This window comes from Bubalus bubalis, chromosome X (assembly GCF_019923935.1).
Source record: "Bubalus bubalis isolate 160015118507 breed Murrah chromosome X, NDDB_SH_1, whole genome shotgun sequence".
In the NCBI taxonomy this organism is placed as follows: domain Eukaryota; kingdom Metazoa; phylum Chordata; class Mammalia; order Artiodactyla; family Bovidae; genus Bubalus; species Bubalus bubalis.
Window position 1 is genome coordinate 36,406,387 of NC_059181.1, and position 144,179 is coordinate 36,550,565.

The following is a 144,179-nucleotide window of genomic DNA, read 5'->3' on the forward strand; positions in this document are numbered from 1 at the left end:
ACCAGTTTTGGCAGCCCTGGTGGGAAAGGTGGATCTTGCATTTGCCTGGGTCGGGGGCGGGAGGACCCTCTCTGGAGGGAATGCTAAACGGGTATACATGAGTGAGACAGGAGGCTCTGGGTTCACACACTCCTGTGACAACAGGGCAGGCTGGGCTGGGGGCCCTGCCCTTGAGTTTCTGAAGCCCCAGGGCTCTTGCTGCCTGGAGTGTGGGCTGTGATTATTCAGGCACACAGTCTTCCTTCCCAGGCCCGGGGTGTCCAGAAGACCAGCTGTAAAATGCCAATGGGGAAGGGTGAGGGGGCCCGGCTGGGGAGCTTATGCTCCACAGAGAATTGTCCGGAAGCTGTGCAGCGTGGCTTTTCCAAGCAGGTAGATGTCCTCGTCTGTGCCGAGGTTGAGGTGCTTCACCATGTTCTTCTCAAAGAGGAGTGGGTGGTAGGTGCCCATTGTGCAGGCACTGTCGAAATACCTCTGATAGTAGTTGCATATGTCAGTCTTGCGCTTGGATGGGAGGAACTCATAAATATCCACCTGGTCACACAGTGACATCATAATGACAATGCCGAGCATCCCAGAGGATGGGGGGTTTAGCTGGATCTGCTCTAAGGAGATTTCTTGAATGATGTCCCACAGCTCCCAAGGCATCTGGGGCTTGAGGATGTAAAAGGGCTGATCAGGATGCAGCTTACGATAGCTCTTGAAGTTATTGAAGAAACTGTAGTCTGGATTCCTGTACCACTTTGGGATATCTAAATGGTAAACAGATGGGTCCCACACAATTAGGATTCCTTCATTGTACAAACTGTCTTTCAGGAAGCCCGCTTCTGTGGTGACCAACTGAGAGTTTACCAGACGAATGGTGGTTTTCGTGCCCACGTCTTGTTGGAATTTGACTGTGGGTGCCCCATTAAACCTCTGGACTGCATCATGATCATCTCTTTCTCAACCTAGCCGGGAGGACTTCAGAGATCCTGCTGGAGAGACAATAGCACACCTGCCCCACGGCCTTGGTCCTAATGTCCTCCTGAGGCAGGTAACCCTCCCAATCAGAGGAGTTGAAGGGAAAATCTGTGGTCTCTATCATTGAAATGTTCACGTGGTTCCAGAGGTAGCAAAGCAGGGCCTCTGCACTGTACTCAACCCCGGACCCTGGCCCCTTGTACATCACTTTGTACTTGTTCATGTTCAGATAATTCTTATGGATAGTTTGCAGCCTGGGGATAAGGTTTTTGGAGGAGCAAGGTGACTCAGTTATACTGAATTATTTTCCATTGTAGTTTGTTACAAAGTATTGGATATAGTTCTCGGTGCTATACAATAGGTTCTTGTTGTTTATCTATTTTATATTTAGTAGTGTGTATCTAATAATCTCAAATTCCCAATTTATTGCTCATTCCCCTTTCTCTGTTGGTTAAGTTTGCTTTCTATGTTTGTTGAGTCTGTTTCTGTTTTGTATATAAGTTCATCTTATCAATTTTTGTTTCCAAATATAAATGATATCATATGATATTTGTCTTTATCTGTTTGACTGCACTAGGTATGACAATATCTAGGTCCACCCATGTTGCTGCAAATGGCATTATTTCGTTCTTTTTAATAGCTGAGTAATATTCCACTGTGTATATTAATATGTACCATATCTTGTTTATCCATTCCTCTGTTGATGGACATTTAAGTTGATTCCATGTCTTGGCTATTGTAAATATTATTGCTATGAACATTAGGTTGCATATATCCTTTTTTTAAACATTTAAAATTTATTTTTTAATTGAAGTATAATTGCTTTACAATGTTATATTAGTTTCTGCTGTACAGCAATGTGAATCAGCTACATGTATACATATATCCGCTTCTTCTTGAGCCTCCCTCCCACCCTTTCCCTATCCCACCCCTCTAGGTCATCACAGAGCACCAAGCTGAGCTCCCTGTGCTGTACAGCAGCTTCCCCCTAGCTCTTTTTACACATGGTAGTGTGTATATGTCAGTGCTACTCTCTCGATTCTTCCCACCCTCTCCTTCCCCCACTGGGTCCACAAGTTCATTCTCTACATCTGAGTCTCTATTCTTGCCCTGCACATTCTTTGGATGTATGCCCAGAAGTGGGATTGCTGGATCATATGGTAGCTCTAGTTTTAGTTAACTTTAAGGAACCTCCATACTGTTCTCCATTGTGGCTGCACCAATTGACGTTGCCACCAACAATGTAGGAGGGTTCCCTTTTCTCCACACCCTCTCAACATTTATTATTTGTAGACATTTTGATGATGGCCATTCTGACCAGTGTGATGTGGTATGTAAATATGTTTCTACACACAAATATTGAAGTATCTGAAAGAGAAAAAAATTCCATTTATAATTGCATCCAAAAGAATATGAAATACCAAGTAATCAATTTAATTAAGGAGGTAAAAGATTTAAACAATTTAAACTCTAAGACATTAATGAAAGAAATTAAAGGAGGTATGGATAAGTGCAAACATATTTCACTTTGGGTTTTGGATTTGGAACTGTCTTTACATTCAGTATTGATCTCTTGAAGATTATTTTAGTCTTAATCAGTCTTGATTCTCTGAATGTAGGTTATTTTACCTACATGAGACCCTCATTTTCCATCTCTTACCCAAAGATACTTTGGGGGATTTTATAAAGCCTCTTAAAGAGTTTGATAGACTATCTTTCTTTGTTCTTCTCTACCTCTGTCAGTCTAGTAAGGAAGATTCCTGTCAAAATGAAAAAGGTGATTTTGCCTTGACTTATTTTGTAATTCATAGTGGTTGTTGGTGAGTACTGTTCCATGTATAAATTCTCCTTAAAGGCCATTTCAGGGATTACTGTATCTTAAGAAATGATTGCCCTTCCTCCCTTTTTTGCAGAAAAGCATGACACATAGAAAATTGCATGGCAGGGGCATCAAGTAGTAAAGATATGGGAACACTGATACAGTTGTATGCCTTTAAAGTGAAATTGGATCATAGTAGAGTGGAAAGAATGCCAAATTTGTAGTCAGAAGCTCCTATGTTTGAAGCTTGGTGCTTGGCAAGAGAGAATGAGGGCATCAGTGTTCAACCTGCAATGCCCTTGTAAGAATTAGAAGACATGCATGTATGGGTTTCCACAGGATTTGGCATTTAATAAGTACTCAGCTCTTTTATTATTAAATGGTTGGGAAAGTGGAGTGAAAGGGTGAAGGAGAAACACCTAGATTAAAAGAGCATGAGTAACACTTAGATATTTATTAAACAAGATGTACAAACAATGATGATATCTGAAACAATAGTAATTTTGAACACCAGTTGGACATATGGTGACATAAGCTTATTTTAGGTTTGGAAATAGTGTCATAACTGTTGATTTTTAAAGTTTCTTTTAGAGATGCAAACTCAAGAATACACAGATTAGAGGGCAGGTTAATGGGGTATATATGGGGCAGGATTGTCCATGAAGTGGAGGTTTTTAGGACTGTAGGGTATGGATCTCTGTCACTGTATGTGTTTGTGTAAAAAAACCAAAATTTTTGTTATACACAGTTACATGGTTCTCAAAAAAGGAGATGGGAAAAAGACAGTTATAGGTCATAGCTTAAGACATTAAGCTACCCCAGAATTCAGAATCATAGATAAGAGCACGGGGAATTTGAAGAGTGGCACAAACACATGTAAGTTTGTTAAGGAGAAGCAGTAGATTCCAAAGAACGGCCTTATTTGTGCCACAAATGTTCCTGGAGCTAGGCTCGTAAACACACAGTAATCATGAATGTCACACCAGTTAATAATGTAGTTGTTTAATGTCAAAATCACAGGTCTCTTTCTGAATTCTGACTCTTCATTAACTCCTTCAGATCTTTGTCTCAGTTCATCTCCATAATCAGCTCAGGGTTTGTTTATGGCTTTTCTTGATGTTGAGTATTGACTATATTTCTCCTTGTTTTTGAACAACCTCTGCTTCATTAAGTGCTTTATTTATGCTTCTGGAATATGTTTACCAATATGAAATTGCTCTTTTCCCCCTCAGGACATGCACAATGAAGAATATAAACCTTTTGCCTAACTTTTGTTATTTTATCTTAGTCATGTGTACTTTAATTTTCTGCAGAATAAAAATTCATTAAAATGATATAATGACGTTTATACAGTATGACAGAATTGACCAGAAACGCAGTTGAGATCATTATTTTACTTACAGAAAGTCTCAGTTGTCAAACTATCAAATAGATGATAACATAATTGATCATAATTGCTTATTAACATGAAAGCATCAGCTGGCAAGATGGCACCTTGATTCAGAATCATTTTAATGACTGAATCAGAGCACTGTATGTTTCAAATTTGAGGAATTAGCTGCTACTGAGGCTGAAAAAGAAATGTACCTGCTGTTGAAGGATATAGCTTTTTAAAATAGTTTTATTTATTTGTATATATTTAGCTGTGCTAGGTCTTCATTGCTGGGCAGGCTTTCTCTAGCTGTGATGAGAGAGGGCCACTCTCTAGTTGTGTTGTACAGGCTTCTCATTGTGGTGGCTTCTCTTGTTGTGGAGCACAGGCTCTAGGGTGTGCAGGCTTGAAGAGTTGTGGCACGTGGGCTCAGTAGTTGCAGCTCCTGGGCTCTAGAGCCCAGGCTTAATAGTTGTGGCACATGGGCTTAGTTGCTCCGTGGCATGTGGGATCTTCCCAGATCAGGGATCAAACCCATGTCTCCTTCATTGCCAGGCAGATTCTTTACCACTGAGCCACCAGGGAAACCCTGAAGGATATAGCTTTTATATATGACATACGTCAGAAATAAGAGAGGGAGATAGTTGAAACAAATATATTCATTTTACTAGATAACTCTTCTTCCACACATTGATGTTTACAGAGCATTGCACCTGTGGCCCAGTTTTGTCTCCACAAAATAATACTGAGTATGATTCTTATTTTATGTTGAGACACTGTTTCTCAAGGAATTCAACTGAAATGACTTACCCTAAGTCATTTGCCTGATGAGTACTGAAGTTCTGACTCAAGGCTCATCTCTGAATTGAGTGTTTTTTCCCCTTGTTCCTCCACTGGCACCCACAGATAAGAAGTTTTTCCAAAGTTATATTATTCTAAAAATGAATGCATTAAATTCACTTGTATTGTGAAACCTCAATCATAACTTCATAGTTATCCTTGGAAAGGATGACCAATTTTCTGCCATTACAAATTAGTAGAGGTGTACAACCAACTCACAGCTCTATTGGCGATTTCAGTGGAAAGTCTCCCAAATTACACTTTATGACCATTTTGAAACCAGTGTAAGGAAGGTTGAGTTAGGCTTTATGTCAAAGAATTTTACCTTATCAGGTGGAGACTCCATTGCTTTCACCCGCATCAGGAAACCATAGCTATTCTTGAGACTGTTTCTGGTTGTCAGCTGTCCAGATGTTTTTTCTATAGCCACTTTTGTTGCAACTTTTCATAGATAATTCTCATAGTTTCTTATCAGTTTGCATGAAAGCCTTTGTTTCATTATTTCCTAGTTGAACCATTAATACGAAATTAGTTTCACACATGATTATAGTCACTATTTTGATGGTTTGATTCCCGAGCTGCTCACAAAATATTCTACTGTATATTTTAAGGATTTGAGATTCCTTATACATGTTCATTATATTTATTTCAGTAACTTTATCTTTCTCAGAGGAGGAAACATTAATTTCCCTGACAGTGTGTATCAAGCTATTAAATATTTATGATGGTGACTATATCTTCATGGGAGTGAGAGAGTGTATTGAGGGGGTGATGGTTTGGAAGCAGAAATACTACCTTAAGGCCCAGATGACACAGGCCCCTTCCTAGCCTCTGACCAGGCTCCCGGTGGGACCACTAGCAATCCACTTCCAGCCCCTACTCTGGGTACTCATGTCTCAGAATTCCCTTCTCTAATGTCCCTCAGTCCCCTTCCAGGGCTGTGTGGGTTTCTTGGGCCCATTATACTGAGTGCAGACCTGCCTAATTTGTGTACAGTCCTGGGCCCAAGGGGTAACCAAGTGGTAGATATCAGTAGTGAGGTGTGAATGAGGTTTTAACCTGTGTTTGGTGGTGTCCACATGAATGCACAGTCCCTCTCAGGGTGGGAAGATGCAGAGCAGGCAGAAGTGAAGGAGAAAGGACCTCTCTAGCCCAGTGATAGACTTTGTCTGTGCGGCTACCTTCTAACCTATAAGTCCACAGTCTGAGAGTTCAGAACCAGAACCCACTCTTCTAGGTGAGCAAGGTATCTTGTCAAGCTAGGAGCACAGAACACTTTTACTTACCCTTTTCTGCATGTTATTTTTGACTTGTGAACACACAGATATATGATGCGTGAGCCTCTATTTGTTCTCTTGTCACAAGCCCCACAAATGCTACAGGTGGCCTGAGCCAGGGTTGCATTATCAGATAGGGAGTTTGCATCTACTTTGCTAGCATACACCAGCAACATCAAATGTAATAGCCTAATGTCAGCAGAGAATGCCGTGCTGACCATCAGAGCCTTGATTATTTCTCCTGAAATTGAAATAGCTTTCCAGATTTCCTCTGGTAGATACCCTAAGAGTACCACACTGTGAAGTCCCTGTGCAAAGTCACTAACTAAATATTCAGACTCTCCTAAAGTACTCCTGACGTGACAGTTCAGGGCAGTTCCATCTAAAAATTATTTGTCCATTCAATACACATCTATCAGTCATCTACTGTGTAAATGGAAGGCATTTTGAAAGAATATGTTAGGGGTGTAAAAGATGAATTATGCTCAGTTCTCATTTTCTGGTCTAATAATGAAGATCTCATAATCTTTTAATAACTGTAAGATAGGTCAATAAGTAGTATATTCATGACAGATAGAGTCATGATTCTTTGTGAGTTTCTATGTAGGCAGTTGTGCATTTCATGCACTGCTTAAATTATACCATCTGCGTTTGAATCTCCGAAGCTTGCTGCCTCCGCCTCCTTCTGCTTACCTCATTCTTTTTTCTAGCTAAATCCTAGTTAGTTTTTGAATGTCAGCTCAGATTACAGCCTCTGCAAGGTGCATTTCCCAACACTGTTCTCCCTTGCCTGGGGTAGGTGCATTATCCCTTGAGTTCCCAGAGTACCTCACTTCACTGGATTCTAAGTTTGCACATCTGTCTGTCCCCGAGAATTGGGCTCCTTTAGGGTACAATGGCGGAGAAGGCAATGGCACCCCACTCCAGTACTCTTGCATGGAAAATCGCATGGATGGAGGAGCCTGGTGGGCTGCAGTCCATGGGGTCGCAAAGAGTCAGACACGACTAAGCAACTTCACTTTCACTTTTCACTTTCATGCATTGGAGAAGGAAATGGCAACCCACTCCAGTGTTCTTGCCTGGAGAATCCCAGGGATGGGGGAGCCTGGTGGGCTGCCGTCTATGGGGTCGCACAGAGTCGGACACCATTGAAGCGACTTAGCAGCAGCAGAAGCAGCAGGGTACAATGGCATCTTCCACATCTGTAAGTCCTCTACTCCACACAATGTCTAGGACGTGCTGGGAATGCTCTAATGGCCTGCTGAATGGCTGAGGATCACAGGAGTATAATAACTATGTTGTAGAATACTAAGGCAGAATGTAAAGAGGAAGAAAAGGGGGGTAACTGATTGAAGTAAATGAAATATCATGAGCAAAGCACAGGTGGGACACTGATATAGGGGAAAAAAGCAAAGAGTGTAGCTGAGCTCTGTTGTGGGTTTTCTGGAACAAAGATTTAGGAACTCATGCAGAATAAGAAGGCTTTTGAATATTAGACTAAGGTGTCTTCATCTTTCTTGTTAAAAATATAGTTCCAGTGAGCATTTTTAACCAGTAGAGTTTTGTGAATGGAGGTCTACTTTAAGAATTAACATTATGGTTTGCGAAGATGCCTAGGAGGAGAAACAGGGAGCTGCAGATGAACTAAGAAACTCTTCATTTACCAGCCATTTCTGGATAGTTTATTAGTTCACAGTCCCTGTCCTGGGATCTGGAGACACTGAGGCACATAAGTCTTTAAAGTCCCACAGTCTGACATGGGAGACTGACCTTTAAAGAAGGAGGAATGATCCTGGAAGATATTTTAGAGCTTCTATGAAGGGACCTTTCTATATACCCAGAGGAGCATAAGGAGTCATAGTTGGCTATGGTTGGAGACTGCTTTTGCCTGGAGGGAAGAATTATTGACTACTCATATCAGAATGCAAAAGAAGGGGTTTTTTTTTATTGTAGTATAGTTGCTTTACACTGTTGTGTTAGTTTCTGCCATACAATAACTCAAATCAGCAGAACGAGATAAATAAATAAATATATATATATATATATATATGTATGTATGTATGTATCTCCTCCCTCTTCAGTCTCCCTCCCACCCCATCCCCCCAGGAGGGGTTGTTTAAGAGGAAATATAATGGTTTAATCATTTTGAGCCTATTGCTTTTGGGGGATTACAAGCAGACATAACAACACAAGTACCGAACAAATTGTGCCTCATGAATCTCCCAACTTAATTTCTGCAACTACCCCCACTATGCAGCATAAGGAATCACTAATGTTATACTGGAAGGAAGGCAGCCTCTTCTGTATTGTGTTGCACAGAGTATAAGATAGTGGGGCACAGAGTATAAGATAGTGAAAAAGAGACAATGTAACTGTTGAGAAGATAATGTGAAAAGCTAAGGCTTAGACATACAGGAGCAGAAACCAATTTAGACCACACATTGATAAATATCCAGGAAACTGCTGAGCATGAAACAACTTTGGGTTGAGGTAGTCCTCTCTACAAACCCATACACCTTGCTGTGATGTATTTCTGGAAAGCTATTGTAACAAGGGCTGTTATGTTTCCTTAAAAATAACAACTTTCCACTCCTGATGAGTATACTTTCAGTTGGAGGAAAAATTTTCGAATAGGAAAGCAGTAGGGCAGGAGTCCTTTACTTTTAGGGTAGAAAGGACTTTTTTGTCACATCTTTCTATTCACAAAGGCCAATATCAGCAGAATCATTAAACTTCTATTCACAAAGGCCAGTATCAGCAGAATCATTAAACTCTTGGTGCTTCTAGTCCTGGCCCCTATTCCCAGCTGCAAACAAGTCTGCCAATCACTGTCACTTTCGTCAGAAAATTTTGTGCCATGAATGCCTGGAATGAGTTGGGTGATGAGGTTCTCATAGACTGTTGAGAATCTGTTGGAGAAATGACCCTATGGGGGTCATCACAGAGACTTGCAGTCTGTCTATATCCAAGGCAGTGACCTTGGGAGGGAAGATCAGAATCTTTACATGTCCTATTAAAGATGGGCCAAATGAATGTGTGTGATAATTACACCTATTATACTTTAAGACAGGGAAACAAATAAGCAACAAACCAGGAAGGAACCAACTCAAGAAATCTATGGCCCCAATTAGACTTCCAATACAGCCTGCCTTATCTTGAACACTAGTTTCATTAATACATCTTTTGTACCTGGAAAGTGACTGAATTAGGTCACACTAGATTGTGCTCCCGTAGAAGGCCGTGGCAACCCACTCCAGTACTGTGGAAAATCCCATGGATGGAGGAGCTTGGTAGGCTGCAGTCCATGGGGTTGCACAGAGTTGGACACAACTGAAGCGACTTAGCAGCAGCAGATTGTGCTCCAGGAATAAAACAATCTCAAAATCTCAGTGCCTTAAAACAAAAATAGTTTGTATTGTGGGTTCTGCTGAGGAACAATAGATGCTCCAATCTGGAATTAAAAAAAAAAAAATAGAGGCTGGTTTTTAGGAAGAATTTGGCATAAAGGAGATTATCACAGGGCTGGACTTGAGCATATGGGCTTGGAAGAGGGGAGGGATTTCTCCATGCGCACCCCAGAGCCTCCCTGTTCCTTTCATGGACTCCACTTCCTCAGTGCTTGTGATCTGAAGGTTAAGATCTGAGGGCGGGGCCTCAGTGATTCCTGATATCACTGCATTCTGCTGTATTTCTCTATGAAATTTTCTTTTTCTACTAAAGGTTTTGATTACAGCAGGACCTATGCCATTAAATAGAGATGAATTTATATTAGTTAAGTAGCATTGAAAATTAAAATTTCAGTGGTTCGCTACGAGGCCAAGTGTAAATAGTACTTTAAGTATGTGTTTAGGCACCTTGATCCAGTTTTATAAATTTTCTAACTCTATTAAATTTTAGAAAAGACTTAATTCCTTTGCCCATAAGATGGTTTAGAAAACATGATAAACTTTTAAATAATAAATGTGTGGCATTTAAAATAACATCTGATATATTATAAGCTTAAAGGAGGAGGGGGAATCGAGTTAGCTAAGTGATTATCAACAGCCATCTCCAAGCCAAGGAGAGAGGCCTCAGAAGAAACCAAACCTGCTGACGCCTGGATCCTGGACTTCTAGCCTCCAGAATGATGAGAAAACACGTTTCTGTTGTTTAACCACCCATAGTCCCAGATCCCACAGTTGCATGAGTGAGTGCTAACAGCCCAGGCCCCCACTGCTTGTGGACCCTGATCTGGTCCTGACTCCTTCACTGGCCTATACTGCCACACGCGCCTACTGGTAGCCACTGCACAGCACTGACCTCAGCTCCCATGGCTTGCCTCGCCTACTGTGTGCTCCTCTTCTGCTAGGCCCTGCGGCCACACGAGTGCATGCTGACAGCCAAGGCCCCACAGATGCTCATGGACTCAGATCTGGCCATGACATACGTCACTGGCCTGCAAAGCCACCTGTGCTTGAGAGTAGAGCTTCCACATTCTCACCAGTACAACAGCAACAAAATGGTATTTTGTAAGGAGAAGGATGCACTAACCTTATTACAGTGACCATTTTGCAATATACACCTGTATATTATCACATTGTACGCCTTAACCTTACACAATGTTATATGTTAATTATATCAGTAAAGCTTGAAAAAAAAAATTCAGTGAACCACTAACCTAGCCAGAGCTCCTCATATTTAGTGTACAGACAAGATAGCCTTGGGAATCTTTTAGAAACGGAGATATGTTGATTCTGATTTGGCAAGCCTGAAGTGAGGTCTAAGACCGCTGATCCTCAGGCCACGGTGGGCATAGCAGGGCCCCAGCCAGCCTCCCTGTCTCAGGGATTGGAGCAGAATTGTGAACTCTCTGAACTGGAAAATTGAAAACAGAACAACAGCCAGAGTGCAATCACTCATCCCTGTGCTGTTCAGGCAAGGAGATGAGGAAAAAGAACTTGGGTTAAGTGCTGGGCAGAATATGAGCTCTGGTTAAATTGAAAAGTGATAATGGAGAAGGGACAGGAAGATTTCTAAGGAGCCTGACTGGAGATGTGAGGCACAGTAGACACGAGAGAAGAATGGGTCAGAAGAACAAATGAGAAGAATGGGAGGAAGAAAAAAGACCAGACCAGTATAAGCATGCTTTTCTGGTCTGTATTTCACTGGCTGAACACACCGCCAAAGTCCAGCTTTTTTGTGCTCCTAAGCAATGTGAAGTCCTCAAAAATTTTTCTTATAAAAAGAATTTGAGGATGTAAAAGATAGTCTGATAATTGGGAAAACATGGATCCAGTCTCAGCACAACATGCCAATTCTTTTCTGCTTGTGTTTACACTCCCTGTTGCTATGTCACATTGGTAAGTTTTCTTTTGGAGAGTATTCAAACTGATAGTAAAAGTATTATATACACTGGAAAAAATAGAACTATAAAAAATTCCAGCCTACACAGAAATATATTTAATATTTCCATTAATATATTTAATGGATTTTGGTTTACTGGAGCTAGAATAATTTCCAATGTTTTCTTTTTCAAAGGCTGCTTACCACTTGTTCTGTTTGTTTAGTTAATACAGATATTTTGGCACAAGTGTGAGGATTGGTCATTTTAACTATATTCTTAAAGCAAACCTGAAGCACTCATGAGCAGAAGTTTCTACTGCCGGGCTTTGTTCTGGAGAGACTTGGGTCCCATCCCTGGATTGGAAAGATCCCCTGGAGGAGGGCATGGCAAACCACCACAGTATTCTCTCCTGGAGAATTCCATGGACAGAAGAGCCTGGCGGGCTATGGTCCATAGGGTCGCAAAGACTTGAACATGACTGAAACGACTTAGCACAGGACAACTGAATTAAAGAAAAAAGAATACTTTTATTCTCATCTTTAAAAATATTTTACAGTGGTTCTGTTTATAAAAGACTGCAGGTTATTTCAGAGTTCACTTAAGCATTTTGAAAGCTGAGAAATGAATTTGACTTCAAGCAACATACTTGATTGTGTTAGCATATTGGTCATGAGGACCCCTTCCTGGGTCCTAACCCAGCAGAGACTCTCTGCCTTACCAGGGAACGTTCTATTTCCTTTGGGTTTGTGCATCCAAAAACAAAACAGAAACTGAAGCTGAGATGGATGTAGTACAAGGTTTGTTCAATGGCTAAAGAATGGAGAAGCTCACACTTAGTTCACAAATCAACTTCTTTCCTAATAGTGGAAGAAGCTTGATTTTTAAGGCATAAGAATAATAAGGGGGGAGGGGCATATGCATTAATTTTCTGGGAAAAGGTGGGGGTCTTTTCCTGGAAATGGCATGCCGCCCTTTCTCTGTCCTTATTTGGTCTGCAACTTCTGATCATGGCCACTAGTGGAAGTGTCATTCAGCATGCTAATGTGGTGGTATTAGCATATAGTGAAACTCAAGGTTTGCTGGAGGTTGTCACTATCTTGTTTTCAGCTGGTTTCCTCTGATTTCTTGTTTTCTGTCTCTCTTGGCTTCCTTCATTTGTGTCCAACCCTGTGACCTAAAGGCATAGGTTAGTTCATTTTGCAGGGATGGACTGGACAATGTCGGAGCAAAATTGTGGCTGCAGACCTGGTGTCAATTGCTATAAAATGAAAAGCTGTACAAAAATTCAAACCCCAACTATTAATACCATTTACTGGGTAAATCTATGTCCTGCTTTACTTTTAACAATAATTTTCCCAGTTCAGTTCAGTTGCTCAGTCGTGTCTGACTCTTTGTGACCCCATGAATCACAGCACACCAGGCCTCCCTGTCCATCACCAACTCCCGGAGTTCACTTAGACTCCATGTGTAGATGTATGATTTTGGTTTTGTACAGGAAATGAGTGGGTAGAGATAGGTGGGAGCCAAGGAACACAGAGAATATGCTTATTATTCATTATGGTTCAGTGGAGAAAATTCCTAAAGGAATTGGTATGTAACCAGAACAATGAACAACAATTCTTTGTTGTGAGGGTCCAATCATGCATGAGACCTCATGTTCTTGAGACTTTACTGTGAAACACAAAATGGAATTTCAACATCAAAGGAGATCACCACTTAGCAGAAATTTGTATTATGGAACATGTTTATTAGAAGTACCTTACTAAATTTTATTAATGAATATATAGCTTAGTTATTTAAGCAGCCATTGCTTTCCTTTTTATTGTAACTATGTAAACTCTTAGCTATACCAGAGAAACAGTTTGGTTTTTTTTTAATAGCTTTATTCAGGTACAATCGATACACAAAAAACTGCATATATTTAATGCATATACTTAGATGAGGGTAGACATATGCAAACATCCCTGGTAATACCATAATCTAGGTGGTAGACATATTCAGTACTTCCAAGATTTTCTTATGTTCCTTGTTTTTTTGTGTGTAAGAACACTTGATATGCAATCTACTCTTAAACTTTGAAATGTACAATATCTTGTTGTTAACTGTAGGTGCTATGTTGTACAGCAGGTTCCTAGAACTTATTCATTTTGTATAACAGAACTTTACGCCATTTAATAACAACTCACTCCCCCCCCCACCTCCTGTCCTTTGGAAACCACTATTGTATTCGCTGTTTATATGAGATTGACTGTTTTATATACCTCATGGAAGTTGAATCATGCAGTAATTTTTTGCTGTGACTGGCTTACTTACTTAGCATAATGTCCTCTAAGTTCATCCATCTTGTCACATGTCACAGATTTTCCTTCTTTTTTATAGGTGAATGATATTCCATTCTGTGAACATACCAAATTCTCCTTATCCACTCATTGATCCATCAATAGACACTTAGGTTTCTTCCATTCTTGGCTATTGTGAATAGGGCTGCAATGAAAATGGTAGTCTCAGTATATCTTCAAGGTCCTAATTTCAATTAATTTGGATATATATCAAGAAGTGGATTATTAGACCATACGTTAATTCTGTTTTTAATTTTTTGGGGAATATCCTTACTATTTCTGCTGCTGTACTATTTTATATTCCTACTAACATGGTAAATAATAAGCAGGGTGACAATATACAGCCTTGACGTACTCCTTTTCCTATTTGGAACCAGTCTGTTGTTCCATGTCCAGTTCTTAACTGTTGCTTCCTGATGTGCATATAGGTTTCTCAAGAGGCAGGTCAGGTGGTCTGGTATTCCCATCTCTTGAAGAATTTTCCACAGTTTATTGTGATCCACACAGTCAAAGGCTTTGGCATAGTCAATAAAGGAGAAATAGATGTTTTCCTGGAACTCTCTTGCTTTTTGATGATCCAGCGGATGTTGGTCATTTGATCTCTGGATCCTCTGCCTTTTCTAAAACCAGCTTGAACATCTGGAAATTCAGGGTTCACATATTGCTGAAGCCCGGCTTGGAGAATTTTGAGCATTACTTTACTAGCATGTAAGATGAGTGCAATTGTGCGGTAGTTTGAGCATTCTTTGGCATTGCCTTTCTTGGGGATTGGAATGCAAACTGACCTTTTCCAGTCCTGTGGCCACTGCTGAGTTTTCCACATTTGCTGGCATATTGAGTGCAGCACTTTCACAGCATCATCTTTTAGGATTTGAAATAGCTCAACTGGAATTCCATCACCTCTACTAGCTTTGTTCGTAGTGATGCTTTCTAAGGCCCACTTGACTTCACATTCCAGGATGTCTGGCTCTAGGTGAGTGATCATACCATCATAATTATCTTGGTTGTAAAGATCTTTTTTGTACAGTTCTTCTGTGTATTCTTGCCACCTCTTCTTAATATCTTCTGCTTCTGTTAGGTCCATACAATTTCTGTCCTTTATCGAGCCCATCTTTGCATGAAATGTTCCCTTGGTATCTCTAATTTTCTTGAAGAGATCTCTAGTCCTTCCCATTCTGTTGTTTTCCTCTATTTCTTTGCATTGATCACTGAGAAAGGCTTAGAAACACTGGGCTGGAAGAAGCACAAGCTGGAATCAAGATTGCCGGGAGAAATATGAATAACCTCAGATATGCAGATGACACCACCGTTTATGGCAGAAAGTGAAGAGGAACTAAAAAGCCTCTTGATGAAAGTGAAAGAGGAGAGTGAAAAAGTTGGCTTAAAGCTCAACATTCAGAAAACGAAAATCATGGCATCTGGTCCCATCACTTCATGGGAAATAGATGGGGAAACATGGAAACAGTGTCAGACTTTATTTTGGGGGGCTGCAAAATCACTGCAGATGGTGGCTGCACCATGAAATTAAAAGACGCTTACTCCTGGAAGAAAAGTTATGACCAACCTAGATAGCATATTGAAAAGCAGAGACATTACTTTGCCAACAAAGGTCCATCTAGTCAAGGCTATGGTTTTTGCAGTGGTCATGTATGGATGTGAGAGTTGGACTGTGAAGAAAGCTGAATGCCAAAGAATTGATGCTTTTGAACTGTGGTGTTGAAGACTCTTGAGAGTCCCTTGGACTGCAAGGAAATCCAACCAGTCCGTTCTAAAGGAGATAAGCCCTGGGTGTTCTTTGGAAGGAATGATGCTAAAGCTGAAACTCCAGTACTTTGGCCACCTCATGTGAAGAGTTGACTCATTGGAAAAGACTCTGATGCTGGGTGGGATTGGGGGCAGTAGGAAAAGGGGATGACAGAGGCTGAGATGGTTGGATGGCATCACCGACTCTATGGACGTGAGTTTGAGTCAATTCCGGGAGATGGTGATGGACAGGGAGGCCTGGAGTGCTGCGATTCACAGGGTCGCAGAGAGTCGGACACGACTGAGTGAGTGAACTGAACTGAACGTGGTAAAACGCTTCCAGTTTCTCTACAACGTTGCCAATACTTAGTATCTTTTTAAAAGTACAGTCATCCTAAAAGGTGTTATGTGACATCTCATTGTGGTTTTGATTTACATTTGCCTGATAATTAGTGATGTTGAGCATGTATTCATGTTGAGTTATTTGTTTTAAAATGGCTAGCTTGAGTTATGTGAATTCCCATTGAGATTATTTCGAATTAGCCCTTGGAGGCTAATAAAAAAAATATTGGATTAGCTTTTGCATGGAATAATAAGGCTTGGCCTTAGATATTGATCTTTAGAAAGATAGTACCACTGTGAGACATTGTGAAAGCAAAAAGTCATTAGGATTTAAAGATCTCATCTGGAAGCAATAGAATTTCATACTATAGTGACTTAGAAGTCAAAGTATTAATAATTATACCAGAAAATAGTGAAATTCCAGTGAAGAACTTAAGTTGCTTTTCTGTTATTATTTTGGGACTTACAGCATTATATTGGCCTGCAGCCAGGGTAATTCTTGGAGTGTCTGAGACAAAAGAGTGTCAATTATACTTTGATAATTTTTGGTAAACTTTTTGATTTAAAAAATCTATAACATAGCATGCTGCTGTTGCTGCTAAGTCACTTCAGTCATGTCCGACTCTGTGCGACCCCACAGACGGCAGCCCACCAGGCTCCCCCATCCCTGGGATTCTCCAGGCAAGAACACTGGAGTGGGTTGCCATTTCCTTCTCCAATGCATGCAAGTGAAAAGTGAAAGTGAAGTCACTCAGCCGTGTCCGACTCTTCACCACCCCATGGACTGCAGCCTACTAGGCTGCTCCATCCATGGGACTTATTAATTCCCAACAGTAAAAACACAGGTGTTCTATTTCTCTCTGTAATTTTCTGATTTTTTTTTTCATTTTTCGAAAGAAAATAAATGAAGGAAAGGAAAGTAAATGAGTCTGTTAAGAAACTAGAGCACAAGGAAGAATAAGTTAGCTCGTTTCAAGTTAGGGGAATGATGAGACTATATGTCTATAAGGGGAAATTGCTACAGAGTGTGCATTAATTCTGGCTGCCATAACAAAATACCCCAAACTAGGTGGCTTCAACAGCCAAAATTTATTTTCTCAAGTTTTAGAGGTTGGAAGTTCAAGATCAGTGTACCATAATGGCTGGGTTCTGGTGAGATCTCTCTTTCTTGTTTGCAGACACCTGCCTTGTCACTGTATCTTAGATGATGGAGAGCAAACTATCTGGTTTCTCCTTTCCCTCTTATAAGGACACAAATCCCATCAGATTAGGGCCTTACCTTTATGACTTTATTTTAATTTTAATTACTTCCACAAAAGGCCCTATCTCAAAATAGTCATATTGGAGGTTTGGCTTCAAGAGAAGAATTTTGGCGGGACAAAAATTTTCAGTATATAACAAGTATACGAAAATAAAAGAAGAAAAAGAAGATAGTGGACAGAGATTAAATCACTGTTTAAACAGTGTTGCATGAGCACTTAGATGGCATAGAATTAGAAGCTCCAGTAGATCTGACAGGAATGTGGGAATTCTTCTTTTATAGAGAAGAAGAAGAACTAAAATACACAGAGACACTTACAGGCAATGAGGAAGGGAGGTAATTAGAGAGAGGGTTTTCTAATTACATGGTCTTATTCTTTCAACTAGTTTGTAAATATATTCATTTATCAAGAGTAAAAGACGCTGTGATTAAATTATACCCCAAGGAGTGCATGAAGAGTTTGAAATGGCTTCTATGGTCATTATAATAGAAATTCAACAAGAAGTGTTTTTTAATTGTCAGGGAGCATTGAAGGAGTACTTGGGGTTAGAAAACATTAATTTGTAGTGAATTGTCAAAGCAAATGATCATAATTTTCTTCAGATCAATTCTTGACAGCAAAACTGTGGTAATTGGCAAGGCCAACTAGTGGTTTAGAGCATAAATGTTTCATCGTGTGAAACAAAATAAGAGCCCTGAGAGATGATAGTTTGTATTAATAGTTGATCTAGTTATTTCTACCTAAACCATGGTGTTCTTCTGTTGAAGATGAAATCACAGAGTATCATCATCAGATGAGGATTTCCCATGACCATGACTGAATAGAACAAGAACAAACCCACTCTGTAATCATACAGTCATACAACACAAGTAACCAAATATCTCCCTCTTTCAGCTAATATCTGTAATTGCTGCTTCTTTCCCAATGATGACTTTTGCCCCACTCCTTTCCTCCTACCACCTAGACACATCGTAATTACCATGACCGAAGATCTGAAAGAGTCAGACACAATTGAGCGATTGACACACATACAATCCTCAAGTTACTCCTGCTTTCTGACAACATGGACTCCAGAACAGACATATACTTTCTTGGAGCCTTCCTAAAATCAGTTAGCATGAACCCAAATCCTCGAATAATCCCCCAACTCCTTATCGGAATGCCCCACTCTTCGCCATGATTTAGCTTCCCTTGTTGCAACAGTAAACTTAATTTCATTGACAGTAAGGTCCCTGGTGGTCTTTCTCTGGAGGGTGTCGATGTAGGGCATAAAATGTGGCCTTTGTCTTTAACACAGCTACTCATGGGGTCCAAGCTAGGAAGGCATAGGTGAGACTAGAGTGGAGCTGATGGACTGATGGATGTGGTACCCAGAGACAGAGTACTCACATCAATGGTGGAGGATTGGTTTAGTGTGTGAGAGACTGGACAGGAAACAAAAGCGGGGACAGACTTCACACTGATGAAGACGACCTGTACGGAACACTTGTATTTACATCCCCAAGCACAGCTTCTTTTTTTTTTTTTTAATTTTATTTTCTTTTTAAACTTTACATAATTGTATTAGTTTTGCCAAATATCAAAATGAATCCGCCACAGGTATACATGTGTTCCCCATCCTGAAACCTCCTCCCTCCTCTCTCCTCCCTCCCCATTCCATCCCTCTGGGTCGTCCCAGTGCACCAGCCCCAAGCATCACAGCTTCTTATACTCAGTAGCCTGTACTCTGATTGAAAACTAGTTTTTATTTTAAAAGTGGAGCTTAGAGCTCCTTCTCTTCTTCTGTCTCAAGATGAGTAGATATTTGCACATCAACTCAGATTCACAAAGTATGTCAGAAGCACAAGGAGCCTATAATATTCTCTCTCTTTCTTACTGACTTGGTAGGGAGGCAAATAGGAACTCTTTCCATAGATGGAAACCCACTCTTGTGGCAGAGTAAATTAGCACACAATAAAATGTGAATATTTATTTTGTCATTCAAAGACCCCCTTCCCCACCAGCTTCTAAATGGAGAAAAAATATCACTACATATGCAATTGGGTATAAACTTTGTATGATTCAAAAATGTTGAGAATCATTCAGAACTGTAGGTGATCGGAGTTTGAAGAAAATATTTAATCTTTCAGAGAGCCTTCCCTTCCCCTTGCTTCCGTCTCTAAGGTGGTGTTAGGGTAGATGGACCGAAGTGTTTCAAGGATCTCCCAGTCTTGAGAAAGAGCCAAGGATCTCAGATACAATGCCCTCTCTTTCTGTCGTCTCTGGGACAAGGTTCCTTGTAAACATGAGTGTGGAAAACCTTGCTAACTATGTGGCTGAAACTTCTGATTGGTTCAGTTAATGATCTGGTCTCTTTTAACTTGGTCAGAATAATCAAAGATCAGCTTGGTTTCCATCAGAGGCAAGTTACTGATTGTAACTCATCTCCTGTCATACCTGCTAGCTTCAGAGACCCCCCCGACCCAACCCTTATCAAGCCAGAGTTCTGTGCCATATGGGAGTAAGGGTTGGCTTATCAAAGGAAAATTTCAGGTGCCTTTGTAAGGCCGAGTTCTTAAGAGTTTTGTTCAAGGTTGTTGGGAAAGGGGTGGCCCAAGAACTGACCTCTTCCTACATCTCTCAGTGCAGAATAAAAGAAATAGCCTCCTTCTCAGCCATTAATGTTATTCTTGTTTGTCAAAAGTATCTCCTTCTTGGCAGGGGAACCCTTCTATAACATTGGTGGGAATGCAAATTTGTGCAGCCTCTATGGAAAATACTATGCTGTTCAGTTCCTAGGTCATGTCTGACTCTGTGACACCATGGACTGCAGCATGCCAGGTCCCCTGTCCTTCACCATTTCCCAGAGTTTGCTCAAGTTCATGTCCATTGAGTCCATGATGCCATCCAACCATCTCATCCTTTGTCACCCCCTTCTCTTCCTGTCTTCCATCTTTCCCAGCATCAGAGTCTTTTCCAGTGAGTCAACTCTTTATGTGAGGCCAAAGTACTGGAGCTTCAGCATCAGTCCTTCCAGTGAATATCCAGGGTTGATTTCCTTTTGGATGAACTGGTTTCATCTGCTTGCTGTCCAAAGGACTCTCAGTCTTTTTGGTTCAATTCTCACATCCATACATGACTACTGGAAAATCCATAGCTTTGACTATATGGACCTTTGTAGGTAAAGTCATGTCTCTGGTTTTTAATATGCTGTCAACATTTTCAAAGCTTTTCTTCCAAGGAGCAAGTGTCTTTTAATTTTCTGGCTGCAGTCACCATATGCAGTGATTAGGGGCCCAAGAAAATAAAATCTGTCACTGTTTCTACTTTTTCCCCCATCTATTTGCCATGAAGTAATGGGATCAGATGCCATGATCTTAGTTTTTTTTGAATGTTGAGTTTTAAGCCAGATTTTTCACTCTCCTCTTTCACCCTCATCAAGAGGCTCTTTGCTTCCTACCATTAGAGTGGTATCATCCGCGTATCTGAAGTTGTTGATATTTCTACCAGAAGTCCTGAATCCCCATTTGTGTATCATCCAGCCGAGCATTTTGCATGATGTACTCTGCACGTGAAGTGAAGTGAAAGTCGCTCAGTCGTGTCCAACCCTTTGCGACCCCATGGTCTATACAGTCCATGGAATTCTCCAGACCAGAATACTGGAATGGGTAGCCTTCCCTTCTCCAGGGGAATCTTCCCAACTCAGGGATCAAACCCAGGTCTCCCGCATTGCAGGTGGATTCTTTACCAGCTGAGCCACAAGAGAAGCACACTCTGCATAGAAGTTAAGTAAGCATGGTGGCAATATACAGTCTTAACGTACTCTTTTCCCAGTTTTGAACCAGTCCATTGTTCCATGTCTGGTTCTAACTGTTGCTTCTTGTCCTGCATACAGATTTCTCAGGAGGCAGGTAAGGTGGTCTGGTATTCCCATTTCGTTAAGAATTTTCCATGGTTTGAAATGATTCACACAGTTAAAGGCTTTTGTGTAGTCAGTGAAGCAGAAGTAGATTTTTTTTTTTAATTCTCTTACTTTTTCTATGATCCAACAGATATTGGCAGTTTGATCTCTGGTTCCTATGCCTTTTCTAAATCCAACTTGTACATCTGGAAGTTCTTGGTTTCCATACTGTTGAAGTCTAGCTTGAAGGGTTTTGAGCATTTCCTTGCTACCATGTTAAATGAGCACAAAATCACTGCAGATGGTGACTGCAGCCATGAAATTAAAAGACGCTTACTCCTTGGAAGGAAAGTTATGACCAACCTAGACAGCATATTGAAAAGCAGAGACATTACTTTGTCAACAAAGATCTGTCTAGTCAAGGCTATGGTTTTTCCAGTGGTCATGTATGGATGTGACAGTTGGATTATAAGGAAAGCTGGGCTCATGGGGTTGCAGAGTCAGACACGACTGAGTGACTGAACTGAACTGAACTGATATAGTAGTTTGAACATTCTTCAGAAAATAGTATAGAGATTCCTTCAGTTCAGTTCAGTTCAGTCACTCAGTCGTGTCCGACTCTTTGAGACCCCATGAATTGCAGCACACCAGGCCTCCCTGTCCATCACCAACTCCTGCAGTTCACTCAGACTCATGTCCATCGAGTCAGTGATGCCATCCAGCCATCTCATCCTCTGTCATCCCCTTCTCCTCCTGCCCCCAATCCCTCCCAGCATCAGAGTCTTTTCCAATGAGTCAACACTTCGCATCAGGTGGCCAAAGTATTGGAGTTTCAGCTTCAACATCAGTCCTACCAAAGAACACCCAGGACTGATCTCCTTTAGGATGGACTGGTTGGATCTCCTTGCAGTCCAAGGGACTCTCAAGAGTCTTCTCCAACACCACAGTTCAAAAGCATCAATTCTTCAGCACTCAGCTTTCTTCACAGTCCAACTCTCACATCCATACATGACCACTGGAAAAACCATAGCCTTGGCTAGACGGACCTTAGTTGGCAAAGTAATGTCTCTGCTTTTGCATATGCTATCTAGGTTGGTCATAACTTTCCTTCCAAGGAGTAAGCGTCTTTTAATTTCATGGCTGCAGTCACCATCTGCAGTGATTTTGCTGCTGCTGCTGCTGCTAAGTCGCTTCAGTCGTGTCCAACTCTGTGCGACCCCATAGATGGCAGCCCACCAGGCTCCCCCGTCCCTGGGATTTCCAGGCAAGAACACTGGAGTGGGTTGCCATTTCCTTCTCCAATGCATGAAAGTGAAAAGTGGAAGTGAAGTTGCGCATTCGTGTACGACTCTTCGTGACCCCATGGACTGCAGCCTACCAGGCTCCTCCATCCATGGGATTTTCCAAGCAAGAGTACTGGAGTGGGATGCCATTGCCTTTTCTGGCAGTGATTTTGGAGCCCCCCAAAATAAAGTCTGACACTGTTTCCACTGTTTCCCCATCTATTTCCCATGAAGTGATGGGACCAGATGCCATGATCTTCGTTTTTTAATGTTGAGTTTTAAGCCAACTTTTTCACTCTCCTCTTTAACCTTCATCAAGAGGCTTTTTAGTTCCTCTTCACTTTCTGCCATGAGGGTAGTGTCATCTGCATATCTGAGGTTATTGATATTTCTCCCGGCAATCTTGATTCCAGCTTGTGCTTCTTCCAGTCCAGCGTTTCTCATGATGTACTCTGTATATAAGTTAAATAAGCAGGGTGACAATATACAGCCTTGACGTACTCCTTTTCCTATTTGAAAACAGTCTGTTGTTCCATGTTCAGTTCTAACTGTTGCTTCCTGACATGCATATAGGTTTCTCAAGAGGCAGGTCAGGTGCTCTGGTATTCTCACTCTTGAAGAATTTTCCACAGTTTATTGTGATCCACACAGTCAAAGGCTTTGGCATAGTCAATAAAGCAGAAATAGATGTTTTCCTGGAACTCTCTTGCTTTTTTTGGTGATCCAGCAGATGTTGGCAATTTGATCTCTGGTTCCTCTGCCTTTTCTAAACCCAGCTTGAACATCTGGAAGTTCACGGTTCACGTATTGCTGAAGCCTGGCTTGGAGAATTTTGAGCATTATTTTACTAGCATGTGAGATGAGTGCAATTGTGTGGTAGTTTGGGCATTCTTTGGCATTGCCTTTCTTTGGGATTGGAATGCAAACTGACCTTTTCCAGTCCTGTGGCCACAGCTGAGTTTTCCAAATTTGCTGGCATATTGAGTGCAGCACTTTCACAGCATCATCTTTTAGGATTTGAAATAGCTCAACTAAAAATAGAGTTACAATATGAATTAGCAGTCCTGGACATATATCCAGAAAATATGAAGACTCTAATTTGAAAAGATATATTCACCCCAGTGTTCATAGCAGCACTCTTCACAACAGCCAAGGCATAGAAGCAACTTGAATGCCCATCAACAGATGAATGGATTAAAAAGATATGGTATATATGTGTCTCTGTGTATATAGGTGCTTCCCAAGTGGCACAGTGGTAAAGAATCCACCTGCCAATGCACAGGATGTTCAGGAGACATGGGTTCAATCCCTGGCTTGGGAAGATCCTCTGGAGAAGGAAATGGGAACCAACTTCAGTATTCTTACCTGGAAAATTCCATGGACAGAGGAATCTGGTTTGGGCTTAAGTCCATGAGGTCACAAAGGGTTGGGCACAGATGAATGAATGAGCATTCACAATGGAATACTACTCAGCCATAAAAAGAATGAAATATCACTGTTTGTGAGAACTTGGATGGACCTAGAGATTATCATTATAAGTGATGTAAGCCAGATAAAGACAAATATAATATCATATCACTTATATGTAGAATCATAATAAATAATACAAATCAATTTATTTACGAAACAGAAACAGTCTCACAGACAGAAAACAAATTTATGGTTGCCAAAGGGGAACGAGAATGCTAGGGGAAATTAAGAGAATGGGAATAACATATACACACTGCTATGTATAAAATAAACAGCAAAGACCTATGTATAGCACAGAGAACTATCAGTGTCTTGTAGTAGCATATAATGGAAAAGAATCTGAAGCTCTACACTTGAAACTAACATAATATTGTAAATCAACTATAGTTAAATTTTTTAAAAAGTACCTCCTTTCCATAATTTGCAGTCCAAAGCTGGGAAATTTGTAACTGCTTCCTTCTTTTCCTCTTTTTCTTTTCCTACTCTTTCTATCATTTCTTAGCCAGAGCAGGGCAGCATTTCCCTAAACTTTGCCTGTGCTCTGGTTTCCTTGGACTATTGAGAAGTAAGCTTAAGGACCTAAAGTAGGAAAAGGAGTAACTATAAATTGACTTTGTACGGCTGATGCTTCATAGCCTATAATTTGGAGAATACTCCAAGATAATAGCAGCCTTGTAAGGCTGCCACCTAGTGTCATAATCCAATTTAGAAAATGAATGAATATTACCAACTTCTTTCGTAACCAGTTGCATTCACCTCTCAGATATATAGATCCTGGGAAGTACTGAGTTAATCATAGTTTACAGAGGAAGCCATAAAAAGACTAGCTTGTTAATTCAGGGAAAAGTGATTGATAAAGAAATAGTGATAATGGTATCAATTTGTGATAGCAAAACACAACCAGTAAGAATACTTTGGTTTCTGACATGGTGCGCTGTATTATGTTCTATTGGAACTGAGTGTTTGGGCTGAAGGTGGGGGTCTTCTGATTGTTTTCATTGCTAGAAGAACATTTTGGGACTTTCCTGGCAGTCCAGTGGTTAAGACTCCCCACCTCGAATGCAGGGGATGTGGGTTAGATCCGTGGTCAGGAAACTAAGATCCCATAAGCCATGCAGTCAAAAAAAAAAAAGAACATTTAACTGTTAACTTTGAGCTAGAAAGCAGTGTACAATGGCTTTGCATTCCTGGAGACTTAATTTATCTTTTATAGTCAAAGAACAAAACAAATGGTGATAACATATGTTTTATATGTATATTTTTGGATTTATTCAAATTCCTGGTCTGTGGTCATGCTATTGAATAATTCTATTTTCACAATCAGCAATCTGATTCATTTGCTCTATAATTCTTTGTTGTAACTATTCTAGAACTATGAGGGACATACCAGGTATAAGATGTGAACATTTCCCTAATCAGAGCAGAGAAATGAAAATTTTAATAAGCCTACTTAAAATACTCTAGGGTCCTTAATAAAAATTCTAACATAACACAAAGTATACTGTTAAACATATTTACATACTAAATATTCCCTGATGTTGTGCAAGTATTACCAGAAACTGGTTTACATTCCATATTATTAAAATCTCATTTTTCCCACTTCATAAATTATTTCAAATGCAATTTTCACCAACAAATGACTATAAAGCACTAGTATTTTTTTGAAATTTATTTCAAAGTTTAACACAGTGGGAAGTTTTTCTTCTGTTCATAATTATAAATAGCTGTGCTAGGCAAATGAATTCAAATTTTGTTTCATATTGAATGCATTAATGTCTCCAGTTTTATTGTGATATAATTGACAAATAAAGTTGTATATATTAAAGATACACAACCTGATATTTTGATGTGCATATCTAGTGAAATAACCACTGCGGTCAACCTAATTGTCATATTGATTACCTCACATAGTTCCCATTTTCTTTGTGGTAAGAACAGTGAAGATCTAACCATTTAGAAAATTTCACATAGTCAGTAGACAGTGAAAGTGAAGCCACTCAGTTGTGTCCGACTCTTTGCGTCCCCATGGACTGTAGCCTACCAGGCTCCTCTGTCCATGGGATTTTCCAGCAAGAGTACTGGAGTGGGCTGCCATTTCCTTCTCCAGGGGATCTTCCCAAACCAGTATTGAACCCAGGTCTCCCGCATTGTAGACAGACACTTTACCATTTGAGCCACCACATAGTCAATACCATATTGTTAATTTTAGTCACATTGCTATAAATTAAATTATTTAATTAAATTTATAAATTTAATAATAAATAAATTTATATATTTATAAATAAATTTAATTGAATTTATAAATTATTTAATTAAATCTATAAATTAAATTATAGATTCATAACTTGAGCATCTTACATGACTGAAAATTTGTACCTTCTGACCATTACCTCTCCATTTCACCCTTTCTCCAGCCTCTGTCATCCACCATTTTATTCTGTTTCTATGAGTTTGACTATTTTTTTTTAATTTTATTTTATTTTTAATCTTTAAAATATTGTATTAGTTTTGCCAAATATCGAAATGAATCTGCCACAGGTATACCTGTGTTCCTCATCCTGAACCCTCCTCCCTCCTCCCTCCCCATACCATCCCTCTGGGTCGTCCCAGTGCACCAGCCCCAAGCATCCAGTATCATGCATCGAACCTGGACTGGCGACTCGTTTCATACATGATATTATACATGTTTCAATGCCATTCTCCCAAATCTCCCCACCCTCTCCCTCTCCCACAGAGTCCATAAGACTGATCTATACTTCAGTGTCTGTTTTGCTGTCTCGTACACAGGGTTATTGTTACCATCTTTCTAAATTCCATATATATGCGTTAGTATACTGTATTGGTGTATTTCTTTCTGGCTTACTTCACTCTGTATAATAGGCTCCAGTTTCATCCACCTCATTAGAACTGATTCAAATGTATTCTTTTTAATGGCTGAGTAATACCATTGTGTATATGTACCACAGCTTCCTTATCCATTCATCTGCTGGTGGACATCTAGGTTGCTTCCATGTCCTGGCTATTATAAACAGTGCTGTGATGAACATTGGGGTACACGTGTCTCTTTCCCTTCTGGTTTCCTCAGTGTGTATGCCCAGCAGTGGGATTGCTGGATCATAAGGCAGTTCTCTTTCCAGTTTTTAAGGAATCTCCACACTGTTCTCCATAGTGGCTGTACTAGTTTGCATTCCCACCAACAGTGTAAGAGGGTTCCCTTTTCTCCACACCCTCTCCAGCATTTATTACTTGTAGACTTTTGGATCGCAGCCATTCTAACTGGTGTGAAATGGTACCTCATAGTGGTTTTGATTTGCATTTCTCTGATAATGAGTGATGTTGAGCATCCTTTCATGTGTTTGTTAGCCATCTGTATGTCTTCTTGGGAGAAATGTCTATTTAGTTCTTTGGCCCATTTTTTGATTGGGTCATTTATTTTTCTGGAGTTGAGCTGTAGGAGTTGCTTGTATATTCTCGAGATTAGTTGTTTGTCAGTTGCTTCATTTGCTATTATCTTCTCCCATTCTGAAGGCTGTCTTTTCACCTTGCTAATAGTTTCCTTTGATGTGCAGAAGCTTTTAAGGTTAATTAGGTCCCATTTGTTTATTTTTGCTTTTATTTCCAATATTCTGGGAGGTGGGTCATAGAGGATCCTGCTGTGATGTATGTCGGAGAGTGTTTTGCCTATGTTCTCCTCTAGGAGTTTTATAGTTTCTGGTCTTACGTTGAGATCTTTAATCCATTCTAGCAATCAGAATCCAACAACACATTAAAAAGATCATACACCATGACTATTTTTATTTTACATATAAATGAGATCATGCAGTTATGTGTCTTTCTCTGTCTGGTTTATTAAACTTAGTAAAATGTCCTCTAGATTCATTTAGATTTCATTTAGGTTTCTTCTGTATCTTGGTGTTGTGAATAGAGCTACAGTGACCACTGGGCTGCTGATATCTCTTTGATATACTGATTTCATTTCCTTTAAATATATACCCAGATGTGGGATTGCTGGATTAGAGGGAAGTTTTTTCTTTAATTTTTTGAGGATCCTCCATAGTATGTTTTATAATGATTGGAACCAAGTTCATTACCACCAACTGTGCAAAAGGGTTCCTTCCCTTTTCTCTACATCCTGACCAACACTTAACCTTTTGTCTTTTCAATAATCATCATTCTAATAGGTGTGAGGTGATAGCTCATTGTGGTTTTGATTTGCCTTTCCCTGATTTTCCTGGGGTTATTTACTTATTTATTGTTATTGAGTTGTTTGAGTTACTCTTATATTTTGGTTCTTAACCTTTTATCCGATATATTATCTACTAATATTTTCTCCTGTTTTGGAAGTTACTGTTTTACTCGATTGTTTCCTTGGTTATGCGGAGGCTTTTTAGTTTGGTGCAATTTGACTTGTTTATTTTGTGTGTGTGTTGCCTGTGCTTTGGTGTCATGTCCAAAAAATCATTGCCTATTCCAGTCAATGTCAAGAAGCTTTTTCCCTAAGTTTTCTTCTAGTAGTATTATGGTTTCAGGCCTTATGTTTAATTAATTCTTTAATGTATTTTAAATAGATGTTTGCATATGATATATGTTAAGAGTCTACCTGCATTCTTCTGTATGTGACTATCTAGTTTTCCCAACACAATTTGTTGAAGAGACTATCCTTCCCCATTTTGTGTTCATAGCACCCTTGTCAAAGGTCAGTTGACCATAGATGCATGGATTTATTTCTGGACTTTTTATTATCTATTGATCCATGTGTCTGTCTTGTTGTTAGTACCGTATAGCTTTGTAAAGTATTTTGAACTCAGTGAGTGTGATGTCTACAGCTTTGTTCTTCTTACTCAAGACTGTTTCGGCTCTTTGTCATCTCTTGTGATTCAATATGAATTTTAGAATTGTCTTCTGTTAAGAATTCCACTGGGATTTTAATAGATTGTGTTGAATCTTAGATAACTTAAGGTAGTACAGATATTTAAAAATAAATTCTAAAGTCTTTGAACATGAGATGTCTTCCCACTTATCTGTGTTTTTAATTTTCTTTATTAGTGTTGACTAAAGCAAATTAAATCCCACAAAGCCAAATGAATCAGGTAGGCTGTTAACCTGATTTAAAATGTGTAGTTTACTGGTTAAAAAACACTCTTGTTTCAAATAACACATTAAATTAGGTTAACAAATAGGATAATCACCTGGTATTATATTCTTCATTACTTCTCTAACTGTAGAAATATTTAGGGTCTTACATTTACTAATGACAAATTTGTATTATTGAAAGTTTTCAAAGTTTTGGGACTTCCCTGCTGGTCCAGTGGCTAAGATTCTGCAGTCAATGCAGGGGGCCCAGGTTCGATCCCTAGGAACTAGGAACTAGATCCAACATGTTGTAAGTAAGACCTGGCACAGCCAAATTAAAAAAAAAAAAAAGTTTTCAAGGTTTCAAATTTCAAAGAGCAAAGAGTACTGTTCCAGACAGCAACTTCTTGGAAGCCTGGTCATAAAGGAACAGTAGTTAGAAAGGTAACTCTGTTGACTCTCCTGTGGTCTCTCATGACTATAGGCACTCAAACCTTTGATTCTTGGAACCATGCTATGAATACATTGACCTTTTCTTCAACCAGACAGATTGACAATTAGATCAAATTTAAAATCAACTTAGTTCACTTAGTATAGCCTTGGTCTTCTATGAGTCTTCTTGTCTTTAGGCGTCAGTTGAGAGTAGCACCTCATTGACTAAAAGCAATAGAATAATGGACAAACTTCCAGAAATTTGCATTTATTCTGGAAACCAACTTATCCAGAGTCTTTTAGCCCTACCAAAGCCCTGCCATTAGCAGCACAGAGTGAAAGCTCTTACTAATCCAGGCATAGCCTATTGTCCCCTGAAGCACAAGAAAGTCAAGATAGAACTCAGCAGTGTTGTCTTAGGGTGAAGCACAATGACAGCAGATAGAAAGCTGTAGGTCATTATGCTGTGTGCTGTGTGGCGATGTAGTTAGGAAGGACATAGGCTCTGAAGAAGCATGCCAGAAGCCTAGTAAGAAATGGAGGAACCTTAAGCAAGAGAAAGGTAGTCATCTCAAACTTGTACACAAGTTTCAGTATCTTAGAGGCAAGATGAGTTTCTGGTTTCAAAACATACTGAAAAGTATTTGACACTCTTCCCACCAAGAGTTGAAGTCTCATTTCCCACCTCATGCCCTTTTGAATGTGGACTAGCCTTAGTTAATAGTGTCTAATAAAGAGAATCCAGCTGTAGTGATGGTGTATAACTTCTGAGGCTAGTTTAGAAAAGACAATATGGCTTCTGGCTGGCTCTGTTAGGACACTTGCCTGTGGAGTAAAGCTGATATGGTGCATGGAAGCCCGATCCACATAGAGAGGCCTGGTGTAGGTATTTCTGTTGATAGTTCCTGCTGAGGTCCCAACCAACATCATCCACCAGACATGTGAGTAAGAAAGGCTCTGAGGTGGTTCCAGCTCCAGCCATTGTTGGAGTGCAACATCATGAAAGACTCCAAGTGAAATCCAACAAGCTGAGCTCAGTCCACACCTAACACTGTAAAGATACAAAAACTAAAAAGTGTTCTCATTTTATGCTACTCAGTACAGATCAGATTATTAATCAGTAAGATTATATATATATATATTTTTTCTTGTTTAGATTCTTTTCTGTTACAGGGTATTACACAATACTAAGTATAATTCCCTGTGCTATGCAGTAGGTCTTTGTTGGTTATCTCCTGCATATAAAGTAGTGTGTATATTTCAGTCCCAAACTCCTAATTTATCCCTCCCCTCACTGCCTTTCTCCTTTGGTAATTATAAGTCTGTTTTCAATGTGAAACCATTTCTATTTTGTAAATAAATTCATTTATTTCATTTTTTAGATTCCACATATAAGTGATATCATATATTTCTCTTTGTTTGACTTCACTTAGTATAATCTCTAGGTCTATCCATGTTGCTGCAAATGGAATTATTTCATTCTTTTTTGTGGCTAAGTAATATCCCATTGGGTATATATACCACATTTTCTTTATCTGTTCATCTGTTGATGGAATCTTTGGTTGCTTCCACATCTTGGTTTTTGTAAATAGTGCTTCTGTGAACATTGGGGTATATGTATCTTTTCAAATTAGTTTTCTCCAGAGATATGTCCTTGAGTGGGATTGCAGGATGATGCAGTAGCTCTATTTTTAGTTTCTTAAGGAACATCCATACTGTTCTCCATAGTGGCTGCGCCAATTTACATCCCCACAATGTAGAAGGGTTCCCTTTACTTTGCACCCTCTCCAGCATTCATTTGTAGACTTTTTGATGTTGGTCATTCTGATCTGTGTGAGGATACCTCATTGTAGTTTGGATTTGTATTTCTCTAATAATTAGTGATGTTGGACATCTTTTCATGTGCCTGTTAGCCATTTGTATGTCTTTTTTGAAGAAATGTCTATTTAGACCTGCTATTTTTTTTTTATTGCATTGTTCTTTGTTTTGTGTTTTTAATATTGAGCTGTATGAACTCTTTGTGTATTTTGGAGATTAATCCCTTGTTGGCTGCATCATTTGCAAATATTTTCTCCCACTTTGAGGGTTGTCTTCTTTTGTTTATAGTTTCCTTTGCTGTGCAAAAGCTTTTAAGTTTAATTAGGTACCATTTGTTTATTTTTGTTTTGAGTTCTGTTACTCGAGGAGACAGATTCAAAAAAAATATTGCTGCAACTTACATCAAAGAGCATTTACCTATGCTTTCCTCTAAGAGTTTTATCGTATCCAGTCTCACATTTAGGTCTTTAATACATCTTGAGTTTATTTTTGTATATGGCGTTAGAGTGTTCTAATTTCATTCTTTCATATGTACCTGTCCAATTTTCCCAGCACAACTTGTGGAAGACTATCTTTTCTCCATTGTATATTCTTGCCTCCTTTGCAGTAGTTTTAATTGACCATAAGTCAGTTCAGTTCAGTAGTTCAGTCATGTACGACTCTTTGTGACCCCATGGACTTCAGCGTGCCAGGCTTCCCTATTCATCACTAACTCCCGGAGCTTACCCTGGTCCAACTTTCACATGCATACGTGACTACTGGAAAAACCATAGCTTTGACTACCCAGACCTTTGTTAGCAAAGTAATGTCTCTGCTTTTTAATGTGCTGTCTAGGTTGGTCATAGCTTTTCTTCCAAGGAGCAAGTGTGTTTTAATTTCATGGCTGCAGTCACCATCTGCAGTGATTTTGGAGCCCAAGAAAATAAATTCTGTCACTGTTCCCATTGTTTCCCCATCTATTTGCCATGAAGTGATGGGACCAGATGCCATGATCTTAGTTTTCTGAATGTTGAGTTTTAAGCCAACTTTTTCACTCTCCTCTTTCACTTTCATTTAGAGGCTCTTGACTATAAGTGCCTGCATTTATTTCTGGGCTTTCTATCCTGTTTCATTGATCTGTACATCTATTTTTATACCACTACCATTCTAAACGTTTTTCTGTCTGTTTATGTAGGAAATTTACAACTTTCCAGCAGATAACCTGAAATACAGATTTTGCTTAAGAGTATGTGAGAAAATATTTGAATTGCATCAGGAAGATTTTAAGTACTTCTGCTAATTTTTAACATTTTATTTTTTCTCTTCCATGTTTTTCCCATAGGAAAAGTCAGGGAGAAAGGCTCTCCATGGTGGAAAGTATGATGTTGTTGCCATATCTTGAACAATAGAAGTTATTTCAAATCTAGAAAAATGTCTGAAACTTGAATGGTGGGGATAGAGTTGGGGAGGTTCATGCAAAAAAAAAGATGATAAAGGGTGTCTTAAGCTAAGGCTCCTCTATCATTTTGCTCATATTAAAGATAAGATGTAAGTAGCCAGGTTTTTCTGACGAAATCCCCTACATTATTGCTATTGGATATGCTTTCGAAGTAGATGGAATTCATGAGGTGAATTATCACTGCAAATCCTGAATTCTACACCCTTGTCTCTGTCTCAATTCTGCACAGAATCCAGCCTACTAAAAACTTTGGCTTGCCAGAAATAAAATATTACAAAGAAGGAAACTATGTTGCTTAAGTGAACTATGTAATAAGCACTAACAGCTCTGCCACAAATATGACAATTAGAACACTCTGCATTTTGAGTAATCACATCCATTTCAAGAGGAAACATGAGCAAGGCTCTTCATTGATGAGCCAAACCCATTTCCTGAGGGGCATATCTATTGACTAATTTTAGGATTTCAAAATAAAACCAAGTTGGAGTCTTTTTATTTTGTGCAAGCGGAAAGTGAACAGAGGAGGGAAATAGGAATAAATGGAAGTTACTGAAGGACTGGTGGCTGTGGTGGGGCCACTTTGTGCTGGGCATTTGATATTTCCAAGAGATCCATCATGTTGCAGTGGCGTCTCACGTCTGCTCGCTTCCTCACACCTCTGTGTTCACGTGAGGTGATGCCATAGTCTGGCAAGACCACATCTCTCCTCCACTCACTGCTGTTTATTCTGGCTCTTTAGAAATATGTCCTTGTTGCTGCGGTGATCTCAAGATGAGTCAGGAATGTTGATTTTTCAGTGTGTGTTCTTCCAAACCAGCCGTTTCTTTGGCAGTCTAATTCAGTGAAGGCAGTAAGAACGAGTCATGTTATCCAAACAGAGAGAAATAAAACCACAGCTAGGCCTTATGTTGGCAGCAGGCGTCTCATGGCGAGCTTTCCTGTACAGTCTGGCCGACTGTTCCCTCAATTGCTTAAGGTGAGAAACTCGTCACCAGATATCACTGCACGTAGGATGAGAGGAGTTCCTGACCCAGGGCTCCTCAGAGATGCGTCTCGGCATGGCCCTAGAAGGCTCCTTCCCTGGACTTCACCTCGCTCAGAGCTGGACTTGGTGACACGTCCACCTTTATCCTCCTCCCCAAGGAAATAGCGTCCTTCTCCCACCTCGCCTAAGACTCTGGAAACACAGGTGCGTGGGGTGTTGATCGGCTCCCACCGGCCACACACTCAGGCAGCGTGTTAGCATGTAGACAGGCTGCTGTTCTGAAAACAGATCAGTATTAGAACATCGCGGCCCTGACTGAGGAGCTGAGCTTGACAAGAGCAGCGGAAAGTGAGGGAAAATCTGGGAGTGGGCAGGACAGAGAGAAGGGCCATCCCGTCTCGCTAGGGCGACAGGCCCACTCATGGGACTGCTACTTTCTATTTCCGTAATGTCACCACCCTCACTGTGGCATATCTTGCTCTACAGCTTGTGCTCCTGTTCAAAATGTGTGATTCTTGTGGTCTTCTCAAGCAAGAGAACATGTTTGTCATTTAGTCGGGCTCACATGACTCATAAGATGTTTGATGGAAGGGAAAAAATACCATGATTTTACCACTGTCACTTTACTCTGTGCAGCTGTCTCACCACATTTCATTCGTTTGATTAAAATAAATATTTGGGCAAAGACAGTTGTGTGTGCCTCTCTCAAAATAATAGTGTTTTGTTGTTGTTACAAAATCATTGCCTGTGAAAGTCTTTGCCACAGAGTTGTGGATTTGGGGGCTGAGAAGAAGACAGGGGTTTCCACAGAAGTAGAGCCCACAGGCCAGTTCAAACTGTCTCCACTTATCCGCAGAGCTTCTGAACTCCAAACCAGGCCTACAGCCCGGTTTATGCCCCAGGGCCCATAATGAGAAGGCCGACTTGGAACTTCTTTCTGATTCATTTACACTTGATGGAAAGAGCCCACGCAGCCTATGTTGCTGTTGCTGCTACTGCTGCTAAGTCGCTTCAGTCGTGTCCGACTCTGCGCAACCCCACAGACGGCAGCCCATCAGGCTCCCCCGTCCCTGGGATTCTCCAGGCAAGAACACTGGAGTGGGTTGCCATTTCCTTCTCCAATGCATGCAAGTGAAAAGTGAAAGTGAAGTCGCTCAGTCGTGTCCGACTCTTAGCGACCCCATGGACTGCAGCCCACCAGCCTCCTCCATCCATGGGATTTTCCAGGCAAGAGTACTGGAGTGGGGTGCCATTGCCTTCTCCGCAGCCTATGTTACCTGACATTTATTATGCCCTCTCTGGCCTCCCCACCCTGCAGCCCTCCCATCAAGGGGCAAGACAGCTGCACCCCAGCTGCCCTGTACCTCCTACTCACAGTGGGTGCCAGTCACTTAGGCACAGCCCAGACTCCCCAGGCTCTCTGAACTCTCCAAACTGTAACAGCCTTCACTTACTCGACTCTCTCTCCTGCAGCCCCACATCTTTTACTCATTGCTATTTGTCTCTCCTTTTTTTTTTTTTTTTTTTTTTCCATTTTAAACTGTTTCTCAGTTCCAGGCTTTGAACTTTTAGAAACACATCCATATACATTGACCCCTCTAATCATCACATTGTACTCCTTAAGCTGAAGTTTTATAAAGGCTGACAATAACTAGAAATTCTCTAGTGCCAGAAATACCATGAGATGAAAAAAAAAAAAAAAAACCCGGCTTGAAATTGGACACAACCAAATTTAGATGTATTAACCACTTTGTCCATATAAATACAAAAATAGCAAGAAGCACCTGTTAAGCACTGTTTATGGGCTAAGAACCGTGCCAGGTAGAGTGGTGGATCCATCAGTTTTGTGGCATGAAGCAAATACCACACTCGGAAAGGGGTGATTGAGGTTGAGTGAAAGGCAGAGTTAAGGGAAACTGATAGGGTTTTCTGAAGGATCCCAGTGCTAGCACCATGGATCAGAAATAGCAGCTAGGTGTGAAGGGACGTGGGGAGTCAGCCACTGGAACCCCAAGAGAACTGATAGGTGCAAGTGAGAGTCACCCAGTGGAAACTGAAGTCCTTGGGAAAGAAAGCAGCCAGTACAAAATTCTGGCCCGAGAGACAGGAGTGTGAAAGGATGTGTATCCTGGTCTCCTGTTGCTGTCTTCCTTTTCCTAAACCCAACCAGAAGGAGAGCTCAAAGGGACCCAGCTGATAATAATCTGTTGACTTGAGGGTAGCCTCCCAGAGCACAGACATGATGGTATGGATAATAAGTGGTGTTCTAAATGAACTTGCCATCTCCATACCTGTTGGGAAAGTTTAATGCTGATGACAGGGGAGGTGAGAGATTCTTTGGGCAATGAGTTAGAAAGCTCAGTGACCTTTCTTTTGAGGTTTATTTGGATATGGCTAATCATGAGAGAGTGAAAAGCCACTTCTGATTTCCACTGCAATAACTGGAGATCCGTATTACTCCAAGGTAGACTATCATGTTGCAGATGCTGCAGCAAGTTTTGGAAAACAACTTGGAAACCTTAGTGAATATGTCTGCAAGCCATAAAGCTCCAGACCAAGCCCAGAGAACAAGAAAGAAGATAATAGATGTTGCTTTAAAATAATTTCCCTTTTTCTTTGGTATGAAACTAAGGTAATAAGGAGAGATTATTTTATAATAGTGATTGACTAGAACTGTGTGAAAGGGCACCTCTCATGGCAAGGGAGGCTTGAAAGAAAGTACTTTAGCTGAAGTACTAAAGAAGCAAGTACTTTAGCTGAGCATGTTGCCTGGACAACATCATGGTTATGTTAGTAAAGAAGAGAGGAAAATAGACCCTAGGTGGGCATCTACCAGATAAGGCCCATCTTTCCATTGTGCATACCAAGAATAAGCCTCTGCCATTTTAAGCTCCTTTCCCAAGTCAGATAATAAGTGGAAGAGATGACATTTTAACGCAGGGCTGATGGGTTGAAAACACTTTTTTCTTCAAATCAGACCAAAAGAGCAAAAATACACCCCTTTGTTCACCTAATGAATCACTTCTTGAAAGCTGAAGAATTGGTTCATTATTAAAATCACATAATTAGTGGAAAAGCCATACTAACTCATGATTTTCCAGATTTCTCCTTTTGATTTCTTTTTTTACTTAAAAATTACTGCTTAAAATGTATATATTTCAGAAACAACATTGGTGAATGCCTGCAATTGATTCCTTTAATGTATTAGTTACTTGCAGATGTTCTTCTGTAGAATCCAATGATTCTCTTGAGGTTATGGATACCTCATTTGATTTTTCAGCCTAACATCGTATGTGGTTTATAGCTCATATGCATGAGGTCATCTGTAAGCTTATTCTACTTCCTGTCTTTCTCCTCCTTTCTATCTCATTTTTTTGTTATTTGTATTATATATAATTTCAGAACATAGAGTATTTAAACCTTAACTCTGGCATGCTGTTTCAAGCCATTATTTTATCTTAAATGTACAGTTACATATGTTCATCAGCAGTCTTTTTGCCATAAGTTTTCCTGATCATTACTAGTTGACTAAAGCTACGTTTAGGTTTTTCTCTAGGTTATTCCCCAGGAAAGGCACATGAAATGATAGCAGCCTGCTTACTGAATGTTTTAAACTCTTGAAGGACAGCTTGCTTGGATACAAGATCGTTGGCTCTAACTTTTTTTTTTTTCCTCTTAAGAAATTTCTTGCAGTCGTACTTCAGTGTCTTCTGTCATTTAATGGTGCTATTGAAAAAGATCTAATACCAACTCAGTTTCTTGTACCTTTTCACTTTTACCTGGATGGCCATAGAATTCTTTCTTCCTCTTAAAAATCCAATGATTTTACCAGAATATGTCTTGAGATTTACTATCCTGGATCATTTTCATCAGGTACACAGTGTTGGCATTCAAATGTAGATTCAAGTCTTCCTTTATTTCAGGAGCATTTTCTGAAATAATAGATTTGAATATTTGTTTGTTGGCTTCCTTTGAGCTTTTTTGAGGAGTCAAATTATGTGCATTTTTTCAAACTTTTGTCTGAATGATTTTTTATAATTTTGTGTGGGTTTTTTTTTTTGCATTGGGTTCAAATAGAGTTTGAGGAATCTCTACTTTGGAAAATACATAAAAGACATCTACAAAAATCACATCAGTGGCTTAAAAGAGGAAAAAAATAACATCTCTACAGAAGCAGAAGATTTTTTACAAAGCTCAGCACAAGTTTGTGATAAAAACATAGACGGTAAGGGAATTTCCTTAATCTAAAGAAAATTTCTCAAAAATGTCATTCAGGAGCATTCCTTTTATTAGCAAGTCTAGAAATATCTTAATGTTTTATTATTAGAAATCATAAAAATAAGATAGAGAAAAAAATAATAGACATCAATATTGTTTCATCGATAAACCTACCCACTTTCTTAACAAACATCCAAACCATTCTCCACCATACCCTTTTGATTATTTTGAAGTAGGTCCCAGTCATCATATTACTCCATTTGTAGGTATTTCTGAATGTATCTCTAAATGAAAAAGACTCTTTAAAAAATAGAAATATCAGTATCACCTCTATGTAGTAAATACAGCTTAATATAATCTAATAGCTGGTTAGTGTTTACATTTCTGCAGTTTGTACATATTTTGTTATCATTTGTTTGAATTATCTTCCAAATAAAGCCTGTATGTTGCAATAGATTATGTCCCTTGATTCTTTTTATTAGTAAAATGCTTCTCTTTCCTTTATTTTTTGGAAAAACAAACAAAAAAAAAACAAATGGAATGGTTTCTTCTATATGATTTCACACAATCTGGATTTTGCTAATTGAATCCCTGTAGTTTAGTTTAACATGCTTCCCTGTCTCTTGTACTTTATGTAGATTGTTGATTCAGTTCAGTTGCTCAGTTGTGTCCAACTCTTTGCGACCCCATGGACTGCAGCACGCCAGACTTCCCTGTCCATCACCAACTCCCGGAGCTTACTCAAACTCATGTCCATTGAGTTGGTGATGCCATCCAACCATCTCATCCTCTGTCATCCCCTTCTCCTCCTGCTTTCAATCTTTCTCAACATCAGGGTCTTTTCCAATGAGTCAATTCTTCGCATCAGATGGCCAAAGTATTGGAGTTTCAGCTTCAGCAGTGGTCCTTCCAATGAATATTCACTACTGGTTTCCTTTAGGATTGACTGGTTGGATCTTTTTGCAGTCTAAAGGACTCTCAAGAGTCTTCTCCAACACCACCGTTCAAAACCATCAATTCTTCAGCACTCAGTTTTCTTTATGGTCCAACTTTCACATGCATACATGACTACTAGAAAAACCATAGCTTTTACTAGACAGGCCTTTGTTGGCAAAGTAATGTCTCTGCATTTTAATATGCTGTCTAGGTTGGTCCTAGCTTTTCTTCAAAGGAGCAAGCGTGTTTTAATTTCATGGCTGAAATCACCATCTGCAGTAATTTTGGAGCCAAAAAAAAAAAGTCTGTCACTGTTTCCATTGTTTCCCTATCTATTTGCCATGAAGTGATGGGACCAGATGCCATGATCTTAGTTTTCTGAATGTTGAATTTTAAGTCAACTTTTTCACTCTCCTCTTTCACTTTCATCAAGAGGCTCTTCATTTATTCTTCACTTTCTGCCATAAGGGTGGTGTCATCTGCATATCCGACATTGTTGATTAGATCTACAATTTTCATTAGATTCTGATTTGCATTTTTAACAAAGCTGCTTCATAAGTGGCATAGTGTACTTTCATTAGAAGGCACTGTATTACTGATGCTCTGTCTGTTAGAGTAACAGCCATTGCTAGGCATTGCTTTGCTCCATTATTTCAGTAATTGCTACAAATTGATGATATTCCAGTCTTTTTTAAAAATTTATTTAATAGCTAGAATGTTTCTATAAAGAAGTACCTGAAGTTACAGTTAGTTAAGTCCTGGAATGGCAAGATAAGTATTTAATTCTTTCCTTTTATTTATTTTCTAAAACCTTTGCATTCCTTAAAGTTGATCAATGGTGTGTAATGGGGTGTGTGAGAGAGAGACAAAGAGAGAGAAGGGGGTACTAATGGATTTAAAGATGTTAAAAAACTTATTTATGCTTTCCATTCTTTGCAGTTATTATCCATATCCTAAATGTCTTGTTGCTGGCAAAGTATAAGTCTTCTCTCATTGGTGCTCATGATTCAAATATTATTTAATAATCTCCTGGTTTTCTAGTATGAACAGATATTCTAGGCTCACTTTCCATGTTTTTATCCTCAGGTGTATAATCAGCCATTTTTATGAGGAGACTTGCTTTTAATGTTTTAAATCACTTCTTTTTACTTATGTTTCCATAAACTTTAAACTTTGGTCTTCATTTATTTCTTCTCTGTCCTTTACTGTGCTTTCTGTCGTGGTTATTCTGTGTTCCTTGTACTTTCGTCTTCATTTGAAATATTTTTTTAAGTTCGTTTCCTAAATTCTGTTGATTCACATTTCATATCATCCTATTTTTAGGCCATCACTTCCTGTTTCCTGACCACCTTTTAAGTACTTACATTTGTATTTCTATGATATTCCTGCATAACTATAGTTGCTTTTTGAAGCATTTGCTTTTGTTTTCTATTTTCTTTTCTCTAAAAACTTTTTTTTTGTTGGTGTAATGTTAAATTATGGGCTTCTCTGGTGTCTCAGATGGTAGAGAATCTGCCTGCAATACAGGAGAGCAAGATTTGATCCCTGAGTCAGGAAGGTAACCTGGAGAAGGGAATGGCTACCCACTCTAGTATTCTTGGCTGGAGAATTCCATGGACAGAGGAGTCCAAGTTTTATCTACTTGATCATAACCATTTTTAGATGAGCTTTCCTATCATCTATAGGAATTAATGTTACTGTCATTTCCACTTTATTCTGGAGTACCTTTCTGTGTTGGCAGAGTTTACTCCTTTCCTGTTGCTTTCATTTAAATGAGATGGATTTTCCTGGACATCTAGTAGGGACATAGTGTGAGGAATACAAGGATGTTCCAGGATATCATTTCCAATTCACAGCTCTCACCCTCCTCCTCTGTCACTACAGTATGCATCTTAAAATATGACCAACTCTGTAGCCAGCCCCACTCTGCCTCTCTGAGCGCAGCCTGAGTCAAGTGAGCTTCTCCTGCCAGCCCTGGGTTTCCTAGTTCCCTCCTTGGCCCTTTCTTCCACCATCACGTACTCTCAGACACTGTTTCTTGCTGGCATGTTCTGCTCTCTGCCTCCTCTGGGCATCTCAACTCTTTCTGAACTTGGCTTTCTGAACTTGTCTGTCCTTCCCCAGTGCTCTGGAGGTTCTTAGTCTCAGTTATACTCCTGTAGTTCCCGCTCAGGTGGGAGGCCTCATTTGAGAAGCAGCTATTGGCTGGAGATGTCAGAGATCCCAGAGCTCTCTGAAGCCCTCTGCTGCCCCCTCAATGCTGTCATAGTCACCTCCTTCTGTCCGGCTTCACCTTTGATGTAATCTATATGCAGCTAAGTCTGTGAGTTTTTTCTGTCTCCTAGTTTCACTGACACTTATTCCTTGAAAGGAAAATTATGACCAACCTGGATAGTATATTAAAAAGCAGAGACATTACTCTGCCAACAAAGGTCCGTCTAGTCAAGGCTATGGTTTTTCCAGTGGTCATGTATGCATGTGAGAGTTGGACTGTGAAGAAAGCTGAGCGCGGAAGAATTGATGCTTTTGAACTGTGGTGTTGGAGAAGACTCTTGAGAGTCCCTTGGACTGCAAGGAGATCCAACCAGTCCATCCTAAAGGAGATCAGTCCTGGGTGTTCTTTGGAAGGAATGATGCTAAAGCTGAAAATCCAATTCTTTGGCCACCTCATGCGAAGAGGTGATTCATTGGAAAAGATTCTGATGCTGGGAGGGATTGGGGGCAGGAGGAAAAGGGGACGACAGAGGATGAGATGGCTGGATGGCATCACTGACTCGATGGACGTGAGTTTGAGTGAACTCTGGGAGTTGGTGATGGACAAGGAGGCCTGGCGTGCTGCGATTCATGGGGTCACAAAGAGTCAGACACGAGTGAGTGACTGAACTGAACTGAACTGAGTTTCACTGAAAGCACCAAGTTTTTTCTTGTTCATATCTCTATTTTTCTACACATCTGCACAGGACTGCCAGAAGAAAGGAGGTAGCTCAAAATAGGTTGCATGACTATAAAACTCTTGATTATAAACCATTTGGTTATGCAGTTTGATTTTCAGACTTTTCTAAATAATTAGAAAAGTATCATTTGCTAAGGATTGCTAAGGCCCAGGTTCAGCACCATTTACTATACATGTAATTAACTCATTTTGTTACCAAACACAAGCTCACATTCCCAAATCACTTTGGGTGTTGTGTACATGTTAACAATATCATATATTTCAATCCATGTACACAGGATATCATCCCATTTATCTGTATCTTCTTAAATTTCTTTCATCAAAGTTTTATAATTTTCAGTGTTCAAAACTTATACATTTTTGGTTATTTTTCTGTCTTTTATTTAGCCTTTTTGTTGCTCTTGTGAATGGGATTGTTTTCTCAATTTCCTGTTTAGATAGTTCATTATTACTGTAAACAAGTGTGACTGATTTTTGTTTCCTGTAATTTCACTGAATTCATTCATTTTAGAACATTTTTTATTGATTCCTTAGTGTTTTCTGCATGTATGATCATGTCATCAGCAAACAGGTCACTTTGCTTCTTCCTTTCTAATTTAGATGCCTTTTATTTCTTCCTTTGTAATTACTCGTGCTAGAATTTCCACTACTTTGTTGAATAAAAGTGGTCAGAGTGGACATCTTTGTCTTCTACTGGATATTAGAGGGAAAGCTTTGAGTTTTCTCTCATTGCTTATGATATTGGCTGTGTGCTTTTCATATAGGGACTTTATTGTGTTGAGGTAAGTTCCTTCTATTTCTGCTTTATGAAGAGTTTTAATCATGCATACATGTTGAACTTTATCAAATGCCTTTTCTGTATCTAGGCCAGGGATCACGTGGTTCTTTTTCTTTCATTTTGATCTGGGGTGTCATTTTGATGGAGGAGGGTAGTATGGAGTCCAAACTGCACCGTCAACTTTAACCTGCAGGGGGGCTCAGTGACAAAAACTGCAGGTGTCTGCAGTGGTGATCCCGGGAGTCCTCTTGTTGTCTTCTACCCATGCATGGTTGCAGTTAAGGAGATTCCTCTTGATGCTGAGTTTTGATGGAATGGAGGATTAGCTGATAAAAGAAAAATATGCTTCCTATGCCTTTCGATGCAACTGATCCTGTTTTTTTGTTTTCTACAAATTTTTTGCAGCTTTCTTCTTTCACTCCAGAAGTCTCCCAGAGCTAGTTTTATCAGTTATTTAGTCATTGTTTTTATTGTTTTTGGTGGGCTGAGATGGGCGTTGAGCCCTCTTAGTCTGCCATCTTGCGAACATCACTGACCTCTATTGCTTCTGATGTCACCCGTTAACCTTATGGGGTTCGCTCAAATGAGTCTTTTTTTTTTTTTTTTGTCTTGCTACGTTCAGAAGTCTCTTTGGCGTTCAACATTTTGACTCTAATGAACTCTTTGCATTATAGCTCCTGAAGTTTATTGAACTCTTTGGATTTGTAAATTGCTATTTCTTTCCCTGCTCTTGTGTTTCAAATTGTTTTGTTTTGTTTTGTTTTTTGTCATTTTCTCTTGCTTTTCTTCAAGGGCTCCCATTATGTGTATCTTGGTGTGATTAATGGTTTCCTATATTTCCCTGGCTCTTTTTTTTTTCTTCTTTTTTTCCCTCTTTTCTTTAGATTGCATTATCTCTATCAATCTGTATTTTATTTCATTGATTCTTTCTTCTGCCAGTTTAAACTACTGTTGGAGCCTCTAATGAGTTCTTAATATCAATTATTATATGTTTCAACTTCAGATGTTCCATTTGTTCTTTTGAAAAAGTCTGTATCTTTAGTTATATTCTCTTTTGAATGAAACAGCATCATCATACGTTTCTTTAATTCTTTACGTATGGGTTCCTTTATTTTTTTAATATACTTATAAACTACTTTGAAATTTTTATCTAATAAATCCATCATCACAGACCCTTTATAGACAGTTTCTATTGCTAGCTTATTTCCCCTGTGTATGTCACACTTTGCTGTTTCTTTGTATGTTTCATAATATATTTTTTGAGCTAGACATTTATATAGTTTATTGTAGCAACTCTGAATTTTTTGTTGTTTTTACTTGCTTGTTTAGTGGCTTGACTTAGCTATTTCTGCAAAATATTTTTCCCCCTCAGTGTTAGAGCCTCTAAGTTATTTTTCCTGTTGTTTTTATCTTTTAAATTATTGGCTACCCAGAGTTACCTTATGCTGTCATAAAGCACTTATTGGTCAAAGGCTATGTTTAAGAACCCTTGTGTGCATGCATGCTAAGTCCCAAAGTTTGACTCTTTGCAACTCTCTGGACTGTAGCCTACCAGGCTCCTCATTCCATGGGATTCTCCAGGCAAGGACCTTAGCCAGTTAGATTTTTAATCTTTACCATGGGATGTTTGTTTGGTTTGAAGGCTACTATCAAAGTTCAGGGAATTTACATATTTGTCCCACATTCAGCTAGGTCCTAGTGGGTTTAAAGTTTTCCTCTGATAACTCTAAACAGAGTGCAACCTTTGGCATGTATACAGTCTTCCAGACTACTCAGATGATGATGATATTATTTGTAAGCCTTTCTTTGGAGTCACACCTGGTTGAAGTAGTTTGTTAGGTAGTCAGTGTTTTGTCATGGGTTTGTTGAAGCCTCTTGTGCTGGTAAGACTTTTGCCCTATATTAATGGGTCTGTGTCGCTCTGTTTCATGTTCTGCTCTAATTGCTTTTGTGGATGCAACATAATGCATATGCACAGCCTTTACAAAGTCTAGGACTGGCTGTGATCCTTGGAGGGCTTTTCATCATGCTCTGCTTCCCTGGTCCTCCTATTAAACTTCTGACTGTTCTGACAATTTATATCTGAACTACATCTCTAGTTCAGTAAGATCCCTGTTGTTGTCAACAACACTCTCTGGCATGAGTTCTCCACTCACTGATTCAAATAATGTCCATCTGTCCTCTCAGGCAGAGCTGAGGGGATTTTATCCAATAAATCTCACCTTTATTCCTGGAAGAATACCTGTTGCCACTGCACTGGAACTGAGGGTGAGGCCCCACTTTTCCAAAGCAACAACCTCCGTATAACATTGGGCACTGGGAAACAGAAGCATTGGCCCTGGTCTTTTCTGCTTGTCCCTCCAGACCTCCACTCCATCACTGGTCTGAGGCCAGGCTTCCTGCTTTCTAGCACCTGAGGTAGAGTTTTCACCTAATGAGGGAAGACTGGATGTGAGGACGGAGACCATTCCTCTCTTCTGCCCATTCAGGATAGAGGTTTTGCACTTTGAGAATGAGACGAGTGAGAAAAACCAGCAGTCTGACCCTCCTGAGATGAAAATATAACCCCAGACTGGGAGCTGGAGTGAGAGAGACCCACCACAGTCTTTGCTTTACATGCCTGGTAGACTGCATGTGAGACAGAACTGGGAATGGGTGACTAATGGGCCAGGCTGCAGCTCAGATGCTATAGACTCACACAGTTCTTACCATGATGCAGTAGATTTTCTCTAATAAACATCTGTCCTGTGCTGTATGGTTTTAGGAAAATTTCCAGAGATTTTAATAGATTTTTTTTTAATTCTGTAATTTTTACTGGATAAATAGGTTTGCTAGGCAGGGGATTTGCCATGCCTCACACTCCATCATTCCAGAAGTTTCACCTCTAGTAAGTACTTCATATTCTTTGTACTCAGAGTTTCTACCCCATTATCTTCCTGTTTCTCATCTTTGTTGTTTTCCTCTTTGTTGATGCTAAAATAATGAATGAATGAAATTCTCAGGAAGTTGGCTGACAAGCTCCTTAGAATGGTGGTTCTATGTCCTGCACACCTGTTTTCCTTCCCCTGCTTTATGTTGGGAAGAGGAGCATTATTTCTGTTTAGAAGAAAGGCTTTATGTAATTTCCCTCTTTCATTCTACATTGTATTTCTAGTATCTGGAGACTTTAAAAATCACCCATAAATTTTACTCAGAAATCCTTAGGTAAATTGGGCCTTGATGATCTCCCATATGCTATCCCAGAGTTAGTAACATAGATAGGAAGTATGTTGTGTCACTGGTTCATACATCTAGTAAGCTAATATATTTTTTTAATTTATTCAAGTCTAGTTGCTTTACACTGTTGTTCATTTCTACTGGATAGTGAAGTGATTCACGTATATGTATATGCACTTTCTTGTTCATATTCTTTTCCATTCTGGTTTATCACAGGATATTGAATATAGTTCCCTGTGCTATACAGTAGGATGTTGTTGTCTATCCATCCTTTATATAGTAGTTGCATCCACTAATGCCAAATTGTTCCATCCTCCCCCCACCTCCCCTCCCCCGCAGCAACCACCAGGCTGTTCTCTGTGAGTCTGCTGCTGCTGCTACTGCTAAGTCGCTTCAGTCGTGTCTGACTCTGTGCAACCCCATAGATGGCAGCCCACCAGGCTCCTCTGTCCCTGGGATTCTCCAGGCAATAACACTGGAGTGGGTTGCCATTTCCTTCTCCAGTCTGTGAGTCTAGTTCTGTTTGATAGATAGATTCATTTGTGTCATATTTTAGATTTCACATGTAAGTGATATCACATGCTATTTGTCTTTCTCTACCTGACTTGTTTCACTCGTTACAATAATCTCTAGATTCATCCAAGTTTCTGCCAATGGCATTGTTTCATTCTTTTTTTATGACTGAGTAATATTCCATTGTATATAGGTTATTGTTGTTTAGTTGCTAAGTTTTGCCCAACTCGTTGCAGCCCCATGGACTCATGGATTTACCAGGCAAGAACACTGGAGTGGGTTGCCATTTCCTTCTCCAGGCGATCTATCTGATGCAGAGATCAAACCCATGTCTCCTGTATTGGCAGGAGGATTCTTTAGTGTTGAACAACCAGGGAAACCCATTGTGTGTATGTGTGTGTACACACCATATCTTTATCAGTTCATCTGTCAATGGATATTTAGGGTGTTTCCATATTTTTGCTATTGTAAATAGTTCTACAATGAATGCTGAGGTGTATCATGGTCCAGGCACGGAATATTTCAGACAGGAGTTAATTTATTAAGAACAAAGAACAGAGATAATCAGGGTGCTACAAGCTCAGAGAGCCCACCTCCTGACAGACAAGGGAACGCTGATTGTTAGGGCACTGGGCTGGCTCAGAGGTGAGCCAAGGCTGTGTTAGTCACTCCATCATGTCTGACTCTTTGTGACCCCGTGGAATGTAGCCTACCAGGCTCCTCTGTCCATGGGATTCTCCAGGCAAGAATATTGGAGAGGTTTGCCTCTCCTTTCTCCAGGGAATCTTCCCAAACCAGGGATTGAACTCAGGTCTGCTGCATTGCTTTACTCTCTGAGCTACCAGGGAATCCCTTTGTGGGCTAGTAGCCAAGTTTTATAGCTTCAAGATAAAGAAAATTCCTACTGGAAGGATAACATCAGGTGATTGGTTAGCGTGCTATAGGGTGAGTAATAGGGTGGGATATTTTTACCTAATGTGAGGTCAAGGAGCTGGCTGATTTAGATTGGAGCAGTGGGGAGGAGGGATTGGCTCATTGGCAATGGTTGCTATGGGGCTTGCTAGATAACCTTGGTACAGCATGCTGCATCTGTGCCCTTGGTATAGGGTTCCACAGGGGGCTTGTATCATTTTGAATTATAGTTTTGTCCAGATATATGCCCAAGAGTGGGATTGCAGAATCATATGGCACCTCTATTTTTAGTTTTTTGAGGAACCTACATACTGTTCTCCATAGTGGCTGCACCAATTTATATTCCCACAAGCAGTGTAGGAGGATTCCCTTTTCTGCATACATTCTCCAGCATTTATTTCTTGAAAATTTTTTGATGATGGTCATTCTGACAGTGTGAGGTGATATCTCATTGTAGTTCTCATTTGCATTTCTCTAATAATTAGTGCTATTGAGCATCTTTTCATGTGCCTATAGGCCATCTTTATGTCTTCTTTGAAGAAATGTCTATTTAGGTCTTCTGTATATATTTTGATTGGGTTGTTTGCTTTCTTGTTATTGAGTTGTTAAAATGATTTTTACTTTCTGGTAAAACAAAATGATTTACATCAAATTATTTCTTCCATGAGTTCCAAGAGTCTTTAGAAGAATGTAACTGGTGTTACTGAAATCTTCTTTACACTTGACTAAAAACTGAAATTAAAAAGTACTGTCAAAGAATTCTTTACATCATTATTATTTATTACTTAACATTGGGGTACACTGAGGATGAATTCAGGGAAGTGGTTTCTGATCAGTAAGGTAGGACTCTTCCTTCCTGTGAACTGGACACTACTTTTAATACAGCCCGCAATGGAGGCAGATAGTATGTGTTATTAAACTTTGCCAGATGTTTCTTGGCTTATATTCTGAGAGTCATCACTGTAACGATTCTAAATGGAAACATATCTATTAATAGCTAAGATGCAGTTCTAATAATTCACAGTTCCTATGTGCCTTTCGAGTTCTCTATTTTCACCACAAAACATTTCCAATCATGGCAAGTGACTCTCTGGTTTATGTCTTGGGTCTGAGAAAATAGTTCTGCTTTCTCTCATATCAAACAGTGATCATCTTTTAGCTTATAATCTCTAAAAGTTTTTTCTTTCCATTTCCCCTTATACAGAGGATCCTGGTTCAGTTTTATTTTTATATGAGCCAGTGTTTTTCTTTTTATATCTGTTATCGTTTTCATTCTCTAAAGGATGTCTGAACAGGCTCTTAGGACATAATGCCCTTGGAAAAAAATAGAGTTAATCATTCCCTAAAACAGTAATTCTCTTAGCTATAAGCAATGTGAAAACATATATAGAAAATGTACTGACTTCAAAGGGTTGTAAATAACACAAATGTAGATACCAGGAAACTGAGTCAGCAGGGATTAGGCGGGCATTTTCTCCTGGAAATGTATTCAAACTGCACTTAACTAGTGGTGTCAGAGGCCTTGAAATATTGTTACCAGTGAGTCTACATCTAAACTCACTGGAGGAAGTGATGGAGGCAGGGGACAAGTGGGATCGGAGAGCAAAGTGTGTATTTCTATAGAATGTTTATTTATCTGTCTCCAGAGGACACATAACTCTGTTAGTTAGTTATTTCTCACTTTGTTGACCTGGAAATTACTATATTTGATACCAGTGTCAAACAGAACAACTGTTTATGTGCTCATAATATTTTGCTTCAGAAGCATCTGTGGTCTTTGTATTTCATGCCTAGGATGAAAATAATATTTTTATGAACAATAGGACTGCTAAATCATTAAGCTAACATGTTTCTAATTCTTATCTGCTACCTTCCCTATTGGCTCAGATGGGAAAGAATTCACCTACAATGCAGGAGACTGGGGTTCGATCCCTGGATTGGGAAGATCCTCTGGAGAAGGAAATAGCAACCCACTCCAGTATTCTTGCCTGGATAATCCCATGACAGTGGAGCCTGGCGGGCTACAGTCCATGGGGTTGAAAAGAGTTGGACATGACTGACTGAGTGACGAACACTTGCACTTCACCAACATGCTTTGGTGGAATTCCAGTGTCTGAATACCTCAGTGCTGTTAAATACAGTGTGGGAACCATCAAATTCTGTTTTTTCTGTTGCCCACATTTTCTGATTACAGCTTAAGTATGAGCTAAATTTACATGTTTGAATATTTAAAAATTATAGTCCATCCTGAGGATTAATAATGTACACAGTTTAAAATGAAAAATAATTATATCTTCCAGCAGAATAAAAGACAAACGTAAACGCCATGTTTTTTCATTTAAACAGAATTGTAGATTTAAAAAAAATGTTTTTAAAGGATGATTCTATTTATTGATTTATTTATTTTTGGCTGTGCGGGATCATCGTTGCATGTGGCTTTCTCTAGTTACAGGGAGCAGGGGCTACTCTCTATTTGCGGTGCATGGACCACAGTGGCTTCTGTTGCTGAGCACGAGCTCTAGAGCACATGGACTTCAGTAGTTGTAGCACATGAATTTAGTTGCTCTGAGACATGTGGGATCCTCCAGGACCAGAAATCAAACTGTGTCCCCTTGATTGGCAGGCGAATTCTTAACCAATGGACCAATAGGGACATCCAAAATCATAATTTTTGTTAGTAAAATGGGCCTACAATTTTTTACTATCCCCATCTGTATACATTATTATTTAAGGAATTTTGCATAATCTACAACCACATTTTTATTTATAAACTATTGGAGCTTCTTAGGTGGCTCAGTGGTAAAGAATCCACTAGACAATGCAGCAGATATGAGAGATGCATGTGGGTTAAATCCCTGGGTTGGGAAGATGCCCTGGAGAATGAAAAGGCAACTCACTCCAGTATTCTGGCCTGGAAATCCCATGGACAGAGGAGCCTGGCGGGCTACAGTCCATTTGGTCACAAAGAGTCGGACATGGCTTAGCTACTGAACATGCCAGCATGCCCACATATATAATTTTGTTGTATAAATATAATAAAAAATATATAAATAATTGTTCTCAAAATATTTAATTGGAAAAACTTTCAAAATCTAAAAGCCAATACTTTGTTAAAGTATAAGATTTCAAACTTTGTTTTTCCAAAGTAATCATAACACTGACAATCTGACTGTATGTGTATGTGTGTGTGTTTAAATAATTGTTTCACTCTTTGCAAACAATAGCATACTTTGGAATTTGTTCAGTCTGGCATTATTTGAAGAGTAATGAATATTTAGAGACATAATAGTTTCTACAATAGTAATATTTTTATAGAGAGTTAAGTATAATCTTTTCCAACAAAAGCTACAATAATTTGTGTAATTTTAGTAAACCAACTTAAATCATGCTTTTTATCCTACTTGACTATATATATGAAATTTCTAAGTGAAGTGTGAAAATAAGCTACTAAAAATACTGATGGGAGATGTGCTTTATTTTATCTAACTACTTTCCATTCCTTTTGCTCTAAGCTAGGATAGTGGTTGTCTTAGGACAGCCAAAAGAATTCAGAATGTAGATGTTATATGATTTTAAATTAGCCTAAGTAACTTTTTTGGATAATAATATATTTGAATCTTGATTAAATTTTACTCAGTACCAAATATGATACTCATTTTCCTTCAAGGTCAATTAAAAAATTCACAGTCATGTCTGACTCTTTGCGACACCATATACTGTAGCCTGCCAGGTTCCTCTGTCCATGGAATTTCCCAGATAAGAATACTGGAGTGGGTTGCCATTTCCTTCTTTAGGGGATCTCCCCAACCTAGGAATCGAATCCAGGTCTCCTGTGTCTCTTGCAGTGGCAGATGGGTTCTTTACCACTAGCGCTACCTGGGAAGCCCCAATTAACTATATAGTGACAAGTTATTCTTGCATGTCTTTGTCTCATGGGTGTCAATTCACATTCTCCAGGGTCATTATTTTTCCGTAGATGTTTACAAAATCATATGAAATTATTTGTGCCAACTGTATGCTGTATCACTTTAAAATAATGAAAATTTTATTTTTGCATTTTCTTCTGTCCAGTAATGAAGTGGTACTTGTTTTTTATCTTAATAAAAACCAAAAAGTGTTTTCACTCTTGAAAGTGCCTGATTTTGCAGGGTGTGGCAGAAGATGGAATAATTGGAGGGCAGGTCAAGAAAAAAAAAATGGGAGTTCAGTCATTACCTGGAACATACCAGGGTGCTACTTAAGAAGAATTAAATAAATCTATGTGAGTTCCCTGGTGGCTCAGATGGTAAAGAATCTGCCTGCAATGCAGGAGACCTGGGTTTGATCCCTGGGTTGGGAAGATCCCTTGGAAGGAAATGGCCACCCACTCCAGTATTCTTGCCTGGAGAATTCCATGGACAGAGGAGCCTGGAGAACTCTAGTCCATGGGGTCATGAAGAGTAGAAAACGACTGAGCAACTAACACTTTCAAGTAAATTTACCTTCTTCTGGGTATTTCTTTCTATCATTTATTCAGTCAAATAGCCATTGTACATGGCTAAGCAGAAATGAAGAGAGGAGGACGTAAAAATAATCAGAATTTGGCTTTTAAATTTCAAATATCTAAGATCAGAACAAGGTATAATGTATATTAAGAAATATATTCAGTATTAATGAGAGTTATGTTAAGTAGAAAAAACATTCCCCAGTTTGGTGAGAAAGGTGATAGTGTGAGTATGAAAAGTAAGAAAATTCTGCCAGGGCATAAGATTTAGGACAGAGGAGCCTGGCGGGATGCAGTCCATGGGGTCATAAAGAGTTGGGCATGACTGAGCAACTGAGCACACACACAACAGTAGAAAACATCAACAAAACTAAAAGCTGAATAAATTATCAGCAAACCACAATCAGCAGTTTGTTATTAAAATTATATGATCAGATCAGATAAGATCAGTCGCTCAGTCCTGTCCAACTCCTTGCGACCCCATGAATCACAGCACACCAGGCCTCCCTGTCCATCACCAACTCCCGGAGTTCACTCAAACTCAGGTCCATCGAGTCAGTGATGCCATCCAGCCATCTCATCCTCTGTCGTCCCCTTCTCCTCTTGCCCCCAATCCCTCCCAGCATCAGAGTCTTTTCCAATGAGTCAACTCTTCGCAGGAGGTGGCCAAAGTACTGGAGTTTCAGCTTTAGCATCATTCCTTCCAAAGAAATCCCAGGGCTGATCTCCTTCAGAATGGACTGGTTGGATCTCCTTGCAGTCCAAGGGACTCTCAAGAGTCTTCTCCAACACCACAGTTCAAAAGCATCAATTCTTTGGCACTCAGCCTTCTTCACAGTCCAACTCTCACATCCATACATGACCACAGGAAAAACCATAGCCTTGACTAGATAGACCTTTGTTGGCAAAGTAACGTCTCTGCTTTTCAATATGCTATCTAGGTTGGTCATAACTTTTCTTCCAGGAGTAAGGGTCTTTTAATTTCATGGCTGCAGTCACCATCTGCAGTGATTTTGGAGCCCAGAAAAATAAAGTCAGCCACTGTTTCCACTGTTTTCCCATCTATTTCCCATGAAGTGATGGGACCAGATGCCATGATCTTCGTTTTCTGAATGTTGAGCTTTAAGCCAACTTCTTCACTCTCCACTTTCACTTTCATCAAGAGGCTTTTGAGTTCCTCTTCACTTTCTGCCATAAGGGTGGTGTCATCTGCATATCTGAGGTGATTGATATTTCTCCCAGCAATCTTGATTCCAGCTTGTGTTTCTTCCAGTCCAGCGTTTCTCATAATGTACTCTGCATATAAGTTAAATAAACAGGGTGACAATATACAGCCCTGACGTCCTCCTTTTCCTATTTGGAACCAGTCTGTTGTTCCATGTCCAGTTCGAACTGTTGCTTCCTGACCTGCATACAGATTTCTCAAGAGGCAGATCAGGTGGTCTGGTATTCCCATCTCTTTCAGAATTTTCCACAGTTTATTGTGATCCACACAGTCAAAAGCTTTGGCATAGTCAATAAAGCAGAAATAGATGTTTTTCTGGAACTCTCTTGCTTTTTCCATGATCCAGCGGATGTTGGCAGTTTGATCTCTGGTTCCTCTGCCTTTTCTAAAACCAGCTTGAACATCAGGAAGTTTACTGTTCACATATTGCTGAAGCCTGGCTTGGAGAATTTTGAGCATTACTTTACTAGCATGTGAGATGAGTGCAATTGTGTGGTAGTTTGAGCATTCTTTGGCATTGCCTTTCTTTGGGATTGGAATGAAAACTGACCTCAACATTGTAAGAGTAGTAATATATTAGATAATTTATTTAAGTAATTCTATAAAATAAATGAGAGAAATATTTCATTAGCAGTAATTGTCATCTTATTGAAATAAAATGTAGTAGCAACTAATGATAATTGTTTTTGGCAAAGTCAACTTTCATATGTCTATCTACAAGACACCTATAATAAACAAACAAACAAACAAAAAAATATATATATACACACACACACACACCATAAGATGCAAGAATACTTAAGAATACTTAACTTCAAGCCAGGGGGAAAAGAAACCTCTTATAAAAACAATATTGTGCTCAAAATCCTACCCATTACAGTAAAACAAGAAAAAATATGGATCATAAATGTAAAAGTTAGAGACAATTTATAAAAACAATACAACAGATTTCCCCCTCTATCTGCAAGTAGAGCGTTTCTGTGAAACATTTGGTAAACCAAAATGGCATAAAGTCAAGGAGCAATTACCTTAGGACATTTCTTGCTGACAGATGCACAAAATAAACTGGGATAAAGCAGAGATGCTCACAGACAAAATTCATTGCCAGCACGGCTTAATGCTGAGAAGCTGAGTGTTGTTTCCAGGGAAGGAGCTTTTGGAGAGGATACTTTCTATGTTTGGGGTGTGTTCTGCCCCTTTAACAGCTCACTGTGAAACAGATGCAGAACACTATTTTCACCATTCACCTTTTTTCCTAAATGCAAAAATCCTTTCAAATTCCCTTCAGTTAGCAAAAATAAGTCATGTTAATAATGTAGGCCTTTTGTAAAAATGAAGTGGCATGAAAACAAACAAATAGAGATAATGTCATTTTTGAAACAGTTCAGACAACTGACTAAACTATTAGAACTAAAGGAAACATTCACCATGGAACGTGAATTTACACTGACAGCTATCCATAGGATTATGCTCTTTTACTGCCATTATCCTTAGTACACCACATGTAAGAATGGAGATGGAAACCTGTTGAATTGGCTTATATGATTGGTTTGTCAGTTGTATGTGGTTAAAAAACGAAATTTAATGATATTATGGGAACTTGTTCGAAGATAGTTGAGAAAGTCATTGAGATCTGACTTTTATTTTTAGACTTAATGTTTAAACCTAAATGTACTAGATCATTGTCAACGACATTTCCAACTCTATGCTGTGCAGATGTAGCTTACATGTGATTTTCACTAAGAAAGTAAAGTTTAAATGTACAGACATCCTTCCTTGATTCGCTTTTAATATACTCGTCTCAAAGAGTCAGTTGAAAATCTCTTAGAAAAAACAAGCGTAGTTTCCTTAGTGGAATAAAGTATTCTGACTAATCAAAATAATGTGTTTCAGATCTTTTATTCAGATGAATATAGTTTAGTTAAAGGATGATAAGGAGAGATGAAACTATGTTCAATGCAAAGCAAAGCTAGCATTGGGACTTCTCCAATAGACCAGTGGTTAAGATTCTGAGCTTCCACTGCAGGGGGCCCAAGGAACTAAGATCTTTCAAGCCAAGTGGTATGGCCCAAAAAAAGCTAGCATCATTAGAGATGCTACTTCAAGAATAATGTGTAACCTTTATTTCCCTGTTCACACATAGTTATAACAATACATAGACATTGTTTTGAGTTGTTAATAACATTCTATCAGTTCCAAAATGTATCATGTACTTTCTTGATTTAATATACACATGAATAAAAAGATACCAAAGCAAAACTCATTTTTCATACAGAAATGAAAAGGAATGAACAAGCAGAGATAACTACATATGGTTTGCTCAACCCTGCTGCAATGAATTGTACCTCATTGAAAACATTTTTATTAGATTTTAAACCTGTTGATTGATGAGTTATTTTTAATAGTCTTTCTCTTGGAGATGCACCGGGTATGCACACACAGAAAGCAATTCATTTCTCATACACAAAGCCACTTAAAGTTGAATAAAAACAAACGGCTTTCTAATCTCATGACATTTGGAAAACAGCATGTGGAAAAGAAATTAGAGTATGGATTTGGCAGTAAAATAAAATGACATAATTAGATTCCCTCATCTATTCTTTCCCAGCTTGAGGGAGATCTAAATTAAGAAGGTGGTAAAGAAGGTCAAATGAGCCAATCATAAATAAAGCCATCTCTTTGAAAAATATTTCATTTTTAAATGTGCCAATGATTTTTATAATTTATATATTACTCTGGCACTTTTCTTTAACTTGTAATTTTTAAAAATTTGCCTTTGTGATCAGTTATCAATAGTGAACTAATCTCTTTCAATTTTTGATAATCAAGTCTACTCAAAGTGGCCTACTCAAAATTTCTAACTTGGTCTTTTGAAAGCTAGTGAGCTGTTACCAAAAGTGCAATCCTGTCTCTTCCTTAATACAAGAGTCCCCAGCCTTTTGGGCTCCAAAATCACTGCAGATGGTGACTGCAGCCATGAAATTAAAACACGCTTGCTCCTTGGAAGAAAAGCTATGACCAATCTAGACAGCAGATTTAATGCAAATGATCCGAGGTGGAGCTAACGTAATCATAATAGAAATAAAATGCACAGTAAATATAATGTACTTGAATCATCCTGAAACCATCCCCCTGCTCCCCCGGTCTGTGGAAAAATTACCTTCCACGAAACCAGTCCCTGGTGCCAAAAAGTCTGGAGACCACTGCCTTAATAGACTAGAAGTCTTCAATGCAACAGTGCTAATAATCAGATTTTGAAAGCAATTTAACCCTCCAAGTCAAGCAGTGACTTACAGGAGTGATCCTACTTCAGTGTCAGTCAGTTCAGTCGTTCAGTTGTGTCCAACTTTTTGTGACCCCATGGACTGCAGCACGCCAGACTTCCCTGTCCATCAGCAACTCCCCGAGCTTACTTAAACTCATGTCCATCGAGTCAGTGAAGCCATCTAACCATCTCATCCTCTGTCATCCCCTTCTCCTTCCGCCTTCAATCTTTCCCAGCATCAGTGTCTTTTCCAATGAGTCATTTTTTCGCGTCAGGTTGCCAAAGTATTGGAGTTTCAGCTTCAGCAGTGGTTCTTCCAATGAATATTCAGGACTGATTTCCTTTAGGATTGACTTGTTGGATCTCCTTGCAGCCCAAGGGACTCTCAAGAGTCTTCTCCAACACCACAGTTCAAAACCATCAATTCTTCAGTGCTTAACTTTCTTTATAGTCCAATTCTCACATCTATACATGACTACTGGAAAAACCATAGGTTCAACTAGATGGACCTTTGTTGGCAAAGTAATGTCTCTGCTTTTATAATATGCTGTCTAGATTGGTATTTACATACATATTTACAAAGTAAATAGAAAGTAATTTACAAAGTAATATTTAAAAATAGATACTTGGGAACTACTTAAATGTGTTAGGTTAATTCTCTGTAGGTCCTAAGTTCATGTGACCAAATGCATTTTTTTAATCAATCATCATTCAAAAGTGTTCCTTTTGATAGGATATTTAAATGAGACCCACTTTGTAAGCTGAGCCTTCCCTTGTGGCTCAGATGGTAAAGGATCTGCCTTCAGTGTAGGACACCCAGGTCCAACCCCTGAATCAGAAAGATCCCCTGGAGAAGGAAATGGCAATCCGCTCCAGTTCTCTTGCCGAGAGAATTCCATGGACAGTTGCAAAGAATCAAACTCCGATGAGTGACTGCACTTTCACTTTCTTTTGTAAGCTGACATTAAACTAATTTTTAACATTCTTTGAATAAAAACAGAGATTGATTAGATATTTCTTGCTATACCCAGAAAGTAAATGATTTCTATATTTAGTGTATTAACTTGGAAAGATTAAAAAAAAAAAAGAAAAAGCACATTGTCAGTTATTGCCGCCATCTAGTGCTGAATGCCTGTCAGAGCATGGGTGAAATACTGTTGGAAATACAGAGGAAACAGAATACAGAGCCACCTAGTGATTATTGTAGCACTTCAAAGCAGACATATCCAGTAGGAGGGGTCAATTCTGCTTAGATGTTCCATAAATCTAAAATAGTTCCAGTGTTCAAATAGCATCAAATTTTATTTCATCCTATGGCTCTTGATCCTCTCTAAAACAAAGGTTAGTAAACTATGGCCTATGGGCCAAATTCTGCTTACCACCAATTTTTGTACAGCATATGAGTTAACAGTGGTTTTTACATGTTTGCATAGTTGGGAAAAAAAAAAAGAAAATTTTGTGACATGAAGATTTTGATGTCCATAAAGTTTCATGGAAACACGACCATGCCTGTTTGTTTATATGTTGTGTGTGATTGCTTTAGAGCTGTGACAAAACAGCTGAATAGTCAAAGCTGTATGTAGCACACAAAACCTAAAATATTTATTATTTGGCTCTTTACAGAAAAAAAAAAATTGTTGACCCCTTGCTCTAAAATAATGGGCTTCCCCGGTGGCTTAGTAGTAAAGAATCCACCTGCCAATGTGGGAGATTCCAGAGACACTGGTTAGATGCCTAGGTCAGGAATATCCCTTGGAGGAGAAAATGGAAACCCACTCCAGTATTCTTACCTGGAGAATCCCATGGACAGAGGAGCCTGGTGGGCTACAGTCTGTAGGGTCCCAAACAATCTTACACACGACTTAATGACTAGACATTCTTTGGTATGCATATGTTCTAAAATATTTTGGATTTTGGAAAACAACCCAAGATAAAACAATACATTCATGTATTCTATTTAATATGTGCAATATATGTATTTATATGTCTCTGTATATCTATAGGCCTATTTCTAGTTTCTGTAATACATCTACATGTTGTGGTATTTATTCAGTTCCAATAAAACATGACTTTCCATAAATACAGGATACCATTCTTTTGCATAGTTTCACCCTCAGTGAGTCTAGGATACAGGCTTCCTGTTAAAGCTCCACTATTTTTCCCTTTATCCCTTTCTTCATGGATGCTCCACACCTTCACCTAAGGGCCCAGAGCCTGCAAAACATTCCTACTGCCCAGAGCCTTGCATCCTGCATGGTTCCAGGTGTTTCACACCATCTGGGTGATTTCTTTACAAAGGCCCTGCAGGGGTGAGGAACTGTAAATCACCGCTTGGCATTTCCAAAGGGTTTACAAAAGGTATGGAAATCCTATTAGCATTGCCTGAGAACTGGCCAGCCCCCATCTTTCCTGTCTGGAGATTTTGATAGCATAATGTCTCTATAAAATGGAAACAGGCCCAAAAGGAAGATAAAGATGCAATGGTAAAGGTTAGAAAATGCCAATAAAATTAGTCTAAGAAATATGCAGACATTATGGCTGCCTTTGACATGCAAAGAAGGAAGAATGGAAAATTTCAGGAAGGAGATGAATTAATGTAGCATTTGCTGCTCTGGACATTAGGCTCTTATGCTTGCAACAAAATGATTGTGAAACACACTTGAGATTTGTCTGGTACTTATCTTCTCAGACTTCCCTGATTTCTAGAATTCATTTGTATTTGGTTTGTAAAGTATTGAGACATAGCAAAATACATTTTAAGAGGCATTGCTTTTGCTGATAATCATTTAAGTTTTTATTCTTCCTTTTGTTTTACAACCTTAGTATCACTAATACCTGTGATTTGTGAGGATAATACAAAAAAATTTTTATGTACACAGAGTATCTTATGGAAATTTTGTCAGGGCCTCTGCTCTAACTTCTCTGGCCCAATGGAAGATAGTCTTCATCAATATTCCTGTCAGTACTGTCAACTGAAAAAAAAAAAAAAGCAGAATGTGAGAGTTGTGAGTTAAGTTTTATTTGGGGCCTAATGAGGTCTATGAAGGCACGAGGAGAAGGAGACGACAGAAGATGAGAGGGTTGGATGGCATCGTCGACTCAATGGACATGAGTTTGCGTAAACTCCGGGAGTTGGAGAGGGTCAGGGAGGCCTGGCGTGCTGCAGTCCATGGGGTTGCAAACTGTAGGACATGACAGAGCGACTGAACTGAACTGAAATGAACTGAGGTCTATCACCCAGGAGACAGTGTCGACTAAGAAACAATGTACAACTTGAGAGTTAAGTTTTATTTGGGGCAAAATGAATTACACCTTCTAAGCCCCATGAGTGGGCTGTTGTCTTAACATTGGGTATGAACAACACAAGTGCTAACAAAGCAAAAGACTACTGGCAAAGGGTGCCTAGGCTGAGAGCAGCAGGGTAAGGGAACCCAGAACTGCTCTGCCATGTGGCTCACAGTCTCAGGTTTTACAGTAATGATGTTAGCTTTCCGGGTTGTCTCTGGCCAGTCATCTTGCTGGATTCTAGTGTGAAGATTTCTGGGAGGTCGGCAGGACATATCATCTCCTCATTCTTCCTTTTGGCCCCTCTAAAATTCTTCCAGGTTAGTGTTACAAGACAAATTGTGGACTGGTGTCTCCTCCCTCCTTGTGGCTCCTCACACATTCTCCTTGGTAGTTTTCTACATGCTTTATCAGGACCCACTGTTGTGAGACAACTCAGGCAAGTGGTTATTATTTTGCCTGACCAAGAGGGGGCGATTTCAGTCAACCGTCTTGGGAATCAAATGATTCCCAAGGAACATACATAAGGATACAGAAATAAACAGGTCCTGTCAAACTGGAAAAAAAAATGAATGAGTTTGCTCAAATTCATGCCCCTTGAGTTGATGATGCCATCCACCCTTCTCATCCTCTGTCACCCCTTCTCAACCTGCCTTCAATCTTTTCCAGCATTGGGGTCTTTTCCAGTGAGTCAGCTCTTTGCATCAGGTGGCCAAAGTATCAGAATTTCAGCTTCAGCAACAGTCCTTCCAGTGAAGATTCAGGACTGATTTCCTTTAGGATGGACTGGTTGGATCTCTTTGCTGTCCAAAGGACTCTCAAGAGTTTTCTCCAACAAAACATTCCGAAAGCATCAATTCTTTGGTGCTCAGGCTTCATTATGGTCCAACTGTTGCAGGAAGGGGGGCCCCTTCCAGGGCCTGAAACTGGGCTCTTGTCTAACACTCGGAAATGAATTGTCTGAGGAGACACATGTGCTGACAAAGCAAGAGATTTTATTGGGAAAGGGCACCCAGGTGGAGAGCAGTAGGGTAAGGGAACCCAGGAGAACTGCTCTGCTGCGTGACTCACAGTCTCGGGTTTTATGGTGATGGGATTAGTTTCCGGGTGGTCTTTGGCCAATCATTCTAATTCAGAGTCTTTCCTGGTGGCACACTGTTGGAGTTTTCTCTCCGGGACTTGGAAATGGCGAACCTGAAAGAACAACACTTGGACAGTCTCTTCAAGGACTGACAAGTTTATTTTTGCAGTCGAGCCTTTTTATAGGAACGAGGAACAAAGAGCTTAGAGCATACGGCCAGCAGAGCACGTACGAGGCTAAGACATAATCAGTAAAAGATACTTCAAGGAACAGCGCATTCTTAACGACCCATGTGTTTATCCATGACTCATTTTCTCAAGCAACGTCTTTAATGTTTAATTGTTAAATCTTGGCGCCGAGCATAGCCAAAGGCAGGAAATGTTTTTCAGCTATCAGTACATAATGCCTGGGTGCTTCTGGCCCTTTGCCATTTTCCCATGGACCTTCTCCTTCAAGGCTATTTTGCACTGTGCCTCCCAACACGCATGCATCGCTCAGCCAAGATGGATGCTAGTGAGAGGGATTCTGGGAAGTGGACAGACACCTGGTGTCTCCTTTCAACTTTTCCCAAACTCTTCCCATTGGTGGTGGCTTATTAGTCTTACTAGATGCAGACCTCCATTAACTGGGATTTAACATTTTTTGAAATATCTTTTTTTTCCCTAAAGTTATCCTCATTTTTATCAAATATAATCAAATTAAGGGTGGTTTGTTTGCAAAATAGGTCTGTTCTCACTAATTTTGGTCTGATGATTTCTATAACCACAATTGATTATAGACTTTTTATCTTGCTGAAACATTTATAGAGTCTCAGACTGAACTTTTAAAATAAAACAAGGCTGAGAAACTCACACCAAAGGCTTACACAAATTTTGCCTAACAAATCTAGGTGAATTCTTCCCTTTTTAAGGTCTCAAAAATTTCTTGAGATTTTTGTACCCCATGAGATAACCTTCCTAACTCATTTGATAAACTTACTGGAAACCTAAGAATTTCCAATTTTTGAAGGAGTCAGATAGAAAATATAATTGTTTTGCTTATAATGTTTAATTTTACCAAAGTATTGTCATAATTAGTTTGAGAGGAAGGTTTTCCCTACTCCCTGAAAACCCATAATTTTTCAGATAGAAACCATTTCATTCAGTCCTTTTGTTAACTTTTATGAAGTCATAGGGTTTTCCATTAGAATACCAGGACATATCAGAATGTTAAGAACTCCATATAATTTCTACGATATCTGTATTAGTAATTTTACCATACATTATAATATGAGCAGATTTATTACTCATTTGATAATCTTTTTCATGTAATTTAACCAACCAGATAAACACAGTTTAATATCTCTCTTTGGGATGTTTCAGGGGCCCTCTGAAGCACCCCAAAGTTAGCTAGAGGTCAAAAGAACTTCAAAAGAATTCTATTTAGGAAGTTTTAGCAAAAAGATCAATTAAAAGGGTTTAGAACATTTGGTCAGATTTAGTCAATGTTGATGGATGTATCATTTAGCTTGTTGATATGGCACAATAGGCCTAAATACCAAGGCCCAAGGTCTAGTGAAAGTCTGCTCCACCAATTTGGACCTAGTTGACTCTAACCACTTTTCTTATGGCTGTGTCCTTTCTAACAAAATGCATTTATCTAATTGTAATCCAATTTTAGAAAATCCTGATCATGCATAACTCTTTTTAGTATTTTTTTCATGCCTTTTTCTTTCTTTCTTTTTTTTTTTTTTTTAAATGAAAACACACTTCCTACTTTCCTTTAGCAACCAAGAACTAACTTTTATATTAGCATTTTCTAAATCAGTGAGCATAAATACCAGTGTTAATTTCTAAAACCCTTGCTTTCTTAGAACATTTTAGAATGGCATCAAACATTAATCATTTATAGTCCCAAATCTCTTTAGTTTCTCTGTAAAAGGAAATTAGTGTTTAGTAGTATATGTTTCAAAATCTTATTTTATTTGTAAATGACCTAACTATTCAATAGACTTCCAACACTTAGCACACTTGGCACAACCCTTAGAAATTTAAGTTATGCCAATCTGGAGAGACTACTTTAGACAGATATTTCTAAAGAATAATTCTTAATAGAGTTTATATAAAAGCTCATATCTCATTTACATTTTTTAGAAGTTTCCTCACTTGAGGTAATTTCCTTGTTGACAAACTTGTAACAGATATAATATTTAACTTATATTAAACCTAGGTACAATGAAAATATTCTACTTAATGTTAATTACTCTAAGACATGTCTATATAAGATAGGTCAACAAACATTAATATCAGGTATTTAATACTGAATATTTCCCAATTCACATGAACCTGGAATTTATTGTTTAATTTAGAATTATTTGATTTGTAAGCGCTTACCTTTTTTTAAGCCAAATAAATAGAGCTCATTTACAAATTAACCTCAAAAATATTACCCAGAGACAAAGACATACCAAGACATATTTAGACAGACACAGTGCAAGATCTAGCTTCATTTTCTAAGTTTAGTCATGAATTAGATATTACAATATAAAATTTACTAGTTTATAAAACAAAAAGTTGAAATAAATAAAAATTTTAAAGTCTTTTCCCCTCAGTCTCAGGAGTTAGAGATGGTCTAGATAAGTGTTCCTGAGAGCCCTGGTCTCAAGGCACAGGGAAAGAAAATCAAGTTCTAACAAAATGGCAGCAGGTCTAAACCAAATGGTGGCCAGACAAAGCAAAATGGCCATCAAAAATCATAACACAGAACACAGTGTTAAAACACACACATATAAACCTGGCAGTCCTCATCAGACACTCCCTTAAATACAAGAATACAGTCTCTCAGAAAACCTCCTATAGAGACACAGAACTTCAGATCCAAGTACTAACATCAAAGATTTCAAAGGGAGGAAAGGAAGCCAGGTTGAAAGAAGAAGGGGCAGGAGGTGGGAGAAGGGGATGAAAGGGGTGGCCTTACAGACGTCTCCTGCCACCTACAGATACCCAGGCGTTATGGGACTTTACCCTGGGCCTCCAGAGAAGGGAGGACTGGAACTTGGCCCTACCAGAAATCAGAACCAGAATTCGAGTTCTCTGCCAAGAGGAGGTGATCAGTCTCCAATCCTCAGTTCAGGCTGAGGCCCTTCGACCAGATTCCTGTGTCCAGGACTGGGGGACAAGAAAAACGGGGAAGGATAGGAAGGGTTAAGGAGAGGAAAGAGAGAGGGAAGGGGAGAGAGGTCAATAGTCTCTTGTTGCTTACCGGTCAGGGAGCTCTGGCCAGTTGTCCACGTCAGGAGGAGACCAGGGACAAAAGGGTCCCAGGTATGGCCGCTGGGTCTGGTCCATCGGCAGGCAAGCTGGCTGCTGAGTACCCCGAAGAGGGATGTGGCCAAGCTGACTTCTGGACCCACCATCATGCTACCCAGAATTAAGCAGTAACATTTCACATAAAGTGAAAACCCCCTTCATTTCAACCCTTGCCCAACCCCATCCCCTTCACTCTTTCCCCAGATCAACCCCAATCATGATTTTCAGGCCATGTTTTGATACTTGAACTCTGCTCAGGCATCCACACTCACCAGGGCCCCAGACCACGCCCCACCCAACATTGTTTTACTAGGGGAGGATTGATTTTCTGTTTTCCATGGTCCCATGGAACACCTTCCCTCTCCATCAGTGGAGATCCTAAGCTGCATGTGGACAGGGCCTGGGTAGCTGGAGAGACTCTTGTACACCTGTTTTAAAGTTTAAGAGTGAGAGATTTGCACATACAAATTAGAGACGTTTATTTATGCATCAACTATTAACTTTATTTGAACAACCAATAACTTTTTATGTGAAGAACTGCCAAAACTGCAAGAAAAAAACTAAAGTGAAGTTTTTCTGCAAGGGCAATACTGCAGACTTGATGGCAGGCAGGGTGACCTTGGGCAGTCACCCGGGACTCAGGGGAAAGTCCAGTCTAGGATCAGTCCTCCTTGTCGCCATCGCCCAAGGTGAGCTTGTCAAAGAAGTACTCTGCCAGGCTGCCTTCCGGGGACCCCACGTTGCTCAGGTTGCTGACATGATCTCCCAGCTCCTTGATGAACTTGACCTGCTGGTCCAGGTAGCCGGTCTCCAGGAAGTCGCACAGATGGGCGTCGCTGCTGTCAGTGGCCAGCTTGTGCAGGTCGAGCAGGCTCTGGTTGACGCACTTCTCCAGGTGCAGGGTGTCTTGCATGGCCTGGAGTGCACTCTCCCACTGCTGGGTCTCAGGCTTTCTGATGTCGAAGAAGGAGACGCGGCCCCCACGCTGGTTCTGCAGGAACATCAGGCTCTCAGCTGTCTTGCTGTGCTCGTGAGAGCGGAGCAGGAAGAAGCGGTAGAAGTGCTTCAAGCCCACATCATCACGGTCGAGGTAGAAGGCCAGGGCCAGGCACTGGAAGGAGGCGTGGAACTCCAGGGCAGCGTGGCAGTTGAGCGCGGCCTCACACTCAAGGCGGTAGTTCTGACGAACCTGTGAGGGCGGTGTGGGCATCATGGCGGGCGGCTCCAAGGCCCAGGGAATGGCGGCTCCGTCGGCGGGGGCGCGGGGCTGGCATCGGCGGGGGCGCGAGCGCCAGCGGCCTCCTCGGAGCCTTCCCATGGTGGACGATGTGGGTGGCCGGAGGCGGGCTCCGGGCCAGACGACAGGTGGCTGGGTGCGGGCTCTGGGATGGATGGGTAATGGTGTCCGTTGGGCCGGGTCAGTGCCTGGGCTTGAGATTGGTTAAGGAAGAGGTCACGTGGGTGGGCGGGATCCATGGGCGGGCGGGGTCTATGGTCTTGACCCTCCTTCTTTCTGCCTGGTGACGTAATGGCTGTTGCAAGGGGACTGTAAGGCAGTTTCAACAATCAGCTCCTGGGAAATAACCCAGAAAAGCTCCACTCCTTGTCTCTCTCCAGGTCCTTCTCAACTCTCTACTTTCTGATTCAAGTGAAATAGTCAGACTACAGTGTGTAGAAGCTAGTCTCCTGAGGGGCTGATGAGAGGCTGGTTACGTGTCATTTACGTGTGGAAGAAGCCCCTTCAGGGTGGGCTTTGACCAATGAGAAGTGGGGGGCTGGAGAGAGCCTGTAAGATAAATACCAATGCCACCCTCTTGCACACTGCCAAGTGACCTGAGAAGTGCTTTCAGATTCTAAACCTCTAGACAAGCCTGTTCAGTGAATGCTCTGCTGAGTCACTGTGGCTCATTGGGAAGCAGTGGCCAGCGTGATAAACACATAGGATTACATTTCTTCACATCTTTCCCTGCCTGATGTTTCATTTTTCTCACCCTTATTGCTGTGAGTTCACACATTCTAACAAAATCAGCATCTTAACAGCATTTAAGCTGAGTCTCAGTCTCTGTTTTCTAAAAATCAAGGATCAAACTCCTGTGTTGGTCATTCTGGGAATTTCCCTGTTATATGCCTTATTATATATTATTTTATTTTCTCATATATTTTATACCTATTAGTTCTTTGAGAATTTCCTCGCTGTTCCTTTACTAGCTGGTTGCGATTTCTGTCCTCCCTTGGTCCTATTGTATTGCGGCAGGATTGCTTTGATTACTTAACCATCACTCTAATTTGCTATTCATCAGTGCCTAATCTATTATTTTGTTTATTGGACTTTTTATTCCAATAATTAGTGTTTTCATTTTCATGATCTCTGCTGCTGCTACTGCTAAGTCGCTTCAGTCGTGTCCAACTCTGTGCGACCCCAGAGATGGCAGCCCACCAGGCTCCCCCGTCCCTGGGGTTCTCCAGGCAAGAACCCACTGGAGTGGGTTGCCATTTCCTTCTCCAATGCATGAAAGTGAAAAGTAAAAGTGAAGTCGCTCAGTAGTGTAGGACTCTTAGCGACCCCATGGACTGCAGCCCACCAGGCTCCTCAGTCCATGGGATTTTCCAGGCAAGAGTACTGGAGTGGGTTGTAATTGCCTTCTCCATTCATGATCTCTAGTTTATTTTTATTGATGAAATATATATATATATATATATATATATGTATGTATATATATATATATTTTACTGCCTGAGTATATTAAGAGTATTTATTCTGAAGTTTTGGTCTTACTCTACTAATGCTTTATCTTTTGAGTGTTAATAAGGTTTTTGTTATGTATTTTTATTTTGAAATATTCTCAAAGTTTCAGAAAAGTTGCAAGGATAGTGCAAAGAACTTGTAGTTTCTGAACCATTGGAGAATAAGTCGTTGACCTGATGTTTCATCAGCTGAAATACATTAGTGTCTAATTTGTGAAAATATGGAAATTCTCCTGTAGCTACAACAGGCAAAATTGAGGAATGAACAGTGATGCATTACTACCATCGAATAGTCAGATACCATTCAAGTTTTTCCCAGTTATCCCCCAAATGCTTATGCAGTAAAAGGACCCAATTAGAATCTCATGCTACAGTTAGTTATCATGACTGTTAGCTTCCTGCAGTCTGGCGTAATTCTTGAGTCTCTCCTTGTCTTGCATGCCTTGCCACTTTTCAGAATCATAAGCCGGTTATTTTGTATAATGTTTCTGACTTTCAGCTTGTGTAATGTTTTAAGTATAAGGACTCTTTTTTTCATTTATTCAGTTTGATATTTCTTCTTGATAGTTTATTTTTTCAAGGTTTTCTTCAAACATTTGATGATTTTTAATTCATGATTGGTTTTTAGATTCCTTTTTAAACATTCAGCTGTGTGAATTTAGAAAGCCGGGGAGATAAGAGAGGGGACAACTTCTACTCTAGCCAGTCATTAGTGAAATTGGAGAGAATCAACTCATATTTTTGATGAACTGCTGGATTTGGATTCTCCTTGTTCTTCCTGGGTTTTTCTACTCACCTGTGGGTACTGTCCCAACCTGTGACAGAAGCTTCCACACATCCTGCTCTGATCTAAAAGCATTTACCCCCGCTCTTGCTACTGCTCGGTGTGGGGACTAGGAAGCAGCTGTGGGCAACAGTGTGTGTACTTCCTGTGACATCCAGCTAATCACCTTCTTAGATATATCCAGGCTCAAGGCTGAAGGACCCTATGCATAATTGGAAATAGTAGAGCCAAGCATATTCTATCTAATTAATCAGTTCAGAACCTGCCTAGTAACATTTGGAAGTGGGTTATGTTCCCAGTGAGTTTGTATTGCTGAGGAGGGCCCAGTAACATTTATATACAGCATTCATATGGCTTCTTCCTTTCTTTGAACAAGCATGACAGGAAAGATAATCAGAGATGAGGGCCAAAAACCACAATCCAAACTCCAAAAACTGCCTTGTGTTGAGAACATAAAACAGAAATATCTGCAAGTTAGGGCATTCACAGAGAGGTGGTTGGCGATCTAGAAGTTGTTCAAAAACTTAAGAGCCACCTCATCAACTTGAATGTTCTAGGGAAAATGGATGGACAATCATACAAGTCACTTAACATCTTTAATTTCTTCATCTAAAAAAATAAGATTAAAAAACTCAAACTTCTGGCAAAAATAAATATGTAGAACACATGCAAATTGGAAAGTTCCATACAAAAAGTATTCTATTGAAATTGTCACAGGGGAAGGCAGAGGATACACCACTAAAATGCATTGTCTATGCTGTGTAATACCACGGCCAATTAATTTTACTAACTATTAAAGATGAATAACTTGGGAAAGAGGAAGTCAAAGGTTGTTGCATCTTGCTTAGTTCAGTTCAGTCACTCAGTCGTGTCCGAATCTTTGCGGCCCCATGAATCGCAGCACGCCAGGCCTCCCTATCCATCACCAACTCCTGGAGTTCACTCAGACTCATGTCCATAGAGTCAGTGATGCCATCCAGCCATCTCATCCTCTGTCGTCCCCTTCTCCTCCTGCCCCCAATCCCTCCCAGCATCAGAGTCTTTTCCAATGAGTCAACTCTTCGCAGGAGGTGGCCAAAGGATTGGGGTTTCAGCTTTGGCATCATTCCTTCCAAAGAAATCCCAGGGCTGATCTCCTTCAGAATGGACTGGTTGGATCTCCTTGCAGTCTAAGAGACTCTCAAGAGTCTTCTCCAACGCCACAATTTAAAAGCATCAATTCTTCGGTGCTCAGCTTTCTTCACAGTCCAACTGTCACATCCATACATGACCACAGGAAAAACCATAGCCTTGACTAGACGGACCTTTGTTGGCAAAGTAACGTCTCTGCTTTTCAATATGCTATCTAGGTTGGTCATAACTTTCCTTCCAGGAGTAAGGGTCTTTTAATTTCATGGCTGCAGTCACCATCTGCAGTGATTTTGGAGCCCAGAAAAATAAAGTCTGACACTGTTTCCACTGTTCCGCCATCTATTTCCCATGAAGTGATGGGAACAGATGCCATGATCTTCGTTTTCTGAATGTTGAATTTTAAGCCAACTTTTTCACTCTCCTCTTTCACCTTTATCAAGAGGCTTTTTAGTTCCTCTTCACTTTCTGCCATAAGGTTGTTGTCATCTGCGAATCTGTTATTGATATTTCTCCTGGCAATCTTGATTCCAGCTTGTGCTTCCTCCAGCCCAGCATTTCTCATGATGTACTCTGCGTATAAGTTAAATAAGTGGGGTGACAATATACAGCCTTGGCGTACTCCTTTTCCTATGTGGAGCCAGTCTGTTGTTCCATGTCCAGTTCTAACTGTTGCTTCCTGACCTGCATACAAATTTCTCAAGAGGCAGGTCAGGTGGTCTGGTATTCCCATCTCTATCAGGATTTTCCACAGTTTATTGCTATCAACACAATCAAAGGCTTTGGCATAGTCAATAAAGCAGAAATAGATGTTTTTCTGGAACTCTCTTGCTTTTTCGATGATCTAGCAGATGTTGGCAATTTGATCTCTGGTTCCTCTGCCTTTTCTAAAAGCAGCTTGAACAACTGGAAGTTCACAGTTCACGTATTGCTGAAGCCTGGCTTAGAGAATTTTGAGCATTACTTCACTAGTGTGTGAGATGAGTACAATTGTGCGGTAGTTTGAGCATTCTTTGGCAAGACTAGAGATCTCTTCAAGAAAATTAGGGATACCAAGGGAACATTTCATGCAAAGATGGGCTCGATAAAGGACAGAAATGGTATGGACCTAACAGAAGTAGAAGATATTAAGAAGAGGTGGCAAGAATACACAGAAGAACTGTACAAAAAAGATCTTCATGACCCAGAAAATCACGATGGTATGATCACTCACCTAGAGCCAGACATCCTGGAATGTGAAGTCAAGTGGGCCTTAGAAAGCATCACTACGAACAAAGCTAGTGGAGGTGATGGAATTCCAGTTGAGCTATTTCAAATCCTGAAAGATGATGCTGTGAAAGTGCCACACTCAATATGCAAGCATCTTGCTTAAAATAACCATAAATACTATTTGTGCAAGGTGGCATAATTGATATAAAGTAAATTGATATAAAGTAAATTGATACAATTTATCAATAAATATATCAGTATATCAATTAATATAAAGTCTTATAATTTGTACTCAGGACACTTGAATGGAGCTTAATCAAATAGGAAGGGATTGGTAGCTGTCTTGGTGGACATTGTCTCGCCTACTTACTGACTTTGTAGAATAAGCCCAGTAACAGGCTACATGTAAATAAATGGTCATGGGTCAATTCCAGTAAAATTTTATTACAAAAGCAGATGGTAAAATCACAGCAAGTTATTTTGTGAATATCACTAAAATTATTCTAAAATTGGTAAGCAGAGGCAAACAGAAAAAATGAAACAGAAGAGCGAATACACTATTAAAGGAGAACAATAAAATTGGAAAACTGACATTACTTGACCTCAAGACTTACTATAAAGCAATGGTAGTTGAGACAGCATGATATTGGGGAAAGAATAGCCAGATAGTTCAATGAATAAACTAGGGAATAGGTAAAGACTCTGCCTGCAATGCAGGAGACATTGGTTGGATCCCTGGGTTGGGAAGATACCTTGGAGACAGGCATGGCAGCCCATTCCAGTATTCTTGCCTAAAGAATTCCATGAGCAGAGGAGCAGTCCATGGGGTTGCAAAGAGTCAGACATGACTGAACACACACACTTTATCTCCAAGCAGTGTTAGGACCCCCAAATGGATATACTAAACCACCACCAGGGAGTCCAGAAATACAACCATATAAATATGATGAAGTGATCTTTAGCAAAGAAGAAAGGGCAATACAATGGAGCAAAGATAGTATTTTCAAGAAATGGTGCTGAAACAACTGGACATGCACATGCAAAGAAAGGACACACACTGTACATCATTTACAAAATTTAATTTAAAATGGATCATAGACCTAAATGTAAAATGTCAAGTTATAAAGCTTCCAGAAAAGAACAGTGGAGAAAGTTCAGATGACCTTGGGTATGTAATTGATAACCTTATTTGATTAAAATTAAAAACTTCTGCCCTGTGAAAGACAATATTAAAAGAATGAGAAGACAAGGCACAGACTGGGAGAAAATATTTGCAGAAGACACATGATCAAGGACTGTTATCCAAAATAGACAAATAACTCTTAAAACCTAACAATAAGAAAACAAGCAGTGTAGTTTTAAAATGGGACAGAGACCTTAAGTGCTCATCAAAGAAGATATACAAATGGCAAACAAGCATATGAAAAGATGCTCCATATTGTATGTCATCAGGGACGTTAACACAAAAACCTGCATGTAGATGTTTGTAGCAGCTTTATTCACAATACCCAAGGTATCCTTCTATATGTGTAGAGATAAAACAAATTTTGATACAATCAGACAGTGGAATACTAATCAGCACTAAAGAGAAATGAGGTATCAAGATATGGAAAGATATGGAGAAGACATAAATGCATCTTACTAAGTGAAAGAAGCCAATCTAAGAAGGCTATATATACTGTATGATTCCAAATGTATCACAATCTAGAAGCAACAAAAGTATGGAACATTAACAAGAACAGTATGGTATTGGCATAAAAATGGACACACAGATCAATGGTGGAAAATAGAGCCCAGAAATAAACCCAATTTAATTAGTTTATGCAAAGGAGCCAGAAATATACATAGAGAAAAGACAGTCTCTGCAGTAAATGATATTGGAGAAACAGGACGTCCACATGGAAAACAATGAATCTGGACCGCTATTTTACACCATACACCAAAATCAACGCAAAATGGATTAAAGACTTGAACGTAAGACTGCAGCCATAACAGTTGTAGGAGAAAACAGAGGCATTAGTAAACTCCTTGACATTAGTCTTGGAGGTGAGGTTTTGTATTTGACACCAAAGTGAAGGCAAGAAAAGCAAAAATAAACAGATGGGACTACATGAAACTAAAAGACTCCTGCACGGCAAAGTACAACTATCAACAAAATTAAAAGGCAACCTATAGAATGGGAGAAAATATCGGCAAAAGATAAATGTGATAAGGCAGCGGTCCCAAGTCTTTTTGGCACCAGGGACCAGTTTTGTGGAAGACAATTTTTTCATGGACTGGGTGTGAGGGGATGGTTTCAGGATGATTCAAGCACGTTACATACTTTGTGAACTTTATTTCTAATCTAATGCTGCTGCTGCTCAGACTGGAGGTTGAGGACTCCTGTGAAAAGGGGTTAATCTCCAAAATAGCAAAAAAAAAAAAATTTGATTACTAAAACTAACAGAAGATCTGAATTGATGTTTCTGCAAAGTAGACATACAGATGGCTAAGAGGTACATAAAAAGTATTCAGCATCACTTATCATCAGTTCAGTTCAGTCACTCAGTCGTGTCCGACTCTTTTCGACCCCATGAATCACAGCAGGCCAGGCTTCCCTGTCCATCACCAACTCCCGGAGTTTACCCAAACTCATGTCCATCAAGTTGGTGATGCAATCCAGCCATTTTATCCTCTGTCATCCCCTTTTCCTCCTGGCCCCAATTCCTCCCAGCATTAGAGTCTTTTCCAATGAGTCAGCTCTTCGCAGGAGGTGGCCAAAGGATTGGAGTTTCAGCTTCAGCATCAGTCCTTCCAAAGAACACCCTGGACTGATCTCCTTTAGGATGGACTGATTGGATCTCCCCGCACTCCATGGGACTCTCAAGAGTCTTCTCCAACACCACAGTTCAAAAGCATCAATTCTTCAGTGCTCAGCTTTCTTCACAGTCCAACTCTTACATCAATACGTGACCACTGGAAAAACCATAGTCTTGAGTAGACAGACCTTTGTTGGCAAAGTAATGTCTTTCCTTTTGAATATGCTATCTAGGTTGGTCATAACTTTCCTTCCAAGGAGTAAGCATCTTTTAATTTCATAGCTGCAGTCACCATCTGAAGTTATTTTGGAGCCCAGAAAAATAAAGTCTGACACTGTTTCCACTGTTTCCTCATCTATTTGCCATGAAGTGATGGGACCAGATGCCGTGATCTTAGTTTTCTGAATGTTGAGCTTTAAGCCAACTTTTTCAGTCTCCTTTTTCACTTTCATCAAGAGGCTCTTTATTTCCTCTTCACTTTCTGCCATAAGGTTGGTGTCATCTGCATATCTGAGGTTATTGATATTTCTCCCGGCAATCTTGATTCCAGCTTGTGCTTCTTGCAGCCCAGCGTTTCTCATGATGTAGAAGTTCACTAAGCAGGGTGACAATATACACCCTTGACGTACTCCTTTTCCTATTTTGAACCAGTCTGTTGTTCCATGTCCAATTCTGACTGTTGCTTCCTGACCTGCATATCGGTTTCTCAAGAGGCAGGTCACGTGATTTGGTATTTCAATCTCTTGAAGAATTTTCCACAACTTACTGTGATCCACACAGTCAAAGGTTTTGGCATAGTCAATAAAGCAGAAATAGATGTTTTTCTGGAACTCTCTTGCCTTTTTGATGATCCAGCAGATGTTGGCAATTTGATCTCTGGTTCCTCTGCCTTTTCTAAAACCAGCTTGAACATTTGGAAGTTCACGGTTCATGTACTGCTAAAGCCTCGCTTGGAGAATTTTGAGCATTACTTTACTAGCATGTGAGATGAGTGCAATCGTGCGGTAGTTTGAGCATTCTTTGGCATTGCCTTTCTTTGAGATTGGAATGAATATTGACCTTTTCTAGTCCTGTGGCCACTGCAGAGTTTTCCAAATTTGTTGGTATAGTGAGTGCAGCATTTTCACAGCATTATCGTTTAGGATTTGAAATACCTCAAATGGAAGGCATTAGGTGAAATGAAATAAGTCAGACTAAGAAAGACAGATACCGTATATGTATCTGTATATGTATCTGCTTTATATGCGAGATCTAAAACAAGAGCAACAACTAAAAACCAAAACTCGTAGAGGAGAGATTGGTAATTGCCAGAGCAAAGGTGAGGGGGTCAAGGTCAGCAAAATGGGTTAAGGAAGCAGAAGACAAAATCTTCAGGTTATAAGTCATGGGTTATAATGTATGGCTTGGTGCCTGTCGTTAATAACACTATTGTATATTTGCAAGTTCCTAGTACAGTAAGCCTAAAAAGTTCTTGTCACAACTAAAACATTTGTAACTATTGTATGGTAATGGATGTCAGCTACTTGGGATCATTTCACAACATATACAGATATCTAACCATTATGTTATATACCTGAAATCATTGGTGTATGTCAATTATATCTCAATGTAAGAAATATGGAGACAGTAAAAAGATTAGTGGTTGAGAGGGGAGGAGTAAAGAATAGGTGAAGAGGATATTTTTTAGGGCACTGAAAACTCTGTACATGACTATAATCAGGGGTACATGTCCCTATACATTTGTCCAAGCCCATAGAATGTACACCACCAATAAGGAATCCTAACATAAACTATGGCCTTTGGGTGATTATGATGTATCATTGTAGGTTCATCAGTTGTATCAAATTTACCACTCTGCTGCCAGATGTTGACTGTGGCATACATTATGCATATGTAGGGTCAGGGAATATGTGGCCTGGGAATATCTCGGTTCCTTTCTCTCAATTTTGCTATCAGCCTAAAACTGCTCTTAAAAGTGTTGTTTAGTCAGTAAGTCATGTCCAACTCTTTGTGACCCCATGGATTGTAGTATGTCAGGCTCCTCTTTCCTCCCACTGTCTCCCAGAGTTTGCTCAAATTAATGACCATTGAGTCAGTGATGCCATCCAACCATCTCTTCCTCTGTTGTCCCCTTCTCCTTTTGCTTACCATCTTTCCCAGCATCAGGGTATTTTTCAGTGAGTCAGTTCTTTGCATCAAGTGGCCAGAATATTGGAGTGTCAGAAATAGTCCTTAAAATGAATATCCAGGGTTGATTTCCTTTAGAATCAGACTGGTCTGATCTCCTTGCAGTTGAAGGGACTCTCAAAAAACATTGTCTTTAACAAATTAAAAAAGTAACACAGTAGATGGTGGGCTGGGTTTGGCTTGCAGGCCATAGTTTGACAACCCATGGTATAAAACAAAGCAGTCTATGATGAAACAAATAGGTAAATGTGTGTGTGTCTATGTCACTTGATGCGTCTGGTTAACCGTGCATCTATTACCAAGAAAGACTCACTGCCTGATGTGCATAGAACCCCGTACTATAGCATTGGCTTTTGAGAAAAGGAAGTTTTATTGTGAGGTCAGCTGGCAAGGCTCTTAAATCTGGTTCTTCACCCCAAGGTTAAAGGAGAAATTTAAGGGGTTCGAGGAATCAGCTGATTGGCCAGTCTTAAATCAGCCCATTTGAACTACTTGTGCTGTTGGAAGCCATGGTTTCCTTTTCTCTTGGGAGGGCAGAATATATTGCTTTACAATGTTGTGTTTGTTTCTGCTATAGAACAAAGTGAATCGACTGTATGCATCCATATATCCCCTCCCTTCAGCCTCCCTCCCACACCCACATCCCACTCCTCTAAGCCATCCCAGAGCCCCAAGCTGAGCTCCCTGTGCTATGCAGCAGCTTGCCACTAGCTGTCTATTTTACACATGGTAGTGTATATATGTCTGTGCTACTTTCTCAGTTGGCCACCTCCCTCTTCCCCCTCTTGTCCACATGTCCATTCTTTATGACTGCATTTCTATTTCTACCCTGCAATAGGTTCAGCAGTACCGTTTTCCTAGATTCCATATATATGCATTAATAGACCATGATTTTTTTTCTCTTTCAGACTTACTTCACTCTGTATGACAGACTCTAGGTCCTAATTTTATTTCTTTTTGTGGGTGAGTAATATTCTATTGTATATATGTAGATCTTGTTTATCGATTTTTGTGTCACTGGACATTTAGGCTGCTTCCATGTCTTGGCTATTGTGAATAGACCTGCATTGAACATTGGGGTACATGTGTCTTTGAATTATGGTTTTCTCAGGGTATATGCCCAGTAGTGGGGTTTCTGAGTCATATGGTGGTTCTATTTTTGTTTTTTTAAGGAACCTCCATACTGTTCTCCATTGTGGCTGCACCAATTTACATTCCCACCAACACTGCAAGAGGGTTCTCTTTTCTCCACACGCTCTCCACCATTTATTGTTTATATAATTTTTTGATGATGGCCATTCTGACCAGTGTGAGGTGATACATCATTGTAGTTTTGATTTGCATTTCTCTAATTATTACTGACATTGAGCATGATTTCATGAGCTTTTTGCCCATCTGTATGTCTTCTCTGGAGAACTGTCTGTTGATTTGTTTATTTTGGCTGTGCTGGGTCTTTCTTGCTGTGTGAGGGCTTTCTCTATTTGTGCTGCATGGGAGCTACTCTCCAGCTGTGGTGTGTGGGTTTCTCATTTCGGTGGCTTCTCTTGTTGCAGAGCATGGGCTCTAGGCACGTGGGGTTCAGTAGTTGTGGCTCGCGGGCCTAGTTGCTCTGCAGCATGTGAGATCTTCCCAAACCAGGGATTGAACCAGTGTCCCCTGCATTGCAAGGCATATTCTTAACTACTGGGTCACTAGGGAAGCCCTCATGGTAAGTTTCAATTTGTATTGCTCTACTAATTAGTGATGTTGAGCATAACATCCCCATTCATCTGCTCTCTAGGTCCATGACTGAATACTGAGGCTTAAACAGCAATAGGTCCACACGTGGGATGAGTGCTAGGGTTTTAGGACCTGGGGTTTTGGTTCTGGCTGATTTTCTGTGGCCTGACAGACCAAATTATTTCCCAGGTGATGCTAGTGGTAAAGAACCCGCCTGCCAGCTCAGGAGACACAAGAGAGGTGCATTTGATCTCTGGGTCGGGAGGATCCCTGGAGGACGAAATGGCAATCCACTCCAGTGTTCTTGCCTGGGAAATCCCATGGACAGAGGAGCCTGGCAGGCTACAGTCCATGGGGTTGCAGACAGTTGGATACAACTGAGTGACTTAGCATGCATGCATGATGGGCCAAATTATTTCCATTAGTTATATTACTATCCATCTTTTGGTGGCCTGGGGAGTGAGTGATGGCTGGTTCTTCCAACATTCTAACGGAGTCTAGTAAGTCCTGGATCTCCTCTGTGAATTTCTTTCCTTCCTGATGTTCATAGACCTCTCTTTTCATATGGCCCCACATACCTGTACCACAGAGAAGGTGTACTTAGAATGAGTAGCAGGAGTTACCTTTTTCTTAGCTCCAAGGTGCAGGGCTCTCATGCAGGTTATTAGCTCTGCCTTCTGGGCAGACATACCTGGAGGAGGATTTCTGCTTCTAGGACTTCCTGATGAGTTACTGTTGCATATCAAACAGTCCCCTGTCCATGAAGCTGCTCCCATTTGTAAGCATTTCCATATCTGGATTGTCAGGTCAGGTCTGCTAGAATGGACTTGAGTGAATTGTACAGAAAGGCCTTATGGCATTCTGCAGTCTATCTCAGTGGCTCATTGTCATTTCCTTTAAGAGCGTCATATAGGGGTTTACCATGATCCCAAACTTAGGGATCCAAATACAACAAAGCCCAGCCATCCCTAAGAATCCTCAGGATTGCCTTCTGGTGGTTGATGCCGTTACTCTAATGCGTCCCTTCCATTTGGAATATGTTTTTTTGTCATAAATATTTTACAGTTGGTTGAGAAGTTTTCACTTTTCCCATGGACACTTTATATCCCCAGTCTGCCAGAAAGTTGAAAGTAAGGATTGTATTTTGGCCTGAAGCTTCCTTCGTTTTACTGGCCATTAGGTATATTATTCATATATTGCAGTACAACTCTTTGATTTAATTGGCGGTCCCTTAAGTCCTTGGCTAAGGCTTGCCGAGAAGATGGTGGGGGCATTCTTCGATCCTTGTGGGAGCATCATCCAACAATAGGGTTGTTTCATATTAGTCTCTGGATCATCTCATTCAAAGGCAACAGTTTCTAGGCCTCAGGACTGAGTGGTATGCAGTACAAGGGATCTTTTAGGTCCAGAATTGTAAACCAGCAAAAGTCTCCAAATAAGATTGTAAGTAAAAGTATAAGAATTTGGCACTGTGGGACATACATCGTGTACAATTTAGTCAATGGGTCTCAGATCCCATGCAAACAATAATCTCTGGCCCCTGGCTTTTGTACCGGCAGTATTGGAGTATTTTATTGATATTGGTAAGTTTGATAAGGGGCTTCCCTGGAACCTCAGATGGTAGGTGGAGAATCTGCCTGCAATGCAGGAGACCCAGGTTGGATCCCTGGGTAAGGAAGATCTTCTGGAAAAGGGAATGGCTACCCACTCCAGTATCCCCGCATGGAGAATCCCATGGACAGAGGAGCCTGGTGGGCTACAGTCCATGAGGTCGTAAAGAATGGGACATGACTGAACCACTAACGCTACACGTTGGATTACTTGGCATTTAATAAAGGTGGTTCTCAGAAGCTTTATACTTCACATGCCTCTTTAAAGGTTATTGCTTTTTCAGTTCTGACACTTGGCACCGGGCTGGAGTTTTCCTCCTACTGGGTCAGCGGTCTTGGCTCTTCCTGGCCTCCCCGCAACTCAAGCATCAGCTCTTACCTTTTGTAGAATTTCTTCAGGGACTTCTGGTTGAAGTTTGTCTCTCCATTGTCATGCACAGCTTGGATGGGGCAGGCTTGACCTAGGAGTACTTTAGTGTCTACTTTTCTGGTGAGAAAGTCACTTGGGCATTTAACTTTGTTAGATCTTCCCCCAGTAAGGGAATAGGGCATTCAGGCAGATACAGAAAGCTGTGCCCTACATATGCTCCACACCGCCCCCCTCCCCCAATTATATCAGATCTGAGGTAGAAAATGGAAAGTGTACATGTACGAATGCCCTAGGTTGACCCTGGTCATCTAGCCCTTTGGGAACTTGTTTCATTTGATACTGCCCTGCCTGAGGGCAATTGAAAAGATACAAATTTTAAATATGTTTAAATTTAAATTAAACATTTTCAATATAATAAACAATCTACTCTTTTAAGCCATAGTTTTTTGATCCCTATTTTACATATGAGAAAACAGAGGCACAGAGAAGGTAATTCACATTCCCCAATGCCCTCAATTTAGTAAGTGGCTAGAATGGCATTTGAACCCAGGCCATCTGTGGGGAAGAATCCATGACACCAAACTATTTCTCCAAAACTGGAGAGTAAGAAGGATCTTCAGGCTTCCCTGGTGGCTCAGTGGTAAAGAATCCTTCTGCCAAACAGGAGACCTGGGTTTGATCCCTGATCCAGGAAGATCTCACATTTCGCAGAGCACCTCAGCCTGCGCATCACAACTACTGACCCTGTGCTCTAGAGCCGAGGAACCACAACCGCTGAGCCCATGTGCCACAACTACTGAAGTCCAAGCGCCTCGTGCCCATGGTGTGCAACAGGCGAGGCCACCACAATAAGGAACCCACATACCGCAACTAGAGAAGAGCCTGAGCAGTAATGAAGCCCTAGCACAACCTAAAAGTCAATTTCTAGTTATAAAGATGAAGAGATACTCACCTGGTGCTTGCTTCTATCTAGAGGAGAACAGTTAATTGACATATGTAGCATCTGAGACATTGTCAGAGAGAGGAAAATGAAAGTGTTAGTTACTCGGTCGAGTCCGACCGTTTGCGACCCCATGGATTGGAGCCTGCTAGGCTACTCCATTCATGGAATTCTCCAGGCAAGAACACTGGAGTGGGTGGACATTCCCTTCTCCCAGGGATCTCCCTGACCCTTGGACTAAACCAGGGTCTCCTGCATTGCAGGCCGATTCTTTAGTCTAAGCTACAGGGAGGAATATTTGTGAATATTTGAATATTTGTAAATATTCAAAGCAGTTTGCAAACTTTAGGGAGACTCAGACTGACCATGTGTCAATCTGAGGACCATGTCTTATCAAGGACCATAAGACAGGCAAGATCTGTACAATTTTACCTTTTGCCTTATTAACCACACCTAGGCACAGAAGAAACATATTTTGAGTGTTTTTGTTAGGATATTAGGGTTTACATGTGTAGAGACTTCATCTGATCAAATAGAGTTGACCGAGAGGCTGAGTTTTTTAAGGGGAAGAGAAAAAAATAAAGATTTTTTTGGCTGTGCTGGGTCTGTGTTGCTGCACATGGCCTTAGTTCTCCTGAGGCACTGTGGAATCAAAATTCCCGGGCCAGAGATCGAACCTGTATCCCCTGTGTTGGAAGGCAGCTTCTTAACCACTGGACCACCAGGGAAGTCCCTATCATTTTCTTAAGAAACCCTTTTTTTTTAACTGGAAAATTTATTTCTGCATAGTCACAAAAAGATGAAAAGTTCAGTCTTCTCCCCATTTTGAAAGCAGATCCCAGAAGGCCACACTGAGGTCAAGAACAGGCTGATTTGGGGCCACAGGGTGTGGGCACAGGTGGGCACAGTCTGCAGTGAGCTAATGGTCAAGGTGAGGTCAGCACCCCTCTGGGCGTTTCATCACCTCAGCCCTGCTTCTACATGTTCGTTTCCCAGGGCTTGGGCTCTGCCACACTCCTAGTCTGCTCTCCAGTGAGGTTTTCCACTCCCATGACCACACACAATCTATATAGGGATCATGATATTTCCCATAGGTCTATTTCTAAAGCTGACATCCACATTCACTCTGAACTCCAGATTCATTTTTCTGGCTACGTGCATGACAGTTCCACTTGGATGTCTAATATGCATCTCAGATTTTACATGACATGCCTTCTCCAACCTTCCATCCCAGCTGTGCCCCTGGAAAAAGACCTCAAATTGACAAAATGGCACCACCATCAACCCAGGCTAAATTAGATTAATTTCTTCATATCTCACTCTTCGTCTCTGGTCCATGAAGAAACCTTGCTGATGTATCCCAATCCATCTGCAATGTGTCTACATCTCTTCATTTCTTCATCCTCCACCCCAGTTCAACCACCATTGTCTTTCACCTGGACCAGCTGTGATACCTCCCAGCTTCAACCCTTCCCACACTACATTCCTCAATACAGCCAGTACCAGTGACTTCATATTCAGGGGGATTCATTTTACTTTATATTCAGTATCACAAATTGACCTTCATTCAAGAGCTTATATTTTTCACCCTAGAAGGGCTATATAGATTCACCCTCAATAGAATTGAGGTAAATTTTGTGTGGTGCCACGTTACTTTATCGCAGGGTGGTACACTTCAAAAAAAATTGCACATGGGTATTTTGTAAAGGGAGCATCCATGCTCAACAGTGGTGACCACAGGAAGTGTGTCTCTAGGAAAGCCAGGCCTGCTACCCTTAGATTGTCACTGTAGCCCAGGGTGAGCTTGTCAGAGAGGGACTCTGCTATGCCAGCTTCTAGGGCCACCATCTTGCTACCCAGAAGTCTGCTTCAAACAAAATCAAGATCCCTTTATTTCATCCCCTTCCCAATCCCATTCCCTTCACTGTTTCTGGAGATCTATACCAATCATGATTTTCAGGCCATATTTTTATAGCTCATCTATTCACAGTCACCCACATTCACCAGAGCCTCACCTCACCCACGCCCACCCCATGTACCACATTGTTTATTAGGGGAAGGTACATTTTGTATTGTTCAGGATCCTATGGGTCCCCTTCTTCCCTGCCTTTGTGTAGATCTTGAGCTGCCTGTGGACAGGGCATTGGTAGCTCAAGAGACTCCTGGATACCTGTTTTAAAATTTGAAAGGTTAAGGGTTTGCACGCATGAATCAACAAGGGACCTTTATTTCTTTAGGAAGCAATTTATTAGAAGAACTGGCAACACTGAAAGAAGGAAAACTTAAGTGAACTTTTTCTGGTGACCTTGGGCAGACACCTAGGACTCGGGGGAAAGTCCAGTCCCGGCTCAGTCCTTCTTGTCGCCGTCACCCAGGGTGAGCTTGTCAAAGAAGTCCTCTGTCAGGGCACCTTCCGGGGACCCCACGTTGCTCAGGTTGCTGACATGGTCCCCCAGCTCCTTGATGTACCTGACCTGCTGGTCCAGGTAGCCAGTCCCCAGGAAGTGGCACAGGTTGGCATCGCAGCTGTCGGTGGCCAGCTGGTGCATGTTGAGCAGGCTCTGGTTGACGTACTTCTCCCAGTGCAGGCTATCTTGCATGGCCTGGAGTCCGCTCTTCTACTGTTGGGTCTCAGGCTTTCCGATGTTGAGGAAGCAGATGCGGCCCCCACGCTGGATCTGCAGGAACATCAGGCTCTCTGCTGTCTTGCTGTGCTCGTGGGAGCGGAGCAGGAAGAAATGGGAGAAATGCTTCAAGCCCACATCATAATGGTCGAGGTATAAGGCCACGGCCAGGCACTGGAAGGAGGCGTGAAACTCCAGGGTGGCGTGGTGGTTGATTGCGGCTTCGCACTCGGGGCGGTAGTTCTGACGCTTCTGTGAGGGCGATGTGGGCAGCATGGTGGGCCACTCCCGGACCCAGGGAATGGCGGCTGGGACAAAGCGTCTCCGGGGCAGGAATCGGCGGGGGCGGGGGTGGGGTGGCCGGGGCCAGAGGCCTCCTAGGAACCTTTCCAGGGCGGACAGTGTGGGTGGCCGGAGGCGGGCTCCCAGCCAGATGGCTGGTAGCTGGGCAGGGTCTCTGGGATGGACTGTTCGAGGCATCTGTTGGGCGGGGTCAGTACCCGGGCTTGCGATTGGTTAAGGAAGAGGGGAAGAGGTCACGTGGGTAGGCGGGAGCCGTGTGCAGGAAGTGAGCAGGGCGAGACCCCTGTCTATCAAAGCCAGGGTGTGGCCAGGGCGAGACCACTGTCTTTCAAAGCCAGGGTGTGGCCAGGGCGAGACCACTGTCTATCAAAGCCAGGGTGTGGCCAGGGCGAGACCACTGTCTTTCAAAGCCAGGGTGTGGCCAGGGCGAGACCACTGTCTTTCAAAGCCAGGGTGTGGCCAGGGCCAGACCCCTGTCTTTCAAAGCCAGGGTGTGGCCAGGGCCAGACCCCTGTCTTTCAAAGCCAGGGTGTGGCCAGGGCCAGACCCCTGTCTTTCAAAGCCAGGGTGTGGCCAGGGCCAGACCCCTGTCTTTCAAAGCCAGGGTGTGGCCAGGGCGAGACCCCTGTCTTTCAAAGCCAGGGTGTGGCCAGGGCGAGACCCCTGTCTTTCAAAGCCAGGGTGTGGCCAGGGCGAGACCACTGTCTTTCACAGCCAGGGTGTGGCCAGGGAGAGACCACTGTCTTTCAAAGCCAGGGTGTGGCCAGGGCGGGACCCCTGTCTATCAAAGCCAGGGTGTGGCCAGGGCGGGACCACTGTCTATCAAAGCCAGGGTGTGGCCAGGGCAAGACCACTGTCTATCAAAGCCAGGGTGTGGCCAGGGCGAGACCACTGTCTTTCAAAGCCAGGGTGTGGCCAGGGCGAGACCACTGTCTATCAAAGCCAGGGTGAGGCATAGCTGCTTTGAGCTGAATACTTGGCATGCACAAAGTTTTTAATTTTGCCATAATACTTTTCCCAAGGACTTTCTCTTATTCTCTAATAGCTCCCTTTTATAGTACTCTGTTCCCATTTTATAAACCCACTATCATCTTTACAGTTCTGACAATATGAATTTGGATTTTTTTGTGATGTTCTCTTCTGTTTCCTGTAGTATGTTTGTTTTTTCCTCCAGAAATTGTTCTGTTTACGCATCATGATCTCTTCCATTTCTGTCAAATATCTGGTAAGCATTTGTCTATCCATATTTGGGCATAAAGGACTCATTTGATTAGCCTTGAAATTTACCATGGATCTGAGCTACAGTTATGACATCCATTCCACTATTAGTCTCCTCTGAATGGGATTGTGGAGTGTGTCAGGGAGTGGTCTTCTGTCTTTGGGATACATGGTTTGGAGCTTGCAGGTAAGATAAGGACCATCTCAAATGCCAAAAGCTTGGTGTTTTCTGAAATTGGAAGACTTTCCTGTATCCCGATTGATTATGTCTTTGTGTTTTGTTTCTTTCTCTTCTGTGGAGTGGGTCCACAGTTACATCAGAGCTTCTCTCATATAATTTCCCTTCCTGAGCCTTTGAATGACATAAGGAAACTCTAGCCCCATCCTCTGCCCCACCAGTGTGCGCTGGGTCTTGTAAGAACAGAAAGTAAAAATGTACTGTGTTAAGCTAATAAGACTCAAAATATTTGTTGTAGCAGTTAACCTACTCTGACTAGTTAGCCAGGATGGAAGTTCTGGATGACTACAGTTTATGTTATTGTAAGCCTACAGCATTTTCTCTTGGTGCATACACAGATCCAGAAGTTAATCCCTTGGAGAAGGGAATGGCTCCTCACTCCAGTATTCTGGCCTGGAGAATCCCATGGACTGAGGAGCCTGGCAGGCTACAGTCCATGGGGTCACAAAGAGTTGGACACGGCTGAATGAGTAACACTTCCAGTTTTTTCATTGTGATTTAACCCCCTCCCCTTGCTGTTTTGCAGTGATTTTGGAGCCCAAGATACAAAATCTGTTGCTGTGGGTCCCAGGGATTCCCCAAGTGGCCACAGGAGGAGGAAGCAGCAGAAGGGGTGCTACTCTCCAGCCAGGGGCTGAGCATGGGGGAAGCCACATCCTCTTGTCCTTTGGAAAGGCTTTTGACATCAAGGTTAGCCCTGAAGCTACCATTTCCATGTTATCAAGGACGCATCATGTGTGCGTGCTGAGCTTTTCTCTTGAGAGGCATCTCTAACCCCGGGCATTGCAGGAACTTATGTTTGGAGTAGTAACAGATGAGGGCTGCTTATGAACTCAGTTCCTCAAAGAGCCCAAGAGGATGCTAAAAGCTTGTGCTCAAAGGGAGTATACAGGCCTGCTGCTGGGGGTAGGTGCTTAGTCCAAAACTTCAAAGGAAACCAGGTAGACTCCTTCCTGTTTGGTCTAGAGACTCCAGGAGGCATAGTCTTATGTGACCAATGACTTGATAGGGCATATGGAGCCAGTGGGGAATAAAGGGAAGACTTGCTGGAATGCATCCAGGGCACCTTCCAAAGCATATTTGTTGGCCTTAGCCCCAGTGGAAGGCCGCCAACTTGTATGTGATTGCATGTATAACAGGGCAAAGAAACAGTGAGATGTGAGGGATATGTTGCCTCCAGAACAGGAAAAGGCCTAATATGTGTTGTGCTTGTCTGAGTGTACTGGATGGTTTCATGGTGAGTAATTGATGTTTGGGGCTTCCCAGGTTACTCAGTGGTCAAGTATCTGCCTGAAATGCAGGAGACCTGTGTTTGACCCCTGGGTTGAGAAGATCCCCTGGGGAAGGAAATGGCAACCCACTCAGTATTCTTGCCTGGAAAATCCCATGAACAGAGGAGCCTGACAGGCTACAGTCCTACAGTCCATGGGATCACAAAGAGTCAGAAATAACTGAACAACTAAACAACACATTTGATGGTTGACTGTTGGGGAAATTTCTCAGCCCTTAGAGCAGATGTCCCCAACCTTTTTGGCACCAAGGACCAGTTTTAGGGAAGAAAATTTTTCCATAGACCAGGGCTGCAGGATTAGTTTTGGGATTCTTCAATGGCATTACATTTATTGTGCTCTTTATTTCTATTATTACTACATCAGCTTCACCTCAGATCATCAGGCAGTAGATACCAAGCTTGGGGACCTGTGCCCTATAGGACTAGTTGATGACCAGAAATATGACAGACAAGGCTAAGCCTTGGATCTTGAGGTCTAGGTGGTGTGTGAGGGTGTGCAGGTCTACTTGTATTGCTTTCAGAGGGACCCCTGAGCATAATGGCATCAATATAATGCCCAAAATGACACCTTTCCAACTATAACATATTTAAATCCTGGTGGCAGAGGCTACATGTGATTGCAGGGCTATTTAAATATTCCATTGAGAACTGCATAAATGTATAATCAGCCCCTTAAAAGCAAAAACAAAGAGAGCCTGGGACTCATTAAAGATGAGATCGAGTGGAACATGTTAGTAGGTCAATGAACACAAAGGACACTTGTTCGGCCAACTATACATCCTCAGTCAGTTCTATAATAGGAATTGAAGCCTTATTAGGGAGGCTGAGCACTAAGGTTTTGATCATCCATGCCATCCTTTGGTTGCTGGCTGAAGTACCTGCCAAATGGGACTATTAACAAGGGAGACAGTGACTTCATGACTCGGGTCTTAAGCATATCTTTAATGACAGGGCACCCTGTTTAAGTTGATAATGCAAGATGTTTAGTATATTGACCAGGAGAGGAAGTGTCCCTCATGTCCAACAGAGAGTTCCACCAGGAAGGCCAAGAACATGGGCTTATTCCATGTGGAATGGTGCCATTGGAACCACCACCAGAGGAATCTGTTTGAGGGGAAGGATCCTAATAGTGACAACCAAATGGGTTTGCGCAGCTTTGATTGTTTTCCGGCAATGCCCTGTAGGTATAATCTCAGCGAGGCAGCACTGAGTGGCAGCATGAAGCAAGATCTTAATTACCTGCCCAGGAATTCAGTTCAGTTCAGTTCAGTCGCTCAGTCGTGTCTGACTCTTTGTGACCCCACGAATCGCAGCACGCCAGGCCTCCCTGTCCATCACCAACTCCCGGAGTTTATTCAAACTCATGTCCATCAAGTCGGTGATGCCATGCAGCCATCTCATCCTCTGTCAGCCCCTTATCCTTCTGCCCCCAATCCCTCCCAGCATCAGGATCTTTTCCAGTGAGTCAACTCTTCACATGAGGTGGCCAAAGTATTGGAGTTTCAGCTTTAGCATCAGTCCTTCCAATGAACACCCAGGACTGATCTCCTTTAGGATGGACTGGTTGGATCTCCTTGCAGTCCAAGAGACTCTCAAGAGTCTTCTCCAACACCACAGTTCAAAAGCATCAATTCTTCGGCGCTCAGCTTTCTTCACAGTCCAACTCTCACATCCATACATGACCACAGGAAAAACCATAGCCTTGACTAGACGGACCTTTGTTGGCAAAGTAATGTCTCTGCTTTTGAATATGCTATCTAGGTTGGTCATAGCTTTCCTTCCAAGGAGTAAGCGTCTTTTAATTTCGTGACTGCAATCACCATCTGCAGTTATTTTGAAGCCCCCCAAAATAAAGTCTGCCACTGTTTCCACTGTTTCCCCATCTATTTCCCATGAAGTGATGGGACCAGTGGCCACGATCTTAGTTTTTTGAATGTTGAGCTTTAAGCCAACTTTTTCGCTCTCCTCTTTCACTTTCATCAAGAGGCTTTTTAGTTCATCTTCACTTTCTGCCTTAAGGGTGGTGTCATCTGCATATCTGAGGTTATTGATATTTCTCCCGGCAATCTTGATTCCAGCTTGTGCTGCCTCCAGCCCAGCGTTTCTCATGATGTACTCTGCAGGGTGACAATATACAGCCTTGACGTACTCGTTTTCCTATTTGGAACCAGTCTGTTGTTCCATGTCCAGTTCTAACTGTTGCTTCCTGACCTGCATATAGGTTTCTCAAGAGGCAGATGAGGTGGTCTGGTATTCCCATCTCTCTCACAATTTTCCACAGTTTATTAAACCTAGGTAACTTGGATGAGAACCAGGAATCCTAGCCACCAGACCAGCAAGGGCAAGAGGCTAGAAGCTATTTTTCCCTGGATCTTTGCCCCTAGTGAAAAATGCATTTATCATGGAGGCAGAAACTATAAATGGAGGTATAAAGTTTATTATTAGAGACATAACACAAAAACAAGTTGGAGAGTACACAGAGATAGGTTTGTTTAGTTAAGATAGAAGTAAGACAGAGATACATATCTGGAGAGAAAGGGTGTTGTTGACCTAAAAAATTATCACTACCTTAAAGTTGAGAGTTGTGTTTTACTTGTTGTGAATTTTTAGGACTGCAAGCTTGGGAGACAGCATCTCATATAATCATGAGATTGCTCTGAGGAGGCTAGGGGTGGGGGTGCAGGGAAGTCAGGTTTTATAGAAGTTTGCAACAAAGGGCAGGTAGTCTGAACATCAGAAGTATTTTTGTGAGTTAAAGAAACCAGATATCCTAAGTTAAGGAATTCAGTGCTTTTCTGTGTATAGAAAGATGCAAAAGTGTGGGCTCACTGAAATCATTCCTTTCATATGCGTCTCAGCTGTCTGAGGCCAGTAACCTATGTTTTTTCTACATCCTGAGTTCATTCCTCTGTGCTCACCATAGGGAGTGGCTGCAGCCACATGGCTGCAGGATTGCAGGTATTATTCTCCTTTCTGACTGTCCTTAGGATCCACATTTGGAAGGCCGAAATCACTAATGACTGTGACATCTTTACTTATAATTGCAGGAATACTCCATTTCTCAGTGTGGACGTTCTGCCAAGTGAGGAGGAGGGCAGTAAAGAGGCAGTTAAGTCATTTATATAGGTATAGGCCAGTTCTTCTGGGTCTTTGTTTCAGTTCAGTTCAGTTCAGTCGCTCAGTCATGTCCGACTCTTTGCGACCCCATGAATTGCAGCATGCCAGGCCTCCCTGTCCATCACCAACTCCTGGAGTTCATTCAAACTCAGATCCATCAAGTCGGTGATACCATCCAACCATCTCATGCTCTGTCATTCCCTTCTCCTCCTACCTTCAATCTTTCCAAGCATCACGGTCTTTTCAAATGAGTCAGCTCTCTGCAGCAGGTGGCCAAAGTACTGGAGTTTCAGCTTCAACATCAGTCCCTCCAATGAACACCCAGGATTGATCTCCTTTAGGATGGACTGGTTGGCTCTCCTTGCAGTCCAAGGGACTCTCAAGAGTCTTCTCCAACACCACAGTTCGAAAGCATCAATTCATACAATTCACTGTTTTTTTATGGTATTCACAAGGCTGTTAAACCATCACCAATATATAATTCAAGAGTATTTTCCTCACCCTGGAAGGAAACCATGTACCCATTAAGCAGTCACTCCATTATCCTGTTCCCAGCTAACACTAACTTACTTTCTACCTCTATGGATGTATCATGGGCCTTCCACATGAATAGAGTTATGTAATATGTGGCCTTTTGAATCTGGGTTTTTACTTAGTATTACACTTTCAAGGTTGTTCCATGTTGTAGAATGTTTTAGTGCTTTATTCTTTTTATGGCTTAATAATATTCCATTGTGTGTGTGCATGTGTGTGTGTACACACCTTAGTATAATGGTTTCAATGTTGATCCATGTCGTAGAATGTATTAGTACTTCATTGTTTTTATGGCTTAATAATATTCCAGTGTGTTTGTGTGTGTACACAACACATTTTGTGTACCCATTCTTTAGTTTGTAAATGTTTCCATATTGGGGCTATTATGAATAATGTTGCTGTTAACATTTATATCCAAGTTTTTATGTCAACATATGCTTATAGTTTCTTGTGTATATACCTCGAAGTGAAATTACTAGGTAATATGGTAAAACTCTGTGTCTAAATTATTTTAAGGAACTGACAAAATATTTCCTATAGGGGCTTTACCCTTAAGACGTATGAGTGGTCCAATTTCTCTTCCTCCTCACCAACACTTCTTATCTGTTTTTTTTTTAAATTGTAATCATAGGTGTGAGGTGGTACATCATTGTGGTTTTGACTTATATTTCCCCAATGATTAATGATGCCAGGCATCTTTTCTTGTGTTTATTAGCCATTTGTGTATCTTCTTTAATGTATTCATGCCTTTTGCCCATTTTTTTTCAATTGAGTTTTTAATCTTTTTTGTCCTTGAGTGGTAGGAGGTCATTATATATCCTAGATTCTAGGATTTTTTTTACCCACAGTTTGGGCCATCTTTTGACGTTTTTAGCCTTTTGGTGAATAAAATATTTCATTTAGGTGAAGTACAATATTTAAGAAACTGTAATCTCCCTGGTGACTCAGATAGTAAAGAATATGCCTGCAATGTGGGAGACCAGGGTTAGATCCCTCAGTTGGAAAGATCCCTGGAGAAGGGAATGACAACCCACTCCAGTATTCTTGCCTAGAGTATTCTATGGAAGAGGATCCTGACAAGGCTACAGTCCATGGGGTCACAAAGAGTCAGACACAACTGAGCAACAAACAATCTAATATTGTTGCAGAAACCAGTACTCAAGAAACCAAGCACCACACTTGGAGAGTTGGAGAACTCAAGTTTATTACAGTGGCGGGCCCAGAGGAGTTAACACTCCAAGCTCTGAGCCCCGAACAAAGGGATAACAGAGTTTTCATAGACAGACTGTAGTGAGCAACACTAGCTGTTGATAGGCTGGTTTAAACTAAGGGGTTTCGTGTGCTTGGGAACAGTGGTCAAGATTGGGAGGGGGCTGCCTGGCCTGGACAGACATGGGGGTGGGCGATTACAAAGAGCAGGACAAGGGTGAATGAGATAAACTCATTCCTAGTATTACAAATCCCCAGTTTCTGAGACTATGTGACCTACATGATCTAGACTTTGCAAGGGGCAAGCTGAGTTACAGATGCAGAAGGAGAAGGAGGTTATGTAAAATTTTAACTTCTTCATTCCACCCTCTTGATGCTTCTATTTCTCGTTGTAGAAAGCATCATCGCATGTTTTGGTAGGACATTCAGAGCTCCCCATTGTTTAGGGGACTGTATTGAACTATTACCATTTGTAACTTTATGGATTCAACTAAGAGGTTATGAACTGGGTAATAGCATTGAGAATACAAGGTCCAAACAAGAGTGCTGCAAAGAGCATGAAGAGAGGACCTGTTAAAGGGAGAAGCCATGATGCCCAGCTCCAGATATTGCTCCAATTACCCCAGGAATTAGCTGGTTTTTCCCTCCTTTTATGATTTGTTCCCTTAGCTGTTGGGCCATGTCCCTGACTATTTCTGATTGGTTTACATAAGAGCAGCATTCTTCATTCAAGAAGAGGCTGAGTCCTCCCTTTGCAGCTGTCAGTAGGTCTAGCCCTTTCCTATTTTGTAAAACCACCTCAGCCAGGGAGTCTAGTTCGTCTTGTAAGGCTGCTAAAGATGTGGGTACTCTCTCAATGTCGTCTGTGAAGTCTTCAGATAGTGTATGGTAAAAGTGGTTGATGAAGCAATTCCTGCTATTCCCATACCTATCCCAGCTGTGATTCCCAGACCAACTAGTAGGGGTATAAACTCGATTGCTCTTTTTGACTGTGTGTGTTGCCAGCGGTATGGTGAGCGTCTGGTTGTTAGGAACAATAGTCATCTGGGGAGTGAGGAAAGCTAAGGTGCAGATACCCATCTAATTGACTGCTAGACATTTTACTTCTTCAGTTCACTTCAGTTGCTCAGTCGTGTCTGACTCTTTGCGACCCCATGAATCGCAGCATACCAGGCCTCCCTGTCCACCACCAACTCCTGGAGTTCACTCAGACTCACGTCCATCAAGTCAGTGATGCCATCCAGCCATCTCATCCTCTGTCGTCCCCTTCTCCCCCTGCCCCCAGTCCCTCCCAGCATCAGAGACTTTTCCAAAGACTCAACTCTTCGCATGAGGTGGCCAAAGTACTGGAGTTTGAGCTTTAGCATCATTCCTTCCAAAGAAATCCCAGGGCTGATCTCCTTCAGAATGGACTGGTTGGATCTCCTTGCAGTCCAAGGGACTCTCAAGAGTCTTCTCCAACACCACAGTCCAAAAGCATCAATTCTTCGGCACTCAGCCTTCTTCACAGTCCAACTCTCACATCCATACATGACCACAGGAAAAACCATAGCCTTGACTAGACGGACCTTTGTTGGCAAAGTAATGTCTCTGCTTTTGAATATGCTATCTAGGTTGGTCATAACTTTCCTTCCAAGGAGTAAGCGTCTTTTAATTTCATGGCTGCAGTCACCATCTGCAGTGATTTTGGAGCCCAAAACAATAAAGTCTGACACTGTTTCCACTGTTTTCCCATCTATTTCCCATGAAGTGATGGGACCAGATGCCATGATCTTCGTTTTCTGAATGTTGAGCTTTAAGCCAACTTTTTCACTCTCCTCTTTTACCTTCATCAAGAGGCTTTTGAGTTCCTCTTCACTTTCTGCCATAAGGGTGGTGTCATCTGCATATCTGAGGTTATTGATGTTTCTCCCGGCAATCTTGATTCCAGCTTGTGCTTCCTCCAGCCCAGCATTTCTCATGATGTACTCTGCATATAAGTTAAATAAGCAGGGTGACAATATACAGCCTTGACGTACTCCTTTCCTATGTGGAACCAGTCTGTTGTTCCATATCCAGCTCTAACTGTTACTTCCTGAGCTGCATACAGGTTTCTCAAGAGGCAGATCAGGTGGTCTGGTATTCCCATCTCTTTCAGAATTTTCCACAGTTTATTGTGATCCACACAGTCCCCAATTACTTGAATAGAGCTTTTAGTATAGTGTTAAATAGAAGTGGCAAGAGAAGACATTTTTTTCTTGTTCACAAGTGTGATGTTAGTTGTCTATCTTTCAAATATCCTTTGTCAGGTTGAGGAGGTTCCGTTCTGCTACATATTTCTGGAGTGTTTTATCATTAAAGAGTTGTGGGTTTTGTTAAATGCTTTTCTGTATGCATTGAGATAATCACATGGGCATTTCTTTCTTTTTTCTATTAATGCAATGTATAATATTGATAGATTTTCATAGATAGAACTATTCTTGCTCTCCTGGGATAAATCTCATTTGAACAGGGAGTTCAGTTCAGTTTCTCAGTCATGTCTGACTCTTTGTGACCCCATGAACCGCAGCACGCCAGGCCTTCCTGTCCATCATGAACTCGTGGAGTCCACCCAAACCCATGTCCATTGAGTCAGTGATGCCATCCAACCATCTCATCCTCTGTTGTCCCCTTCTCCTCCTGCCCTCAATCTTTCCCAGCATCAGGGTCTTTTCCAATGAGTCAGATCTTTGAATGAGGTGGCCAAAGTGTTGGAGTTTCAGCTTCAACATCAGTCCTTCCAATGAACACCCAGGACTGATCTCCTTTAGAATGGACTGGTTGGATCTCCTTGCAGTCCAAGGGACTCTCAAGAGTCTTCTCCAACACCACAGTTCAAAAGCATCAATTCTTCAGTGCTCAGCTTTCTTCACAGTCCAACTCTCACATCCATACATGACCACTGGAAAAACCATAGCCTTGACTAGACGGATGTTTGTTGGCAAAGTAATGTCTCTGCTTTTTAATATGCTGTCTAGGTGGGTCATAACTTTCCTTCCAAAGAGTAAGCATCTTTTAATTTCATGGCTGCAGTCACCATCTGCAGTGATTTTGGAGCCCAGAAAAATAAAGTCTGACACTGTTTCCACTGTTTCCCTATCTATTTCCCATGAAGTGATGGGACCATATGCCATGATCTTCGTTTTCTGAATGTTGAGCTTTAAGCCAACTTTTTCACTCTCCACTTTCACTTTCATCAAGAGGCTCTTTACTTCTTTTTCACTTTCTGCCATAAGGGTGGTATCATCTGCATATCGGAGGTTATTGATATTTCTCCTGGCAGTCTTGATCCAGCTTGTGCTTCCTCCAGCTCAGTGTTTCTCATGATGTACTCTGCATATAAGTTAAATAAGCAGGGTGGCAATATACAGTCTTGACATAGTCCTTTTCCTATGTGGAACCAGTCTGTTCTTCCATGTCCAGTTCTAACTGTTGCTTCCTGAGCTGCATACAGGTTTCTCAAGAGGCAGGTCAGGTGGTCTGGTATTCCCTTCTTTTTCAGAATTTTCCACAGTTTATTGTGATCCACACACTCCAAGGCTTTGGCATAGTCAATAAAGCAGAAATAGATGTTTTTCTGGAACTCTGTTGATTTTTTGATGATCCATCGGATGTTGGCCATTTGATCTCTGGTTCCTGTGCCTTTTCTAAAACCAGCTTGAACATCTGGAAGTTCACGGTTCACATATTGCTGAAGCCTGGCTTGGGGAATTTTTAACATTACTTTACTAGCATGTGAGATGAGTGCAATTGTGTGGCATTTTGAGCATTCTTTGGCATTGCCTTTCTTTGGGATTGGAATGAAACTGAAGTTTTCCAGTCCTGTGGCCACTGCTGAGTTTTCCAAATTTGCTGGCATAGTAAGTACAGCACTTTCACAGCATCATCTTTTGGGATTTGAATTAGCTCAACTGGAATTCCATCACCTCCACTAGCTTTGTTTGTAGTGATGCTTTCTAAGGCCCACTTGACTTCACATTCCAGGATGCCTGGCTCTAGGTGAGTGATCACACCATCCTGATTATCTGGATTGTGAAGATCTTTTTTGTACAGTTCTTCTGTGTATTCTTGCCACCTCTTCTTAATATCTTTTGCTTCTCTTAGGTCCCTACCATTTCTGTCCTTTATTGAGCCCATCTTTGCATGAAATGTTCCCTTGGTATCTCTAATTTTCTTGAAGAGAGCTCTAGTCTTTCCCATTCTGTTGTTTTCCTCTATTTCTTTCCATTGATTGCTGAGGAAGGCTTTCTTATCTGTCCTTGCTATTCTTTGGGACTGTGCATTCAAATGGGTATATCTTTCCTTTTCACCTTTGCTTTTCGCTTCCCTTCTTTTCACAGTGTGTATAGTCCTTTTTGGGGGGGGGGCTTCCCTGGTGGCTCAGATGTTAGAGCATCTGCCTGGAATGCGGGAGACCCGGGTTCAACCCCTGGGTCAGGAAGATCCCCTGGAGAAGGAAATGGCAACCCACTCCAGTACTCTTGCCTGGAGAATCCCATGGAGGGAGGAGCCTGGTGGGCTGCAGTCTATGGGGTTGCAAAGAGTCGGACACGACTGAGTGACTTTACTTCTCTTCACTTCTTCACTTCACTTCATAGTCCTTTTAATATGTTGCTGGGTTCAGCTTAGTTATATTTTGTTGTTTTTTTACATCTGTAGACATAAGCGATATATTTCAGTGGTTTTGTTGTGATATCTTTGTCTGGGGTTTTTTTTTTTTTTTTTTTTTTTTTTATCAAGTAACACTGGCCTTATAGAATTAGTTAAGAAGTGTTTCCTTCTCTTCTGTTTTTTGTAAGAGTTTGAGAGCCATTAGTTTAAAATCTTCAGTGTCTGGTAGAATTCATCAGTAAAGCCATATGGTGTTGGGTTTTTCTTGTCATTGTATACCTTGTAACCTTTGAGTTTAAACCTCTTTACTTGTTACGGACTTTTCCAATTTTCTGTTGCTTCATAAGTCAGGTTTGGTAGTTTGTATTTATAAGAACTTGTCCTTTCCATTTATGTTATATTATCTGTTAACATATAATACCTCATAATACTCTGCTTCAGTTCTTTTTATTTTTGTAATGTTGGGAGTAATATCTGACTTTTAACTCCTGGTATTAGAAATACAACTTTCCTCTCATTTTTCTAAGCTTTGTCCATTTTTTTTTTCATTTGTTCAAAGGACCAATTTTGATTTTGTTGGTTATCTGCATTATTTTATATTCCTTATTTAATTTATCTCCACCTTAATTTTTGTCATCCCTTCTTATACTTCTTTTGAGTTTAGTTTGGTCTTTTTTTTTTAGTTTCTTAAGGTGGCAAGTTACATTATTGTTTTGAGATCTTTATTCTTCTTTAATGTAGAAACTATACATTTCACTCTGAACCTTACTTTCAGTATATCCCATTAGTTTTGGTACGTTGGTTTTCAGTTTTTATCTCAGAGTGTTTTCTAATCTGTTATATACCTTGTCTCAGGTAGCCTGGTCTAGAATATTTGTATTAAATGCTTTGATCACTGCCTACTGGGAGGCCAGTCCAGATGTGATAAAAATTCATGGAAGGAAAAACAAAATCAAGGCCTTGAACTAACCCTTCAGAGAGCCATTGTCAGGACAAATTTTGAATTTTTTGAGAATAAATTTTGTATGGCCACCTGTGGCATCTGACTTCCCTGGTGGCTCAGACAGTAAAGCTTCTGCTTGCAATGCAGGAGACCTGGGTTCGATCCCTGGGTTGGGAAGATCCCCTTGAGAAGCAAATGGCAACCCACTCCAGTACTCTTGCCTGGAAAATCCCATGGACAGAGGAGCCTGGTAGACTACAGTCCATGGGCTCACAAAGACTCGGACATGACTGAGCGACTTCTCTTTCTTCCTCTGGCATCTGCAAGCAACACTCAGAACCACTAGTAATCTGTTGTCCATGGTGTGCAGCAAGTTGAAGTGGGAGCTCAACTCCTTGACTGGGAATCAAACCTGGGCTTATGGTGATGAGAGTACCCTATCCTAACCTCTAGACCACCAGGGACTAGAGGCTAGAAGCAGAGCCCTGACTCTTGTCTTCGTTGAAGAAAGAATTTTAGCAAAGTGATGGAAATTTGTAAAGCGGATAGAACATTTAGTAGGAGCAAAGTACATGTGGAAAGACACATGGATGCACTCAGAGAGAGTTGAGCGCTTTTGCAGTATTTGAAATCATTTATATGAGGACAGTTTTCCAGGTTCCCTTTGGCCAGTCTTCTTGCTCTCTTTGGCTCCGTGTCCATATTTGGTCTGACTCAGGGCCCTTCCTGATGTGCATGTGCATCTTTTAGCCAAGATGGAGTCCAGCTCCTGAGGGTCTCTAGGAGGCTGCCAGGACATAAGGTCACCCTCTGCCTTCTCTGACCCCTGAGGAACTTTTCTGTGCATGTGTAGTTTGGGAGATCTCCTTGACCTCAAGAGTGAGAAATATGTAGCCACCTTCTCTTTTTACCCAGTCAGGGCTCAGCTCCTCTCTGTTTCTGCCATTATTTTTATCCTGAACTCTCCTGTCCTTAAGGGGCAAACTCCAACCTGTGGCCTCACTAGTACTATGCAGGTGAAAGAGACCTTGAAGAATTTTCTTCCTCTTATACAGTATTTGTTCAAATTTGTGTACAATATATCTGACCTTGGTAGTTATGAAAATGTTTCCTTTCCAATTCTGTCCTTTTAATTCTGTAAAGTACTGTGACTTCAGTGATCACCCATTCCCCAATAGCTTTGACAGTTCTGGCACATAATAGGTGTTCATTGAGTACCTATCAATTAAGTCTTTTATATTTAAGATAGAGAAACTAAGATGCTAAAAAACTGATGTGACTTGCAGTAGTTTGGACAGTACTTAGCAGGGAAACCTAGTTTAAACCTCAGAGTTTCCCATAGGAATCTAACTAGTTTGCATTTGAATCCTTCCTTGCACCCTGAGTGACTAACACTTTCACTTTTACTTTCACTTTGCTACTTTGAGGACACAGACCATGTATTGAACTTCCAGAAGATTGTGTTAGTTTCTCTCTGTGACCAACCCCAACCCCCGGGCTTAAGGATAGTCCCAAAAGAGGTCTATAAGAAATACGTGGGCTACTTTATTCTAAATATTTTGTGTTAAAAATTATTTCAGGGAAAAAAATTATTTTATGGGTGAGTCCTAACTGCTGTACAGCAAATTGGTCACCTACCATTTCCCATGTTCCTACAAATCTCAGGGCTCTGTAGAGAGGACAGGGTAACAGTTTCTGTCTACTGTTTGTCACTTCATCCAAAAGAACATATGTGCCTTTAATTGTCCATTTAAATAGCTTTCAGCTCCTGGAAATTCAGTAATATAAAAACCTTTGTAGTGAAAGTTACCAGGTGACAATGCAGCACCCTAGCAGGGAAGAAAGTACAAAGAGTAAAGCACATGAACCTAAGAGACAAAGTCAGTGACACGGATTTGCTGGATTTTATAGAATCAAGAGGAAAATTATCCATTTCCTTTATTGTGAATAACACCTTCCAGAATACGATCATTCTAAAATACTAATTCTTACTCAGTGCCCTCGGGTTTTTCCCTAATCCCCTGTAGGAGCAAGTCTCTCTGACAGTGGGCAGGATTTCAGTTACCAGCAGGTGAGGTGAATAAAACTGATAAACAAGAGTCCTTCAGCCCTTTGCCAGGGAAACAATAAATGACTTCAGCAGATCTGTAGTTACCAGGCCTTCCAGCAAGAATCCTGAGCCCAATCAGGAAATTAAGTCCCAGTGTGCCTCAGTGTGTCCCCAGCATATGAAAAGCACAGACGAAAGAGGGAACCAAGATAAAACCATGAAGGCCCCCGAATTCAGCAAGAGGCTTAGTGCACACTAATCGTATTGATCTGTTCAGGTCAAATACTAACATTTCTCTGCCCTTTGACGTCTTCTTAGATCCAGCCAACAACTGTAGGCACTGTCAAAGAAGGAAAGTCTTAATGCAGGAGGTGGGGAGATAGTATGGAAAGAAAAGACAGACAATCCTATGGCCAGCACTCCGTGTTTTGTTTCATAGGACATAAAATTTACTTCTGGCTTCTGAGAATTGTTTTTCAGCCATAAAGCTTTCAAAAATCCGGTGTACCTAATTCAAAGCCCTTAAAATTTATGTTATAAAATTTATTACTTTGCCTTACATAAATCATCACTTGGTAGTAACAAATGGTCTGAAAGAGCTGTATATTAAAAAGACAAAGCAGAATTTAATAGTGAAGATAGAGGTGTTTTCAAATCAGACAGCCAAAGCACTCAGTAATGGAAACATTTGTAAATGGGACACTGATTTACAGCAGGGCTCTTAGTTGGAGTGCGTAAATCCCATGCAAGTTTTTGTATCTAGCAGCTGTGACTTTTGGTCCGTTGCTTATAAATCAAGAAGTTAATGAAGAGTCAGGGATCTGTAAAACCAGACACTAAATTAGAAATTTGTGGCTTTTGATTTATGTTACTCCAAGAATTACATATATAAATAAGCAAAAAAAAAAAAAAATGCATTTAAAATCAGGTGAAGGTTAACATTTAGAAATCCAAGCTGAACATGAAAAGATTGGCAATACCAGCTCAACCAGTTCTGTGCTCTGCATTTCAGAAGACTGTGTCAGGAATGTACAGAAGCAAAAGGCCAGCAACTGAGCAACTTCAGTGAAATATTTACCTAGTTCTTACCTGTTAATTTTGGGCTTCCCTGATAGCTCAGTTGGTAAAGAATCTGCCTGCAATGCAGGAGACCCCGGTTCTATTCCTGGTCGGGAAGATCTGCTGGAGAAGGGATTGGCTACCCACTCCAGTATTCTTGGGCTTTCCTTGTGGCTCAGCTGTTAAAGAATCTGCCTGCAATGCGGAAGACCTGGGTTCGATCCCTGGGTTGGGAGGATCCCCTGGAGAAGGGAACGGCTGCCCACTCCAGTATTCTGGCTTGGAGAATTCCATGGACTGTATAGTCCATCGGGTCCCAAACAGCTGGACGTGACTGAGTGACTTTCACTTCACTACCTGTTAATTTCAATAGGTTAAATTCTTTTAAAAATATGATATTGACAGTAAAATACTTTTTTGCTCTATCAAGAAAGGATCCCCAAAATAGTTATATGGCAAATCCTAACCTGAAAAGAGACTGTCTAGTTAACATACATGAAGTTCAAAGATCTTCCTTTTCCATTGACACATAGACACACACGTGATACCATCTAAGGACACTTCTCTCTCCTCCTTTGCCTCCTGACTCTGCCTCAGTGCACAGACACACACACACAATCCCATGTAAGGACACTTCTCACTCCACCTTTGCTTCCTGACTCCACCTCACGGTTGAATCCTGGACAAGCTCACACACATAGACACACAGATGTGATTCCATGTAAGGACACTTATCTTTCGTGCTTTGCCTCGTGATTCCACCTCACAGTCGAATCCTGAGGACACACACAAGGACACTTCTCTCTCCTCCTTTGCTTCCTGACTCCACCTCAGGTTCGAATCCTAGTCAAGTGCACAGGCACACACACACACACACACACATGCACACACACACACACACACAATCCCATGTAAGGACACTTCTCTCTCCTCCTTTGCCTCCTGACTCCACCTCAGGGTTGAATCCTAGACGAGCACAGACCATTTCAGGGGCGAGCTGCTCAAGCCCCACGTGGTTGGTTTTACACAAGCCACACAGGATGTCACTGAAGCACGTGAACTTGGGAGACCCTCACAGACCTCCTGTTTGTTTATCCCCGAATATCTCCTGCAAGGAGGAAGAACAAAAGTGAAGGAGTGAAGAGGAATCAAGGGAGCACAGGCAATTTAGGAGCACAGGGCTAAGACCCCCGACAGGAGACTGTCTCAGAGGTGAGGCTGAACTAGGCACATGTGCCTCACCCTGGCTCTGTCCAACAGAGACCCCACTGCTGGACTTGGACTGTCCCCTCGGGAGTTACACCCCCACAGAGAGCTGTACCCTTCAGAGTTTGGGGACTTTTCCTGTGGAAGCTCCTCTGGGTCCTTTATCTGCACACCCCATCTCGCTTGAGAGTCAGGTGCCTTCTCCCACTGCTCCGAGGCTGAGGTGGAACACCTTGCCTCCCTGTCCTGCCAGCGGCCCCCCTTCCTCTGCCCTCTTCCCTCCCAGCCGCACTACTGGAGTCTCACCATCAATGAAATCGTTCACGCTCCAGATTTGAAGGGTTGCTGATCTGTGGCCCCATGTGGGCTGACACCTTGCCATGTGAATAGGGACCTTCAGGTGCTCTTCCCCTGGGTGGGGGCACAATAATCTGGGACTTCATAGAGGCAGAGGGGAGGGTATTGAGGGGTGGGAGTGAGGGACAGTTTCTGAGGGTTTCTGGAAATGGGGACATGCGCTCTAAAATCACCCAGATGACACCTCCTAAGCCCCTGCTTAGCATTCTGACTCCGGTGGGATTAACTCAGATCTCAGCAGCCCACTGCATGGTGAGCACTCAGGACTTGAATAGAGTATCCCCCTCTTCCCTCCTCTATTCTCACTGACTCAGTATCCCTGGATGCGAACACCCTGGACTCCCCCATGTGCCTCTCTCACAAGGTCTGCCGTGAAAGCATCTTGAGACAGACATGGTGGAGATGGAGGAGATGCATGAGCCTCAGGTCTCCTGTTCTCACTGCTCACCAGAGACTGTGTCTGCCTCCAAGTGTCATTTGTTTTTCTTCGCTTCCCCAAGTTCGCGTTTGTGGACTCTGTGCTTGTGTCGATTCCCCACCTTTCAGTGTGGCCGCTGTGCAGCTCTTCAGAGCGTGGCCCTCCCTGGGGGAAACCACGTGAAATCTAAATGTCGACTGTGTCCTCATCTCCTGCTACAGAGAGAGCCGCTAGTCCTGTGATACCATGCAGATCACTCAGGAGTCTCCTAGTATCATTTGTCAGATTTTATAAAGCACAAGCTAAGGATACATGCATCTCGATGCTTGATAAAAAGTGTTCTAGTGTTATAAAGCAAATTCGTACTTCAGAAATCGATGGGATGAAATTAAAGGGCACATATCCTAAAACTTGGAGTTTGAAGGTAAATCTTTCCTCACTTAATATTTACTCTCCGGTTTATTTAACATCAGTCCTCGGGTTAGATCTGATGTGGTATTTCAGACTCATTGTACCCTTCTGCACTCTGCTGGGAATTTTAGCAAGCTGGGCATGGCAACAGATTATTGGGTTTGTAACAAAGTGGAAAATCAGAGAGAGTGGTGACATAATTTAGATACAGAAAATCCTCCAACATGCCGTTCAAGCAGCTCCATTAGGCCCAAAACAAAGAAATAAACCCTATGAGACTGTAGAATGTGGTATTTTGCTTTATAAGCATTTGATCATGTTTTGTGTATTGTTTGGAAGGAAAAAAAAAAGAGCCATTAGTCAGGAAACAGATATGCACATACACACCAGTGTATAAAAGTATATTGACACTTATAAAGAATAAAATTCGGGATTTCTACTCCCCATGCTTTCATTTGCTAAACTAATGCTAGTTGTAAAGATCCAAACGCTTCAGTGTATCCCCATTATAAGTTCATCAACATTAAACATGTGTTATCCAGGTTGTAATTCTTCTAGTATCATCTACTTTAGGTGGACTATCAAATCTATGTCACTGATAAAACTTTATTTTCTGCAAGAAAATATGGTACTAGCTTCTAAATGGTACTAGCTTCCAGCTAGTCACCCAAGAAAAACCAGTGTTTTTCAGTTATTGTAAAGATACTGGCTGATGTGCAAAGTGGATACTCTGCTGGTGGATTTACCAGAGAACAGGCACAAGCAGAGACAGAAATAACAGCTGTTTAAATAAATTCATAATCACTCATATAAATGGCAGCTAGAACCTGTCCCTCTGAGAAAAGAACAACCAAATCCTGCTTTGGGGTCTGGGGGGGGCAGGTATGTGCTGTCTGCCCCTAGATCTCCTGAGAGCCACTCTCTGCTCTTCCCCAGGCCCCAGGGGGTTGCTCCCTGCAGTGGGCATCTCCAGGCCCCTCTGTACTCCGCCTCTGCCAGGAGGTGTCAGCAGGCGCTTGGAGGGCAGAAGACAGCGAGGTCATGAGTGTATTTCTCTCACCTCCTCCTGGCTTGGGCAGTGATGATACTCCTCCACAGCTATAGCTCTGCCCATGGCCCCTTCCTGTAAAGCTCCAGCCTTCAACCAGCTGTCAGAACACCTTCCGCTTCAGGTATGGTAAAGGCTTCTGCTTCTGCAGGTCCCTAGGTGCCTCAACAGCCCCTGGGCTTCCCTGACCCCGTCTCACTCTGTGAATGCTGCTGCTAAGTCGCTTCAGTCATGTCCGACTCTGTGTGACCCCAGAGACGGCAGCCCACCAGGCTCCCCCATCCCTGGGATTCTCCAGGCAAGAGTACTGGAGTGGGTTGCCATTGCCTTCTCCATAGCCCTACACTAAAAGAAGCATCCTAAGAGATCATCATGTCAACCGCTTTCCTTGGTTTTTAACACATAAAATTAGTCAGACATCATACAACCGTTGTTAAATTAGGATTAGAATTTGCCTCTGGACCCTCAGTCTAGGCATTACCCTACACCCCTCTGCCGTATTTCCATATGGAAAGAGACTTGGGAGCAGGGGTAATAGTAGCAAGAGGTAAGGTCATGGAGCATCTGTAATGAGAAAGGATGAAGGGGCAGGAAGAGAGGGATGGTCTGTGCACCTGCATGGGGTCAGCAGCACAGTGTTGAAGGCTGTACCCCTTAGATGTGGAGAAATGCAGTCTTCCACGGAAAAGCACTCATGCAGCTTCCATGCCTCCTCCCACAAAGGTCAAAGTCCACCTTCTTTTTGAAGACTTCCTGGAACTGAAGCCACCAAACAAAATTAAATTCCCAAAGACTTTATTGCTCCTAATGTTGTTGTTAGGATCAAGTGAGATAATGCATGTTTGTAGAAAGTGACAGATTTATGGTATTATTAATGAGAACCATCAATTACAGATGAGAATGCTTACCTCTGAGATGTGGTGTCTGTTTCGACAAGAAAGGAAATGTGTAAAAGATGCTGCTATCTTAAGCTGTAATTAATACTCCTCACCCTTCCTCAAAGGGCTCCTTGAATGAAGGGGCTTGATGAAGAAGGAGTAAATAAATTGCCTTAGACTGTCATCACAACATTGGCTTTGGTGTCTTTTTTCATCTTGATTTATACATCTTGACCACAGTCTGTGGTACAGAATTTTCTTTTATAAAACAAACTGAGGATGAGGTGGTCTCATAAGACTCCTGGAGGGTCTGTACAACAGGCCGGGACAGAGTCTTTCTGACTGCTGAATTCCAGAGATTAACTTCAGCCTTTGCTGAGTTGTCAGTGTTGGATGGATTACATCATTGCCAGGAGATTTTCAACAGCCTTCCAATAAAACAGCTCCCACAAAAATGAGGATTTACTCAATGATAACTTTTCAGGGAATCACTTGACTCATAACTGGCAGAGTCAGCTCTGAGAGTGAGAGAACAGATCTTCCCTGAGCTGTGCTTTACCCAGAAGCAGCTGGCGAGAACTTTGAAACTCTGCCTCACCGAGTGTGGTTTCCACAGCCTGAACGAGATGCCGGGTCTCTCAAACCAGTTCCCAGTACTCAGGCAGTGCTTTCCATCTGAGCTGAGGACCCTGAAGCAACTTAGAGAAGCAGTCTGCACAGTGGAGAAGGAAGCCCCAGGTTCAGGGAAGTCCACTTTCCCCTCTAGAGCCTTGAGAAGAAATACAGGCTGCAGAGACAGCCCACTCGCTATCAGGATTTACTCTCAGGAAGTCCTGCCAGTTCACGGAGTGAGAGTGGATGAGATCATCTGCAAGGCGCTCTCTGGAAACAGATTGGTTACATTGAAGACGAAGTCCTCTCCGTCAAGTCCTTGCCCCAGGACATGGGCACGGCTCTCAGACAGAGCTCTGCGGGCTGCTTCTAGACAGAGCACACCTGCAGGCCGAGGTGGGCACCGCATGTGCTCAGCGGCTACAGCCACTCCTGGCTGCCCGTGGGGACGAGCCTGTGGGTCTCCATCCACAGAAAGCTGCAGCAGCGTCAGCATGTTTGCCAGGAAGCTGTCAGCCTAGGGGGGTTCAGGATGGGGAACACGTGTATACCCGTGGTGGATGCATGTTGATGTATGGCAAAACCAATACAATATTGTAAAGTAAAAAAAAGAAAAGAAAAAAAAAAAAAGACCCCCAAAGCAATTGACTTTTATTCAAAGGCCACAAAACTGCAGTGCTGATCTAACTCGAATGAGGGAGTGGAGCACTTTAGTTTGGAGGCAGGCTTTTAGGGAAGTCAGTCTTGTTGCTGGTATGTGTGAGTGAGTTCTGTGAAGTTGGCAGCGGGCACCAGTCAGTGGAAGAAAGGCCATAGGTTACACATTAAGGAAACATTTGCCTTTGGAGCAACAAAGTTTTACAGGCTGTTAGAGGAAGCCTATCAGAGACCATTTGGTCATTTGCCTGCTGACCATATGGTAACCTCGTGTCACTCTTAGAAGGGTTAGGTCAGGGACCTTAGCGTGTGCTCTCCCCCCACCCCCATCTCAGATTGATTGTTCCGAGGAACTCGACACCATCAAGATATGTCTGACCTCAGGGTCTTAGCTGAAATCACCAGATCTCAAGAAGGTCTTCCTAAAGAGCTTGCCCTGCAGGCTTTCAAGTCAGCATATGCTGTGGCCCACACCCCTCATGTGCCCCTCCATTCCTTTCATTGGCAGTGAGTCTCTGGAAGGTCTGTTTGCATTCAGGCTGCATCTCTCCTCAGCTTGCCATGTTGGTGAATGGCCCCCATACACACGTCTGTCACTGTACTGGAACATGACACTGTGACTCTGTTTATGGAGACAGTCCCTAATGTTGGAAAGGATCCTGGAAGGCAGGCCCAGGCATGCTGCCTTAGTTGCTGAATGGATCATATGGTAAGTAAGGGGGGATGTCTAGGGCAGTGACAAACAGGAGGTCTGGGGGCTTAGGGAAGTGGCTGATAATCAGCTGGCACTCTAAAAGCTCAGTATAGTGATAATAGTCTGCCCCTCTCTTGGGCCCTCGAAGTCCAAGATCCTCAAGGAAGAGCTTTGATGACAAAAAGTAGCTCTGTCCAGTCGTAGCAGTTTGGTCTGTATAAAGAGCACAGCGTCATCATTAGAATACACAGTTCTGGCCAAGCCACTTGCAGGCTGTGTCTCTGGCCCATTGCTTATTCTCTGCAAGCCCTGGCCCTTCAGTCATGAAATGTAATGGTGACACCTACTTCATAGGGTGTTGTGAAGATCAAAGGGATGGGAAAATACTCAGCCTAGTGACTTCTACATAGAAACCATGCAATTGTCCCTGGAATACTGTTGCATGGAAGGGACCTGGATTAGATCTCAGCCAGTTCCCTGGGACATATGAGAAAGCTGAGGTCCTGGGATGTTGTCACTTCCTCGTGATCACCCAGGAGTTTAATCACAAGCCCAGAAGAGGAACACAGGTTTCCTGGCTCCCAGTGGAATGCTTTTCATTCTACATTACACTGCCTCTTTTACCCTTTTACAAATGATGATATACCATAGCTTTGCCCCTGTGGTATGTTAATGTGTTCATATTAGTAACATTTTCCTGTAGAACAGCAAACAGCAAAAAGTAAATATAAAATGAGATTTTACTCATAAAGGATAAAACCTATAGAGGAATGCTTAATGAAGAGCCTGGGCATGTGGCGTGGGGGATTCACACATATAGGCCATGAATTCACTTCTTTCCAGAATGACGAGTCAGTGTGATGCTTGCTGTCTATTGTCCTCACAAAGACTTCCCAGTTATTCTCTACGCTGACTCTCTGGAAGCTCAGGTAGGGGCTATCCTCTGACAGAACACAGATGGTCCTCCCCTGGGAACCGTTGCCTGGAAGTCTGCCAAGAATCTGCATTTCTGTCTCTCTCTGGCAGTTTCACGATGATGTTTAGAAGCAGCGATGTGAATAGCCACAGGGTGGAGAGTTCTTCCATCAAGTTAGCATGACCCCTGACAGCTGGGAACAGCAAACTCGCTTTTAAAGAAAACTGCCAAAGGCTCACCCTGCTCCAGCTTTTCTTTAGTTACCCAACACCAGCACATGGGTTCGTGTTTGGAGACAGCAAAGGAAACACGCCCCAGGCCCAGACTTTAACCGCCTTCCCTTTCCCTGCCTCCTCCCCAACCTGCAGACCTGTAAGCGAGCAGCTCCGCTGAGGGAAGATGCAATGTGGTTCTGTGGTTCACTGGTTGGTGTGTGTCTGTGTGTATGTGTGATTTTTCCAGAGACACAAACTCTCCACAGTCACTAAGGCAGCAGAACATGTTCTAACTTCCAAGATGCAGAAGAAGCAGTCACAATCTGTCAGAAAACAACTGTTTGCCAAAGAACGCTCCCAGAATCACTAACCTTAGTTTAATATGTTATTGATTTTCTAAACTGTTAACTATGGTTTATAATAGCATTATCCTACATGATACTACACGTTACATCAATTATTACCTAGTTTATTAAAGCATTAATGTTGCCTTCAGCAGTTAGCTGAAAAACTGATAGTACGTGTGAGACTTAAAATAAGGGATTTCCCAATGAACATTCGTTAAGTATTTTAAATGGCTTATAGGAGCTCTTCAGTACATTCCAGACTCTTTTTGTCCTTCTCTTATCTCCCCCCAAAAAAGAGCCTGTACTGTGCAAGTGTGAAGCACCAGTGGGTTTAGTGAGGTGATCCACAATTATCCATTAGAAGATACTTGCATAGTTAATTAAATATCACTACTCATTGAAAGGTGTGTGTGTATGAGCACATGCATGCAGATGGAGAACTTAGGAATAAAGTAAAGGGTTTTAAACTATTTAAAAGCAGTGGGTATTGTCCCATTGTTGGTGCAAGGCAAGATTCTCGTCTTTTCTTTTACAGGTAGTGTATTAGTCTGCTAGGGCTGCTATGATAAAATACCACAGACTGGGTGGCTTAAACAACATAAGTTTATTTTCTCACAGTTCTGGCAGATGAAGGTCCAAGATCAAGGTGCCATCAGGGTTTGCTCCTGCTGAGGCCTGTCTACCTGGCTGCCTTCTCACTGTGGCTTCACATGGTTTTCCCCCTGGGTGTGTGTACAGAGAGGGAGAGAATTCTGGCGTCCCCTCCCCTTCTCATGAGGATGCCATGCCTACTAGATTAGGACCCCGCCCTCACGACCTCATTTATCCTTAGTTCTCTCCTTAAAGGCCCTATCTCCACACTTAGTTATATTGGGGATGGGGCTTCAACATACCAATTTGGTAGGGACACAGTTCAATCCATAGCAGGAAAGCAGCATGTCTAAGTGGAACATCTTGGACATTGGAATCCATTTGACCTGTTTTGGGGTTCCATTGATGCCAGTTGTGTGGCTTTGGGCAAATTATGTCATCTTTCTGTGCCTCAGTTTCCTCATCTGCCTACCTTTCAGGTTGCTAGCCTTCAATAGATATAAACTATATTATTTTCATTGCTTATTTCATGCAATTGCTTGTTGAGGACTCTGCCTTACTCTTTGTATAACTTGTTTAAAAAAAACCTTATAAGAGGATTCTCTTTCACTCTCTGAATGTGTTTTGTTGTGTTCTTACATGTAGTGGGTGGTGGTTTGCTTCCAGTTTGAGTAGAAGTTCTTTGAGGGCAGGGAATGTTCCATCTTATATTTCTTTTTATCTGGCACCTCACTTAGTATATTTTACATAGCAAATGCTCAAGATAGTCATGATATTTTTGTTGGTTAGAAAGTTATTGCACCTGCCTTCTTGATTTTGGGGGCCACTTTTTTTTCTCTATCCCTGCTGCTGCTGCTGCTAAGTTGCTTCAGTCGTGTCCAACTCTGTGCAACCCCATAGACGGCAGCCCACCAGGCTCCCCCGTCCCTGGGATTCTCCAGGCAAGAACACTGGAGTGGGTTGCCATTTCCTCCTCCAATGCATGAAAGTGAAAAGTGAAAGTGAAGTCGCTCAGTCGTGTCTGACTCTTCGCAACCCCATGGACTGCAGCCCACCATGCTCCTCTGTCCATGGGATTTTCCAGGCAAGAGTACTGGAGTGGGGTGCCATTGCCTTCTCCATCTCCATCCCTACCTCTCCTTTAACATGGCCCTGTTAATGAATTTTAGCACATTATATGGGATTGTTGAAGTCCTGAAATTAGTAACTAATTGTTGATGTTTATGCCTTATTTTCTACCTCATTCTAGAAAGTAACTGTCAGTATATGGTAAGTCCTGAAATGAAAGGATCCACTTGTGTCAATGTCAGCTATTGAACTGAAGTCAATCCATTTCTGACAAAGTTCCCCCCTAAAGAGCAGAGACAGACTATTAGCAATTAAGTTTAAGTTATTGTTTATGTTAGTTCCTACATGGTAGTAATTTTTCCTGCTTTTATAAAGGGTCTGTGTAATGTATTTCAAGCTCCTATTATTAATATTTATAAATTCTCTCTAAGGTTGTGATTTTCAGAATAGGAATATGTTGACTTACTGTGTGTGGTTAATAGTTTGAACAAATAGTCAACTATGTCTGTTTGGGCTAAAATGAAGTAGAAGACATTTTAGTTCAAGGAGCTTATGGCCCAATATGAGACATAATCTATGGTGATATAACAAATGAAAATATAATACTCTAATCAAGATTCAGATGAGAATGCTGTTTGAGCTCATCAAGATTATAAGTCATTACAGAGAATGATCGACTTATATTTCCTTATATCTTCACCATAACTGTTTTGGTGCCAGATAGAATTAACGTTCATAGACATTCCATGAATAACCAATTTCTTTTTCTTGACATATGCTGCTGCTGCTGCTAAGTCGCTTCAGTCGTGTCCGACTCCGCGCAACACCATAGACGGCAGCCCACCAGGCTCCCCCATCCCTGGGATTCTCCAGGCAAGAACACTGGAGTGGGTTGCCATTTCTTTCTCCAATGCATGAAAGTGAAAAGTGAAAGTGAAGTCGCTCAGTCGTGTCCGACCCTCAGCGACCCCATGGACTGCAGCCTTCCAGGCTCCTCCATCCATGGGATTTTCCAGGCAATAGTACTGGAGTGGGGTGCCATTGCCTTCTTCTTATTGACATATAGTTGATTTATAATCTTGTATTAGTTTAAGGTATGGCATAGTGATTCAGTATTTGTGTAGATTATACTACATTCAAAGTTATTGCAAAAAATGGCTATAATTGCTTGTGCTGTACAATATATTCTTGCTTTTTATTTTATACATTGTATTCTGTATCTCTTAATCCTCTACCCATATCGTGCCCTTTCCTCCATTCTTCTCCTCACTGGTAACCACTAATTTGTTTTCTGTATCTGTGAGTCAGTTTCTCTTTTGCTATATATATTCCTTTGTTGTATATTTTTAGATTCCTCATGTAAGTGATATCATACATAATTTGTCTTTCTCTGTCTATTTCACTCAGCGTAATATTCTCTCAGTCCACCCATGAGCTCACAAGTATTTTGACCTACACTGAAAAGTTTTCTGACAAATCTTCAGTCTGTCATTTTTTCTTCACAACTCTAGATGACAAAGACTGTGAATATAATAAAAGAAGAACATATAAATGACTTGCCTTGTGGCAGCCAAAATGGCTGCACATAGGCGACTTGAGCAAAGGTTGGGGTGAGCCCTCACTTAGCTAATGAAGACCGGAGGAGGCAGCGACTGCTGGGAGAAGAGTGTAAGGCTCAAGATAGAAAATCATGAACCAGATGGTACTATCAAGGAGAACTTAATTGATATCATAGCCAGAAAAATTAACGAACTTCCAGAAGCAGAAAGGAATGGATTGATTGAAATCAATCCATTGTTAATTGAAAATGGATTAACATATTGGACTTAATGCTGCTCTCTGTTGCCTAATAGGAAACAGTCTTTTTCGATGCATCTTACATGTGACACAGGCTGCTGGCTTACCAGCGGCGGTGATCCCATTTTTGACAGCAAACATATCTTACAAACGTTTTGTAAGTTTACCTTTGAATACAGGTGATCTGCATTGTGAAACCTGTACCATAACACGAGGTGGATTGGTTGGTCTTGTTTTCGGTGGCCTGTACCCTGTTTTCTTGGCTGTCCCTGTGAATGGTGGCCTGGCAGCTAGGTATAATTCAGCTCTGCTACCAGAGAAAGGAAACATCTTAAATTACTGGATTAGGACTTTTAAGCCTGTCTTTAGAAAGATGTTATTTCCCATTTTGCTCCAGACTGGGTTTGCTGCATACCTTGAGTCTAGACAATATAAACTACTTATAAAGGCTCTTCAGTTACCCAGAAGTTGAGTGATTGTTAAGCAAATCTGTACACAAAAATAAAACTAACCTATATCTAAGTATGAATAAACAGACTTGTACATAAAAATAAAATGACTTGCCGTTTTAAAGCTAATATGTACTTAGGTATGTATTTCCATGCATGAGTCAACAAGATATACCTCCTTTATTAATAATGCAATAACAGTGATGTTTTTATGCATAATCAAATTAATTGTTTCACCGCATTGCTGCTGCTGCTGCTGCTAAGTCGCTTCAGTCGTGTCCGACTCTGTGCAACCCCATAGACTGCAACCTTCCAGGCTCCTCGGTCCATGGGATTTTCCAGGCAAGAGTACTGGAGAGGGATGCCATTGCCTTCTCCAGTTTCACCGCATTACTCAGTTCTAAACCTCTCTCTAGCCTCCAGTTTAGTGTATTTCCTTAAAATCTGAGTGTAGACTGCTGCATTTTGAAGTCCTAGGGTTCTGTCAGGAGCTGATAGTGGGTTATTTCACACCAGAACATGCCCCTCCAAGGGCTTTTTCTCTGGGTTTCCTCTTTCTTTGAATGATACTGCCTGTGTCCTGTCCCAGTCTCACCTGCACAGGTCACCAATATCATTCATCTTTTACGTCTGCCTTTTCCCTGTCCTCATCCCTCAACTGCAAGCAGTGATTAAGATACGAGCCTTCTAGGAGTTCCAAGTCTGGCCCCATCTTTCTTTGTTTCAGTTTCCATTGCTTTTAGTTCAAGTTATCATTATCTCTTGCTTCTCTGAAAGTGATTGTCCAGTCAGCAGTTTCTCTTTGCTCCCGTTATTAGTGTGGATCTCTCTGTCACTCAGTGCCTATATAAATACGATCTTGATTCCACCTCAGCAGTCGGCTGCTGTTACCTCCATTCATACCCCACCAATTTATTGCTTACATTATCCACATACTGGCATGCCCTACTTCTCCCCATATCCATACATCTAAGGTTTGTTCCTTTTTTAATCCTATAAAAACCCTCTATTTCCACAAAGCATTTCCCTTTCCATTAAACCATAATACCTCAACTATAACCTTTGGCTGACATTCATCACAGACTCCCTATTTCAGTGATTACTGGTATACTTAAAATTCTTTCCGGTTAGAAGCTGTAATTAATTTATATAGTATCTAATCTTAGGCTACATGTCTAAATTTCATCCTCACTGTCTTATACCTAAAGAATATGAAAAGAAGGAAAGTTTAAACCATACTAGGTTTGTGGAAGAAATAAATAAACCAATGTAATAGAGTTTGGGAACATGAGAAATTTGGAACAAAATCAGGCAAAATCATGTATTGGAGTATCAGACAAATTCATGCATTATTTCTTAAATAGAAAGAGTCTTAAACTTTCCTTAAAAAATCACAATTGTTAGAGAAACTCTTAAATATAGATAGATCGTAGAAATAAAAATGGAGATATATGTATTCATCAAACCATTTTATTGCCCCCCACCCTTTGTGTTTAAAATATTATTAACTGCTAATAGGGGAATTCAGCAGGGATGGCTTGAAACAATGGCTGCATTGTGAGGTGGACTACATAATTTTCACTTCAAATCCCAATTTAATTGAATTTATACATATCAGCATCTAGAAATTACCTTGGAAAAACATTTTTGTCATCATGAAAGCATTGTATTAAGAAAGTACGCTATTTTTGTTTCTGTTTATCAGGAATACTATCACATACCAATTATAAAAAAATTATAAGTAATTGTCTGTAGCGTATGTGATACCAAACAGAAGAATTGGAATTAATTGCTTTCTTTTTAAAAACAATTTTATTTATTTATTCATTTATTTGTTTGTGCTGGGTCTTAGTTGCAGCATACAGGATCTTGTTCCCTGATCAGGGATCGAACCCAGGTGCCCTATAATGGGAGCACAAAGTTTTAGCCAGTGGGCCACCAGGGAAGTCCTCAATTACTCCCTTTAAGCAGCATTTTTAATGACTTACATTGAAAAGCCATGTAGATCATGCAGAATGATGACAATTATGTATTTATGCCCATGTACTTTAAGAATCAAAAAGTCATGATGGTTAGAAAAGTGGTTAGAATGTTAGTCTCCGGTTACACTGTTAGCCCATTCCTGGTGGATGTTAACATATTTATAGTGTTATTTCACAAAGTTCTTGTTCCAGGACACCAGACTCACAAGATGCTCCAAGATTAAAAGAGTTCATGTGAACATAGTTGAATTGTAATAGTTAAATAATTCAACTAAGTAATTGAATTAACAAATAAATTGGGGAGAAAGTTTACCCCTTCTTTAATTTAGAGAGCAATTCTAATAAGTGAAGAAGGATTGAAGGTAATAGAAAAATCATTTGGGGCAAACATGACAGAAAAAAACTGGTGCGTAAAGAACTGTCGGTTGATAGTAAAACTAGTGGATGAAAGTACGGAAAGCAACAAGATATTTGCATAGTGTCAAAAGCTGTGCACATAAGACATTAATTAATTACAAAAGGAAAAGCAGTAACTTTATGTTGGAGAAATTCAGCAGAGACCACTGTCAGGGAGGAAGAAAACTTTCCTCTCACCTTCTAGATTCTTCTGGCTTGTCTAAGAATTAAATTGACATGAGACAGATTAACAGAAGAAAATCTAATTGAATGCCACACATACAGAAACCCATCTTACATGAATGGTTCTGAGTTAGAAAGATATAATGAGGTATACATGCCATCCCGATTTAAGTAATGGGATTAAGGGATGGAATTTCAGAGAGGGTGGGAGGGTAAGTCACAGCACAATAAGAAGGACATATTTTTAGTAATTAGATGTTTGTCCTGCCATAGAAATGGGTCATAAAAAGTTATTTCTAGTATTATCTGTTATTTCGGCACTGCCCTCAATTTAAATTATTTAAAGAAAAGGTAAAAGTTTATCTTGGGCCCGTAGCATCTAGATTGCCTGTAGCTGAAAATAATTTGCATGCCAAAATGGCATATTTTCAGGAAGGCTGTTCTGAACCCCTGCACCACACAAGCAAGTGATCAAATTTAACACCGTCTCTAAGAAGACACTTTAGCATCATCAATCCATGATATGATGTACTGAGGGCTAATTAAATTGCATGAGCTCACTCTAATTGTGGGAAACACAAAACATTCAAACTGGGAAACATTCTACAAGATATCGGATCAGTACTGTTAAAAAGTGTGTGTATCATGAAGTACAAAGAACAACTTAGGAGGGACTTTCCTGGTGGTCCAATGGTTAAGAATCCACCTTGCAATGCCAGGGACGTGGGTTCAATCCCTGGTCAGAGGACTAAGATCCCACATGCCATGAAGCAGCTAAGCCCACGTGCTACAACTAGACACTCTGTGTGCCACAAGGAAAGATCCCATGTGATGCAACAAAGGAGACCCTGCATGCTTCAACTAAGACACCATACAGCCAAATAAATATATTAAAAAGAACAACTGAGGGACAGTCATAAAATAATAAGACATAACACCTGAACATAACGTGGGTACCTGTGTTGGCTAGTGGACTAAAAAAAAATGTCATTAGTGTGAAGATTAGCAAAATTCCACGAAGATCTGCAGTTTAGTTACTTGTATCATTGTTAATGTTCTGAATTTGATCATTTACATCATGGTTATATAAGGTGTTTCCATTAGGACATGTTCAATGGAAGTTATACATGAACTATCTGTATTAATTGTTACAGCTTTTCTGTAAGTCTAAAATTTATTTAGAAATTATTTCAAAATTTAAAGAAATTAAAACCAAGAACTAGTTTGAAGGGACTCCACATGGCCAACTTGGGGCAATTCAGGCCTCAAAAAAGTGTGATGGTAGTAATGGATTTTAACACCTTGAATACAGAAATATCCAAAAATTTTGTTTAGCCATATGCAGCTACATGGAAGAGGGCTGATTATGTAATGGTGAAGTGAAGGGGGGGGGCGAATTTTGCCACTGCCAAAATATACTAGAGAACAAAACCACATGAGAAACTAATGTATTATACTTAAAGAGCCCAAACACGCTTTTTACATTTGCTCATCCTGAAGTTTCACATTTTAGTGAATAGCTTTCTCTATTTAAACTTTACAAATTGGACTTTACATACTACCTTCCTAAAAGGGAAATTCAGCCTTGTTAAAATTCAACTTTGTTTTTCTTCTTTCGGTTGTAGGTGAAATCATGAACAAGTTAGCTTTCTTGCTCCTGGGATTGTCTATCTTTTTCTTCAAAAATAAAAAAGGTCATTTATTTCAACATTGTATATTAGTCAAAAGATATTTACGTGAGACTACAAAGAATTATCTAGTAGATGATAGTTTGATGTAAGTGAAATTTTCTGTTTTATTACATATCCTTGGCATACACTATGTAAGTTTCAGGTGTACAACATAGTGATTTGGTATTTTCAGTCACTCAGTCCTGTCTGACTCTGCGATCCCAGGGATTGCAGCACACCAGGCCTCCCTGTCCATCACTAACTCGCAGAATTTACTCAAATTCATGTCCATTGAATCCGTCATGTCATCCAACCATGTCATCCTCTGTCAACACCTTCTCCTCCTGCCTTCAATCTTTCCCAGCATCAGGGTCTTTTCAAATGATACAGTCCTTCGCATCAGGTGGCTAAACTACTGGAGTTTCAGCTTCAGCATCAGTCTTTCCAATGAATATTCAGGCTGATTTCCTTTAGGATGGACTGGTTGGGTCTCCTTGCAGTCCAAAGGACTCTCAAGAGTCTTTTCCAACAGCACACAGTTCAAAAACATCAATTCTTCAGCACTCAGCTTTCCTTATAGTCCAACTCTCACATGCATACATGGCTAATGGAAAAATCATAGCCTTGACTAGATGAACCTTTGTTGGCAAAGTAATGTCTCTGCTTTTTAGCATGCTGTCTAGGTTGGTCATAACTTTTCTCCCAAGGAGTAAGCATCTTTTAATTTCATGGCTGCAGTGATTTTGTAGCCCAGAAAAATAAAGTCTGCCACTGTTTCCACTGTTTCCCCATATAATTTGCCATGAAGTGATCTGACTGGATGCCATGATCTTAGTTTTTTGAATGTTGAGCTTTAAGCCAACTTTTTCACTCTCCTCTTTCACATTCATCAAGAGGCTAGTTATTCTTCGCTTTCTGCCATAAGGGTGGTGTCTTCTGCATATCTGAGGTTATTGATATTTCTCCCAGCAATCTTGATTCCAGCTTGTGCTTCCTCCAGCCCAGCATTTCTCATAATGTACTCTGCATATAAAATAAGCAGGGTGACAGTATACAGCCTTGATGTACTCCTTTCCCTATTTGGAACCAGTCTATTGTTCCATGTTCAGTTCTAACTGTTGCTTCCTGACCTGCACACACGTTTCTCAAGAGGCAGGTCAGGTGGTCTGGTATTCCCATCTCTTTCAGAATTTTCCACAGTTTGTTGTGATCCACACAGTCAAAGGTTTTGGCATAGTCAATAAAGCAGAAGTAGATGTTTTTCTGGAACTCTCTTGCATTTTTGATGATCCAGTGGATGTTGGCAATTTGATCTCTGGTTCCTGTGCCTTTTCTAAAACCAGCTTGAACATCTGGAAGTTCACGGTTCACATACTGTTGAAGCCTGGCTTGAAGAAATTAGAGCATTACTTTATTAGCGTGTGAGATGAGTGCAATTGTGCAGGAGTTTGAGCATTCTTTGACATTGCCTTTCTTTGGGTTTGGAATGAAAACTGACCTTTTCCAGTCCTGTGACCACTGCTGAGTTTTCCAAATTTGCTGGCATATTGAGTGCAGCACTTTCACAGTGTCATCTTTCAGGATTTGAAATAGCTCAGCTGGAATTCCATCACCTCCACTAGCTTTGTTTGTAGTGATGCTTCCTTCGGCCCATCTGACTTCACATTCCAGTATGTCTGGCTCTAGGTGAGTGATCATACCATCGTGATTATCTAGGTCATGAAGGTCTCTTTTGTATAGTTCTTCTGTGTATTCTTGCCACCTCTTCTTAATATCTTCTGCTTCTATTAGGTCCATACCATTTCTGTCCTTTATTGAGCCCATCTTTGCATGAAATGTTCCCTTGGTATCTCTCTAATTTTCTTGAAGAGATCTCTAGTCTTTCCTATTCTATTGGTTTTCTCTATTTCTTTGTATTGATCGCTGAGGAAGGCTTTCTTATCTCTTCTTGCTATTCTTTGGAACTCTGCATTCAAATGAGTATATCTCTCCTTTTCTCCTTTGCTTTTTGCTTCTCTTCTTTTCCCAGCTATTTGTAAGGCCTTCCCAGATAGCCATTTTGCTTTTTTGCATTTCTTTTCCACCGGGATGGTCTTGATCCCTGTCTCCTGTACAGTGTCACGAACCTCCATCCGTAGTTCATTCAGGCACTCTGTCTATCGGAGCTAGTCCCTTATCTATTTCTCACTTCCACTGTATAATCATAAGGGATTTGATTTAGGTCATACCTGAATGGTCTAGTGGTTTTCACCACTTTCTTAAATTTAAGTCTGAATTTGGCAATAAGGAGTTCATGATCTGAACCACAGTCAGCTCCCGGTCTTGTTTTTGCTGACTGTATAGAGCTTCTCCATCTTTGGCTGCAAAGAATATAATCAGTCTGATTTCAGTGTTGACCATCTGGTGATGTCCATGTGTAGAATTTTCTCTTGTGTTGTTGGAAGAGGGTGTTTGCTGTGACCAGTGTGTTCTTTTGGCAAAACTCTATTAGCCTTTGCCATGCTTCTTTCTGTACTCCAAGGCCAAATTTGCCTGTTATTTCAGGTGCTTCTTGACTTCCTACTTTTTCATTCCAGTCACCTATAATGAAAAGGACATCTCTTTGGGGTGTTCATTCTAGAAGGTTTTGTAGGTCTTCATAGAACCATTCAACTTCAGCTTCTTCAGAATTACTGGTTGGGGCATAGACTTGGATTGCTGTGATATTGAATGGTTTGCCTTGGACACAAACAGATCATTCTGTCATCTAAGATTGCATCCAAGTGCTTAATTTTGGACTCTTTTGTTGACTATGATGGCTACTCCATTTCTTCTAAGGGATTCTTGCCCACAGTAGTAGATATAATGGTGATCTGAGTTAAATTCACCCATTCCAGTCCATTTCAGTTCACTGATTCCTAAAACGTTGACATTCACTCTTGCCATCTCCTGTTTTACCACTTCCAATTTGCCTTGATTCATGGACCTAACAGGTTCCTATGCAATATTTCTCTTTACAGCATCAGATTTTACTTCCATCACCCTTCTTCACATCCACAACTGGATATTGTTTTTGCTTTGGCTCCATGTCTGCATTCTTTCTTATGTTATTTCTCCACTGATCTCCAATAGCATATTTGGCACCTACTGACCTGGGGAGTTCATCTTTGAGTGTCTTATCTTTTTGCCTTTTCATACTGTTCATGGGTTTTCAAGGCAAGAATACTGAAGTGGTATGCCATTCCCTTCTCCAGTGGACCACATTTTGTCAGAACTCGCCACCATGACCATCTTGGGTGTCCCTACATGGCATGGCTCATAGTTCCACTGAGTTAGAGAAGGCTGTGGTCCATGTGATCAGATTGGTTAGTTTTCTGTGATTGTGGTTTTCAGTCTGTCTGCCCCCTGCTGAATAAGGATAAGTGGCTCATGGAAGTTTCCTGATGGGGGAGACTGACTGAAGGGGAAACTGCATCTGTTTCTGATGGCGGGGCCATGCTCAGTAGATCTTTAATCTAATTTTCTGTTGATGGATGGAGCTATGTTTTCTCCCTGCTATTTACCTGGGGCCAAACTACGGTGGGGTGGCTTCCCTGGTGGCTCAGAGGTTAAAGCATCTGCCTGGAATGAGGGAGACCTGGGTTTGATCCCTGGGTTGAGAAGATCCCCCGGAGAAGTAAATGGCAACCCATTCCAGTACTCTTGCCTGGAGAATCCCATGGAGGGAGAAGCCTGGTAGGCTACAGTCCATGGGATTGGAAAGAGTCGGATACGACTGAGCAACTTCACTTTCAAACTATGGTGGAGGTAATGGCGACGTCCTTCAAAGGATCCCATGCATGTATTGCTACACTTACTGCCCTCAATCCTGCAGGAGACCACCACCAACCCATGCCTCCACTGGAGACTCCTGGGCAAGTCTGGGTCAGTCTCTTGTGGGGTCACTGCTCCTTTCTCCTGGGTCCTGGTGCACACAAGGTTCTGTTTGTGCCCTTCAAGTGTCTATTTCCCAGTCCTACGTAAGTTCTGGCAGCTATATGGTGTGGTTAATGGCAACCTCCTCCAAGATGGTTGTGCCATACCCACATCTGCTGCACCCAGAGTCCCTGTCCCTGTGGCAGTCCACTGGTGACCTCTACCTCCACAGGAGACACCGAAAGACAATTCTGTCTCAGACTCTGTGGGATCCCTGTGTCCTGGTGCACACAAGGTTTGTTTGAGCCCTCTGAGCATCGCTGGTGGGAATGGGGTTTGATTCTAAATGCAATTTTGCCCCTCCTACCATCTTGCTGGGGCTTGCCCTTTGACCTGTATACAGATTTCTCAAGAGGCAGGTCAGGTGTTCTGGTATTCCCATCTCTTTAAGAATTTTCCACAGTTTGCTGTGATCCACACCGTCAAAAGCTTTAGCATAGTCAATGAAGCAGAAATAGATGTTTTTCTTAAATTCTCTTGCTTTTTCTGTGTTCCAACGAATGATGGCAATTTGATCTCTGGTTCCTCTGAGTCTTCTAAATCAACTTGAACATCTGGAAATTCTACATTGTTTTGGGACTTCTTGGCAGTCCAGTGATTAAGACTCAGAGCTTACAGTGCAGAGGGCAAGGTTTTGATCCCTGGTGAGGGAACTAAGATCCCGCATGCCACGCAGTGCAGGATAAAACAAAGGAAAGCTAGATTGTTGTGGGGGAAACAGTCTTTTCAACAAACAGTGCTCAGAAAACTGGATACTAACATTGCCAAAGAATGAAGCTGAACCGATACCTCACATCATATGAAAATTTATTCAAAATGATTCAAGGACCTAAGTGTAGGAGCTAAAACTGTAAAACTCACAGGAAAACAGAGGTAGAAGCATGGAAACAGTCATTGTGGACTGACCATTGGATGCTTAATTAATGTATCATATCATATGAAATATGCATTTCAATAACTAAGAAAAATGTAAATTCATTACTATCCTGATCATTATTTTTTTTTTAATGCATCCACTCTCTCTTCTATTTCAAACTGTCCAAGGAAACAAATCTTGAAGAAACTTCTTTGGAAAATACAGACTTGAAAAAAATCATGAAATGTCTGTAATGTGACTCCCAATTTTAGAAGTTGATAAGATTAAGAAATTTCCGAAATCCTTAATTTTAATGGAGATTAAATTCTGGTGGCATTATATTTATGCCTGCACACTACAAAGATTTCTTAGAGTTATGTAGTTGAATTATAATTTATATTTACTTGTACAGAGGGGAAAAAAAAGAATTCCTATAAATGTGTATGTAGATATATATACACACACAGATATATATGTGTGAGTGTGTGCTTATGTGTGTACATATATATATGTGTGTGTGTGTGTGTGTATATATATATATCTCCTTTTTATTGTACAGATTATCTTAGGTATACATCTTTTTAAAATTTTTATTTGTTATTTTTTAACACCAAAAACATTTTGTATTGGTGTATAACCAATTAACAATGTTGTGGTAATTTCAGGTGAACAGTGAAGGGACTCAGCCATACATACACATGTATCCATTCTTCCCCAAACCCTCCTATCCAGGCTGGCACATTACCTTGAGCAGAGTTCCATGTGCTATTACTGTTGGTGTTGTTCAGTCACTAAGTCGTTTCGGACTCTTTGCAACCCCATGGACTGGAGCTCGCCTGGCTTCCCTGTTCCTCACCATCTTCCAGAGTTTGCTCAAGTTCATGTCCATTGAATGGGTGATGTCATCCAGCCATCTCATCCTCTGTTGCCCTCTTCTCCTTCTGTCTTCAAACTTTCCCAGCATTAGGGTCCTTTTCAATGAGTCAGCTGTTTGCATCAGGTAGCCCAATTATTGGAGCTTCAGCATCCATCTTTCCAATAAATATTCAGGGTTGATTTCCTTTAGGATTGACTGGCTTGATGTCCTTGCTTTCTAAGGAATTCTCAGTAGTCTTCTCCAGCACCACAGTTCGAAAGCATCAGTTCTTCAGCATTCTGCCTTTTTAATTGTCCAGCTCTCACATTTGTACATGGAGAAGGCAATGGCACCCCACTCCAGTACTCTTGCCTGGAAAATCCCATGGACGGAGGAGCCTGGTAGGCTGCAGTCCATGGGGTTGCGAAGAGTCAGACACGACTGAAGTGACTTAGCAGCAGCAGCAGCACATCTGTACATGACTACTGGAAAGACTTTTCCACGTGCCATCAATTCAGTCGCTCAGTCATATCCGACTATTTGCGACCTCATGGACTGCAGCATGCCAGGCCTCCCTGTCCATCACCATGTGCTATACAATAGGTTTTTGTTGGTTATCCATTTTAAATATAACAGTGTGTACATGACCTTCCCAAAGTGCTTAAGCATCCCTTACCCCCAGCCACCATGAGTTTATTTTCTAAGTCTGTAAGTCTCTGTCTGTTCTGTAAGAAAGTTCATTTGAGTATACATCTTTTTATCTTCTAATGTTTCATTTTTATTTTATATTGGGATATGGTTGATTTACAATGTTGTGTTAGATTCAGGTGTACCAAATAGTGATTTGGTTGTACATTTGCAGATATCTATTCTTTTTCAGATCTTTTCCCAGTATAGGTTATTACCGAGTTTTGGGTAGAGTTCCTTGTGCTATATTGTAGGACCTTGCTAATTATCTATTTTATATATAGTAGTATGTATATTTTTTCTTGCCTGGAGAATCCCAGGGATGGGGGAGCCTGGTGGGCTGCCGTCTATGGGGTCGCACAGAGTCGGACACGACTGAAGCGACTTAGCAGCAGCAGCAGCAGCAGCAGCAGTATGTATATTTTAATCCCAACTTCCTAATTTATTCCTCCTCCCTGCTGCCTTTCCCCTTTGATAACCAGAAGTTTGTTTTCTATGTATGTGAGTCTGTTTCTATTTTGTTAATAAGGTCATTTGTATCATTTTTTAGATTGCACACTAAGTGATATCATGTGATATTTGTCTTTCTGCTTACTTCATTCAGTATGATGGTCTGTCCATGTTACTGCAAATGGCATTATTTCATTCTTTTTATGGCTGAGTAATATTCCATTTTATATATGTATCACATCTTCTTTATCCATTCATCTAGGATGCCTCCGTATCTTAGCTATTGTAAATAGTCCTTCAGTGAACATTGGGGTGCATGTATCTTTTCAAACTGTGTTTTCCCTGGATATATGCCCAAGACTGGAATTGCTGGATCATGTGGTAGCTCTGTTTTTAGTTTTTTTAAGAATTCTCCATACTATTCTCTATATTGGTTGTACCAATGTACATTCCCACAAACAGCGTAGGAGGGTTCCCTTTTCTCCACACCCTCTCCAGCATTTATTGTTTGTAGACGTTTTGATGATAGCTATTCTGACCCCTGTGAAACAATAACCTCATTGTCATTTTGAGTTGCATTTCTCTAATAGTTGGTGATGTTGAGCATCTTTTCACGTGTTTTTTGGCCACTTGTATTTCTCCTACTTATATAAATATTCTGCCTATTTTATATTGGCTTGTATTTTTTTTTATTGTGCTGCATGAGCTCCTTGTATATTTTGAAGACAATCACTTGTATGTTGCATGGTTTGCAAATATTTTCTCCCATTCTGTGGGTTGTCTTTTCATTTTGTTTATGGTTTCCTTTGCTGTGCAAATTCTTTTAAGTTTAGCACACTATTTATTGGAGACTTATTATCACCACAGGTGTTAGTGTCTGCAAAAATCCCCTGGACAGTAATATGTTATTAGATTCCATTTGTTTATTTTTGTTTTTATTTTGATTACTGTAGGAACTTGGTCCAAAACATATTTTGATACCATTTATGTCAAAGAATGTTCTGCCTATGTTTTCCTCTGTGGATTTTATAGTATCTCACCTTACATTTAAGTATCTAATCCATTTTGAATTTATTATTTTTTGTGTGTATGTTAGAAATGTTCTAATTTCATTAGTTTACACATAACTGTCCAGTTTTCCCATCACACTTATTGAAGATACTGTCATTTCAACATTGTGTATTTTGCTGCCATTGTCATATATTAGTTGACCATAGATTAGTAAACTTATTTCTGGGCTCTGTATCCTGTTACATTGATAAGTCTGTTTTTGTACCAGTACCATACTGCTTTGATGACTATAGTTTTATAGTAAAGTCTGAAGTCAGGGAGCCTGATTCCTCCAGTGTCATTTTTCTTTCTGAAGATTCAGTTCAGTTCAGTAGCTCAGTCATCTCTGACTCTTTGCAGTCCCATGGACTGCGGCACACCAGGCCTCCCTGTCCATCACCAGCTCCCAGAGCTTGCTCAAACTCATGTCCATTCAGTCAGTGATGCCATCCAACCGTCTCATCCTCTGTCATCACCTTCTCCTGCCTTCAGTCTTTCCCAGCATCAGGGTCTTTTCTAATGAGTCAGCTCTTCACATCAAGTGGCCAAAGTATTGGAGCTTCAGCATCAGTCCTTCCAATGAATATTCAGGACTGATTTCCTTTAGGATGGACTGGTTTGATCTCCTTGCAGTCCAAGGGACTCTCAAGAGTCTTCTCTAACACCACAGTTTACTTTCTGAAGATTGCTTTCACTATTTGGAATCTCTTGTGTTTCCATACAGATATTAAGATTTTTTTTCTATATCTGAAAAAATTCTATTGGTAAGTTAAGAGGGATTACATTGAATTTGTAGATTGCCTCGGGTAGTATAGTTATTTTGTCAATATTTATTCTTCAAACCCAAGTACATCCTATATCTTTCCATGTGTTTGTGTTGTCTTCAGTACCTTTCATCAGCAACTTATAGTTTTCATAGTACAGGTCTTTTACCTCTTTAGGTAGGTTTTTCCTATATATTCTTCTTGATGCATTGTTAAATAGGATTATTGCTTAATTTTTCTTTCCAGTCTTTCACTGTTAGTGTATAGAAATAAAACAGATTTTTGTGTATTACTTTGGTATCCTGCGACTTTACTGAATTCATTGATCAGCTCTAGTAGTTTTCTGGCTGCATTGTTAGGATTTTTTATGTATAGTATCCTGTCATCTGCAAACAGTGACAGTTTTACTTCTTCCTTTACAATTCATATTCTTCTTTATTTCTTTTTCTTCTCTGATTGTCATGGCTAGTACTTCCATGACTGTGTTGAGTAACAGTGGCAAGAGTGGGCATCCTTGTTTTGTTCTCTTAGGGATAATAGTTTCAGCTTTCCACCACTGAGAATGATGTTTGCTGTGGATTAGTCATATATGGCCTATATTACGCTGAGGTAAGTTCCATCTCTGCCCACTTTCTAGAGAGTTTTTTTTTTTTTTTATCATACACGGGTGTTGAATTTTGTCTAAAGCTTTTTCTGCATCTATTATGGTAATCATATGGTTTATTCTTCAGTTTGTTGATGTGGTGTATCACACTGATTGATTTATGGATATTGAAAAAATTTTGTATCTCTGGGATTAATCCCACTTGATTATGATATATGATCCTTTTAAACCATTTTTGGATTTGGATTACAAACATTTTGCTGAGGATTTTTCATCTGTGTTTATCCGTCACATTGGTCTGTAATGTTTTTGTGTATTTGTGTGCTATCTTTGTCTGCTTCTGGTATCAGAGTAATAGTGGCCTCAGAGAATGAGTTTGGGCATGTTTCTTCCTCTGCAATTTTTAGAAATAGTTTCAGAAGGATAGGTGTTAACTCTTCTCTAAATGATTGATAGAAGTAACCAGTGTAGACATCTGGTCCTGGACTTTTGTTTGTCAACAATTTTTAAATCACAGTGTCAATTTCAGTGCTGGTGATTGGTCTGTTAATATTTTCTATTTCTTCATGGTTCTGTCTTGGGAGATTATACCTTTCTAAGAATTTCTTCTAGATTGTCCATTTTACTGTGTATAGTTGCTTGTAGTAGTCTCCCTTCCTGGGGGCTCTGCATGCTTCCCCCCACACTCTGAAGGTGAGTCTGCCAGATGGTGGGCTGGGAATGGGGTTGTGGGCAGCTGCAGTGATGCTGATCCCACCATAGACCTTGGTCACTGGTCCCGCACTGAGCTCTGCTATGGTGCTGCCCTACTTACATGATCACCCCCTCTCCACCATCCTTCCCTGCTTCTTGGAAGCTGCACTCAGCAGGAACGGTCTTTAGTCAGCATCCAGGTGACATCAGGGTCCAGCTCTGGCTCCTGGCTGGAAAGGCTCATGCCTACTCTGCCCCGATCCCTTGCTCCTGTAGATATTTCCCCCACCAGTATCTCAAATAAATGGATTTGTAAAAATGTTTTGGCTTATTCCACTTGGCATAGTTTGCAAGGCATATTCAACTTGTATCACATATCAGAACTGAATTTCTTTTTAAGATTGAAAAATATCCCATTGCACGTGTGATACATTTATGTCACATTTGTTAAACCTTTCACCTGTCAGTGTACATTTGGGTTGTTTCTACCTTTTAGCTCTTGAGAATCTTGCTTATTTGAACAGTGGTTTAGAAATATCTGATAAAATTCTTGATTTTACCTATTTGGGGTATATAGCTAGAGTGTAATTGTTCCATCATATGATAATTCCATTTTTAATATTTTGAAGATTTATGATTGATATGTTTTCTGCAGCAACTACATCATTTTTTCTCTCACACCAGCAATGTACAATGATCCTATTTCTCCATATCCTCACCTACACTTATTATTTTAATTTTTGACCACACCCCAAGGCATATGGGATCTTAGTTCCTGGGCTAGGGATCAAACCCCCACCCCCTGCATTGGAAGGGTGAGTCTTAACCACTGGACCAGAGGAAGTCCCTATTTTGTTTCTGTATCCTAACCATCCTAATGGATGAGATGTGGTACCTGGTAGTTTCATCTATATCTGTTATGATTAGTGACGTTGAGCATTTTTTTTAATGTTCTTATGGGCCGTTTGTGTTTCTTTGGTGAAATGACTGTTCAAGTTCTTTTCCCATTTTTAACTTGGGTATATTTGTTGTTGTTGAGTTTAGGTGTTCTGTATATGTTCTCGATATTAGTAGCTTATTAGATATATGATTTGGAAATATTTATTGCATTCAGTATGTTGCCTTTTCACTCTTTGGATACTGTCCTTTGATGTGCAAAGGCTTTTAATTTTGATGAACTACAATTTATTGACTTTTCCATTTGTTCCTAGAGCTTTTGGTATTGTATTCAAGAAATTATTGCCATGATTGTCATGTAACTTCCCCCTATGTTTTCTTCAGATTCTTATAGATTTGGTATTTGCATTTAGGTGTTAGGATCATTTTCAGTTAATTTTTTATGTGATGTAGCTTATTGATCCAGCTCCATTGTGTTGCATGTGAATATTCAGTTTTCCCTGCATCTTTTGTTGAAAAGATTATTCTTTCCTAGAACTATGTAATTTTGAATTATATAGTTCATTACTAATCTTAATGACTTTTGCGAAGTCATGAGGAAGGGGTTCTACATAATAAAGGGAAAAGTCTTTATGTCTGGCTTGTCTCATCAGAATCCACGTTTATCCTCTCTTCACTCTTTGTCAGTCCCATCCTTTCCTCCTCTCTCCATCTGCTCATTCAGTGGATTCCATCCATAGGGCTCTAAATCCCTGCTACTCAAAGTAAGGTCCCTAGACACCAGAAATATTGGTATCATTTGGTAGTTTGCTAGAAATGCAGGTTCCAAGCCAAACCTCAGACCAACTGTATCAGCATCTGTACTTTAATTGGATCCCTAGTGATTCATGTACAAGGTCAAGTTTGAGAAGCACTGATCTGCAGAATCTTCTCAGGTCTCTCCAGGCTCAACTTCTACTAAAAGTAACCATACCACAGCAGCTGGTAAGAGAATAAAAATTCACCATTTTGTACCCTATTTTTCAACACATTACCTGCTGACAAGTGTGCGTGTGGGCTACATTGCCTCAGTTGTGTCTGACCCTGTGGGACTCTGTGGACTGTAGCCCGCCAGGCTGCTCTGTACATGGGGAGTCTCCAGGCAAGAGTACTGGAGTGGGTTCCCATGTACTCCTCTAGAGGATTTTCCTGATGCAGGAATTGAACCCGCACCTCTTGTGTCTCCTGCATTGGCATACAGGTTCTTTACCACTACCGCCACCTGGGGTGACCAGTACAATGGTGTTTATTTCATGTCAACTTATTAGCAAGTTCTATTTGACACAGATCTAGGTCCCTATTACTATGGCTAGAGAGCTTTGTTGTTTTAGCTGTCATCAGTGTATTCTAGACTCAGTTCTTCTCAAGCACCCTGTTTTTTTATGCTTGTACTTCCAAGATCTTTGATTTTCCTTGCATCTCATGCTTCTTACGATGTGCTATCAGGTGGATGAAGATAAAACATAATGTCTTTCCAAGAACAACTCAAATACCCACCCACCTTTAAGATTCTGAGGGAAGTTGCACTTCCACAATGGTGGTGTGAGGAGTTTGGGGAAATCTTATTCCTGGAGATGCATCTCTTGAGCTGGTGAAATTTTCATTCAAAGTCTTTGATGGATAAAGATTCGTTGGTGGGCATCCAACAAAGTGAAAAGCATTTATTTAAGAAAATCTATGAAAACTAGACAAGACTGATGGGAATCCATGGCATTTTTTTTAATTGGAGGCTAATTACTTTACAATATTGTAGTGGTTTTTGCCATACATTGACATGAATCAGCCATGGGTGTCCATGTATTCCTCATCCTGAACCCCCCTCCCACCTCCCTCCCCATTCCATCCCTCTGGGTCATCCCAGTGCACCAGCCCTGAGCACCCTGTCTCATGCATCCAACCTGGACTGGCGATCTGTTTCACATATGATAATATACATGGTTCACTGCTATTCTCTCAGATCATACCACCCTCACCTTTTCCCACAGAGTCCAAAAGACTTCATATATCTGTGTCTCTTTTGCTGTCTTGCATATAGGGCTATTGTTACCATCTTTCTAAATTCCATATATATGCGTTAGTAACTGTATTGGTGTTTTACTTTCTGGCTTACTTCACTCTGTATAATAGGATCCAGTTTCATCCACCTCATTAGAACTGATTCAAATGTGTTCTTTTTAATGGCTGAGTACACAATGAAATATTACTCAGCCATGGCATTCTAACTAGAGATAGTCCTCAGGCGTCAGCAGTTCTGTCTTGCAAAAGAGCTGTTCCAGTGGACTCAGTGGCTGCTGGCAACTCCTGTTTTTCGTATTAAGGTGAAAAGCAAAGTTGGTTATAGATTAAATTTATAAAGGCTTGATTTATATGACAACTTGGTAGGTCATGTGAAAAATAAAAGAGGAATAAACCTTATTGATTGCTAGAGTTGACAGTTAAAGACAAGGCAATAGCCCTTATAGGGAGCAATTTTTCGTGGCTGGCATAGAAGCAGTGTTGAAGAGCAGAGTCATTTTTTAAAGCTATTGCTTGGAGTTAAAAAAAAAAAAAGCTAGAATTTCTTATAACTCAGTATCTTTTTTTGACATGATGTCACAAATTTTAGAAAAGAAACGAAAATGAAGTGAATCATGAACACATTCAGATATGTATATTTCCCTCAATATAATCTTCTCCTCAATACCTACTGAAATAAATTTTTTAATGGTTTGAATGTTTTTACCAATTCAGTGTCACTTTTGTTTCAGTCTTGGAACACTGATTTGGCCATATGTTTTAAGATTTTGAATGTGGCCCCTAGGGGGCCACATTGTCTTCCATAAACTGAATTGATTAATTAATACTAGTGAGTATCCTGGAATTCTTTTTTTTTTAATGCCACAGACAGGCTTCATTTTAAGAGAAAGAAGCAAAATGCACATACAGAAAAACCAAGTTTGGTTTTCATTTACTGCTCAAGTTTCTGAGTTCAATTTAAAATATTGTAATAGCAAATAAAGAGGTAAAACATTTCCTTTAAAATACTTTATAAAATATTTTAAGTTATTCCATGTTTCCTAATCCCACATTCATTTATGATATATTTTAAGTTTGTGGCTGCTGCTGCTGCTGCTAAGTCGCTTCAGTCGTGTCAGACCCTGTGCGAGCCCATAGACGGCAGCCCACCAAGCTCCCCCATCCCTGGGATTCTCCAGGCAAGAACACTGGAGTGGGTTGCCATTTCCTCCTCCTTTAAGTTTGTTATCTTTTAAAGTAGACAAAATTACTTTTTCTTATTTTAAAAATTCTTTTTCTCTTGCATTTTGTTTGTTTCTCTCATATATAGTCTCCTATATGCCACTTAAAAAGTGTTTTCGGAATAAGAAAGCAGTAACTCACATTTTCCGAAAACAGACATACAACTCATTCAACCTTTTTCTTCCCCTATGATTAGGAATTCCTTTCTCTCCAACTTGAGACTAAACCTTTCAGTCTCTGCTATCTTTAAAAAAAAAAAAAAGATGCACACCAGGCTTACATTCTGTATCAGTTCAGTTCAGTTCAGTCTCTCAGTCGTGTCTGAGTCTTTGTGACCCCATGAACTGCAGCACACCAGGCCACCCTGTCCCTCACCAACTCCTGGAGTCCACCCAAACTCATTTCCATTGAGTTGGTGATGCCATCCAACCATCTTATCTTCTGTCATCCCCTTCTCCTCCTGCCCTCAATCTTTCCCAGCATCAGGGTCTTTTCAAATGAGTCGGCTATTCTAATAAGGTGGCCAAAGTATTGGAGTTTCAGCTTCAACATTAGTCCTTCCAATGAACACCCAGGACTGTCTCCTTTAGGATGGACTGGTTGGATCTCCTTGCAGTCCAAGGGACTCTCAAGAGTCTTCTCCAACACCACAGTTTAAAAGCATCAATTCTTCAGCACTCAGCCTTCTTTATGGTCCAACTCTCACATCCATGCATGACCACTGGAGAAACCATAGCCTTGACTAGACAGACCTTTGTTGCCAAATAATGTCTCTGCCTTTTAATATGCTGTCTAGGTTGGTCATAGCTTTCCTTCCAAGGCATAAGCGTCTTTTAATTTCATGGCTGAAATCACCATCTGCAGTGATTTTGGAGCCCAGAAAAATAAAGTCAGCCACTGTTTCCACTATTACCCCATCTATTTGCCATAAAGTGATGGGACCGGATGCCATGATCTTAGTTTTCTGAATGTTGAGCTTTAAGCCAACTTTTTCACTCTCCTCTTTTCAACTTCATCAAGAGGCTCTTTAGTTCCTCTTCACTTTCTGCCATAGTGGTGGTATTATCTGCATATCTGAGGTTAGTGATATTTCTCCAAGCAATCTTGATTCCAGCTTGTGCTTCTTCCAGCCCAGCGTTTCTCATGATGTACTCTGCATAGAAGTTAAATAAGCAGGGTGACAATATATAGCCTTGAAGTACTCCTTTTCCTATTTGGAACCAGTCTGTTGTTCCATGTCCAGTTCTAACTGTTGCTTCCTGAGCTGCATACAGGTTTCTCAAGAGGCAGATCAGGTGGTCTGGTATTCCCATCTCTTTCAGAATTTTCCATAGTTTATTTTAATCCACAGAGTCAAAGGCTTTGGCATAGTCAATAAAACAGAAATAGATGTTTTTCTGGAACTCTCTTGTTTTTCAATGATCCAGCGGATGTTGGCAAATTGATCTCTGGTTCCTCTGCCTTTTCTAAAACCAGCTTGAACATCTGGAAGTTCACAGTTCACGTATTGCTGAAGCCTGGCTTGGAAAATTTTGAGCATTACTTTACTACCGTGTGAGATGAGTGCAATTGTGCAGTAGTTTGAGCATTCTTTCCATTGCCTTTCTTTGGGATTTGAACGAAAACTGAACTTTTCCAGTCCTGTGGCCACTGCTGACTTTTCCAAATTTGCTGATATATTGAGTGCAGCACTTTCACAGCATCATCTTCCAAGATTTGAAATAGCTCAGCTGGAATTCCATCACCTTCACTAGCTTTGTTCATAGTGATGCTTCCTAAGGCCCACTTGACTTCACATTCCAGAATGTCTGGCTCTAGGTGAGTGATCACACCATCCTGATTATCTGGGTCGTGAAGATCTTTTTTGTACAGTTCTTCTGTGTATTCTTGCCACCTCTTCTTAATATCTTCTGCTTCTGTTAGGTCCCTACCATTTCTGTCCTTTATTGAGCCCATCTTTGCATGAAATGTTCCCTTGGTCTCTCTAATTTTCTTGAAGAGATCTCTAGTCTTTCCCATTCTATTGTTTTCCTCTATTTCTTTGCATTGATTGAAGTCTTTCTTATCTCTCCTTGCTATTCTTTGGAACTCTGCCTTCAAATGGGTATATCTCTCCTTTTCCCCTTTGCTTTTCGCCTCCCTTCTTTTCATAGCTATTTGTAAGGCCTCCTCAGACAGCCATTTTGCTTTTTTGCATTTATTTTTTGGGGGATGGTCTTGATTCCTGTCTCCTGTACAATATCACGAACCTCCATCCATACTTCATCAGGCACTCTGTCTGTCAGATCTAGTCCCTTAAATCTATTTCTCACTTCCACTGTGTAGTCATAAGGGATTTGATTTAGGTCATACCTGAATGGTATGAATACTAAACAAACACGTATAATATAAAGATAGTATATTAACTAGAGGTGAGTGAAGACATCTGTCATGCGGGATATTTTTAAACTTTATTTTTGTTCTGGTCACTTTAAAAATGTCATCTCTTCTTGGACATTTGCTTGTCAGAAAAGTAATCTTGTTTTAAAGAAAAAAAAGAAGCCTTTTACTTTTGATGGACTACAATAAGAAACTTAGGCTTATGTAGTCAAGAGAGAGCAAGGTGTTCCAAAATATATGTAGTGGTCTTGAAATGCACTATGAATGTGATTTCCTCTCCCATTTCTTCAAATGACCCCAAGGAATCCCAGGCGATTCCCTCATCTATGACATTCCTTCCATGGGTATAGTTTATCTCACTGTTGGACAAGGATGAACAAACCAGTTCACCTAATGTACAAGTGCTCTCCACTGTCTGTATACAGGGAGCCAGCATATGTAAAGGGCACACTTAAGACGCAGGGTTGGTAGGGTGCTCTGTTGTATAGGTCCGTATAGTCAAAGCTGTGGTCTTTCCAGTAGTCATGTACGGATATGGGAGTTGGACCATAAAGAAAGCTGAGTGCTAAAGAATTGATGCTTTAAAATTGTGGTGCTAGAGAAGAGTCTTGAGTGTTACTTGGACAGCAAGGAGATCAAACCAGCCAATCCTAAAGGAAATCAACCCTGAATGTTCATTGGAAGGACTGATGCTGAAGCTGAAGCTCCAGTACTTTGGTCACCTAACACGAAGAGCTGACTCATTAGAAAAGACCCTGATGCTAGGAAAGATTGAAAGCAGGAAAAGGAGGGGACGACAGAGGATGAGATGGTTGGATGGCATCACCGACTCAATGGACATGAGTTTGAGCAAACTCAGGGAGATGGTGAAAAACAGGGAAGCCCGGAGTTCTTGGGGTTGCAAAAAGTCGAACACGACTTAGAGACTGAACAACAAAACAAACAACAAGCTGTGTATCTTAGGATATTCTTCACACTACTTGACATGTCCTAATAGTTGAATAATTAAAGTAATAGTTAAAGCAAACAGGTTAAGAGAGTAGCTAATATAAAAACTAAGTTACGTACCTTGGTGTGATTCTATAAAAGTTAGAGAAAATATTATCAAAGTACATGTGGGAAGAACTATGTTAACACCATCATCTGAAAGAAATTGACATGGACTCTAAATCCAGTTGACTCTTTAGTATCTTGAGTTTATTTTCTAATTAAAAATAATCAGTCAATTTAAATAGGCCAGTATTTTATTAAGGAAGATAAATCAATAATTAATCAACTTTCAAGATAGAATGACCCTGGTTCAAATGGATTCACTGATGAATTCTACCATGTTATTTAACAACAGATTGTATTAATGCTTTTTCAGTCTCTTCCAGAAGATAGAAGCTGAAAGAATACTTCCTAACTCATGCTAAGAGGCCATCAGTATCCTAATGCCAAAATTAGACAGGGACATTATAAGAAAACAGCAGACCAACATCTCTCATGAACATACATGAAAAAGTCCTCAACAAATATTAGCAGATCCAATATAACTATGTATTAAAAAAAATACATGTCAAAATCTATTTTGTTGAGGTAGGCCCTTACAGAGTGGTGTGTCCAAAGTCCTTTCAAATGATGTCCTTCAGTCTAGAGAAGTAAGCCCACCTCAGACAGTTCACATCTAAGCAAACTGCTGGCCATAAAATAAATTTGCTTCACAATCACATTTTATATAATGAAAAACAGCACAGTTATAAAAGGCATATATCTGTTGTTCTTGTTCAGTCGCTCTCATTTCCAACTCTTTGCAACCCCATGGACTGGAGCACACCAGGCCCCTGTCCTCTACTATCTCCCAGAGTTTGCTCAAATTCATGTCCACTGAATTGGTGATGCCATCCAATGGTCTTATCCGCTATCTTCCCCTTCTTCTCCTGCCCTGTCTTTCCTAGCATCAGGGTCTTTTCCAGTGAGTCAGTTCTTCGAGTTAGGTGTCCAAAGTTTTGAAGCTCCAACAACAGTCCTCCATTGAATATTCAGGGTTGATTTTCATTAGGATTGACTGGTTTGATTTCCTTGCTCTCCAAGAGACTCTCAAGAGTCTTCTCCAACAACACAGTTCAAAAGCATCAGTTCTTTGGCTCTCAGCCTTTTTTTTTAAATATAAATTTATTTATTTTAATTGGAGGCTAATTACTTTACAATGTTGTATTGGTTTTGCCATACATTGACATGAATCCGCCATGGGTGTACATGTGTTCCCCATCCTGAACCCCGCCCCACCTTCGATCCCCATCCCATCCCTCTGGGTCATCCCAGTACACCAGCCCCAAGTGTCCTGTATCATGTATGGAACCTGGACTGGCGATTTGTTTCACATATGATAATATACATGTTTCAGTGCCATTCTCCCAAATCATCCCACCCTCGCCTTCTCCCACAGAGTCCAAAAGACTATTCTATACATTTGTGTCTCTTTTGCTGTCTCACATACAAGGTTATCGTTACCATCTTTCTAAATTCCATATATATGTGTTATTATACTGTGTTGGTGTTTTTCTTTCTGGCTTACTTCACTCTGTATAATAGGTTCCAGTTTCATCCACCTCATTAGAACTGATTCAAATGTATTCTTTTTAATGGCTGAGTAATACTCCATTGTGTATATGTACCACAGCTTGCTTATCCATTCATCTGCTGATGGACATCTAGGTTGCTTCCATGTCCTGGCTATTATAAACAGTGCTGCGATGAACATTGGGGTACACGTGTCTCTTTCAATTCTGGTTTCCTCGGTGTGTGTGCCCAGCAGTGGGATTGCTGGGTCATATGGCAGTTCTATTTCCAGTTTCTTAAGGAATCTCCACACTGTTCTCCATAGTGGCTGTACTAGTTTGCATTCCCACAAACAGTGTAAGAGGGTTCCCTTTTCTCCACACCCTCTCCAGCATTTATTGCTTGTAGACTTTTGGATAGCAGCCATTCTGACTGGCATGAAATGGTACCTCACTGTGGTTTTGATTTGCATTTCTTTGATAATGAGTGATGTTGAGCATCTTTTCATGTGTTTGTTAGCCATCTGTATGTCTTCTTTGGAGAAATGTCTGTTTAGTTCTTTGGCCCATTTTTTGATTGGGTCATTTATTTTTCTGGAATTGAGCTGCAGGAGTTGCTTGTATATTTTTGAGATTAGTTGTTTGTCAGTTGCTTCATTTGCTATTATTTTCTCCCATTCTGAAGGCTGTCTTTTCACCTTGCTTATAGTTTCCTTTGTTGTGCAGAAGCTTTTAAGTTTAATTAGGTCCCATTTGTTTATTTTTGCTTTTATTTCCATTACCCTGGGAGGTGGGCCTTAGAGGATCCTGCTGTGATTTATGTCAGCCTTCTTTATAGTCCCAACTCTCACATCCATACATGAGTACTGGAAAAACCATAGCTTTGACTATATGGACCTTTGTCAACAAAGCGATGTCTCTGCTTTTTGACAAGTAAATGAGTGCTCATGTACATGGCACCAAATTTAGAGCTCAGAGTTCCCTATACACTCCTCCCGACCTCCCCTTCCTCTCTTCAGTCTGGAAATACATGCAGTCCAAATGCATATACTTATTCTCTTGCTTTCACCTTACATGTTGTAAACATGAACAGTGTTACAATTTTAGCTCATTTAGTAGTATATGTATACTATATATATTATATATATATATATATATATATAGTATATGTATATAAAAAGAGCCTGTCTTTTTCTGTGAAGCTTTTTTAAACTTAATACTGATGCATGCAGCTGCCGTGGGCTTCCCAGTTGGCTCAAATGGTAAAGAATCTGCTGCCAATGCAGGAGCCGCAGTTTTGATCCCTAAGTGGGGAAGATCCCCTGGAAGGGGAAATGGCAAACCACTCTAGTACTCTTGCCTGGGAAATCCCATAGACAGAGGAGCCTGGCAGGCTACTGTCCATGAGGTGCAAACAGTTGGACATGACCGAAACAACTGAGTATGCATATTTACAGTAATGCAGCTGCTGTACTTTCATTCTTCTGTTGTGTAATATCCCTATGCATCTTCCTCCACTGAGTAAATTAGGCATTTCTCCAATGGAAAGTCATTTGGCCTGATTCCAGTTTATGCCATTAGGAGGGTTGCTGCTCAGGAAATTGTGTAAGCATTGCTTCGTGCTTGTGGATGAGCATTATGTGCTAAACATTGGAACTGTGGGTCATGGACTAGGCTCTTGTTCATTTTATGGGACATAACAAAGTGTTCTCCAATGTCTAATTCTGTAGCACTGTGTGAAATATAATTTGTGCTATTCCATCCATTCCTGAACACTTGGTATTTTGCAGAATGTTTACACTTTTTTTTTTTTTTAATGTTTAGCATCTATCCTGACATATTGGGACTGGGAGACTGTCGGAATAGTGATGTTATAACATCATCCTATTTCTGGATACTAAGCAGAGCCCTTATTTTGGCTTCATTCCACACTTGCAGCACTGCTTTCAACCTGGAAAGTGACAACGAGTGAATCTGTTTGGAAATACCAAATTATCTGATGCTAGTACAGCCTGTTTCATTGAATATTCCCAGCTGAATGGACCACTGCCAGACAACAGCATAAATATTCTACATAGGAGCGAGAATAAATGTTTAGAGACACTGTCCTAATTAAGGATTGTAGCGAGTTCTTTGAAATTATCCTGCAAAATCCAATTTAATGTTTCTCTGACTTATATTCTCACAGAGCTCTATTGTATTCTAACAGCTGGATGTCTTAGAAACTTGAAATATTTTCTTCCCATCTGTATTAATACTTGTAAGTAGAATTTTAAAAAAGTGAAATTCAGTGTTTCAGTCTGGCATGAAAAAAATAAAATTCTTATTTCAGTTGATCTTTTTCAATATTAAGTAGCTATTTTATTGCCACTTTAATGTAAAGAAACTGTGATAAATATGCTGCTAACATTTAAGGACTTTTCTATAATAAGTTATTATAAAAAGTGTTTTGATCGTATTCAAGAGACAGCTGATTGATGTTTGCAGTGTCTTTATTAATGCCTTATAACAGATCCACAGCACGTTTTTAGAACCTGTTTCAAGCATAGAGAATGTAAACAAAATTAAGTCTCCTATGACTGACTTAGAATCTGTGTTCTCCTTATTCAGGTGTCTTTAATCATTCATACATGTTACCTCAATCAAAAACGCAACATCCATTTCTCATTGAGATTTGCCCTCCAGTAGGACAAGAACAATTGTGCAGCACTCAACCCGGAGTGAGCAGCAGAATGCCTCCTTCCTGATCTCTAGCCTGAACTCCTTTCAGAGTGTGTTGAAGGTCATCAAGTACAGTAGCTAATGACCTAATCCTTATAGAACCACATGGCAAGTGACAATTTTTGGTTCGAAGATCCCTTTCACGATCATAAATTTGACCATGGTTTGGCAGGCATTTCATGACCATTTTGTCCTGTGGTGCTAGGAATGCTTATTCCCAGGTGACGTGATGATTTTGTTGATAGATCATTCAATGGGCTAGTCCTGTAGTGGAAAAAATAAGTGAAAGTGTTAGTCACTCAGTGGTAATTGATTCTTTGTGACCCCATGGACTATAGCCCACCAGGCTCCTCTGTCCATGGAATTCTCCATGCAAGAATACTGGAGTGGGTAGCCATTCCCTTCTTCAGGGGATCATTCCAACCCAGGGATCAATGCAGGTCTTCTGCATTGCAATCAGATTCTTTATAGTCTGAGTCACCTTAACAGTAGTGAAAAGTCTCTGGACCACCTGTCTTACTAGTCTCTCATGGTCTAGAAAATGATTCCTTCTTGTTGCTTCTTCCCACATTCAGAGTTAAACTATTACAATCATTGATCTCAAATAGGACTGTATACCTGATCAACCTCTTCAAGCCACCTAGTTATTATTTTTATAATTGGTTTGGTCACACATTTGGTAATACCAGAAACAATGATCTTGAAAAACAGACAGAATACAAGTAATATAGTGAGTTGTACTAGTAAGATCATACATAACAATTTAAGTCAAAAATTTCCATCAGCTTTGGCCCAATGTATGCCAAGGTCATCTGATTTAGTCTCTTCTGTACCAACTCTTATCTTTAAAGGAAATTTTTTATTGTCCTTATTCATAAGGCACCCATCCCAGTTTCCTAGTGTAATTAGTCTGATTGTTCTTAGTATGGTTTAATTGTCCCCAACATAAAGAGGCCTTAAATGATCATAGTCTGCTGTTAGCCATATTAATCCATCCCACAACTGAGGGAGACTGTAATCTTCAGCTAAAATTTTGCTTGTTGCTTTGGTTAAGCCTGAGTAACTTTAGAAGAAAATTCATATATATGGTTGTGATCAAAGATTAGTGGGCTTCCCTGATAGCTCAATTGGTAATCTGCCTGCAATGCAGGAGACCTGGGTGCGATCCGTGGGTTGGGAAGATCCTGTGGAGAAGGGAATGGCTACCTACTCCAGTATTCTGGACTGGAGAATTCCGTGGACTATATAGTCCATGGGGTCGCAAAGAGTCGGACGCAACTGAATGACTTTCACTTTCACTTGCTATCATGTATAAAAAGAATTTTAGTAAACAGCACTTCTCTGTCACTTCCTCTTTATTATAATCTGTACAACCTATTCACTTATTTCTTAAAATGTGTAAATTTGATTAAAAAGCACCTACTGAATCTATAATATATTTAATCATATTCAGCGAGTGGTTGGTACTGACTGTTTTATATGCCACTAGTGCAGCACATATTGTCTGTCTACCATCTCAGTGGCCCTTGCACAGAAGATTTATGTAATTTATACAGTGACTAGTACACATTTAGTAATAAGTATTCTGGGTGATATATTAACAGTTTCAAATTTAGAAGCTGTATTCTTCACCATGGCAGTCAACACAATGAGCTGTGTGGAGATATGTGAAGGCAACGGTGGTGTAGATTAGACCTGCAGTTTTGGGCCTTGCCCCCATGAACTTCCCTCTGAGTGACCTTGCATAGCTGTGATACATGGGATTATTAGATTTACATGTTCCATTTGATGATAACATGGAAAAAGGTATTTCAGGTAGTTGATGCCTGTACTTACTCAAAAAAGTTCATATATGCATTGTCTTCTAGGAATTTTATTCTAGAATTCTCATGCTCCTAATAGACACTTCTCTCATTAGAAAAATTGTATCTATTTTCTGACACCTCTTTCCCTAACAGGTCCGTTTTCTTATATCTAATATGTGTAATTTGTCCCCAATTTCATAAACTTTTCTAGATTTATGAAAATAACTGTTATTCATTGCTGTTCTTCGATCTATTCTTCCTAAACTATCGAGTGACTTCCTTAAGATGTCAAGTGGATCATGTCACCTTCTCCCCAAAACGCTTCATGGATTTCCCATTATACTAAAAATATTATCTCACGTCCTTCAGGAGCTGACCTCTGTCTTCCTCTACAAACTCCTTGCCCTGCATCATCCTGCTAACATCCTCCCTGTGCTTCTCACGCCTGGCCGCCTTTCATTCCCTCAACCACCCAGAGTTCTTACCTCAGGCCCTTTGTCCATCTTCCTCCTTGTCCATCCCACGCCCAGCTTCTTTTCATCCTTGAAGACATGCTGTGCATGATTACGTCTCACAGAGGCCTTCCTTGAGTTTTCAACTGAAATTAGGTTCCCTGCACTTAAACTTTTTAAAGTTTTATAGCTTTAACAAAAACTTACACTCTATACAGCACTCATCATAGCTGTTAACTTGCCTATTTATAGGATAACTTGTCTCCCTAGAGAATAAATTATGCAAATGCATGGGCTTTTGCTGTTTCATCCAAAACAACATCCTGAGAGCCTAGCACAGTGCCAACATACCTCAGAATGAATGCATCATTGCTGTCCCATTTCACCTTTAGATGGCCTCAAAAAATTGCTTTACTTTATCTGCAAAGAATAACTTTCTCCTATTTCTAGGACTTCCTGTCTTCATAGTTCTTGGCACTGAAAAGGTATCGATAGCATTTTGTTGTTGCTGTTGCAGTTGAGGTGAATATCTCTGTAAGTAGATTTTGGGGAAATAGCTATGGGGAAGCATCATTGTGTTCAGTGTAATACAGTGAGATGACTCAGCAAAATCTCAAGAAGCCCTTTGGGGAAAATCTCTTCTGACAAGGTGCTAAGAGACAAATAGATCTCATTGAATTTGGAACAACTTGCTATTTCGTAGTTAGATAGGTTTTTTCAGCAGAATTCTGCCTAAACACGTTGTCTGTATTTGCGCTTGCTTCAGGCCAAAGAAAAGAGCACTGTGTACCATATTAAGCACAGAAGGAAGTTGGAGATGAAGGAGCAATTCTGAGACATGGGCCAGAAGATAAGAATACAGTGAAGGGAGGAAATCAGAAGCATCACTGGCCATTAGAAATGCCCTCCGTACCAGGAATTTGCAGAAATACTTGGTGGAATATTGATCTACCTACAGAGGGTTGAAACCAATCTTAATTCTGAAAGAAATCACTTTTACTGCCTATGCCAATGGGCTTTGGGATGCTAAACTTAAAGTGAATCCAAAAGTTGACTCAAGATTTCAAGTATAATTCCTTAGAAATGATCTTCATGTATTATATCAGGGTTATTGTCTAAGAATTACAACACTGGCATTTCTGACCCTAAGATATTCTATGTTGTCCTGAAACTACATGAAGAAAAAAATCTCTAAGAAGTCATTTTAACTTCTTGTTGTTTTATAATTTTGTATGTTCCAAGAAAGCTTTGTCCAGTATATGATATAGGGTTTTATATATATATATGATAAAATAGTAGATATAATGAGAAAGGCAATATTTTGATGGGAACATTATCATTTCATTCTCAATTTAATATTTTACATGTAAAGGCAATAGAAAAGTTAGGTTATTTAGTCATTTAGGGTAAAATCCAGTTATTTAATGCTCTAATTTTTTTCTTTTTTAAAAATTCTTTTAATTTAATTAATTTCTGTTTATTTTCGGCTGTGCTGGGTCTTCATTGCTGTGCAGGCTTTTCTCTAGTTGTAGCGAGCAGGGGCTGCTCTCTAGTTCTGGTGTGCAGGCTGCTCAATGCAGTGGCTTTTCTCGTTGCAGAGCATGGGCTGCAGGGTGTCCCGGCTTCGGTAGTTGTGGCACACAGGCTTAGTTGCTCTGTGGCATGTGGGATCTTTCCAGACCAGGGATCGAACCCATGTCTCCTGCATTGGCAGGTGTATTCTTTACCACCAAGCCACCAGGGAAGCCCTCTAAATTTTTCTCAATATTTCCCAAATGTATTTTTTGCACTCTTAAATTTATGAGAGATACATAACTACATTGCAGGAAATTAGAAATACTGAAAAGTGTTCAGTTGAGTTCAGTCGCTCAGTCGTCTCCGACTCTTTGCGACCCCATGAATCGTAGCACGCCAGGCCTCCCTGTCCATCACCAACTCCCGGAGTTCACTCAAACTCATGTCCATCAAGTCGGTAATGCCATCCAGCCATCTCATCCTCTGTCGTCCTCTTCTCCTCTTGCCCCCAATCCTTCCCACCATCAGAGTCTTTTCCAATGAGTCAAATGTTCGCATAAGGTGGCCAAAATATTGGAGTTTCAGCTTTAGCATCAGTCCTTCTAATGAACACCCAGGACTGATTTCCTTTAGAATGGACTGGTTGGATCTCCTTGCAGTCCAAGGGACTGTCAAGAGTCTTCTCCAACACCACAGTTCAAAAGCATCAATTCTTCGTCTTTCTTCACGGTCCAACTCTCACATCCATACATGACCCCTGGAAAAACCATAGCCTTGACTAGAGGGACCTTTGTTGGCAAAGTAATGTCTCTGCTTTTGAATATGCTATCTAGGTTGGTCATAACTTTCCTCCCAAGGAGTAAGCGTCTTTTAATTTCATGGCTGCAATCATCATCTGCAGTACATAAGGGTAAATCCTTCTTGTTTTTCAGAGTTTCTCCCATTTGCTGTTTCTGAAAATAAGGATCAGCTTGCTGCTGCTGCTGCTGCTAAGTCGCTTCAGTAGTGTCCGACTCTGTGCGACCCCATAGACGGCAGCCCACCAGGCTCCCCCGTCCCTGGGATTCTCCAGGCAAGAACACTGGAGTGGGTTGCCATTTCCTTCTCCAATGCAGGAAAGTGAAAAGTGAAAGTGAAGTCGCTCAGTCGTGTCCGACTCCTAGCGACCCCATGGACTGCAGCCTACCAGGCTCCTCCATCCATGGGATTCTCCAAGCAAATTACTGGAGTGGGTTGCCATTGCCTTCTCCGTAAAGTAATGAATATGCCAAAGAGACATATTCTGGGGTGGTAAACTCTGTTCTCGTACAATGTATACATGTGAGATACTCAGGAAAACTAAGTAACTTCCTGAAATAATAGCTAAAGTCACTGCCTTAAATACCATCTGAAGACAAAAGATATTGAAGGTGAGGGAGACACTTAGGGGAGGTGATCAGGAAAAACACAATAAACAAAGCTAAGGTTGTCAAGCAAATTTTAAGTTGGTACCTTCTCCATACATAAGAGTTTACAGACATTTAGTCATCCTCCCATTCCTATTATAGAGAGGGAGACATACCAAGTGGATATTTTCTTTATGAATGTAAATGTATGTGTCTTACCAAATGCTTTCAGAGCTTCTCCTGTGTCTGCTGTTCCTTAAATATGCTCAGCTCAAGATAAGCCTTATGCCCAAGAGGCAGACCTTGGGGTGGCATATTCTGTTCCCCTTCACCTAACAGCTGGGAGTGTGTGAGTTTAATTTTAGTGTAGGTTGGTCTGTTCCTCTAGTATATTGGTGTCTGTCTGCATATATGGTCTGTTCTCTTGCAAAACTTGTAAGGAGCCATTTAAACTTGAATTTTTATGGGAATTCACAGGAAGTTATATTCCCTTCCAACAACCTGAGCTCTTATTTGTTTTACAAATAAGCAGAATTAATTTAGGCCAAAGAATCTTCTTCCCTAATATCCTAACTAGGAGAAAACAAAGGAACTTCCCTCTGAATTTGATTAACATTCAAGAGAGGAAGGAGGGGGTAGGGATTGGGGATGGGGAGTGGGAAGTTAACAAAGCAGTACTCACTGCTACTCCCCTGCCCAGCTCCTTGCTTGCTTGTCCTGGGTGGGGCCTTTGGTTGGGCAGATTTGGAAAAGTAGCATGATAAATAATGAAACAGGATGGCTAGATTTGCTCTATATTGGAAACAGCAGAGAGTAAGTGGTGAAGAGAAAGAATGGATTGGATGGCTTCACAGGTCATTTGTCCACCTGGGATGTCAGAATGTTTGTCCAGCACAGCATGGATGATCTGTGACCTGTGTTCTCTGTTCTAATAAACTAACACAGAAGAGATAATGTTTGTCTGCATGCTTCTGGATGATCTATTTCTGCTGCAAAACTTGCAGCAAGGCTGCTAATCAAGAGGAAAATGCAGCTGTGTCTTGGTGATAAAAATTGCTTTCCAGTGACTGTGTTCGTCAGTCTTCTGCAAGGGAAATCAAGAGTAAAGGATGGCCAAAATTTCCATCACACTGCTGCACACACAGAGAAAAGTTACTCAAATGGCCAAAATAAGGGTTAAAGTTATAGAAATAGATTCAGCATGGAATCAAAATGAACCCTTCCTCTTTACATAAACTGTACTTGAAATTCTGAATTTGGATCTTGTCCTAGGCTAGCAGTATGCCCTGTGTCCTCTCTTGTGATGCTGGCCCATGGCTTCCAGGCAATCACAGAATTTTTAGGGGAAGCACACTGACTGAAGCTGCCCACCCTGGGCAGGCTCTCTGTAACCGTTTGCATGAGTTGTTTTATGACAGGAGGTCCTGATAAGGAACACGGAACTAATAAGCCATCGCCAACCAAAAGAGTTCAGGAAAGGTCAAAAGGAGACACCATGTGTCCATCTACCTCCCAGAATCCCTCTTGCTAGCATGCATCTTGGCTGAGTGATGTGTGCACCACTAGGAAGGACTGAGTCAGAATGACTGGCAAAAGACAACCCGGAAACTAATTCCATCAACACAAAACCTGAGACTGTGAGCCACGTGGCAGATAGTTCTCCTGGGTTCTCTTACCCTGCTGCTCTCTGCCCACGTGCCCTCTTCCAATAAAGTCTCTTGCTTTGTCATCACGTGTCTCCTCAGACAATTCTTTTCTGAGTGTTAGACACGAGCCCACTCTTCGGGCCCTGGAGGGGCCCCCCTTCCTACAACAGGATCATGAAGGTAAACAACCAATGCACTTAAAGCACCCTGTCCCTGCACAAGCATTCTGTTTTTCACTTTCAGTTTAGTGTTCAGTAAATATCATGAGATATTTAACACTTTTGTATAAACAAGCCTTGTGGTAGAGTATTTTCCCCAAAGGTAGGCTACATGGGTGTTCTGATTGCATTTAAGGAAGCCTACACTAAGCTATGATGCTCATTTTGATAGTCAGGTATTTAGCATACATTTTTTATTTAGAGTATTTTCAATTCATGAAGGATTTATCAGGATGGAACCCCATGACAAATTGAGGAAGATCTGTGCATAAAATCTATTTCCCTGTTTCATCTGAATATGGTACACATTCATGAATTTAGCCACTGTCCCTAAAAAAAATGCAGATGAAAGGCAGGAGGGAGAAGAGGTATAGTTTCCTCTGTGTGGAAGGGCAGAGTGTGTCAGTTATTCAGTGATCTTCTCCTTTGGGGAATGCATGGCATGGAGAACTCAGGTAGGCTAAGGACACTCACTGTTGCCAAGATAAAGATGTTATTTCAGACATAGGAAGGCAAATGTTTTCCCCTTGGAGGTAGCTGTGTCCTGATGTTTCCCTTCTGTACAGGTCTGCAATTTTCTTAACCTCATTCACTGTCTTTGGAGTGCAAGTTTGGGGAGATGAAAGGTGGTCAAATGGCACAGGTCCTTATGCCCAGTATAGGTAGGAGAAGCTCAGGGCAGGGCAGTGTGACATGTGTGCTGTTCCCAGAGTAGCTCTTCCATCTCACAGCTGACCTACAATCACCCATGTGCCGCAGTTTCTTTTGTTCTCATCTAGAGTGTTTCTTAATGTGATGGAGTTTTCTGTTATAGATGAAGTGGTATACTATGTTCATAGTCAGTGTTGTCCTATCAGCTTTCCACAAAACTGATCTATCTATTCAGCACAATTTGAATAAAAATCCAAGCACTAGACAAGTTAATGTTTAACCTAATATACAATGGCAAGAAAAGTAAATATCTGAAAAAAATCTTTAAAAAACTTTGAAAACTCACACCATCAAATTTGAACCTTACTA

The 144,179-nt window shown here is 40.8% G+C and overlaps 2 protein-coding genes and 2 pseudogenes across 2 annotated transcripts; 1 reads left to right on the forward strand and 3 right to left on the reverse strand.

Moving 5' to 3' along the window:
* Positions 1-318: 318 nt before the first annotated feature.
* Positions 319-63,850, reverse strand: LOC102390804 (annotated as a pseudogene).
* A 506-nt stretch (positions 63,851-64,356) lies between these two features.
* LOC112582203 (ferritin heavy chain-like) lies at positions 64,357-65,185 on the reverse strand. The gene has a single exon (XM_044936783.2). The coding sequence runs from the start codon at positions 65,127-65,129 to the stop codon at positions 64,473-64,475; it is 657 nt and encodes a 218-aa protein (XP_044792718.2). The 5' UTR covers positions 65,130-65,185; the 3' UTR covers positions 64,357-64,472.
* Positions 65,186-81,919: 16,734 nt separating this feature from the next.
* Positions 81,920-82,201, reverse strand: LOC123331765 (ferritin heavy chain-like). Its single transcript, XM_044936786.1, has one exon. It carries the CDS (start codon positions 82,199-82,201, stop codon positions 81,920-81,922), a length of 282 nt encoding a protein of 93 aa, XP_044792721.1.
* Positions 82,202-108,968: 26,767 nt separating this feature from the next.
* Positions 108,969-110,203, forward strand: LOC102390797 (annotated as a pseudogene).
* The last annotated feature ends 33,976 nt before the right edge of the window (positions 110,204-144,179 follow it).

Bases quoted from the DNA above. Each gene is read 5' to 3' on its own strand.
- LOC112582203 (XM_044936783.2), bottom strand. From the start codon at position 65,129: ATGGGAAGGCTCCGAGGAGGCCGCTGGCGCTCGCGCCCCCGCCGATGC.
- LOC123331765 (XM_044936786.1), bottom strand. From the start codon at position 82,201: ATGCTGCCCACATCGCCCTCACAGAAGCGTCAGAACTACCGCCCCGAG.